The 144,179-nt window shown below is 35.3% G+C and overlaps 1 long non-coding RNA gene across 7 annotated transcripts; it reads right to left on the minus strand.

The window, feature by feature from the left end:
- Positions 1–9,207: 9,207 nt before the first annotated feature.
- Positions 9,208–88,947, minus strand: LOC141579436 (uncharacterized). 7 transcript variants are annotated; one of them, XR_012510835.1, is made up of 7 exons: positions 88,306–88,947; positions 19,207–19,266; positions 18,637–18,759; positions 16,910–17,022; positions 15,424–15,577; positions 13,287–13,409; positions 9,208–12,976 (listed from the first exon to the last, which is right to left on the minus strand). It is a non-coding gene; the product is annotated as an uncharacterized LOC141579436 (long non-coding RNA). The 7 variants fall into 7 exon arrangements; XR_012510832.1 differs by having other exon boundaries at positions 88,232–88,947; XR_012510836.1 differs by lacking the exon at positions 18,637–18,759 and having other exon boundaries at positions 88,306–88,939.
- Between the last annotated feature and the right edge of the window lie 55,232 nt (positions 88,948–144,179).

Below are 144,179 nucleotides of genomic sequence, written 5' to 3' on the forward strand. Positions count from 1 at the left end.
GGAAATTTTTCCCCCAGACATATAATAGTCCCTGAAGATGCCCTGTTATTTTCCAGTGTGTCTCAGAAACGGGGAAGATGTGTCAGAGCCAGCAATACACTGAGTGCCAGTGTAAAATGGTACCTTACACTCTCACAGAGGTTTAACAAAGAAATGAGGAGTGAGAGGACTGGGGATGACATTTCCCATTTGTACTGCGCCGCGGAACATGCTTTCACACTCTGAAGTGCCAAAAGGAAAACAAAAAAAAATTCAAGTAGAATGAGAAAGAAAAGCAGGTGTGAAGGCATCACACTTGGCTACTGTAAATGTTATTTAGCAAAATTCATATTATTCTTGATAAAAAGACAATGAGAATCTGCACGAGAACCTACAACAGAGCTCCAAAACAAAGATAATGTAGGACCATGTAGACATGCAAGTTTGACTTCTGAGAGTTTGGTATGAGCTAAATAAATAGAGAGATGGCCGTGGTCCCCTGGCAGGTCACTCTGCCTATCCTTTCTGCCTGACCTCCAATTGAGACAGATGGTTATTAAGGTTGAAACTATCTTGAAATCTTTCTGAGCTGGACACCTTCTACCTTGAAAGTAGCTGAGTGTGTTAGTGTCTCATTGCTGGAGCTAAACCCTATGGCCGCTGCATGTCCACTGACTTGTCATTACTAAGAACCAAGGTATCATCACTGAGAAACAGAAGCCTTCTCCCAAATAATTCTGCAAATCTCTGGACTTTGCCATTCATGACGTGTAAGGTCTGGAAGCCAAGAAGTTCAAGGGCAAGTTCTGAGTCAAGACCATGAATATCATCCGTTAGTAAGACAAGTTCTTCTCCAGGACCACCTCTTTAGTTCAGCATGATTGGACGGGCAGATTGGAAACTCAGTTTGTTCTGATACTGTTTGAATCTATTGTTTTCTACAAAGAACATACCATTTGGCATTAAAATACCTGTGTTTACTTATTAAATCTAGGACTCACTGCTTATGCAACCTTGGGATCCCAAGGACAAGTACTCCTAAAGGGAGGACGTTGCTTTAGTGATGTCGAATTTGGGCTCTGGTTTCTTGGTGAGAATTTACAGTAGGCACTAGGGTGAGAGGAATATGGGGAAAACACTCCCTCTTTGGTAAAAATCCCCATTTTTGTCTCAAGGCTGTTTTTTTTTTTTTTTTCCCCAAACTTCTAACCCTAAAGCTGTGGGAGTAGGGGTTAGGGAAGACGGTTATTTGTCCCTAAAATATCCTGCCACTATTCTATATTTGCCTTAAATTTTACAAAGTGTGTCTTGGGAAAATTTCCATGATAAAAAAGACCAACAATCTGAAGAAGTTATGCACAGGTAGACGGGAGGAAATGTGAGGGACGAGAGGGGAACACACACACCCTTGTCTCAGCATGGCCATCATTAATATTGCCCTCATGTTTATCTGGACATCCCTCTGCTTCAAGTCCTGGCTTTGAAAGAAACCTCAATCAAATGCACTGAAATTTATTTCCATCTGTTTTTCCAAGGACGTTTCCAAATTTAAAGTAGCAGAAAGCAGCAGTTTTGGGGGAATCACCTTAACAAGAAAGATGTGATGCATATGTGAAAAGAAATAATTTTATTGGGACATATTTTACACATCATAAGATCCACCCATGGCAGGTGAACAATTTAATTATTTTTGAAGTAAATTTACCAAGTTGAGCATCACCCTTAATCAGTTCTAGAACATTTTTGTCACCCAATGTGACCCCTCATGATTTACTCTTAACCCTCATCCCACCTCCCTCCCAAGGCAACCACCAATCTACTTACAACCTCTATAGATTTTAGAGGCTAGATTTGAACAGTTTCTGATGCCAGGCTTAAATATTTAAATAATGGAGATCATTAAAGAGATTAAAGGGGAATAATGTATTTCCAGATGCTTATTTCGAAGATTCTCTGATTGCCTGAGGATGACAGATTAAAGATGAGAACCTGGACATCAGGAGACTGGCTATGGGAGTGCTGCGATAATCCAGTTGTGGGTAAATGAGTCAGGGAACTTGTGGTGGGGGCTTGGCAGGGCTTGGCTCATGCATTTGCAGAACAGGCAGCTCTCTTTGTGATGTGAATTCTCTTGAAGAGCCTGGATATGGAGAGGGGTTACCAGAGGAGAGCCAGAGCCTCAGGAAAGCTTTATCCCCTTTGACTGGTGGTATATGGAACAGGTAGTAGGTGAAAAAAAGGGGGAGATTATGTTTATGCATGTTTTCCAGGAACTCTGTGCTTGAGAGAAGAAAGGGAAAGAGAAGCTATGTGATTGTGGTTTATAGATGGTGGGGCACTGCAGATAAAAGTCTAGCCCTGGTGAAGAGTGCACCCAAATTGGGGCTGCCTGGGGGAGGAGAGAATTCAGATAAAGCTGACCATCCTAAATATCTCAGGGCGCAAAACAAGTTGGCCCAGAGTGAATATCAGCTTTTCTCATGAGTTGAGGTTGCTAAAAATCGTCCCCACCCGCAATTATTTCTGCCACGGACCTCTCCTGGATTGACATTTACTCCTTTCCTTGTATTAAAGCAAATACCTCTGCTAAAGGGTTAATACGTTACTTAGATAAGGCATGGTGTTAAGCCATTATCATCAATTGGCCAGTAGCAGATTAGTCAGATGTCAACAAGAAAGGAAGACACTTGTGAGAAAATGAGAAACAGGCCAAACAAGTTTGGATGAGTCGATTCTGAACAACGGTTCTACCAAGAATCCTGAGCTGAGCGCAGCTGGGACTCCAGAAAGACACTTTCTCAGTCATGCCTTGTACAAGTGTACTGGGTATTGGCCTTCCTATTGTGTGCGCCTTTTCTTTCAAAGATAAACTTCCACCTCTGTATACTCTAAATGAACTCTAAAATGAAGCTGTCATGGAGGAAAAAAATGCTGCCTGCCATTTCAGTAAACAGGGAATTTCGCCCTCCATCAAACCATCAGCCACTGCAACCGCCCCTTAAGGTGCACCCTGAGGGGAATTCAGGATGAAGAAAACAGGATTCTGGCCCTGGATAGTTAAGATGCATATCAAAGGAATAATTTCAAAGAGCGCAGACCCTTGCATCTTCCTGTGCATAGAAGAACATAAAATCTTTAACTTGAGATATCTGTTTTTTGTGTGATTAGCAGTAATTTTTTGATGTTCAAATACATTTTTTTTTCCCAGCAAAAACTCCTGTGTATTGTGGTTCCTCCCTTACGTCTTTGGAACAGTTCCTCAGAGCTATCTGAGACACTGTGTCCTGGGTTATAGTCTTCTGATTGTCCACTAATAAAACATAATTTTCAACTTTTAGGTTGTACTTTTTTTCAGTCAACACTATCTGCATTTTTTTTTCCTGGTGATTTCTTGTTGCTTTTTCCTGATTTCCTGTCCAAATCAGTCTATTGATTTACACTCATTTACTCAAATATATTGTGCTGAAAGGCCCTGCGAGGGCCACAAAGAAATGTTAAATATTTATGTCCAGGAGACACAGAAGGAAACCAACAGTCATTCGTCTCATCCTTAGTAACAAAGCTCAATTTTATTCATGGTGCAAATGGATCCAAGTAAAAATTTGTTATTTCCCAGCTCTCCCCCTAGTAACTAGAAGTATCTGCATAACATAAATTTTGTCCAAATGCATATAGCTGGGGGTAACAGTTTGATTACTTAAGAAAAGAATTCTAAACAGAACTAACCCACTTGGCACATACCCTTTTAACCTTTTGCCATTCTGGTTCTTCTTGCCCAGAATAGAGCTGTGATGCTGGAAATGGAGCAGCTATCTTGTAACCTTGAGGTAATATGTATAAGCTAACAAAGGTCAATTGAAAAAATAGGGGTAAGTGTCACTAATGGCATGGTGATTCACCTTTCTAGTCTTGTTAGGTACTTAGATAAGCGAGGGCACCAGGCAGATAGGTGGAGGAGAGGGAGGATGGTCCGGAAGGTGGTGTTATGCCCACTTCCAGCATAAAGGTATTTTACTTTTTCTAAATGAAGTGCCAGTGAGAAACCAGTCAGAACCCGACAGCCACGATTGCTCGGTAGCGAGAAGGACCTAACCGGACACGACCCAATGCTCATTGTAATATAATTAGCATCGCGGTTTAGTCCGCCGCCCCAGGGTGTTTTCCTGTGTACACCATGGGTAAGGACATGTGCAAAGGGGACAAGCATAACTAGGCATTCCTGGGGCAAGAGCCGTCAATCAATCAAAAGACTTGAACAGTGACTTGAAGATTGAGAAGTTTTTCAAGCAGTCTTAGATATGGAAGAGATCACCGGGAACGGGAAAACAGGCAGAAATCAGCCTGTGACAAGGCACAAAGGCTGACAAAGGGTGGAAAGAGGTGGCTGCAAGTATTTCAGTGCCACTGGAGTCTTGTGTGCGTATCACAGAATGGCAGGGCGATGGGCTGAGTCTAAGGGCAAGAGCCAGGTGTGGAAGAACAGCCCAGGGCATGCTAAGGAGTCGGTGCTTCATCCCTTCATCCCGCATCCAAGGTTTACAGACTGGCATCCAGCAGTGGAACCCCTGTGTACTTGTGCAAATACCAAGTTCAGTTTTACATCTGAGTGTGTTTAGGTAGAATGTGCTCTATTTCTTTGCCGCAGGCTCCACAACTCCTCTTTAATGATGGTTACCACCTCACATAATTACATTAGATGCCTGGCTCCTGAAAATCTTCGTGTTTGTGAGGTCTTAGAGGAAAATTAAGCCAAGTGCTAAAGTCCATGAGGAAGACAGGAAACCTTGAAAATGCTGAGCAGATTCTAGTGACGAGTACATGTGTGCAGGGGTAAGTGGAAGGCAGAGTCATCAAATGAGGAAGCCTCGATTTCATAGCCAGAAAAAAAAATCCTAAGTGCCAGGATGCAATGAAAGAAGTTAAATATCTCTAATAAACTCTAGCCAAGATGAGAGAGGATAAGAAATGGTCTCATTCAACAGTGTGGAAAGGAAAGCAGAGTAGCCCAGAAGAAGCTTTATTTTAAATAAGCATTTAATAAACTGAAGACGTTCATGTTTAAGACATACAACTCTCTAATTTCTTAGAAATCTTTCATATATTGGTCTCCCAGTCAAAATGCTAAATACTTGATTTGTAATTCAATCAACAGTAAACATTTAGTAAGTATTTACTAAGTACAGGTATAAATTTCCAAACTTTTGGGAGATCTAATATTTATTTTTACCTAACAGACTTTATAGCATCTTAAATATCAAGGTGTGAAAACAACTTGGGAGTTATTCATTGTTATTGTGAGAAACAAAGTATACAGGAAGTGGTAAATTTAGTAGGAAAGCATAACAGATAAAAACGATCAGATTACAAGGTAATAATAATACATTATCAATTTATACTAATATGTATTATTTAACCCAAGTAGTTTTAGCATCTTCAATAATGAATATAATGTATAAAATGCACAAATAGAAAGACATCATATATCCCGTGAGCATTTTTACCAGGGTGTTAATGACCTGCTTGAGTTAGCACCTTGGGCTTTGCCTCCAGCCTTAAAATACAGTCAGTTATTACCTGCTCAAATCTATACCAGCATGTTTTAACTAGACTAAATATACTCTAAGGAGAGGTAAATATTATACTGTTTCATTTTCATTCTCAGCTTCTAAAATCACAGCTATTATTCATAATTCAATTGTAGTTTTGAGCATGCTATAATGGACCTGTAAGTGAAAATCATGTACTTGTGACAGTGTTTTAAAATTCTTGACTCATAAGATTAAAAATATCTGAGTGTGAAGTAGATTTAAAATATCTTCTTATACATGCTTAAACCACATATTATCGTTTTTTTCCTTTTTATCCATATATAGTTATATCTTTGATTATAACATTTTGAGATGATATTAAATCACCAGTTGAAAATAAGCTAAATGTAACTGGGCTTTTAAAGCTTCCAAACTAAAATGGAGACTACAGAGCAAACTTCATTCACTCAAGCATCATCAACTTTTTCATTATTTGGACTAACACGCCCTCCTACCCCTTGGCCCAGAGCCAAAAAGCAATTTGCATTTTGTTAATTATTCACAAATTTTGGAGGGAGGGAGTGATATCTGAAGACTCACATGGTCAGTACTGTCTCTGCATTCCTTATTCACTCAAACTAAAAAATGGATAATGTTTGTATAAGCAGAGTCTTAGGTGGATAGCTGGGAGATTACTATGATTTAAGATTTAGAACTGCTTAAAGCGTTAATGAAATTAGGTCAATATCATCCAATATCTTGTCAGAAATTTGATACAATTCATACTAGTGATAATAATAACACTGTAATAATAATTGTAATAGCCACATCTATTAATTTCATTAAGCATATAAAATGTGCTAAGTACTGTATTAAATATTTTTTCACAAATCATCTCATTTACTCTTCAGGACAACTCTATCCATAGAACTATCATCTCTGTTTTATAGCTCATAATAGCCAGTATTTACTGAGTTCCAATTATATGTTCAATTGGCAACATCCCAATGAAATAGTTACCATTTTCTGGAAGAGAAAATCTAAACTTCGAGCGAGAAAGTGATTTGCCTAAATTCCCATATGTAGTGTAGTTGTGTCCATGACACACTTGTAATGTAAGAACTCAGGTTCTTAACCTCAGTGTTGTAACCGTCAAATGTGTTAGTCATTGTGAGTAAATCTAAATGCTTTAACTCCAAAGTCTCATCAGATCAGCAAAACAAAGTTTAAATTGTTCACTCATGTTATGATCCAAGATCCAATGAAGGTGAAATGTTTGTTTATCAGTAATGGAATCTGAGAAATGGAGTTTATCTGTGGGCCCAAGAGAAAAATAAAATAGGTTTGAAACGAATAGGGCATTTTCTCTCTCCTACTATATTTTATATTTTTTAACATTTTTTTATTGAGTTATACTCATTTTGCAATGTATCAAATTCCAGTGTAGAGCACAAATTTTCAGTTATATGTGAACATACATGTCGTACTTCATTTTAAAATCTTGACTTTTCTATGTGAAAGCAGGAAGGAACTATTGAATTATTTTAAGCATGGAATGATATTAGTAAATTTCTGTTTTACAATTATGACAGCAGTGATATTTCAGAATAGAAGTGTATGCTTTGGTCTACACATTGTGAGACCAGACAAGGGGAAGCCCTCTAGGGGCACCAGTTTCCATGAGAAATCACGAGAGCAGAGGTGAATATGGTGGCTTTAGGAATTAAGAGAAAATACGGGTGAAACCACCAGGAGATATTTGGGGGGTAGAATCAAAAGGATTCTTGAATATTGGGTGTGAACAATAATGGAGAAAAAGGGCCAAAAATAGTTCTGAGGTTTTAAGCTTGGGGCACAATGTGTGGTAGTAAGGATTATCGTGTAGATGTGATTTCTCTACGTGTTTAGAAGTCCTTTGTCAGCTAGGCAGATGTGTGGACTATGCTGCATGAGGGCTTGCTTGCAGTGCTATAAAATCCCCCTAACAGCAAAATGAAGAAAAATGGATGAGTTGCAAATTACTTTATTTTATTCAACCATTCACTCAACTGACACATTTGGATTGTGAGTTTGTATGCTAAGCAAGCATTGTGCTGGGTATTAGCGGAAACAGTGTAAAAGACACAATCTCTGGGTTCAGGACGCTGAAGCCTCCTGATTCAACTTAATTTGTGCTAAATAAAAGCAAACATGAAATGTTATGACAATCTGTAGAAAGTGCATGAAAACCCAGAAATCTAGCAGAGAGGGTAAAAAAAAAAATCTTTGTAATAGTTTGAAGGAAGGATAAGAGTTAGCAAAGCAGAAAAAGAAGGTATGTCAAGGCTGAAGGTTAGAACATGGATAGAGGCTCAGAAGGAAACAGGGGGTGCTGTGAGTAAAGACAGCAGGAAGGAAGTTGAGGCCTGAGTAGAGAAGTGAAGAAAGGCTGGCAAGTGATAAGGTGTGTGAGGTCAAAAGTTGCTGGGATGTGAAAGATTCTTACATTCCAAAGCCTTTTGAAGACTTCAGCTTAAAAAGCCACTGAAGGATTCTTAGCGGAGAAATGGCATGGTCACATTTACACATTATGAAAGTCATTCTTACAACAGCACGGATAGTGGATTGGATAAAAACAAGATCAGAGGCATGGGAACCTATTAGGGGGCTTTTAGTGAAGTCTGGCAGAGATGTGATAGTTAGTGGTCTGAAATAAAGCTGCTGCAGTGAAGAGGGAGAAGAGGGGGGGAATTCAAGAAATGTTAAGGAATCAAAATTGGTAGGGTTTTTATCCTCAGTGAGGTTAGAGGCTAAATAAGAGGAAAGAATGAAGATGATTCTCGGCTTTTTGACTTAAGTAACAAGGTATCTGATGGCGCTATTCAAAAAGATAGGGGAAAATGAAAAGAACACAGATCTGTGGAGAAAGGAAGAAGATAAACTTAGTTTTGGACATACAAGCCACCTCCGAAGCATCAGAGATGTCCAGCAGGAAGCTGGATGTAATTTTTTAAAGGTAATATAACTTGAAGCCTCATGTACTATCTATTTATCTGCCTAATTAGCTCAGTGCTTTAACAAAGTCAAGTGAAGAGTCTCAGTTTAATTTCTTCTTCATGACTTCACTGGTAGACATCTGCCCATGACAGGTAAGAATAGCAACAGAGAACAAAAAATTAAGCGCAAATACATTGCCTAACTAATTGTTGGTCAGTAGAATCATCTTCTTTTTCAGAACTTAATTATAAATTGGAGAAAGTGAAAGCTTACCTTTTTAAATCTTATGTCTGTTTGGAAAGAAAAGGAACTTGAGAAGAAAAATCCAAGGGACAAATAAAATGACACCTAATAAAAACCCATAGGGCACTAGTTAATAGTCTATGCCGATGCCCATATATTTACAATTAAAAATTATTATGACTTGAATCCAACCTTTCCCCCTTTTCTGAAAGAAAACTCAAATAATGAATATTAAAAAAAAGTAAATGGTTATCAAGTCACAAGGAATGTTATGCAATACAAATTACAAAACTAAAATGTAGTTACACAAAATGATGATGTTCATGAGATAAGATGAATGTGTGTTCAACCAAAGAAACCACGTAATTGCAAAGCAGTCTGAAGCAGCTGGACTAAATAATGAGAGTTCTTTCAAAAAGGAAATCTTTTTAGAAAACATAGCTTCCTGAAAAGTTTGCAGAAGTTGTCAGTACAGTTGACATAACTTTACACATTTATTTAAAAATCTAAATAAAGCAAGGTTGACTAAGGAAGTTAGAAATAGAGCTCTGTGAAATAGGACCTAGAGGAGAGACTGTCGGTAGGCTCCAGACATATGGATGGGTAGGGTTTCCAGACGTATGGGGCAGTTTTAATATTTCTGAGTATTTGATATAACTAATTCAAAGTCTCAGAGTCATTTCTGGCCAGACAGGGTGTGTGTTCTGGGATTCCTAACCTAATGCCAACCTCTTGGGAAAAGATCTCTCAAGAGCCTTTCTTGTAAGAACACAGAAAACCTCACCTGGCCATCATAAAGCTTTATAAACATCATTAGGAGAGAACTTTTTTAAAAGAACCAGAAATTTTCAGGATCATGCCTTAGAGCATCGATTGCTTTCTTTGCTCTCCGGTGCGTGCAGACGTGGTGTCAGTCGTTTCAATCTGTTTCTTTACTCTTTTATGAAAATAGCTTGTCTGAGAAGACTTTTTCCTTAGAAATTATGACTATTTCACTTCACAATTTGAGATCATATAATCTCTAAGCAAGCTCTTACGTTAGTGCTTTAATCAGAAAATGTCTCTGCTGAACAAAGTTTTGTTATTAATATGCAAATGAATGCTGTAAGGCAGATGACACTTTTCCCCAAGCCACATTCAATTAACATACCAATAACTTTAGGTGCTTCTAGTGTAATCAGAATTAATGTTTTACATGACAGATTTTTTAACACTTCTTAGGTTGTGAGAATAAAGAATCTGAAGCTATCATTTATTATCATGATGTAAATGCAAAACATACAGGTTGAGACAATGGAAGTGGCCAAAGATGACGTAAATATAGTAATGTTATAAATGCTATATAGGTTTCTATATTGATTGCTGAACCAGGGGACGATATGACTTCCCTAGAGAAGTCGTTTTGTGTTCAAATTAACAATTGTATCCATCTGTCATAATAGAATCAGATGATCAAAGTCTCTTCCACCCTACACCTGAAATTGAAACAACCACCAACATAGAGGAAAAAAAATCACAACAGATCATGTGGTGAACTGCTTAACTCTACAAGGATCACCTTGTGCAAATTCACACAGTTGAAGCCTTGTAAGCGATTAAAGTTCAAAATTAAGAATCAACCTGAAGATGTCTGCAGATTCTCTATAAGTGGAAAAGAAGTTCTTCAGTTTCTAAGTGTATTACGGATCGGTGTCATTGTCAGCCTGCCATTAGACATGTTAGAATCAACATGGAGTGAAACCCTGAGGTCTCTTGATTTATTTTCTGCATGCTGGGGAATAATTTTGTGAAATTTATTCAGCAACCACTTAGTCGTCACCTATCATACTGTAGTCACTACTGTAGGTTCTGGCGCTGTAGTGTGAAAAAAATGTCTTGTATTACCCAAATGTAGCCCTTTTTTTAATTTTGTATGTTAAAGAATCTAATTTCTATTTCATATTGTACAATGGTGTTATCATAGATGTAAAAATGCAGCTATATGGGGTTTTTTCCTACTAACTTCTTCGAATTGCTCCATATGTTCCATCACACAGTTTTTGAGCATTCAAACCTATCAGTTTCTAAGAGACCTGTAAAGACTTCTGTGTGTCAGCTTGTTTGTTCTTACTATATTCTGGGAGGTGTTGACTTGGATAATGGTTTCTTCTGGGGAAAACACTGGCACCCCATTTCCCTGTCCTCGTATTTCGTGTGAATCTAAATCGTGCAAGAATATAAAAATTACTTTACTGAACATTTCCGGTGCTCATAGTCAGCACTTATGTCATCAGTATTAAATGGATCAGGATTCCTTCTCTGTAGTCAAAAACAAAGGTTTCACATTCATTTGAATTTCAACCTATTTCATGCTTCAAACATTAGTTTGGAGGCAATCTGCTTCAGACATAACGTATAGTCGAGACATTTCAAACAGAAAGTTGATCCCTGAATTAAATGTAGCCCTCTCCACCCTCAATACACCAAAAACTTAAAATGTATAATTTTAAACGTATCACACTTCAGCCCAATACTTCACATATGCCTGCTGTGTTTTATTAGGGTATTACTTTTGCCACATTTTATTGGGCTATTCTTTTGTCCACCCACGTGACTGACACCTAACATGCTGCCGTCCAGCAACACATCAGCAACATAACTTTCAACAGCTCCTGGTGTTACGCTGCTGTTGGCTGTAATTGCTCTTAGAGAAGTGCCACATTCCCTTAAGACACTACTCTGCACTTTCTAGGTGCACATACTGTTTTTAGCTCTAGCAAGAGTTTGAGGAGTGTTTTCTTTTACGTAAGAAGGATTTCGAGAGGAGAGAAAGACAAAATTCCCCAGATTATGCGATGCTTAGTCTTATAACTACAGAATTGTTTTGTTGTTGTTTTTGGTTGCTTGATTTGGCTCTTTTTTTTTTTTTTTTAAGGCGGTGAGACGGGTCCATGGTGATTTTCCCAGTAAAATTAAATCACATTTAAAAGCAAAAGCAAACAAGTCCTTGCTAGAATACTTTTCACCTAAAAGCTACCTAATCACATTTTTATTTTAAATACTTTATGTCAGAAATGAGTATATTGAGTGGAAACTCTTCAGTTTTCATATTATTGGGCCTCAAAGCAGCATTTGGTTCTTGTTTACTTGTCTCTTGTTTGAAGCACATGCCTCATTTGTCTCCATGACACAGCTATTCCCTGGCTCTCCTTGATCTGCTTCTTCTGACCCCAGGCCGACTGAGCCTCCTTTACTTGGGCTCTTTATGAAGACCTTGCCATCAGCATTTCTCAGTGGTCCTCCTAGGTCGTATCACCGACTCAAAATGTTTATTCACAACAAGAATCTCCCTCCAAGATGCAAATCTTAAAAATTCAGTTTTCGGATTAAAATCTCTTTTGGAGGCATCAAAACCACATTCAGTTGTATGTTTCCAAAGCAGAACTTCTTATCATGATCCAGGTCTTTAAATCTGGTCCTCTTGTGCTGCTTCCTTTCCAGTGAATGGCATCATCTTATAATTGATTTGTCAGTCCAGAAAACCTACTGCCATCTTCACTGACCTCCTCTCTATCCGCATAATCAAGCCATCATTAAGTCTTGTTGATTATATCTCTAAAGTATCTTCCAAATTCATCCACTTTTCTTTTTCACTATCTCTCTCATCCAGGTCTAAGGAATCATTGTTTCTTTTTTTTTTTTTTTCTTTTTCGGGTAGTCTTTTTTTTTTTTAAAACATTTTCTACTGATTTATAATCATTTTACAATGTTGTATCAAATTCCAGTGTAGAGCACAATTTTTCAGTTATACATGAACATATATATATTCATTGTCACATTTTTTTCTCTGTGAGCTACCATAATATCTTGTATATATTTTCCTGTGCTATACAGTATAATCTTGTTTATCTATTCTACATTTTGAAATCCCAGTATGTCCCTTCCCACCCCCTGCCCCCTTGGCAACCACAAGTTTGTATTCTATGTCTGTGAGTCTGTTTCTGTTTTGTATTTATGCTTTGTTTGTGTTTTGTTTGTTTGTTTGTTTGTTTTTTTAGATTCCACATATGAGCGATCTCATATGTTATTTTTCTTTCACTTTCTGGCTTACTTCACTTAGATTGACATTCTCCAGGAGCATCCATGTTGCTGCAAATGGTGTTATGTTGTCAGTTTTTATGGCTGAGTAGTATTCCATTGTATAAATATACCACATCTTCTTTATCCAGTCATCCATTGATCATTGTTTCTTATGAGTACTGCAGAGGCCTCTGTAGATTGATAGATAGACAGATATAAAGTTACATCATACATACATAAGTACATGCATAGATCTTATTTCTCCATTTTAAATAAATTTTTTAAGAAGAAAATGTTATCATGTTGCCTTTCCTCTCTACTCTCTTTCTCTTACACACAAACACACACACACACACACACACACACTCACATTTAACCTTTTCTATAGTACAGTACATTATTAGATTAATACTCAGAACTTTTCACTGCTTTTCCATGCTCAGCAGAGGAGCAGAACACAGTTTCCCCCTCTTTGACTTTAGATTCAGCCATATGACTTGCCTTGGCCAATAGCTGAAGCTGGAAATGAAAGGGATCCGGTTCCAAGATCAGGTCTTCAGAGGCCTCGTGATTTTCCACCTGCCTTCTGGTGCCTCTGCCATCACTAAAAATAACTTGTCCTGGCTAAACAATGGCCAAAAGGAGAATACGAGACGTGAGGAGCAGATGTGAACTGCCTCTCCCAAGCCCAGCCCCCCAAAAAACATAGTTTTATGAGCTAAATAATCTTACCATTATATGCTACTGAGATCTGTGTCCTTGTTTGTTTTGTAGAATTACTGGAGCCATTGCTAACCGATATTTATGGTTTCTTCTTTTTTTCAAATGTGCAGTAAAGTATCTTAAACGTAACCAAAATGATCCTGTGTAGTTTGTCCCACTACTTCATGCTGATCCTCATTTCTCACTAAGCTTCCTCTCCCTCTCTGTGTCCATTCCTGGTGGCCTTCTTCCACTTCTGTGAACTTGCCAATAAGTCCTTACACCACAGGGATTTACGCTTTGTTACATTTCTTTTCCTGTATTTTACTTAGTTCCTTCCAAGTATGAAGAATGTCACCCCAAGACATTTAGAATGTCAATCAGCTCAAGCACTAATTCTTCAGGATTAGCTTGACACAATTACTACTTTACTTTTGCTTCTGTGATTTTGAAATCAGTTTCCACTACTAAACTTTAATAATAACAGGGCTGCTTAAATGTTGAATAAAGTAATTAATTCACTTATGTGAACTAGAGGTGATTCAAGGCTGATGTGAATCACATTCAAAGGTCCCGTTGAGTACATTTTTGGACACCTGCTAGCTCAAGAGCATCTACTAAGTTTTTGTTTTGTTTTGTTTGCAAATAGTTATATTTGTAGTGAAACAAGTTTTAAGTGCTATTAAACAATTTGATAAATACATTCAGAGTTATCTTTTTTCTCCATAACTCTAAACAAGTAAAAATCATAAATGTCTTCAATAACCTTCTCTTTTAATACAGTAAATCAGTCATGTTAAGAATTCATTCACCCTATTTCTCTACTCTTCCTTGGTGTCCTCTATGAGATGCTTCATTTTCTATCAAGAAAAATACTAACTTCAGCTTTAGAATCAACTCAAAGCTTTAATATATTTGTTTAAATAACAACAGGTCTGAGTTACACATTTGTAGTTTTTCTTCCCACATTCCAGCTGAAGGAACCAAGTCATTCCTTATGTCAGTGGGCTGGACTTAAAAATGAGTTTTTTACACCATAATTAGTAGATTTATAATTTGGAATCCTCATACAAAATTGTTTTGTATGTAGAGTACAGTAAATATTTTCCACTACTTTTATCTCCATCTTTTGTTCATACATTCTTGTGTATGCTGATCTGTCTCCCTAACTAGATTATAAATTCATCTTAAATTTTATTAAGTTTCTTAATTTGTGTTGACTTCACTTACAAATATAGCATAGTTTTAAACATGTAATAAATGATAAACTTATGTTTATTGACATATTAACATGAGCTTTTCCTCTGATACTATTTTGGGGCCCGGACAAAATGCTGGAATTATGTTCATTGCTTCTTTCTAGTCCAGAAAATCATTCTACCACATTCAAAACTTTCTCCTTACTTTAAGCCCATATGTGATTTTATATGTCCTCTTCATTTTTGTCACTTCCATACACGCCCCAATTTTCTCAAGAACATTTTAGTCCCTCATTCACTGTTTCCCCTTTACCCAAACTCTTGTTAACACCCTGGTATATGAATAACTCAACATTCTTATCTCAGAGATGCTGTATCCTTTCAAAGCCAATGATCTTTATTTCCACCACAGCAAGAACCCACCAGTTTAGGTTGATTTTGGACAATTTCAGAAATTTTCTGTTAAAAAAATCAATGCTATCTCACTCTGATATTTTTATCCATCCAGATGTTGGGTTGTTCCAATGAACTTCCACTGTTTCCTCATCTGTCCTCTATTCCCTCTGTTTGTTTCCAGTCATTACAGCCTACCATCCTAGTTATATAAGCCTTTCTGTTAATCCTAACCATTTTGATCGACTGTTCCAAATACACTCCCCAGGATACTGGATACTCTTAATTCCTTGAATTTGGGGGGGGGGGTTTGCTGTTGTTGTTGTTTGTTTGTTTCTTCCTACCTCGCTAGTTTAAATCCCTGGATAACTTCAAATATCCCTCTGTCACCTCCTTCTGGGATGCTATCATTTACAAAATTAATGAAACCAATACTCTTGCCGTCCCAAGCTCATTGTCTGGAAGCACTTGGCATGGTCATGGAATGCTGAGAATCTGCTACAATAAACAAGTATATAAGTAAGAAAAAAAGCAAAATTGTCAAATACTCCAAATTTTATCAAAAGAGATTGAATCTCAGTCTTCAGTTAATAGATACTATTTGAAGTTACCAGGAAAAGGAAATGGCATTGCTTCATCTGTTCTAAAGATTAGAAACTATTTATCAGATAATATTAAAAACAGTTATTACAATGTAAATGTTTAGTAATGTAAAATCAGTGGTATACAGGACATGAAGATAATAAAAATAGACTTTATGCTAGGTAGAAGCTAAATATTTTTAAGGGACTACCATAATGTATTCCTTCATTGTAGTTCCCAAACCTGGCTATTTATGATAATCATCTGTGAGACTTTTTAAAAATGCTGAGACCAAGGCTCTATCCTTGAGTTTATAATTCTCTAGGTCTGCAGTGAGCATGAGGAATCTCTTATTTTTCATGAGCATCACTAAGCACTGTGATGCATGTACACGTCCGAGAATCATCACCTTACAGGAAGCAAAATTCAGGTCACCTTTATTCCTCAATATGTGGAGTTCTACTTCTTTTCTTCTTTTTCATAATCAGTCATTTTTAGGAGAAATCTCTAAGCTAAGAGCACTTCCCTATTTATTCCAGTAGAAACCATTGCTTGTGGGTTGAAAAAGCAGTTCCCCCGGGGCCACATTTCCCTCAGTCAGGGATGGTTTGCATTGTCCTTCTGTCAATCACTCTTTCAGTAGTAATCACCTATCCATTTCACCTCTCCTGTCAAGTGATTTTCATGACGTCTATGATTTATGTGGCAGGAACTGCCTTCAGAGCAAGGCATTGGCTTTGAACACTGTTTACAGGACTAGGATCTATTTCAATATCTTGCTAGCAACGATTACCCTGAATGCTATTGAGAAGTAGTTTGAACAGCCTGAGGTTCAGTGGCAATTCTCCCCACACAATCATCAAACTCAGCATGTTGGATTTCTGTTGCCAAAAGGGGTAAACAGATAAACATTTCCAAGTTCAGGAGAATTTGGTTTATAATTCGAGATATACTAAATATTAGTGTATGAATTATTAAATGAAAATGGGAGGTTTCAGTGCATAAGACGTCAGTTATGGTATACTGTGGTTTTTTAATCATTAAAATCTGACTTTATTATCACTTAATTAAAAATATGCAATTACCTTTGCAATGACATTTTAAATCTGAAGTTTCAAGTAAATTAAATCTGACTCAGATATTCTGATCACTAGTGATTTGAAGAAACTGTATTCTTATACCCAAAAAGCAAATTTCATTTCATGAGAAATTAACTTTCCGGTAGTACCATTAACAAAATTAAAATACCTGGTTTGATGGTCCTTGCCACACCGATACCAGCAATTCTCCATGCTTCGTTCTCCTCTAATTACTCAGCAAATAATTAAGATATTTTCACATTCTTTTCTGACTTAACGTATCTGAAGAAAACCAATATACTCATATTAGAAGTGTTTATATGCAAGGTGAGAGGATTTAGGTATCATCCAGTATATCCTGAACTACTTTAAATCCATCTACATGTCCAAAATTTTGCTGCATTACTTTATTAATTACTTCCTGAGACATACTTCTCTATTGTTGTCTTGAGAATGATTTGATAGAGCCAGTAAACGCTAAAACTTAAACAACACCAATTAATAAAAAAAATTAATAAACCGTACTAATTAATAAAATTATTTATAGAGCTATCATCCTTTTCTTTTGCAAAGAGTTGTTATAAAGTATTTTTTGAAGTAGTATTTCAATTTACATTGCCATACCTTATCAGTCCTGTTTACTGGTCTTGAAGAGGGCTGGGGTGGCTGGTAATCTAACCACTCTACTGGGATAGAATATGTCTATCCCAGTATGGAGAACCAGAAAAGGTCAGAACCCCAGTGAGCAAAGAGAGGGGAAAGACTGAGAAACACGTTAATAATTTTTGTACCCTTTCCACAAAAATATGCTTAACAGAAATAGTACAGTCAGTTAAGTCTTGAACTTAAAATGTTGGATATCTTAAAAGAGGGAATGAATTGCTTTAAAAATATTAAATGCACTTGATCGAATATAAAATATGTAAGTAAAAATATAAATAATATTATCATCACCTATAGAGTACAATGGTACATTGTATTTTATATTGTAAGGTTTATATGCATTTCCCACCAAACTCATCATATCATTATATATATTTAGTTCCTATATAGAAAATCCCCAAATGGATTGACTTTAAAAAGAAGACATCTGGTTGGTGACTCTGTAGCTCAGTAATAACGGTACCGCCATCTGCCTTTCTTGTTTCACCAAAGTGTTCTGAAATTCTTACATGGGCTTAGCCTCCATTGTTTGATGATGAAATCCAATAAATTACTGACAATGAGAGAGAGAGAGATCTCCTAAGACATTCTGCTGAGCATCAAGTTTATAGTCTACCTAAATGTTCAAAAGATGGCAGGCACTTAAAGAAATAGCATTCTTAAGTTTTACTTGAAAGATGAAACTTAAAAGCTGGAAATGGGACTAAAACATGTTAAGATTGTTAACACTCTCCCTTTTTTTCATGTTATCTTTAAATTCCACTCATTAAGTGGAATAATTAATCAAGAGGAAGCAGGGAGATCTAATCCATTCATTTTTGTTTAACATACCTCCTTGCTAGAAACTTGGAGACTTGAAAATTAAAGTGAAGCCATTATGTGGGAGGAGGGAATATAAATGGAAATGAGCAAGAAAACGCAGACGGCAATGATAGTCTAAGGCACGGTACTAACGATTCCAATTTTAATTTTTATTTCTTTAGAGATAGTCTTCACCATACATCTAAATAGCTTCAAGCCAAAACCACAAGGATCATTTAAGTATCAGAAAACATCCAATATAGAATTTAAAATCATGCAGTTATATTCTTACCTACTGATTTAACCCTGCGGTACCCAATCTGTCAGTCCATGAGTGACTACTGGTATTGTTAATTAGCAATTCTCCTTGAAAGTCATCCTTAGAGACTTGAAGAATCAGCAGTGCAGTAAGTTTAAGTTATTTCTACTAACCTATTCTTTAGGTGTTACTTCTTTTATTTTTTATACAAGGCTTTCCATAGCCGCACACCTTGGGAAAGGCTAATTAAACTCACTGAAGGAAATATGATCAGCCAGATGAGGGAGAAAATAAATCTAGGGAAAAAAAATCATTTAATAGTCACTGCATTTTTATAATCAAATGTTTTTCTTAGATGCTGAGCAAATATATTTCACTAGAAGTTGCTTCACAGGGGTGGTGTGGCTTTCTCCATTTTATTTTCATGTATAATAACATACTTAAATGTTTAATAAATATTTTAAATAATAAATGCATGTATTAAGTAGGAAATAATCTAACTTAAGGCTTTATTCTGAATAGTAGAGTGTTTATAAAGAAATAATATGTATATTTAGTAGGCTGAGTAGCTAGTTCTAAATGAAGGCGATTGTCAGAATTAATTTCAGGATGACAAAGATTCACACAAAATAAAAATGGGACCAGGTTGGGCCTTGATACCTGTCTAACAGACTTAAAGTCAAAAGACATATATTCCATTTATAAAGACAACGTGACCTCTACTTCCGAATAGTGAACCATACCTCAGTTAGCTTCCTCAAATGGTATCTCTTTATGGAAAGCATAGTCCCAAAACTAAAAAGCTGGAAAGCAAAATATGTGATTCTCTTTAGTTATGATATACACACTAAATTTTATAGTCAGCAAATATACGTCTTATATAGTGTCTAGAATCTGGAATTACTGTTTTCCTCTTATTAGGAAGGGAGATGGCAATTAATACTTTTTTTTAAGTGATTACCATTATTTAACTAAACAAGGCTACTAGAAAAATCTTCATACACACACAATTACATATTTAGAATCTTGGCACTTTTGTATCAGTTATTATTAGAGACAAACCTTAAAAGTATCATCATGATGCAGTTATTTTTCATTTTATATAATTTTATTTTAAACATTATTTATTGAGTTTCTAAAAATCTGTCTTGTTGGTTTTTTTTTTTAAAAACAACCATTTTCAAACTGCTTCTTCCTTGTGTAATGGAGTTAATGCTTCATTTTTATCTTTGAACATTTCAAACACTTATTTTAAAGTTCCTTGCAGATTGCTTTGTTAGCACCAGCCCATCACTTATAAACGCTCCAGTGTGACTCACTCTCATGACAGTAGTAACATCCTGTGATCTGGAATTTTGCCAGTTCATCCTCAGAAGACCTGCTTCTTGAGTTTTTCTACATACATTGGCCCTAGAAAGCCAAAATGGCCCTGTGGTGTTATTTTGCAGTTACTAAAGGCTGTTCAGATCATAAGTGTGTATTTTTAGATACATAAAAGAAACAAGGTTCCCAAAATGAATGCAGGAAACAGAAATGCTGAAGTTATGTTGGCTCACCTGGATACTGATGTGTCTAGGCTATGCAATTTCTTAAATGAGGTTGGACTTAATTCCTACATTCTACAGGAGCATTTCCTTGCATGTGTGGGGATCTGGTAGGAGTTCATAGTAGGACTAACTTTAATGGTCTTAGAGGTTTGACCAAAATATCTGAAATATCTTTCAAGGCACTACATCTTCTTAACATCTACATTACTGGAAGAGCCAAGTATGTGTTCTGAAAAATAGGATTTCAGTTTTTTCTCAATGTACTAAAAGAAAAACAGGGAAATATTCTCCCTTGAGTCACATGAAGAAATGGAGGATAATTTGAATTAAGATATTACTGAATATCGGAAGGACTAAAATAATGGGCGATGGAGTCAGAGACTTGAGCTTGAATCTTTTTTGTCACCTGCACGTTCTGTGACCTAGCGCAGGCTCCTAAACTTATCAAATATCAGTAGTATCTTATATAAAATGAGAGCAATTATAATTTTCTTATTAAGCTATTACATAATTTTGTGTTACTCTGGCTTCTCCAGAGAAACAGAACTGATAGGATCTCTCTATAAATATACAGATATATTGATATCTAGAATATCTGCATCTATGTATCTATCTGTGTAGAGAAGAGAGATACTTATTTCGAGAAATAGACTCACCTAATTGTAAGGGCTGGCATATTCAATCTGTAGGGCTGGCCAGGCTGGAAACTATAGTAAGAGTTGATGTTGCAATATTAAGTCTGAGTTTCACAGGGCAACACGCTGGAAACTAGGCAGGGTTCCTATGTTACCATCATAAGGGCATTCCCTTCTGAGCGCGATGAGGGAGAATCTGTTCCATTCCTCTCCCTAGTTTCTCTTGGTTTCCTGGCAATCCTTGGTATTGGCTTGTGGATCTCTGCCTTCATCTTCACATGACATTCTTTCTGTGTATATGTCCCTGTATCCAAATTTTATTTTTACGAGACACCAGTTATTTTGGATTAGGGTCCATCTAAATGAATTTATCTTAACTAATTACGTTGGGAACAATCCTGTTTCCAAATAAGGTCACTTTCTTAGGTTCTAGGGGTGAGGACTACAAGATACGAATTTGGGGTGTCCGCATTTAACTCATAATATCCTTGTAACTGAAACCACTGAATAAATGATAGGTATTAGTTCCAACTATGATCAAATACTTAAGGAAAACTGAATTTAGAGTTAAGAATATATAAATTAAGAACTTGAACTAATTCAAGAAAAGGATGATTATTTGTCCTCCTAGTTCTATGACATCAATAAAGAAAAAGATAAGATGTGGTGTCTGCTGAAATGAATCCAGATTTAAAAATAAGAAGTGGTATTTGCTCTAGAAGTAGCTATAATAAATTGAAAAAATAGAGAAATTCTAGGAGGAGAACATAGCTATAGATTTTGAGAATATTTCAGCTCTTCTTCAATCTATGAATTCACAGATTTATAGTTTCCCTCCAGAGGATAAATCTAATTTTGAAAGCCTTCAGGAGCATATCCTGAAGAACGTTGATTGAAAAGCTCACAAAGAGAAGGTATGAATTTCCCCATGCAGAGAAAAAAGCACCAAAAGGAAGGAAATGGGTGTAAATGTTAAGTTTATAGGAGGACTATAATCCTTGTAAAGAAATTCTAGTGTTATGTTACTAACTGATTATGTGATTTCTAGCAGGACTTCTACTTTTTTCCCCACATCAAAGGAAAACAATAATCAAATGCTGCATGATCAAATCCAGTCTCACTACATTTTGTTCAAAATTATATTCTTTTTTTTTTTTCACTTTCATGTTTAGAAAATCTACCCAGTCCCAAGGTGCAAGACCTTAGTTTTAGTTTTATTCTCTCTTCTTATGTGCAAGTTCCATGCTTTGTTCAATTATACCTTTACAACTCAGCTTTTCTATTTATTTTAAATACAAACTAAAGTGAAGCTCTCATTACCATGTTAATGTATATTTCAATAATATTACTATTGCTTTTCCCACCTTCATTTTATACCCACTTCCAATCTGTTTTTTCATTGCTCCCATGTTAATCTTACAGTGAAGCAGAATTTACCACTACCAAAATGTTTCCTTTTGGCATGAGGATTGTTTTAGGTTGACTATTTTTAAGAAACAGAAAACTCAGGAAGTCTTTCTTTTTTCCTCCCCCAACCTGCCTAAAAGAATTTAGATAAAAGGCCTGGTCCAGGAAGAGCACTGTCACCAGAGATATCTACAAAGAATATCAGCGAGGTATGGTAGGGGGGCTTCACCTGAAACCAAAGTTCCCTCTGTGTCTCATTGTCTCTGCATGGTGTACGGAACATTTGTTTACCAAATAGTTTTTTTTTTTCTCTCTCTCTCTCTCTCCATGTAAAGTGCCTCCCTTCCTTTTGAAGTCCCAAACCCTTACACCCTTCTCCTTCTCTTAGTTGGCTTATAACTGTCAATTACCTAACTTGTTCTTGGGCCCAATATTCTAATGGGACCACCATATGTATGGAATTAAATTCAATTATCTCCTGTTAGCCTATCCCATGTTTTAATTTTTAGACCATCCAAAAGAAGGGATGAGGGTAGAGGAAAGCATTTTTCCTCCCCTACAATCTCAAAAGTTTAATTCTAATTATACCTCCTTCTCCATATGAAAGGTTGGAATAACTTTCCATTACCCATTCATACCATAAACCTTACACTTCCATTCTTTGCGATAGATTGATTGCTAAATGGTTGCAAATCTTCACCCTCTTTGGCTTCACACCTTTTGCTATGAAGTCTTGCAGCTCCTTTCATCAAGGTGTAGGTACTGTTTATCCATTTTGATGTTTGTTTTGTCAAATAGAATGTCCTGGAAGTGACAGTTTGCCGACTCCAAATCCAGGTTTCAGGAGACGTATCACGGTTCTGTTTGCTCTCTACCCTGATATCACCATATGAATAATTCTACTAGATGATGAGAAACACCTGGCCTAATCATCTCCATTGCCTCGCTTGACAGCTGACCTAGACTAAACATGTGAGTGAGGCCACCCTAGACTAGCCAGCCCCTACCAACCAACCAACCAATACATTAGTTGACCACAGATGCCTGAGTGAGCCCAGCTGAGGTCACCTAGTCTAGCCCAGATCAATATAACCACCTAGATGAGACAAAGACTTTATATATAAAAACCTCCTCTAGGTTTTATATATATATATAAAATATACATATATATTTATAAAACTCGGCTTAAATGATAAACCTCTATTTTATATAAACTTATAAAAGAGAGGCTTATCATTTAAACCAACTGAGTTTTGGGGTAATTTGTTATGCACCAATAACTAAATGATACAAAGCCCTTCAGGATGAACTCAGTGTATCAGCTCAGTGCTCCCTAATACTCTGAATGCCTTCCCCATCTCAGTAACACCTGTTGAAACTCCATCCTTCAAGGCCAACGGCCAGAAATGCTGCTGGGTTACCGGAGCTGCTGTCCAGCCACTAGATTTTTCTATTAGTTTCTGACTGATACTGAATGTTGGTTTTCATTGTCTTGGTATTCCTTATAATCTAATATATCTTTTCTTTGAACTCTTTTCATCTAAGGTAACCTAAACATATCATTTCAAAGAAGCTAACATAATGATTTTGTAAGCTAGGTGAGTATCACCAGTTCTCAAAGATTTCAGATATTTATGTCAGACATCTAGGAAATAGATATAGGTAAAGAAAGAATTTATCTACATTCCTACAGATATACCTAAAGAAATTTTTAAAGGACATTTTGGTAGAATTACCAAGAGGATAAGGATTGTACCAGAATGACAGATGTGCCAGAGTCAGAAATCCAATAAAGTAAAAATATCTACTAACCAAGAGGTCTTTCTTCCAATACGACTTATATTTGCAAATGTGAATCCAATACAACAGAACGTGTCAGTTCATCAGTATGTGATTATATTTCTAATGATTGAATTTTGCCTTTATAAACTGTTACTTTAAGGTAGCATTAGTTCTAAAATAATTTGATCTTCAACAATTTATTTAGAATAAATATGCATTCTGCAACACAATTTTAGAACTCTGAGAAAAAACAGAATGTGAATATGAAGACACATTTGAAAATGAAATTGATAATAAAGATTGGAAATGTTTAAAGTATAGTAGAACTTTCCAAAGGCTTGCTATCATCATTATAAGTTGATAAGAAATATGATGGCCATTGCCATGTTTCTAAGAATCGAGAAGAGTGGCTATTATATAGATTTTAGGAACTTATGTAATGTGTGTACACCAGTGTGAACATTTTGAATGTTTTTATGAGACACTTTATTAGCATTTTATTTTTAACCTAGATTGATATAAACTGTATTGCAGTTATTATTACTCTTTAAACTTTGTTTCTCCTTGTAGAACTTCTACACTAATGGTTTTGGCTTGTATTGTATACTAACGTGACATGTGAGATATATTTACTCATTTATACAACAAATAATTATCGAGGACAAAATATTAGTCATACCATACTAAGCCCTAGTATTTCAGTCCTCATGTATTCTAACAGGGAAGAGACAAATAAACAAACAAAAAAAACTATACTCCGTAAAATGGTGAGAAATGGATTAAGAAATGGTGAGAAACAGGATAAAAGGAATATGGACTATCAGTGATCATAGAAGTGTGAGAATGAGCCTGCAGGTGTGTAAGGGAGTGATGTTTCAGGAACTGCAGATTCAGTGTATTTAATAAATAAAAAAGGAGGCTGGAATAAGAAGGAAAATGGTAGAAGATGACATCAGAGAAGTGAGGATGGTACCAAATCTTATAGAACTTTTAGGCCATTTTTAGACTTGGCTTTTATTACAAGTGACATAGGAAGCCATTTACCTGATTGTTTGATAAGAAAACATATATAACCTTTCTTGTAACCAGTCATTAGTTCTGTGGGTCAATTAGGGGGAGAGCTAATTGCAGCTCAGATCTGTGATATAGAAGTTGATGTGGTGGCAAATGGTTGATTCTGGATATATTTTGAAGATAGAAGAAACAAGATTTGATAACAAATTGGAATAGTGGTGGTGAACTATAGGGTGGAGTGAAGAATAACTCCATAATATTTTTCCAGATCTACTGGGAGGATAGAGTTGGCATTTATAAGTTGGGGAGGATGATAGAATGTTGCTGTTGCAAAATGTTAAGTTTGAGTCACCTATTAGAAATCCAAATGGAAATGCCAAACATAGAGTTAGATATGTACCTGGTTTTCAAGGGAGTGGTCCAGGCTACACATATATTAAATATATAGATAGTTTTGAAAGCCATGAAACTAGTTTAAGATCTACCAGGGAGTGAGCATAGATAAAGTAGAAAGAAGTTCCTAAGGCTGAGCTTTGATTCACAGCAAAACATGGAGGCTGAGGAAATGAAAATCAGCCCAGTGCAGGAGACTGAGATGGTACAACCAGTGTTGGGGGAGGGGAACAAAAACATAGATGTTTCTCAGAAGATGGGAGGATGTGGAGGGGAAGGTGCTTGGGAAATGCTTAGGAAGAAATGAGTAACAACTTTGTCACTAACCTAAAGTGCTGTCCTGTCTCTCTTGTAACCTTAAGCTCTTTCTCTGGGCAGCCCTCTTACTTTTGTTTTACATTTCTAATTACAAAATAAATTCAAGCTAACTGTAGAAAACTTGGGAAATCGGGATAAGAAAGGGGAGGATAAGGATAAAGAAAATGAAGAGGGAAAGGAGAAAAAAGGACAAAGGGAAGAAACACATCCGCTGCTAACTAGGGTGGATTAATTGAAGCTCATCTTAAATGCTTTAAAAAAATTGAAATAGAAAATTCACAATTCTGTAATGAATTTTAAATTTTAAATTTTTTAAATTCAATATTATACCTTAAACATTTTTTCAGGACAGCATTTTAGTGATACTTACATTTCCATAATAAGATGCTTCAAATTTTTTTTAAGGACCTTATAATTTCTCAACCATGATCTTATATTTAACTCTTTTACTATTATACATATAGATAATATTTTTCATACTTATCCTTACTTTTTAATTCACATGTGTGATCATTCCTTTAAAACAGATTCCCATGAGTTTTTTTTTTAAAGCTGAAATGGAACAATTGAGTTAAAGAATATGAAAATATCTAAGGCTCTTAATAGAAATTACAAGATTGTTTTACAGAAAGTCTCACCCATTCACATTCTTACCAGTTTTGTAAGAGAATAAATCAGCAATTGCTTTGCACTTGGCAGAACTTAGTTACTTTTTAAATATATACATATTAAGGATATTGATAGCTGAAAAATATTTTTCTTTTAGTATATTTAAATGTCTTTGATTTTAAGTGAGGTTGAGTTTTTCCTCCAAATAGTTGTTAGCCATATTTACTCCCTGTTTGTGTGTGTGTATAATTGTCTCTACTTACTTATTGCCCATTATTTCTATTGGAGTTTTACTTTTGTAAAAATATCTTTTTTATAACTTTTTTATATTGTAATGATATCACTACTTAATCATATGTATTGTAAATATTTTCCTAATTTGTTGCTTAGTTTTTCCACATTGTCTGTTTTGTATATTTTATTGCTAGTTCTTCACATGATTTTATTTTAAATTTGCAGAAATGTTTATATAGTCAATCCCATCTTCTCTCACTGTGGATGATTCCAATTCTCATTAGCATTTTATGATTTTATTTTCTTTTTATTTTACAATCAATCCTTTAAACTACCTGGAATTCATTTTGTTGCATGGCGTGACTTGAAAACAAATTGATTAAAAAAAAACTAACAATGAAGTTATTTATGATAACGCTGCAGTATCCCACTCATTGTTATATATATATATAAAGTATATATATATATATACTATAGCACATAATATATAGCATATCAGACATTATATATAGGATATAATATATATACCTATCTGACCAGAGTTTGTTTCTATGTTTTTTTATTGTGATCTTGCTAACTTCCTGTCTACAGTGTTCTTAAACTGATAGCAGGGCTAGTTTTAACTATGATAGTGCTAAAATGCAGTTCATGTTTTATAAGGCTACCTTTTCCACCTTACTCTTTCCCCAGTATCCTGAGATTTGAAATCATCTAGAATCATACCAGATAAATTAGTTATTACAGAGTTTTATTCTTCCAGGTGTGTCGATTTTTTTGTTTTTTGCTTTTTGTTTTTGCTTGTGTCAATATGAGCAAGATTTTTATGGAAGCTATCTTAAATTTGACAAGAAAATATATGAATGTGAATCATGTCTTAAACTATTCAGATTTTTTAATGCTTTGCAGTAAAGTTTTGTGATTGTATTCACATGTTCCCACCCACTTCTTTTCATGGCTGTTTGGTGGCAGTTTTTTTGGAGGCAACTACTATAATTTGTTTTCATTACATACATTAAGCATTAGTGGCTATTGCTGGAATATAATATGACATTTTATTTTATTTTTAAATTTTATTTTATTTTCCTAGGAAGGGTGCTGTTCTGAGATTAAACCCAACAGGTCTGAATACTTACATGAGAGATAGTAGTCAAGGGAAAATGCTTTGTTTAAATTGCCTGCACTTTTTTCCCCATAGCTTTTTTAAATGTAGAAACTAGCTTTTTTTTTTTTTTTTTTTTTTTTTTGAGGCATACTCTCCTTTCTTCTTTAGAGTGACAAAGCCCTTTTATTTATGCAAATGTAACGGTCTGAATGTGGGATAGTATCCAAAGACTGATGTTTCTGACCGAGATATTAAGCATTTTGTTTGATAATGAACTAGATTTTTATTCAGGACACAAAGACATCTCTGATAAGGTTTATTAGCTATACTTCTTTCATTCTTTTTCTTTTTCACTTGTCAGGAGAGAGGAAGCTGAGTTGTTGGAAGCTGAGTTCTCCTAATCTAAGGATATAAAGAGTTGGAATTTTCGGAAGAGAATACTATGCAGGCTACATCCAGGGAAAACGGAGCTGTGGGTGGGCTCTAGCCAGTGGGCTGGAGGAGAAATGAGACCTGATTATCTGGTTTTTAGATTTCATTTTATGGATTACAGTTCCTTTATGTTGTCCTCCAGCATTTGATAAAATTTATGAAACAAAGTAGCCTAGGTTTAGCTGCAATTTGGGAAATCAAGAGAATAATCTGAAGCATAATAGAGCAGGAATTGCTGCAGCAACCTGAATGATTATTTGTAGAAACGAAAGAGTTGTTACATGAAGACAATTAGGAAGGATAGTTCTGTGGGATATGAAGATGCCCATTCTGGGGAATCCTCCTGAATACTGGGGTGAAGTTGACTCCCTTCAGCATGGATGATGGTTTCTCATGGTATATTATTTGGATATTAAAATAAAGGCTTGTCCACACACACCCCCACTACCACCTCCCACGGACACTTATCCCTAATTCAGAAGATTGGAGACATTATGACAAGTATACTTACCATATAACCAGCTGTTAATAAACTTTCCTATTAAATCTAATAGTTCTCAGTTGATTCTCTAGGGCTTCCAGATCTATAACTGTGTCATTTGAAAATCATTATTTTATACTACCCTTTTAAGAGTTTTCTCTCTTATATCTGCTTTATTTAGTCATGCCAGAATATCCAGAATCCTTTCAATTAATAATAGCAATTACAGGCATCTTTGCTTTCCTTCTGGTTTTAATGAGTATGATTTTTTTTGTGCATCACCATTAAGTTTTATGTTGGCTCTTGATTTAAAGTACATATTTGATACAGTTTTAAGGAAAATACTCCTGAATTTCTGCTTTCTTAAATTTGTTAATATCATTAAAGAGTATTAAATGGTACTCAGGTTCTGTTGCAGTAATATTTTCTTATTTCACTTATTTATATGATAAAAGATTTTTAATTAATAAGCTATCATTTTTTTTAGGGTAGATCTTATTTGTTATGGTGGATTTTAATTGTTTTGTGTATTTTTGGCCTTGGTTTCATGTAGCAGATTTAGTTGTAAGAGATTAAAAAAAAGTGAGGAAATTTACTGACATGGAATGAAAATGTGTCACTAGGAAGAATGAAACAGTCTGATAAACCAGGTTTCTTTATCTTCTCACTCTTGTAACAAAACAGTAGGGAGTGCTGGTCTACAGCTTCAAACAAGTCCACATGACAAGGAAGAAGATTTTGTATAAAACAAAAGCAGAGTATTGTTAACAGGAGTCAAGGCAAAATTCCAAAAAATTTTAAAAGACAAAATTACATACATATTAAATGTAATGATGACTTTAGTTTGCTAATAGTTTGTTTAGAATGTCCACATTTACATGATGTGACACTATCACTGACATTTTTGGCTCTATTTTTTCAAACTCCAAATAAAGATTAATACAGCTAGATAGACAATAGCCAAGACATGGAATCAACCCAAGTGCCCATCAACAGATGATTGGCTTATTGACAAGAAAACTCAGCCATTAAAAATAATGAAGTATTGCCATTTGCAGCAACATGGATGGACATAGAAAGAATATTATTTAGTGAAATATTAAGAATATTACTTAGTGAAATAAGTCAGAGAAAGACAAATACTACATGACATCACTTACATGTGGAACCTAAAAATAGTACAAATGAATGTAAATACAAATCATAAACAGACTCACAGGCAAAAAAAAAAATTTATGGTGATGAAAATGTAGAGGGAAGGGGGAAGGGACAAATTAAGAATATGGGATTAACAGATACAAACCACTATACATAAAATAGAAAATCAACAAGGATTTACTGTATAGCACAGGGGATTATACCCAATTATCTTATAATAATCTATAATGGAATATAATCTACAAGAAAACTGAATCACTGTGCTGTACACCTGAAGCTAACACAATATCATATATTATCAGCCATCCTTCATAAAAAAGACAGTTGATAATAAATGCTAGTGAGAAAAATAATACAGTCAAGGGGGAGAACTGTGAAAGGAGTTGTAATTTTAAGTAGAGAGGTAAGGGGAGGTCTCAATGAGGAGGTGACCTTTGAACAAAGACCTGAAAGGAGCAAAGTAACTCCTGTGGAGATCTGAGAGTGGAGTGTATCAGGCAGTTGGCAACATGCTTGGTGTACTTCAGAACATCAAGGAATCAGATGGCCAGAGCAGAGGTGTGTAAGGTGACAGCAGTATGAGATGAGGCCAAAAAGTTAAAGGGGGAGTTGAGCTTTTAGGACCTTGAGAGTTTTGGTGGGACTTTGGCTTTTAATCTCCATGGGATCAGAAAATATTAGAGGATCTGTAGTGAGAAGAAATACAGTCTTAGTTACATATCTGCTGTGGGACTAGAGTATAAGGGGACAAGTACAGAAGGTAGAAGATCAGTTAGAAGACTAATAAAATAATCCCAATGAGATTATTGGGAATATTTAATGGTGCTCTAGGCCAGAATAGCAGCTTTGAAGAGGAAGGGGGAAGGACAGTGAGCTGAGTGATTGGATATGAGGTGTGATAAAAAGGGAAAGGCCAAGGATGAAACTAAAGTTTTGGCCTGGAAGATGGAATGGCATTTTTCAAAATGAGGAATATCAGAAAGAATAAATTGAAGAGGGGACTATTAGTATGCCTTTCGATATACTAAAATTTTAGACACTATGCAATCCTGTAAATTTGTGGATTATATTTGGATATTTGATCCTGAGGTTCAGAGAAAATAAAATTTGATGTTATCAGGGATGTGAATACAAATTCAGAACAGAAGAAATCTGTGAACTGAGATTTCATTGAGACACTCTAAATATATAAGTAGAGATGAGGAGAGTCAGCAAAGAGACTGGAGTTCAGAGGAAAGTGAAGAAGAGAAATACCAGGAGGGAGTCCTGAAAGCCAAATGAAGAAAATCATTGGAGTGGCAAGTGGCCAACCACCGAATGCTGTTTCTAAGTCAAGTAAGATGAGTGTAGAGAATCAACATCAAATTTAGCAAAGTGGAAGTCACTGTTAACCATAACAATAGCATTTTTGTGAAGAAGTAGAAGAAAGTGATTTACTAGAGAGAGTTCACATGAGAATGAAAGAAGAGGAATTGGAGGAGTGAATATAAGCAAGTTCTATGAGGAATTTTGCTCTAAGAGTTTATAGAGAAATAGAACAGTAAGTACACAGGAATGTAGACTCAAGATAGATTTATTTTATTTTATTTTATTTCATTTTAAATATTGGAGAATCAACACTATGATTACATGTTGATAAGGGTGATGTACTAGAGGAAATAATTAATGATGCTGGAGACAGAGGAGAATTGCTAAGGCAATGTCCTTGAGGGGTCTGCAGATGTGAGACTAAGGGCCCAAGCAAGCAGACTGCCATTATCAATGGGCACGAATACCGCATCTGAAGAAAAGGGGAAGGAGGAAGAGTATATGAGCACAGATGCAGGAGAATTTCAATTAAATAAGAAGGAAGATCTTTAGATGAGGATGAAGACAGAAGCTAGTGTCTTGGAAGAGTGTGAGCATATGGAGTAGGGGAGCAGTTCCAAAAATGAGATTTAGTGACCCCAGGGGAACAGTCCCAAGACTTCTTCAGGGTACCAGAGTGCCTTCCTTTTCTAGCTACATAGGAACTTGTGGTGGAGTTTTCTTCGCGTACTACAACCCAAGCAACAATGCAGAAGCTGACATGAGAATCCCACTATCTTTTATTAAGGCTTACATTAAGAAGATATTTACAAAAATGGAAATAATGTTACTCATTACTAAATTTCTGTTTTCAAAAATACACTTATTTCTCATAAAAATGTTATTTCAGCTAATGTATACTATATCTATTATTCTTAGTTTAAAATGAATTAATGCATAAATAGTTTAAACTCTCTCCTATTTTTATACCTAATATAAAAATTTTCAGTAGACATAACCACCATTAAAAAACAAGCTCTTTGGTGTTCTCAATAATTTTTAAGAGTGTTAAGAAATCCTGAGATTAAAAATTTGAAAGATAATAGGTTAAGAAGACAAACTTATATTACCAAAGACTTTTCCCATATTTTCCAACAGCTTTTATCGCTGGTGTGATTTCAGGTGCCATTAAATGCTCAGTGTTCTCCGTGTGATTTCCATGTAAACCCTTTAAAGACTGCAATTAGTAGAATTGCCTCTCAACATCCACCCTACTCCCAACTCTTTCATAAACAGAGAACTCACACTCATTTCTTATTTTCTTTTTTCCTTTGTTGCTAGCATTAAGGATGTTTTGTCTTCTTGCAATAAGCGAATAATTGGTGACATTGGATGAGCTCCCAGAGACACCGTCCTTGAGAACAGAGATTTACGTACACATTTGCTGAGAGACTGAAACCCAGGAAGGACACTTAATCCTAAGCAATAGAGATTTTTAAAACAGATTACTCTTTCATTCAGATTCCTCCTTATGCTTATGAAACTCACTTTTTTTCACAAACTTTGTACTGACTCGTTACTGAATCATACAGTCTAGCCTTATTCTAATGAAAAAAAAATGTGTATTTACAACAAATATTAATAATAATAGTAATTGTGAGCATCAACAATCTACTGAGTATTGCAATAAGCAACATATAGTTTTGTTACTTCAGGGTTTTCATAATAAATTTACATTATTAAGTTTTGACAGGAGAGAATATATGTCAAAATGAAAAAAAAAAAGCATCAAAGCCCCTTAACATTGTCGAGAAGTATTGTGAATGACTTGCAAATGTGCAAGAAAGATCACTAGATGTCTTGTTCAAAGTGCTTTTCTGAGTTATCTTCACTTTCCATTGTCTTTTAAGCTATTTGCAGTTTTATAAATTATAGAAATATGTTTGTAATACAAATTATTCTTATCCATAGAAACATAAATAAATTGTACTTTGCCTGGTAGGGATGCAACTGATAATTGCCTTGTGGATATTGACCACTTTTGAATCTACTTATAAATTCATTTCAGCATTCTGGATTGTCCAAACATCTATTCTTTGAATTCTCCTTCAGGTTGGCTTTAACATCCTTTTGGTTTCCTCATTAATTGATGAATTAAATGAAATTGTTGAGAAGTGTTTATCTTATATTTTTGTGATGACATTATGTTTTTAAAAGATTATTCTCTGATAATATTTTGTCAAAACATAAATTTTCTTCCAGTCAATCAAAACTACAATATTTTATAAAATGATACAGAAAAGACAAGTGGTTCTCAGACATTCACTGATCATTGTATTTACCCTGTATTTCACAATTTGAAGCTTAATATACAAATGCATTTTGGGTGAAGGGGGATGTTGGCAGAAAGGGGAGGGTGAAAGTTAAAGACATTCAAAACCAAACAAAAGTTGTCTTCTGACCTTATCATTTCATGAAAGGACATTTTAAAAGCAAGATTTAAGAAGAGTATACATTTAAAATAAAAGTAGCTTTTTAATAAAAATAGGTTAGGTTTGTAAGAGCTTGTTGCATTACCTTTATTTTCTGCACTTCACTGCACACAGGTGAAAACTTTTTATCAGAGATTATGACTGGCCAAAAAATGACCAAATTTAGAGAAACTGAGATTTACCAAGATACTTAGATGATTAAGGCTTTTCCTGACTTGCTTAAATTAACTACATGCATATAATTGTATTAGCTGTTTCACACTGCATTGTAATTATCATTCTCCTTCAGTAGACAGTGAGTTTCCGAAGGCTATTTGTTAGAGACTGCTAGCTGTCAAACAGAATACCTTTTTCTCATCTTTCTTGGCAATAGTTAGAAACTTGGCTGCCTATCTATGTTACATTTCCAGTCTCCCTTGCAATTAGACTTCTCATGTTTGCTAAGTTTTCACAGATGGAAGGTAAGCAGATATAAAGTGCAGACTTCACTCACGGCCTCTTAAAAGAGTGGGCATACCTCTTCCATGACCTCTTTTTGCTTCCCAGAAGTTACAATCTAGATATAGTCACAGTTACAACCTAACTGTGACAATGTAGTTGAGGATGGTGAAAAAAAGATGAAAAAAACCTGGGTTTCAGAATAACTATGTGGAACAGATCTCTGTGCTATCTTAGAATTGTTACATGAGAGAGAGAGAAGCTTCCATCTTCTTTAGGCTTCTTAGAGTTGGCTTTCTGCATTATGATAGTCTAGGCATAGACTAAATAATAAAAAGTGAAACTATATTTAATATCTCAATAGCCTAGGATGATGATTGGCACATAAAGAATATATAATAAATGCTTCTCAAATAAATTAATAAATGAAATGTTGAATAATACAGAAATAACTGTATGGCATTGTTATGTAATTGAGTGGCATGGTCAATAACAATAATTGTTATATAAAGGTAACATTTGGTGTAACACTTAGCCTTACAAGGCCTTGTTATATACACTAAATAATAAAATGATTACAATCATCCTACAATTTAGACATTATCATTTTATAGCAAGTATTCATTAAATGTTTACTACTGGAATGAATATCAAATAATTCCATTCAACAATCTTTAAATTGTTTAAAAATGTGATAATATTTAACTTTTCAAATTTCACATGACCTTACTCTTTCTGTGCTCTAGTTTCTAAAAGCCTTAGATAATCTATTTTTTTTTTATTTTTCTGCTTATAGTGAATAAACTGGTGGCATTTTGAATTATTTTAGTTCCAATGAAAAGATATATTTCTGCCATACAATAGATATATTATTATCTATCAGAAATTGGAAAATAATTATCATAATAATTATGATTATTATGATGATGATGTTTATTTACAAATGTGGAAATTGAGGCTAAGAAGTTAAGTGTCTTTCCCAAGGTTGAACAGATATTTATAGTGGATATTGAATTTGAACCCCACTATAATGATAATTAATTCATTCAGAGGATAATATTTAAGTAGCATACCGTATTTGGGTATGTGGCTGTTTTAACACGAGGATTTAGTAGAAGTTAGATCAATCCCAACTTATGTTTTGCTCAAAGGCTGCATTTTTAGAGACAAATTTTCAAGATAACTTTTACAATCCAACTTGCTGAAAGTTTTATAAATTTACCCACTCTCCTTTTAGCCCACCTCCCACACACAGTCATTTCAAATCCATAACACAGTGTAAAATAAAGTACTTTCTTCTGGAAACATTTCTGATCACTTCTTTACAAGAGTACAAAATTTGAGATTGAATATGTGAGGGTCAAAAACATATCAACTGTATAAAAATATAGAGTTAATTTCTTGACAGATTCTGATTCTCTTATTTCCACAATTGAAGCTTTCCAAACTATCACCATGACCTCTCTAACCACTAACTCTTTGGACAATGCTGTTCTCTCTTCTGTATCATATTTGAAATACCTCATGTAGTTTGTTTCTTAATAACACAAAGCATGGCTCTTTTGCCTATTTATAAGGGAAATAAAGAGTAAATATACATCATAGTTAGAGACTATCTATTTGGCATGGGTTATACATTATTTCCACAATACTTGGAATATATTCAACTTTTTTTGTGAGTTTGTTCTGTTACATCTGTTGATTACAAATATTCTTTTCTTTTACTTATTTGTGCACAAGATGGTATATCATTCCTTGAAATAGCCTTTCATTATTTTTCCTTTTACACTACCATCATCATTGCAACCTGTATTTGCATATTTTAACACTCCACAGGAAAGCTTAGGAACATGATTTTAGCATTTCCCATTTGAACTGCAGTTTCAGCCTCATTCCAGGAACCAGCAAGCGCATCCTCAACCAGGCAGGTACACAATGGTGAAGTATTACTTCCAACATTGTGGAGCCAAGGAGACTTCTAGGTTATTATTGGCTTTAATTATCACTCCCATACGCTGTAATATTCTTTACTTTTGGTGAAGCAGCACTCCACAGAGTGTGAAATCTTCCCTGCTTTTGAAAATATCCAAGAAATGAACTGAATAGCTTCCAAGCTGCTGTAACAACTGAACACCCACTGATAAGTAGAGGCAAGGGGCAAATTTATCATCACCAATAGAAAATAAGCTTTTTGAAAGTGAGATTTGAGACATCTAGCCAGCTGCTTCTTACCAGCAGTGATCAGCAAAACCAAATCCACTTTCATTTTAAACTCACAAGCATTTTATTTTCCGATTGGTATTCAAGTCAATAAAAAAGCACAGTCGTTTTTTTTGTTTAATGTTTATAATTTATTTATTGCTATAAAATTTTAACACTAAAATATTAAGATAAATAGTTCTGATAGTTATAACCATTAATTTCCAGTTCTATTCTCATCCATAATGTCTGCTTTTTTTTTTTCTTCCGTCAGATGCTTCAAGTACAAATCAGACCTGAGGATTTGAATAGGCTCCATTTAGTCTCTCTTCCGGAGGCCCCACCCACAATCCTGATTTCTTTGCCTCTTAAGGTAAGGCTTATATAAACACATCACACAAAGACATATGCTATTCAGACTGAAATGAGTGCATAATGATTCACTTCGCAATATTACCTCAGGGTTTCAGCAAGCCCTTTGGTTTTCCTACTAAGAACACAGTGAATTTCCTTTTAGTTCCATGCCCTGAGTTTCAGATCTAAGGGGAATAGGCTATTAAATGACGATGATAGGGAAAAAAGGAAGGAACCATATGTAAGGGTTTTGAGATATTTGGTATACCTCATTCTTTATTTTAACTATCTGAAAAATATGACAGAATTTTACTGTGAACTGAAAGATTCAAAAATATTTTTGTTAAGATTAATGAATTTACTTTCAAAATACATTTAATACAGATATTTGGCCTAAAACTCATCGTTAACAAAAGACATCAGATTTTCTCATTTATATTAATCCTTATTGAAAGTGTTGACATTTTTCTCCAGCATGGTGTTTTCATTTCTATGTCCAAAAGCTATGATTGACTTATTACTGTATTAAAAATTCTGCAATTGTCTGCAATGTAGCAGGTAGCCAATGATATGGCAAAAATGTGTGAACACAAGACTGTCATTTACTGATGTCCAATGTTACATTTCTTGTGTGCCTGCAATTTTTAAATCTTGTAGTTCTTAAAATTATAGGTATGAAAACCACAACCTAAATCAAATCAGAGAAAAAACAATAACTGTGAAATCACTTTCTTTTGGTTTGACTGTCTTGTTTCTACTGATGCTGGAAATGGAAAAAGTTGTAGCGGTTTTATAAATGGTAGAGTAACCTTGATCTTAGAAACAGGAGACTTTAAAGCGTCTCTCCTTACAGAAAAATAATTTTATTTTTAATCTTCTGAAGTGAATGGACTTTAACTTAGGGCATATCAGCAATCAGAATACTTACAGCAATTTCTTTTTAATTGCATGGTTATTCATAAAGATCATCATTTTGATAATCATAAATATTTCATACAATTTTATATTTCCTGTCTTCTGTGTTTTTAGAAACAAATGTTCTAACATGGCGTATGATACAGTATATTATTGCATATCAGATAGTGTATGGATTTCTAAGGGTTAAAAATGGTATGAGGAAAAGATAAATAAAAACATAACTAAATGATACCAAAAGGAATAATTTTGCTTTAAACAAGTACACCAAGTAAATATGTAGAATATTTCCATAATTTAGACTAAAACTTTCCTATTACTTAAATAATAATTCAACTGTATATTACATCAAGTGATTCAATATCATGAACACTTCAGAGTGGGGACTCCTTTTGCCAGCTTTCTGAGCTGTGTTCAAACAATGCAGGTACCCTTGTTGCCTAGCACGTAAGACTAAATATGCAAATATTCTGTGTGCTATGGCACTTGAGGGCACCTGGAGATGTGCCATTTGTGCTATTATGATAAGGGCCAGAAGCCAATTTCCTTCAAATCATATTTTTTAAGCTAGAGAGCATTAGCCAGGAGCAGTCAAAATGACAAGGCAGTAAGAATATGAACAGAATGAACATCCGGCAAAGAAGTTTAAAGGAATACGACTGCGATAAAAACTGGTAAAAAAAAAAGCTGCCCAGTGATTTAGGTGGTGAACTGTCTTCAAGCTTTAAACACTTTGAGAGAGGGTGTGTGAATTACGGTTCCAATTCCGTGGTATTTTTTGAGAGGAGTAGGAATATGACTAGACTGCATTTGCTCATGAAACACTTTCAGATTTGGTCTGGGTGAAATAAAAACGGCATGAAAATGTCAGCTGAGCCTCTGAAGATTTAGGGTTTGCGGCTCTGAGATCTAGGTGATGGCAGGTATCAGTAACCCAAGCAGTTCATTTCATTCTCTGATTTCATCTTTTCAAGGGAAACTTTTCTAGACATAACTTATAAGAAGAAGAAATAAGAACCCTTTTCTTAATAACCATGCTGTCGAAGACCAATTTAAGTGGAAATGCTTAAGTAGGATTTCTAAGGGAAGAAGATTTTAGGGAATCAGTTCAAAAATAGAACTCAAGCCCAAATCCGCAATGCATTCATTTTATTTCTTCTTCAGCCCATTCATTCATCCAGTAAACATTTTGTCATTGTTCTTTGCTTCAGTATCACTGGCACATTTAAAGGAAGACGTTTATCTTGAACTCTAACCATACTTGGAACTGTAGCAAGGTGGTCTTTCCACTTACTGTGATTACTAATTTACAGCAAGGAAGATCAATAGAAATGACTAACTCGGGGTGGGATGCTTTAAAAAAACAAATTATTATTACGTAGGGGCCCTTTCACCTTTTGGGCCCCTCAGTAGCAAAAATAAATTCAGGGTTAGGAGAATAAGGAGACTTGAAGAATGAGCAGTTTACGGATATGAGGAATCTAGGCATATCCTGTCCCTCAGGCTTGCATGGAAAGTGGTCGAACAAAGTACACTAATTTTTCAAAACAGCATCTATGAAGCAAAGTAAGAAGGTATCGAGATTTTAGAAGAGTTAGGTAGCACTGGCATTGAAAAATGGCTATTTCGACTTCGGTATATGAAAAATTTGAAACTAGGACAAGTTAGATTCCTTGTTACTTTAAAAAATCCTGTTCCCTGTATGTAAGGTCTTCATCAAAGTTCCGCCCGAATGTCATGCTTCATGGGAGGGTCCTCAGGTCCCCATAGTCCGGAACTACATTTCCCTGAGTGCCTGTAGTCTTTTATGTGTACCTTTTCCATGAGACTCTCATAAACTACTGAGTCCTGTAACCATTTACACCTTTCTGTGTACTTCTAGGGAACAGAGACCATATCTTGATATTGTTTTATCCCCAGCACAGGATTTGCACCTGTACCGCTTCCTCAGTATTATTTCAATGAATTAAAATATTTTGTACTTGTTCTTTTTTATAAGAGTGAATACATCTAGAAAACAAAATAGATTCTGTCCCTAAATAATCAAATAAACATCTTCTAAGAATTTTTTAAAAATCAGAATTAATCTCAAGACTTAGTCAACTAAAGAGAAATTTTCCAGTAATTTATTTAGAAAGTATATTTTTATGTATTTTCTTTTTATATTTTCTGCTATGATTATTTTTAAAGAGTAGATGTTATATTTTAGTTTTATGTAGTAACATAATGTACATTTGCCAAGCCACTAGATATTCTTCATAAATATCTTAACGGTAGCAGTCTAATGCATCCTATTGGTACAGCATAATTGACTTGGTTACATTTCCTGTTGACGTTGAGTTTTACTCTTTCTATGGTGGATATAAAGAACATTCTACAGATTCAGTGTGAGCTGCGGAAAATGCTCAGAAGTATGATTGAAATTTCATTTCTTTTGTTCCAAATTCTATATGAAACCTGAAATTAGATGACCATTTTTAGAAGCTTTATCAAACTTTTCAGCCATATCAAATTGGAACATGAGAAAATACCCAATCATTACCATTTCCTGTGTGACTATATTTATTGCATGTACCCTGTGTTTTTGTAGCTCTTAAAAGAAAGGGAGTAAAAGACAACCCATAATTTTATAATAACTAAGTATTCTCATTTATATTTCCTTTATATATTTATAAAGGAGATAGTCCAAAACATTTAACAGTGAGGAGGTCAGAAGAACTGATCAATCAAAATAGATGCCTGACCAATGAAATTGGAGTCCTGCCTTAAAGGACCAGTAGACCCACCTCTGTACAAACCAGCTAAATACCTGGCAACTCTCACAGGTGATTTTTAACACTGATTTCAGGACTCTGTATCAAGTTCCACTAATTTTCACCTACTGCATCATTCTTTTCAGACTGTTTTAGATCTTGACCATTACTTTATATACACAATGCAAAATACCTCTATTCATGGTAACAGATAAACCATTGATTTGACTTTCCTCAGAATGAGAGCTCAAAAGAAACACAAGTGAAGTTCTGGGGGGTTTACTAGTTCATACTCTACCATCAACTCCAATCACAAGCACGTGTACCATCCTTGTTCTTCTAACTCCAAGCAAGACTGTGAACTACCATGTGTTTTGCTTAATGATATTCCTAAAGCCCCCTCTCATGTAGGGCTTCTCAGCAACCTTGGTATCTTCCACATTTTACTATTCTTACTGGGATGTAGGCGGTCTTTACTAGTCAGAGTTGCTCATGCTTATCACATTTATTCCTCAACTCATTTTTTTTTTATCCTAAGTCAATTTATAGTGTCATAAAATTTGAACAAATTGTATGCCAGGTTTTTTCACACAATTGATCAACACATTTTTTTATAGACAAATTACCATACCATCTGCGTGAGCAGTACAAATAATGAATTAACAATTAAATATAGAAATTTATATGCTAAGTATTTTATTTTATAATCTATAATCCTTTAAAACATTTTATTACACTTCATATCTTCCCCCAAAATGTTTGAGGATTTGCTATGGCTACCATAAAATGTACTGAAAAATGAGTAACATATAAATAGGAAAACCAGATCATGGAGAAAAAATTTAAAAGATGAATACGAATCTGCTAATATGAAGGCTCCTAAAGCTACAAAAAATTAGTTTTCTTGGTATTTCCAGTGTCCAGCTTAGTATCTGGTATCTAGAAATGATAAATAAGTGTTTGCTATTTTAAAAATGTGCAAAATAGCTCTTCATACAAGTACTATTCATAGCATATTCAGCTTTTATTCTAGAGTTGTATTTCCTTGAATTTTCATATTTTAGGAAATAAACCCTTAGGAATTTGTTTAGGAACTGTGTTTTACGAAAAATAATTTTTAACCAAATAAATTCTCATTAATGAAGTATGGATTTGCAAAGCAAAGTATTAACTGATGCTATTAATTTATTTCAATAATATTTAATATCATTAATTCCAGTACCTTGATTAAAGTCATAGAATCTTACAATTAAATTAAGGGAATTTTTTGCTATAGAAGACCTAGAGGATTGTTCTCCAAACACTGAGTAAACAATTCCAGTACTCTAGCAATGTATCTTGCTCGTTTAGAAATATTAAACAGAACCTACTTCATCACCTTTCTACTAGAAAGTTTTCTTTCTGTCTTTTCTCTAGAGTTTACGTTGAATCTGTCAGCATGTTACAGCCTCTCTAGTTTTGTTCTCTGGAGAAGCTCTGAGTAGGTTCTTACCTGTGTTTGCCAAATCTAGTTTATGTTCCGAAATCCCGGGAGGTGGTGGTAGTGGATACATTTTAAAGATATAGATATAGATATAGATATAGATATAGATATAGATATAGATATAGATAGATAGATATGTCTCCTTAAATCACATCCTCTGGGGATTCTGATACAGCAGGCCTGGCTTAAAGCTCTGAAATGTGTATTTATAAAGGTTGCCTTGTTTATACTGATCATCAACCTGCATTGGCAAACACTAGTCCGTGCTATCAACTTCGTATCTTAATGATGAAAGCAATGCATTACTCAGGAAGTACATTTGCTACTGAAATTAGAAAACAGAAAAGAAAACTGAGTTCATCCTAAGTATATATAGACCATGTTTTTTTTTTTTTTTTTTTTTTTTTTTTGAAAAGAGCAGCCAAAGTGGAAACTTCAGCTTTGTGGGGATACCTTAAGAAACAGATATTCTTTTTTGTGGTCAGCCTATTGTGATCTTGCTTTCTGCAGAATGGGAAGAGACTGAAGTGTAATTTTCAATAAAGCTGATTCCACTCAATGTGTATTGTTGAAATAAAACACTCTTCTTCAACAGATGGATTTTGATGACCTTATTAGAAACTCTGTGGGAAAGACCTTTTGGTGACTAAATCTATAGCTAGTTCCTGATGAAAACTTATTTGATAAATAAACCATTATGAAGTTGAATTGTAAAACTCCAGTGGCCAGCTGGAATTCCCTCTGTTGCAGTCTTGCCTGAGTCGGTTCACACTAAATTTGCCACAAACATATTTAATAAACAATTCAGGTGCATATCACAGGGAATATCAAAAAATATTTCAACAAAGTAGGATGAAGAATTAATCAATTTGAGTTCTCCTTTTTTCCCTGACACCAACTGGCTTTACAAAAGCAGGCAAATAACCGTATTACATTTATGTTCTTTGCTGGGTTTTGTCTGAAAAATAAAGTAATTAAAAGAAACACGTTGATTTATTGAATATATTTTTAAGTTCTTTATTATTAGGCATTCTGATAGGTATGAAAGGACTTATAAATAAGATAAAAATAAAGCCCCTAGACCCAGGGGAATATGAGAAATCAAAAGTCATATGTATCAATATTTACAATTCAGCATAAAAAGGAATATGTGAAATAGGTGCAAACAGTGCTGTGGAAGTTCTAAGAAGAAAGATGTTATTTTTGCCTTAGGGTCCAGGGAAGTTTTCTTTGTACTACCACTTGAAGAATAAATAGGATTATCACATGCAAAGTTGGCTGATAGAAGTACTTTATCGAAGGGGAACTTTCTGAGCAAAAGAGATAGAATAGATTTGTTTAGGGATAGACAGTTTAGATAAGGTAAGTTTGAGAGAGGTTACAACCATCCTCTGAGACAATATACTAAGGGAATCCACTCAATGTAAGGCAACTTCATTACCTGGCATTGGGAGTTCAAATTTTCTAGCAGAAGTAAATATGTATTTAAAAGGACTGAGATGTTGATTGTTCATGAGAGGGAGGTTGTGTTAATAACTGATTAAGAATGGCTTCAAGATTTTTCAAGTGTGTTAGTGGTTTTCAGGTTTGCCCATCTGATTATTTTATTGACAAATAAAATCTGATCCATAATATACCAAATAAGTAAAAGGGCAGCTGCTCTAGTTTAGAGAGAGAGAAAGATGGAACCCAGGTCTGTGACCCAGAGCCCCACAGGATGAACTGCTGGCTGGATGCTTAGGCACCACCAAGGAACTTTAAGTTTACTCAGAACACAGATTGAAAACTGTGGACAGAGTGACTGAGAACAGAATGACACCAATGGCTGAGATCAGATCAGCAAGAGGAGCGAATTAGGGATAGAGGTTAATGAATTTGCTGGTCACACTGAGGTGCCAAATTAACACTCAGGCATAAATGTCTAAGAGAAGGCAGTTGGAGTGAGAGGTAAGGGGAGAAGTCAAGGAATGAGGAATATCATTTGAAAGGACTGCTGACATTGCAGTGAGAGGTAATATTACCAGAAAAGGCGCAGAAAGAGAAGACAAATGAGGGAGGACCGAGTCTTAGAGAGTGCAGCAATTGAAGGTGTGGGAAGCAGAAAAGAAGCCTAGAGAGGAACAGTGAGAGAATAAGGGGTGAAGCCGGCAAATGTCAGGTCAAAGATGCTTGAATTACAGCTGATGATGCTCATAGAAAGTAAGGAATGGTATTTTGTTCATTGGCTGGTTTTGTTTATTTGTACGTTTTTGATAAAGGCATATTCAAAATTTATAACGTTCTTTAAAATATGATATTTATAGCCACAAAATGGCCTGTTAAAAAAAGACATAACATGTATTTAGAAAACACAGTCTTACTTACTAGACTAATTTGAGCAAATGGAAATATTCCTTCTTGTTTGAACTTGATGCAAAGGAGGCAGACTATACACCAGTGAAAGTAAAGAGAAGAAACTTAAAAGCAGAAAAACAGACAAACAAACAAACAAAACAACACACCATTACCATCTTGGTTTGTATTTGATATACTGGAGTTAGAAACTTTTTCCCCCTATGATTCTGTTGGAGAGCCCAAAATGTTATATATTAAAGGAAATACGATAAAGTTATTAATGGCATTATTACTTGGAAAAATTATATCAAATATCTAACAAAAAGTCACGACTAAGTGCTGTAGAGAAGAAAACAAAAAACAAAAAAACTGAAAAATGATACCAGATTGGAAGATTAGATCAGTGCTGATCACAATTTGAATGATCGCCAAAAGCCTCTGATAGTATATGCATAGCCTCTGACGATATATTTATACATTGGCAATGCAAATGTTTTCTTTTTATATGTAAAATGTGCATATGTATCTGCCTCTACACACATATATGCACGCACAAGCACACACACTCAGAAATGCTTAATTTCTCTTCTAAATGGCATGTACTTTCATCATCATTGTATTATATAATAATTTCTGATAAAGTTTTATGAATTTTGAGTGCTTTTCTGATGATAAACTTTACTAGAGTAATGCCAATACTACAGATTGTGAGGAATACTGGGTAATTTGTCTGCATTAGCTAAAGATTTTAGAACTGTGTTGATTTTAACTGTTTGTAGTCTTGATAATAAAACACTGTTACCAGACTTACCAAGGTGGGGGTGAGATGTATGTCTCCTACTGCATTCCTGAAACTGAAGTGTGATAAGTTTGAAAATGCACTTAAATAGTTCTAATGTCAAAAGTGAATTTTTCCCCTTGCACATCAGTTCTCTGTTAGATCTATCTTTTCTCCTGCGGGTGGAAATCATGCCATGTGACGTTTTTCAAAGTGCAGTTTTTGTGCCTCTCCTAATAGATGTTGTGTCTATGGAGTAAATCTTATTATTATTACAGTATTATTCCGTGTTACCTTCGGTCAATACCTCAACTGCTTTTTCATAGCGGTGTACTCATATTAAAACTATTATAACTATACATTTTGCATTTAATTCTCTTTCCCAAACAAATTAATACATAGATTGGACTATAGAGCTGCTTTAGAAAAGAGAATAAAATTATCAAAAGAAACAGCATATCAAAAAAATTACATAGAAAATACATATCAATATTCCATATCACAAAATTTCTGGAAATACTTACCTGAATGTAAAAATACAAGAATGAAAGGCAGCTTAATGTTACTGACCTAAATTAGTCCTAAGTTTTACTGATCAGTTAGAGTATTTAAAGATATTTCAGAATAAAAATGCTTCCAGTTGGAACCATTTTCACTTTCCTCCATGGCAACAGTAAATTCTCCCGGAGGCAGTGTCTCCTCATCTTCCCTCGGCTCCACCAACCACCCAAAGCATGTGAGTGCACTTGGCCTCCTGCCAGCTTCACTCTTGGGGATTTTGCTTGTGTGGTTACTCTAGGCAGATGTGTCTGTGATCTTGAACTTAATACACTGAGAACCCATTGTAGAATCTGTTAATTGTCAAAATACAAGCAAATGCAATCAAAAGCTGGTATGTTTTAGTATACATTACATACGTGACGAAAATACAGCAGCTGCACCTGCCAGTAGAGACATGACACAGGTGTGTACTATTAGAAAGAAAATGTATTAAGTACTAAGGAAGTCCTCCAATTACGAGCTAGAAAAAATGAAAGATGGGAGAGACGGTATTACATTAAAAGCTACATTTTTTCCCCAATTTTCGTTGTAGGCCTATGTGGCACTAGTGGAGGTGGAACATGAAACGACAACCAGGGAATCATGGGAATAGAGTGTTTCTGATGAAGTCAGCCCATCTCCATATTCTGTGTCCTTCCACAGATAACTGAGTCTTACAACATCTTACAACATCTATCACATTGCGTCATTAGCCATGTACCCCCTCTTCCAAACAAGGAGTACCTTAGTGGTAGGACAAGGGTCTTTACAGAAAACAGCCAACCAAGTTCTTGGAATATAGTCGGGGCTCCATAAATGCTCAGTGGATGATTAGAATAGATTGTCACTAATTATCCACCGGACCTCAGTTTCTCATCTGAGCATGATGTGACTGTCCTAGTCGATGTCTAAGGTGCTTCCTACCATGAAAATACAGGCCAGATGTATGAAATTTTGACCCCAATATCTCCATTAACACTACTGACCACCTTTTTTTTTTTTGAAAATTTTATTATTTTGCTCTGATACCTCTCTTCTTTTTTTATCTCTCAGAACAGGTCCTTCTCTTGCCTTTTCATACTGAATTCCAGTATTCAAAACAACAAAAAATAAAGCTTAATCTGCAGCTGCTTCCTGCTCTCTCCTCATCTATCATCCCCTCCTTGGCATTGACATATGTTTATCTGATTTCAACTACCAATTGCTTTTGTTCTATTTCAAAGTTTACCTCTCTAGTCTTCAATACACATTGCCAGTAAGAAGTTTTGTTTCTGTAGAGCAGTTTTTGAATTTTGGCATGCTTTTGAATTTCGAATGTAAATGGGAATAGTGTTTAGTGTCCACCTCAGGGTTGTTGTGGAAATTAAATGAGATTGTACACATAAAGTGTGTAGCATGGGGCCTGGTACAAAATAAAGAGTTCAAGAAATGAATATGGATGTCTGCACTGGGTACATATTCAATAAGGGCTTGTACCTTATATGCACCTTGAAACCCATGGTAGTTTTAGATAAAACCTGTAGTAAATGAACTTCAGTGTTATTTGTAACTATGGGAACTGAATTAGGAAATAATCTTAGACAATCAATTAATCTTTTTTAATGTTTCCTAAAAGGACCACCTTGGTTCAGCCCATGTAATTTGCTAAAGAAAAAAGTCTATGAGCTGACTTGGTTTATTTAGGTTTATCTAAAGCCTATTTTAGACAGGAAGCAGTATTTGTGTGACATGATCTCAGGAGACACAATCTATGTGTAAGTATACTTTCTTAAACTGTTAATAATTGAGGTAGCTTGAATTTCAGTCTAATAGCCTGGATTCAGTGGAGACAGACATTTCTTTTTCAAGTCTTGAAAATTAATAGTTGATAAGAATGCTATAATATCTGAAATCTAAGGCAGTGTTTCTTTATTCCACTTGAGTCATTTTTGGAGTAATTAGTATTTTTAAATGAAAGTTTATTAACCCATCATCCTTGCAAATAAGAAGAGATGATAAAAATACCACCCCGAAAAAGACTTCCAGATCCTTTAAAGCTACATCTTCCCTTTTTATTAAAAATGTGAAACCCTTTCATGAAGGAATTGTACTAAATATGTTTCAACGCATCATTTCAGAAATATACTTCAATGTATCATTTTAGCAATGGCAAGAGAATTTATAACTTAATCCATTATGCCAGCACAGGCGAAACTTCCCCAAAATTTGAACATGAAAAACTGTGTTTTGTCAAACACAAAATACAATAAAAACATCCCACAGAGTGGAGCACTGGAGAATAATGTCTATTCAGTTCAGGCTTTCACTTTTATTTCTAAAAACATTCTCTAGCCCTCCCTACCACTATAGTATTTCTTTTCCATGCTGTCAAACATAGAGGCAGATATAGTATAGCCTTAATGTTTCAGAACTTTTATAATAAAATATTTCATATTAGACATTTTTCCCCACAACATCATTAAATTTGCTGCTGAATTGCTATGGGCTTAATACAAATTTAGAAAGCAAAAGGAAAACATACTGCTCCATGTACCATTCTATCAACTGTCAACCATGGGCAAGAAAGCTAATGGCAAAAATGCCTTTTTCTTTCTGAACCAAACTCAGTTCACTCAGAAAACACCTTCTGACTCTCAATACGTTAAACTTTTCTTTTCACGTATTTATTAGAATGCTTACTTAAATTTACTCTGAATTATGAAGATATCAATAGGATAAGAAAAGACTCATGTTTGCCCTCAAGTATTCCAAGGAACAATAGTTAAGAGATGTTAATTGACAACTATTTAAAAAGCAATTACAAATGTTTCATATTCAGAAAGGCTTTGGAAACTCTAGGTCAAACAAAATAAAATTGTTTTCTTTACTACAAAATATGGAGAGCCTTTAATATGCTAATTTGTGCTATGAATCTCCAAGGTATAAAAAGCAGCATTTCTCAAGAAAAGATAATGGAATCTTTTTTCTTTCCAGCTAGTTTCCATTTATTTATTCATGAATCAAATAATTATTTATGGAGTGTTTACTGTGCTTTCTCTTTTCTCCAGCTTACATTCTTATATGGCAGAGAGACAGAAGCAGACACACAATTTGTGTTAAATGTTGAGTAAATGGCAGATGATGCAATGAGGAAGGAGGGAGGGAACTTTATAGTCACATGGAATCTCTATGGACATGTGATATTTGAGTTGAGACTTGAATGACATTGTTAACCCAGCCCATGAAAAAAGCTGAGAAAGAGAATTCTAGCCAGAGGAAACAGAGGTGAGAAAGAGTTGTGTGTCTGTGTTATGGAAATAGAATGGAGAATACTACTGCTAGAGAAGAACTACACAGAGGGAGTAAGAGATGAGGTTGGGAAGGACACAGATCATTTATGACATTGTAGGTCATGGTAAGATGTTTAAATTTTATTATAAATGCAACACAAAGCAAATGGCTAGCAATGGCCATAGAAGGTAATGAATGTAAGCTTTCTGAGGGCAGATAAGTTTAGTTAGCCACAGACCCTAGATCGGTGCCTAGCCCATAGTAAGCACTCTATAATTTTTCTTGAATTAAGACCCAGAAAGTGATGAGTCTTAGCTGGAAAACATGGATTTAATATAAAACAAAAATAGGAAGATCCAGTTTGGCAATGGCTCATCACGTGTGAATAATTCATATGAACTATTAAAATTTAAAAAGAGTTATAGAAAATGGTTTCAGTGAGAGCTCATTCTGAATATATTTGTATAGTTTATAAATAAATTTAGTCCTGTATTTATAAAATTATTAAGGGTCTACTGATACTGCTTTCATTTTTCAGATTTATTTCACTGCATTTTATTGGTGAATTAAATCTTACGATACATTTTTAAAAAATATTTGGAGAGACCCAAAATTCTTAGGATATTTATGTTGTAGATGACTAAGTTCCACTCCATTTGCAAATGGATAATCTCTAAGTAAATGAGAGATTCTCAAGAACACAAACTATTCCTAAAACAGATTTTTTAGAAAAATATGTTTTTATTTTAAGTAAAACTTTTTAAAGTTACCTTAAGTTATAGTAACATCCTTTATATAAATTTATACATATTTATATGGTAATATTAATATAATTTAGTATGTAAATTTGTAATATGGAGGTAGAGAAAATACCTAATTTCACATTAATACCATCGCTTATTTGGTGTTAACATCTTCGGCTAATATTACAATATAATCACATGTACATAAGTGTTTAGTTAATTAGCAATTATCTTATAATTATTACTGTGTTTTTGATAAAAGTGATATATGAAAAGGTATTTCAATAGTTTCAGAATCATGAATCTGCTTTTCTTATTAATTATAGATAATTCCAAAGGTTGATTACAAATATAATTTTAACTCCTAAATTCATATACTTAATGTTTATTCAAAAGGCACTGTGATTTTTTTTTTAACCAATAGGAAATATAGTTTTAGGGAAAACATTTAAGTGTTTGGAGGGGAAAAATTTATATTTTATTTTTATGCATACTATAATTTTGGTAGATAAAGATCATCCCAGTTGTGCTAATTTCTAATCATATGCATCTGCCTTTAAATTTTTTTTGTGTGTATTTAAAATTATCTATATTTTTGACAAATTAGACTCAAATAGTTTAACTTCAGGGTTAATGCTGGTCCAAAGTAAGGTTGGGACTATAAGCTGTAATTATCACTTTTAAATACCTGAAAAATTTTTTCAAGACCTGTGATAAACAATAAGGTTGCTATATTCACCAAATTCAGAAGGACAATTACAAAGCCAAGATCCTAGATTATTATTGAAGTAAAAATGAGCTAAATGACATACAATTTTAAACCCAAAATATTTGAGTTCCATTTAGATATCCTCAGAGTTTCACTTGGTAGAAAATACCAGGTAGGTCTTTTAACTACCACTACTACTTAAGTAGTTATTACAGCTAGTCATGTCATTTGAATACAGGAGACAATTTTAACATCGACTGATCCTGAATGTGGGTCATGGCAAAGTCTTAGAAATAAGAATAATAATTCCTACACCCAAAAGTTGTTGTGAAGTTTAAATTAAAATAAATTATGTGTTAATGCACTTTGTGTATTTTAGATTTATTATTATTATTAATATTATTATTAAATGAAACAACTAGCTAATAGGATCTAGGACCTTCTGCTTTTCAAATAGTTGCTTGAGTATGGAAGAGACACACATTGTCAAAGTCCTTCAGTGATGCTTTCTATGCAGTTATTCCTGGGAACAAAGAAATTCTTGTGGAGCTGATAGTGCCTATTCTCCAGTATAGCATCTACTCGTCGCACACACATACATACATATATACACATACATACATATACAAGCACACAGATATAATATGTCCATGTATCCATTATATCTATATGTAAATATATATACAAGCTATAACTTGCCAGAGATCTTGAAAACACCAGTCCATGCCTCTGCCCTCCTCTGGGATGAGGGTATTACAGTTAACCAGTACCATTCTGTTGATTGCTGGGTTGCCTTTTTAAGATACACCTGTGCCCTCAAATACTAGGTTTTCAAACTTCAATGAAGCAAAGAATCCAAATAAAAACCCCAGAGTAAAAATCATCCTTCTTTCTGTAGAGGAACTCCAGAGGAAAAAGATTTTTTAAGTAATTACCTTTAAAGATAAGTACTCACCTTAAAGATCAATAACCGGTAGAAATGATGAAATATACTTACTATGTGTTATTCAGAATTAGAAATTTTAAATATACGTGTCTATTTTAACCAATAAACAAGTTCTAGAGTGACTGTAATTGGGGAGAAGTAAAATTGGAGAGTGAGTGGGTAAAGGCTTTTATTTTTTAAAATGAAGTAATCTTTTAGGAGCTTATAGTTTAAGTACTGAGTGAAAGAAGGACAGATAAGATAGCGCTGTGAAGTTTTTTCCAACCCCAATCAGTCTATCTTTTGATTCATTCTGAATAAAATAAACATGATCAACCATATGGTGAGAAAATCACATTCTGAAATAAAACATATACTGAATCTGAAAATATGGAGTAACAATGGCTTCTTACGATGAATATGAATTTTTATGAGAAGGCTGATACTGGAGAATCCAGTAAATGCATTTAGACATTACAATTGCTTTTTAAATGAAAATAGGAAATGGAAGAAAGTCTCTTTGGGAAACCTGTTGGAGCATAGTAATATCTAAAAAGTAAGCGAGTAAGATCATCTTCCTGCCAGGGAACATAAAACTAAATGCCTTGCCACAAATCACTAAAATTTATATAAATTCAAACTGAGTAAATAAACAAAAATAATACTGAGCACCTGGTTCAATGTTTTCCCATAAATATTTGACAGTCAATAATACACTGATGAATGAGGAATTATTAACAATTTTTAAACAGCTTTTTTTAAGAAAAAATATTTGAAAAAATTAAATAACTATATCTTTCACATTGGGAAAATTATAGTTAAAATACTAGGCACATTAATTCTGAAGGACTTGTAGATGTTACCTTTCAGATGGACATAAGCTTCAGGTTACGGATGGCAGGTTTTTGTTTTCATACAAGTGCACACATTCACTCTGCCTCATTAAGAGAAAGCAGGTTATAGATTCGGATCGGTTTTCGATACCCAGACTATCTGCATCTGTGCCACAATTTTCCTCTATGAAAACCCAGCTACAACATTCTATTTGGAGAACATATTCAAAATAATTAACAATGGTTATGCTACAAGCCCCTAAGTTCAGAACAAAAGGCCATCTGTAGTGACCAGTGCGGGCAAACAGATACTGTACTAACTGAATATCAGCTCTTCTCCCACTAAAATATAGAAGTGAATTGTTACCACAGCTTATGTCACTTCCGGGGGGGTCCAGATTCGTATGTTTAACTTTCTCCTGGGTATCACCGTTTGATTTTCCAAAATGCCAGCATATAAACTAAGCACAAAAAAAACCTTAATGCATAACTAATCCATAAAACCTTATGCTCCTATTCCTGTGATTTTTAGTTGGAGAATAACCCTACCGTCCAACCTGATTAGAGATGTAACGTATTGAACAGATCAGAGCCGAGGAATTATTCTTGATATTCTAGGGATAGGGGTAGGGTGGTAGGGGACAAGTAGAGAAGAGAAGCTGTGGAAGTTTTCTGGAGGCAGTTTGCTGAGCATTTATAAACCACCTTAAAATTGTTGGATTTCATTCTAAGCATGGTGGGTAGGTAGCTTTGCGATTTTAAGGCAACACTGTGAGATATGCTAAGATCTAGTTTTGCATTCTGAATTTTTTTCAACATTATTCAGTTTTGCTGATTTGTAAGTTGTTTCAGTATCCACACGTTATTTTCAGTCTATTGTTCCTAAATATGATAATTTGTATTTTTATAAGATGAAATCCATTTCATCCTATTTTGCACGTATTTGTAACTTTCTTGTATACAAGTTGATAATGTGCTGTTGATGGACTTTGAAATACCTTCATTTTATTGATGACTAAAATTTTTGTGAACTCTTCATCTACCTGTTCTCCTAGCTTTAAATTATTAAATGACAAAGAGCGTACTCTTTCTACTCATTTCCTTCAGTATATTGATTCTCATATGCTTATTATTTTCAAGCAAACCTTTCAACACATTAGATTCACAGAAAATCATACTTGTCAGTGCAGTGTTATCAGATATCTATGAAATACATCAGTGAATTTTTCTTACATATATCACAGTATTTTTACATAATATATAACAGGCATTTCATGTGTGATTAATATTTCCTATAGGGTAATGCTTTCAACAAATTTTAAAAATTTACCTTGCTTATTTGAAATGTAAAATCAAGCAATATTCTCTTCTATTTTAAAAACATATTTAGAAGATGATGCAATAAACAAAGATAATTTTTGTTTTTCAGTCAAGATTCTGATCAGTAAGAATTTCCAGCTCAATTTTTCTATATAAAAAGAAGCATATATACAACAATTATCAGATGAAATACTATTCCTCAGTCATTCACTTTTTTATTTATTCATGGAGCAAATACTTTAGTTGCCTATTATGTGACTGTTACGGTGAATAAAAAGTTGAACCGGACTGGAACTTGGTCTTCCAAAAGCTAGCTTTCTTTGTTTCAAATAAAAGATGTTAGACAGCTGAAGTGATGGCATTTTTTTGTTTGATTACTGAATTTGAAAAAGTCTGTCAAGAAAAGTAAATGAAGCAATTTCTTCAATTAAAGGAAATGAAAAGTTAAGCAAGTATTTATAATTGCTATAAGAAAGCATTTAATAATAATATACAAATAATATTCAAAATAATTTTTAAAACCTCACCACTTAAAGAACAAGTAAATTATATGCAAAGTTCACAAAATAATAAATGCAAATTGTTTTAAATAATGTTATACTTGTCACTATTGATGAGGATTGAAAAGTCTGTGATGATTTTAATACAAAGTAGAATAAAAGTTTTAGACAGCAAAATGGCATTAATTTTTTAAAGTCAAACTTCTTTACCTTTGCCTAATCCTTAGAAATATACAAAAAAACCTACAAAAAGATTTATGTAAAATTATATTGTTGATTTTATTTAGAAACTATAAAATAAGCTGTTAATGTTTAGAGATTGATGAAATAAAATACAAATTAAAAATGGATATTCATACAGTGCTAAAGTTACATTCCATGTAAAAATAAAAGAATATATTTGTATTATTATCTTAAGTGATCAATACACAAAAATAATGTATCCTCTATGATCTCCATTTTATTGTATATAAATTTGGGTATATGTGTACTCAAAGATAACAAAAGCAGAAAAATGAACAAAGATAAGTTGGCAAAATGTAAATTTAGGTGATTTTTCAAACTATCTACAATAAAATTTAGAAAGCATACTATCACTCAATATGAAGGAAATTTAACAGTTAACACGGCCCATGCTGTAAACATTTAAGAACTTTGTGGTATATGTATATAAAGTAAGCATTCTGAAAGACAAAATAAAAATAGTGTTTTAGTAAAAGATTGAGCAGAATTTAAGGATTCTGAGATAGAACAATTATTTCCACTAAAATAACTCATCTATGAAGCTTCTATGTGCAGTTTAGAAATTTAATTGAACTGTAGAAAAGGACTGAGGCTTACCCTAGTCGAAAATAACAAGACATCAACATGTGTGTTTTTGGGTAAAAGGAATAGTTATTTTTGTGAGGCCTGGGGAGAACTTGCATGAAGGAAGCCTTTCTAAGGAATCTGGGATTTTCCTAACCAGCTATAGTAATCTTTCATTGCCCAATAAAAGAAAGAGAGAGAGGAAGGAGGGAAGGAGGGAGGGAGAGGGGAAGAAAGACAGGAAGATAATTGAGACTATACCCTATTACCCAGGAGTACATGTAAGCTCATTCTCCTTAAATTGCTCGAGTTAACTACTCACTGATAAGTTAAATGAGTCATTGTCGAATTTTCTCTTCAAAAACGAAAGTTATATTCCGTGATTATATATAAAAATAAATGAATGTACAAATTACAAAGAGTTTTTGAGATTAATTTGATTTTGCTTTTGGAAAATGCCAAGGCTGAAAACACTTCACAGTCTTTTCTCCAGAGCCCAGCAATTTTTTTCAGATGTCTCAAGGGCTTCTTTGACAAGTGTCAGTTTAGACAATTTTACATGAAACTTTCCAAATTTACATGTACACTTAACTCTCTAAAAGTGTTTTAAAATGTTTTTCTATAGGATTATAATTAGCTTCCTTTCTATCAACGTCTGTGTCAAAGGTTTAGAGAATCTGATTTGGGGCAAGTTTTATAATAAACATCTTTTTAAATTGTACTGCCAATATTCTAAACTGCTTTAGTCCTGCAATTCTACACAACTTAAAAGAAAATATCTTTCAAAATTAAATAAGCGTCTTTCAAAATTAAATAATTCAAAATTAAATACATTTGTCAGAATAAAACATTGAGGTTGCTCTTATAATACTATAAATTTAGTCCCCACATTTCTAAGTTACATCAATTTATCAACATCCTTGGACCTAAAATAGCACCACTCAACTGTTAAATTGATATATTGCCGACATCCATTATTTTACAGTTCTGGACATATTTATAATATTCAAGCAATGCCCAGATAATTAAATCCTTTGTCTAGTGAGTTTTCCAAACTTAGAAATGTACAGAAAACCTAACTCTAGAAGTTCTCCCTTAACATTTTAGAATGAATTTGGCTTGAATGTGACAGTTGGAAAAACTAATGTGAAAAGACTTCAGGATACTTCAACAGAAATCAGTGACAGGACTGAAATGGAAGCGGCACACAAGTTAGGAACCTGGCTCTGGAATCACACTGATGGCTTTTAAAGCGCATGTCTGCCACTAACTTACGTGACTTTAGGCAAATGATTTGATCTCTCTGGGCTACCGTTTCCTGATCAGTAAAATGACGGTAGCAATGTAATCTGTTTGTTTAAATCGGGAATTTTGAGAATTCAATAATATGATAACATTCAAGCACCACGATATGCATCTGACACAGAAAAAAAAAGGCCAATAAATATGTGCTATTATTTTCTTTTAAAGAGGTGTATACAAATAAAGAAAACAGTACATCTAATTTTGTCATTTCAAAGGAGCACATATCTAAATGCTGAGTAATTTCTTATGAGACCTTACGGATACGCTTACATTTTTCTCCTCCTATTGTCTCCTCTGGAGTTATTCAGAAATGCATTTCCTTTAAGCAAGTTCTAATGGCTGTCACTATGATTTAGAGCTTTCTACAGAATCTTTCTCATAGGGTATGGCTGCCCAAATTACTTTGGACCTAATTTTAGATAAACTGCCAGAGCAAGTGTTGAATAAATGCATGAGTAAGCAAAGTAAAGCAAAACAGATATTTAACATTTGTGACTGGTGTCATCTTTCTGGAGTGTTTGAATAGAAGGAGTTGAAGTTGGTTAATTAGGTTCCCCCCACACACAAAACTTCATGTTCAGAAACATTCCATTCCATTCATCATCTCTCTAAAAAGCCTGTCACTAAATTCCCTCAGAGAGAGAGAGAGAGAGAGAGAGAGAGAGCGGAGAGAGGGAGAGAGAGAGAAAATGAACCAGATCAGTTCTAGATACATTTCCCTCAAAGACACCATCTAATCTTTTAAAACGATACTGAAGTATAAGGTGCCATTGAAACCCCATATTAAAATACACTTCAGCTAGCAGCATTTCTCAGCAGAAAATCTCCATGACATAAACGATGTTATTTTGGTAAAATTAAATTCCATTCTACTGCCATGATGTATATTCTGATTATACATATTAGTTATTAAACTGGGTGAACATCTTAAAAATAAAACGAATTTAATGCAATTAATTTGACATGGTGGAAAATGGAAGGAATGGCAAAAGTCTACAACCTGGGGTTGAATTTTAAATACAGCTAAATGTATAATGGAAATGAAAACATGGACTCCACGTGGAGAGAGACGGATGCCCCCCGACCCTGACCTTTTACATCATCTCCCTCACCACTCATAATAAGCACAAAAGTCTCCTTGCAGAGCTGTGGCTAGATGTGTATTATAAAATAATTTCATTTTAGCAGTATTATCCTCAAATCATTATTTAAATAATCTTTAATTAGTGTATGTGAATAATTTCCTCTTCTTTCACTAGGATTTGCTTCAGGCAGCCTTAGCAGATAACTCAGACATTGGTCTCTGAGACTCCTTGTTAATACCCAATATTACAAGTGCTTCTCCTGATCCGAATGCAAACTTTGAAAGCAAATCAACCACAGGGGGAAATCAATAAAGTGCAACAAATGCTAAATGAGATCAAAGACAAAAAGCCGTAAGAAGATAGACACATCGATAAAGTGATAAAAGACAGCTAACTATAAAAGTTATTATTATCCGTCATAAGCACCAGACTCACTTTTAAAATGTCAAAAGGAAAGTTGCACATTTAAAAGAAAGAAAGAATAGGTGCTTTATTAATTTAAAAAAGCATAGTTCTGTTGTCTAGAAAATTGAATACTTGCAACTTTATGCTACTCGTGTAATTACAAAAAGGTCTTTATTGATAGTTGGATCATTTAAAATTCTTCCTAGGTGTGCTTAGGTTGCATTCAGTCATTTCAGCATTAGTTGACTTCAAACACAGTAAATATTTTTCATACAATTTGGGGCGAATGTTGTTCTGAGCCCTTGAAAACTCAGTGTCTATGAAAAAGTATATTTACTGACAAAGACCCACCTTTGGTATTAAGGAACCCCTATGTGACAAAGTTTCAAAAAGTTGTTTTACATTAATTCAGAGCTCTGGTTCTCAACCACAGGTTCTCAATACCAAACCTTCAGAGCCAATTGCGGCTAGGCAGTTGAACTAATTCAAAAGAATGCTTTTTGCCAACACTACGCTTTACAGTTTGCTGAGATTTTATGTCTATTCTATGTTGGCCATCCAGTCTCCTCCAGGCCAGATGACTGGCTGTAGCTTCAGTAGATGAGTTACCGATTTTCTACATAAACATAGATGGCAGTTTCTTCCAAGATGTTCTCCCATTCCGGTTTCTGCTCCATCACTTTTAACTCCATTCTTCCTGGCTCTCCTTAACATAATTTTCTATACCCATATAATTCCACTGTTCGAGAATACCATTTTCCCTTTTCACTCAGCAGACAGCATCTACCATAGTCTCACAACCATTGCAAGTGGGTTGAAGGTCAAAGCTGCAGTTAGTATAAAATACTTTTGTTTTTGGTTCCTTATACCTTGAGAGCTTGGTAGATGTTCAGGCTGTAACCCACCAAGGCCAACTGAATCAGAATCTGACATTTAACAAGATCCCCAGGTGATTTAAATAGATACTAAAATTTGCAAAACACTGAAGCTAACACAGCTCATCCAGCTGAGAAGGAAAGATGACTCCCTCTCTTTATCCCCCCAAGTTGCTGTCATTGGAGGTCGGTCGATGGAGAGGGTATGGGTAAGTCACAGAAGGCCATTCTCTTTCCACTGTCCAGGATACAGGTGAAAACGTCTCCATGAACACACACCATTGAAGCACACTAACAACCAGCAATCCAGCTCGCTGAGAGGTCTCCAACACCCAGTGCCCTTTTATCACCCATGAGCCATAGTACGTTACTGTAATTCATAAATATCTGAAGTAGATTCAATACTAATTTTTATCTATGAAAATGTGCGGTAAGCATTACCCCAAACAAGCTTTATTTTGTGAGAACCTACCAAACAATATTTCACTGTGAACAGTGCAGAAACCATGCTCCCAGAAGACACAGGATAGGAGGCACAAACATGTATTTTTAGAAACTGAAAACTGGAAATGGATGTACTTTTTCTTAAGAAGCCAATACCTACTGCTTCCATTATGTATGTGAGTGTGTGTGATGTTTTTAAGAGTGTCTCATTCCCAATGCTATGCACTTTCAACATGCATACAGTATTTAGAGGGAAGACTAATTCAAAATATCGTTCAGACTCAGAGGCTAAAAATTTGAAGTTTGTCCCCATCGGCACTACTGATTCCATCTACAAAGCAATAGCAACTGCACAATAAGGGTGTGAAAACACTGTATAAAATGTGTGCAGGGCGTGCCTACCACAATGAAATAAAAAGGCTATATTTCAAAACGTGGCACTCCATTTTAATAACGGTGTACACTGCCATTTTTAAAATAAATACTCTGTGTTCCTAGTGTTCCTTTCATAGGCATATGGTACGTGTCTACACTGCAGTTATGATAGAGTAATACTATTTTTCATGGTTGCTTCACAATGTACCTTATTACATAATTTTCAAATTTATAAAAAAAATGCAATAAACATGCACTATTTTCCAGTAAAATGTGATGAAGAAAATTTAAGTTGTAAGTCCAATAAAGATTAATCCAACTTTTTTCTTCATAGGCATATGCCTGGATTCTTATTAAAAAGCTTAAACTCTATTACTAACAATTCTATTCATTATAGTTCCTTTGGAAACTTCCTAAGAATAATTACTGTTAAAAATTACAGTTTGTTTTCCGAACTCCCTATTGATAAATAAATAGTTGGTAGTGTTTCCATATCCATGGAATTCAGTCATTTCCCTCATTCTCTCTGGACAGTACATTTTTATCATAATTCCCAGAGGATAGCTAACTTAATTTTTGAAATTATGATAGAATCCTTCTTTTCAACACATACACAGGCTAAAAATAGTGTAGATCAATATTGACTTTTATGAAATGAATGTATCCTTTAAAGACACTTTGTTGAGGGGAGGGGGAAGAATTCCTCATTCTTGATTCAACTAATATTCTTAAAATTTTCCAGAACTTCTCTAAAGATTTGGTCTGCACAAAATTATGTTCAGAAATTCATAAATAAATATCTCAAACTTAATGAATACATAGATTTCAAATGGTAGTTCAAACGAGACATTTTCTAAATAGATACTAAATGGTTTCTCTTCCTTAATTTATATTGCAAAAAACACTGATAAAATATTACAAACTTATGTGATATGTGAGGTTAGCTGTTTAATGATACAAATCTGAATTATCCAGATGAAAAGCAGAAGTCCTGATCCGAGATACAGCTGGTGACTGATTCTCTCCTGTACCATTTTGCTCCTCAGCAATGAAAACTTTGATTACGGGCCAGTCACCAATGTGAACCGCTCAGTTCCTACTCCCTTAGAGAAGGAAGGGACTGCCAGAGACGGCCAATAATCAGTTTCATCCACGCCTAATATCACTGACACGTGACAAATTATGAAGGAAGCATTTTGTCTCTGATGTTATAAGATCTCGAAAAGTTGAATCTTAAAGCACTTGAAGGGAAATGAAGTGTAATCTTCCATGAGCGAGAACGGACTCGAGCTGTACTTTTCTGTGTCACTGAAGAAACGAGTCTAAGGGTCAGTGTCTTATAGTAAAAGCAACATAACGGGAGGGTTCATGTGAAGAAAGGCTCCTTAAGGCCCCATCTATTGGTGTTGTGGTGCCAGGTACTAATGCTTCGGTATCTACATTTAAATCTAGGGGTACCAGGACCTTCTACCTTAAATCCTCTCCTTAGAAAAGACAAGAATAAGACCGCAGACCAGTGTAAAAGAAAGCAGCTCGCTCAGTTTCTCAACATCCTTTGGCGATAAGATGATGCCTTGACGTGTTTCTTGCCTTGAAGCTTCAACTTGCCTCTGAAGGGTATTAGGCCCAAGGGAAATAGCACATCAAGAACCAAAAATTGAGAGTATACAAGGTGTTATATGTCGTTAACCATTAATCCACATTATTACATGCAAATATTAGCTATTTGACTTTCAAATATATTTCAGGCATATATTGAATATGTACAAGAAACTAATTTCCAAATTTGGGAAAACATACCCTAAATCCATTCCCATAATTTGTTCATATATATGCTTTTATTTCTACTCAATAGTAACAGATTCTTTTCCACAATAATTAAGACTGATGAGCACTTAAAGTCTTTCTAATTAGTGATTGCATCACATATCTGCCGTTTATTCTTTTTTCCTATTATATTTGCAAATGATAAAAGTATAGTCATGGTATGTTTTAGTCCAGTTTTGTACTCCACTAGAGGATATAACATGCTGTTTCATAATTACTGCAGCGAAGTCACACTAGTAGGAAATTGTAGTGGATGGGAAATGTTCATGTCTTGCTACCGTGATCAAAACTGCCAGAAGCAATACCCACATACCAGTCTCAGCACCTGGCACTTTGACATGTTGATGGATCCAAGGAGCAGCTGCTGGAACCTAGTGACAAATCAAGGTTTTGAGAAGCTTGGGGTGTTTTGTGTCAAATGCAGTCAAACGCAAAGAGAGATGAGGGTTGAGTTAGGGCAGGAAACATGGTAAAGGAAAATGAAGATCTGCATTGAGCACTTATCCCGAAGTTCAGAACACGGAGATGCAGTAATAGAAGAAAGCAAAGCCTGGCACGGGGAGGGATAGTACAATGTTTGAAGTGATTTGGGGTAAAAATCCACAGTACCCTTCTCCACGTGGCGTTCCATTTGTTCCGGGAGGACAATTTCAACTTTATTATCTTTCTTTCTCCTGTACTTCAGCAATTCTTTACATTTGTCATCCTTCTGTTCTGCTCCTTTGCCTTATTTTAGCCCTTAAATTATTTCCCTCCTCTCTCATGCCTCATCTTCCAGTCAGGCAGCAATTTCTATATGTTCAGCTCATCCCCAAGAGTAATACTTAGGGATAAAGGGATTGCTCTTCCAAATCCTGCAGGAGTAGGATGGGAGCTGGGAAATCATCCCTTACAAATAAAAGCTTTCCACAAATCACTTTATGAACTATTTTGATAACAAACACAGTGTGCAGGAATCTCTCTAAGGAAAAATAAAAAAACCCTTAATGTTCCTATTAAAATTACAAGAGCTAAAATACAATATGGGATACATTAAACCATCAAGAAATAGAAAGTAAAAAAATATATAATACGTAAGAAAATATAAATTCAATTTATATGGAAAATTGGAGTGAATTAAAGTGAAAAAAACAAACAGATACTGAGGAAGGGGAAACACTGGACAAATCTAAATGCTGAAAACACCACTAGAAACCAATAATACTGCACTTTCGTAGGAAAATGAGTACCTCTTAATAGTCCTTAGAGAACTTATCTTACCAATTTGAGGAGTTTACTTCAAGAAGTGGATGGTGATTTCTTTGTTCTGAAACCTATGAGGATATCAAATCTGTCCCAGAAGATACAGAAATAGAGGTAAAGACAGCAGAGTTGCTACCCAATCCTGAAAAACAATAATAGTCACTCAGAAAGATCCCAAAGTGATACCAAAAGTGAAGAGTGAGAACGTGAAAGGAGCCCCAGAAGGCTGGCAGGAAACAGCAAGTATTTGGTAATTTGGGGGAAAAAAGTCATCCCCTCTTATTTCCAGTGATAGAGACGTAGGTGTGGCAATTTGGTGTTAATTCTCAATTGTTCTGCTCTTGGACAGTGTAATATATGTCAGGATTTAGAAAGAAGGGAATAAAATGTCTCCCTTACGGCTGAAGACTTGCTTTCATACGGCCGAGTTTTATGTGGTTTGATGGCTCTAAAAGCTGGTTTAGAATTATCGTAGTCGTGTTCAATACCTGACCTTTGAAGAACTTGCTAGTAGCCTGAAAACACACTGTATTACATCCTCCCCTTACCCACGCTGTCATCTGTCACCTTGGCACTTGTTTGGAAAAGAAAGAAATAAAAATACAAAGACCGTTGCTTTATTTGACAAGCATCACTTTTCAAATGACAGAGTTTGCCATATACCACATATTGTCTGGTCAATGCTTTGGGTGGTATGTAGATCAATAAACAATTTTACATTCTTTATTATAAAATCTTACTGGTTTATTTGTTATGCTAGACTTATAAATCCCAACTATGTTGAGTTTCTCAACCTCTCTGAGCCTTAAATTAGCCATCTATCATATAAGAATAACAGCTATCTCTGTAGGTTTTATAAAACTTAAATGAGATCCTTTAAGTTCACAAAGTCTAGCACATTGTAGATGCACAATACATGGTAGCATTTGTTGTTATGATTGCTATTGTTGTGGTTGATATTCTTAAATTTTACCCCAGAGAGTACACATTCATAGGAGTATGCATGTGCATTATTGTAATATGTTCAAGACTTAGAAGGAAACATTTAAAACCATAATAGCCTAAGAAAAAGGTATATTTTAGTTTAGGGAAAAAGGTATAATAATAGCATAGTGAACTGAAAACTTCCCCAAGTTACTTATCTTGTATATAATCTATACCTATAGACTTTTTTTATTGCATTTGAATTTCATTAATTTGAGATTATTACTCTCTTTCTTTCTTAGCAAAAAGTGGAAAGGAAAAGAAAAATCATAAAATCATTACTTCTGTCTCATAATAAAGTAGAATGTATAAATATGTTCATTTATTTCTCGGTTAAAAAAAACAATTTTAAATACATGCACGCATGCATACACACACACAGTTATTGCCTAGATCAAATGCTGCTTTTATGATCTTGGAAAAGTCCTTCAGTGTTTAAGTTTCAATGTTTGACCTATAACGTTGTGTCAAAAAAGCTATTTTGATGATACTGTATTGAAACTCAAATGAGATAATTTATAGTAAAGTGCTAGGAAATTTAAGAAAGGTCAATACATGTACTTGCCTTTGCCTATAACTGCAGAGGAGAAAATAAGAGTGTCTGATAAAGTATTACCCGACCCCTTAGATTTGTACCCCTTTTGTGAGGAAATCATATTTATGTATAATTCATAAATGTATTTGTTTAAGTCCATTAAAATGATACAATGTAAGTTTAGGTTTCCAGTTGAAGTCTTGCCAGTCACCAAACATAGGCATGGGACATTTGCTGTCAGAAAGACCATCACAAGAGGGGGCGACCATGAGGGAGAGAGAGCCACCTGCTTCCCAGCACAGTGATGCCCCTTGCTGCTGACCACTTGCAGGATGCTCCCTCCCTCTGCTGCTTGCATCTTCCAGCCTATGCTCAGGTCTTCTCAGACCATTTTCCAGATACTCAAACTGTACTGTTTATCTCCTCCTTTCAGGTGCTTCTATAAACTACTCCACCCAGAGAAGGCCAAAAGTATGCTCAATCAATCCTAGGCAAAATCTGGCCTTCTTTTTTTTTTTTTTTTTTTTTTACCTGTATTCGAGCCTTATCTCCTTAGAATTAATCACGATAGCACTGTACTACATGGAAAATACGTTTCTACATCAAATAATTGACACAAAGATCAGTGGTTCCTACATATTCTCCAAAACATTATTTTACTGCTGACAGTTTTACATTAAGTTGACCTATATGTTTGGGTCACCCCAAACTGTTCTGTATCCATTCAAATCATTTGAATACTTTTAAATGGGTCAGGATTTTTTTTTTCCCTTTTCTGTGTCAAAATGGCACCAGCATTGATTATTTTTAAATTGAAATGGAGAAATTTTTTTGTCTGTTTTACCTTGTCTAGGATTGTGACATGGGTTGTATGCAGTCCTGAAATAAACAGTATTTCTTTCATAGCCTACATCTCTGGACACACGAAAGTACCTTTTCCTGTCCAAACACTTTTAGTAACTCATAAAGTATGCAAAGGGAAACTTCTTCAAACTCTGCCTGGATAACTTTGGCAAGTTTAACTTCCATACCCTAGATTGCAAGAACTAGTTGCAAATCCCCAAGGAATAGTAATTCCTCCAAACGAAGTCATTTCGCCTAAGAATTGACAGCTGTTGACATTGTAATACCTCGCAAGAGTGTTTGTAGCTCTACCTGGTGATCATTATTAATATATATCTAACTTTTATTAATAATGAGTTGTCTAGGTAAAAAAGGAAAAATCTGAAATAATTACAGATGAGTAACATGTGGCTCTGAATCACCAGATTTAAAACAGAGTGTAATTCTGCTTAATAAAAATCAATTTTGAGAGTTGCAGTAGGTTATAGAACAACTAATTATGACCAAACCCTATCCTAGGAAGACTGAGTATTTCAAAAACAGCCAGCGGCATCTACAGTCATCAGCCAAACATTGATTATTCACAGGTGGATTGCCCAAGCTGCCGTCTCCAGACACAGCAGATTTCCTGGCTCAGCTGCTTCTTATCACCTCAGGCAAACTCTGCTCTCCAGCATCGCATTTCTGCTGCTCAGTCAGGCTGCCCTGCCTTTTGCAAATTCTACAAGGTCTTGGGGAGCCCAACCCTCGTGCTTCAGCTTTAAGAAATCCAATCGACCCCCACTAGCCTTCCACTGCCCTTGCAATCTCCCTCTTCCCCAGGGAAGGTCATGCCTCCGAAACATTTCTACGTTGTTTTCCATTAGGAGTCTCAGCCACTCCCCACAAAGTCCTGTGCACAAACATAAATCTTTTTCTAATCCCCTCTCATCCCTACCTCCCTGCACACTATCTTCTGCAGGGAATTGGGAGAGGGTAAACTGACCCAGAGACATTTCTCGTTGTAAAAAGCAGTTCTTAGAGGCTGCCCTACAAGGAGCAGGGAACGCAAAAACGGCAATACAGAAAATCAGAAAGCCTTCAGATCACTTGAATCTGGACCATGAAGACATTGAAGGGATATATATCTTTGCAGAGTCTTAATATTTACATAATCACCACATATTCAAGAACAGTGCAATTACAATCAAATATCCATATAAATTTTCAAACTACTGCTCTATTTAAGGCCTCATAAAACAAAGGACTATACATATCTGTTACACCTGTATTTCCAGTGGCTGACAAGGTGACTAATGCAACAAATAACTATTAATTGAATAAAGTATATTTGTATAGAGAAAAGATTTGTTGATGGCTCATAAGAAATCTTAATTTGATCTGGTGGAGAAAAAAATCAACCAGTGGGTAGTAGTTAACAAAACACTTGAAATAATAAACACCCCCCAAAATAGCTCCTCAAAATCACTTCCTGTGATTTAAAAGGTTGATTGGAATGCAATCTGATTCCCCAACTGGAATGAGAGATTAAAAATTATTTCACAAACATTACAGTTAATTTTTTCCCTATAAAATTAGGTTCTCTGTTGTGTCATCAATAATGGGAGCTCTATTCTTTTTCAGTCTTTTCTTTCTTCTTTCTTTGCTCCATTTATTCATTCAGTATTTCCTGAGAGCCAACTTCATGCCAGGCATTAAGCAAAAACAAAATATTCTCTATAGTCAAATTCTCAGTATTATGAAATCATCATATTCTGGGCAACATAGTCTCTTCTGGAACATCAGGAAAGGCTGCCCTGAGTAAGTGACATTTAAACTGAGATCTAAAGGATGCTGGTATAGAATAGATTCATCGGAGTGCAGATACTCAGATGAGTATTTCTGTGCAAGTGGTTTACTGAGGGAGTACTCTCCAGAGTGGGAAAAGCAGGACAGGAAAGGTGGCAAAAGGCAAACGAGTGTGTGATTTCAGGCAAAGCAACACGTAGCAGTGGACTGAGGGCCATCCTCCAAAGAAAACATCAGATGTGCGCTCTTAGATGCAGAAGCATACAGAAAGGGGTTGGGAACATACACAGAATCGGTAAAAAGAGACGCTAAAATACTGGGGCAGAACACTGATGGTTATCTGCTACTGATGCCTGGAAGTGAGCCTCATAAAGGCGTTGTAAAGCCTTCCAGCCTCTTAGGGGCATCAAGTAAATCTATTGCCACATAGACCCTGTTGCCCATAGCCAAGTCCATTTCTGTCTGTGTCCATTGTCAACAGGCCCACCTTACTGAGATGACCACTTATTCCAGGAAATCATTTCTTTTCTGTTTTGCAATGCTCATTGAAAGAAAAAGAAATCTGTTTCAGAATCAAATCAGTTTTGAATAAACTACATATTTTATTTCCCTCTTAAAGATCATCACAGGATACAAAATCCTGACATGAAACGTCTTACATAATTTTTTTTTAAATTTCCTACTTATTTCAGCTTAGAACCCATTTTTCAAGTTGTATCTATTGAAATACTTAGCAAAGTATTACAACAGAATAAAGATAAGAGGTATAATTTATTTCATATTCACCATGGCTGAGTAAAGTGTTTTACACAGTATTTCATCAATTCCACACAATAAATTATGAAGTAGGTGGAATTTCCCTAAACTCAAAAGCTAAAAAGTCACTTCACTAAAATTTGATGGAGCTGGGATTCAAACCCAAAGTAGTCTAAGCCAAAAATCTCTTTATTTATATGCTATGCAGGACCCCCTGCATAATCTGTAGGACCCATCGCAAAATAAAAATTCAAGGCCCCTTGTTCAAACATTAGTAAGACTCTCAACACAGCAAAATCAGAGCATTAAAACAAACGTGGGTCCTTCTGAACTTGGAGCCTTGTATGACTGCACAGATGGCACACCCACAAAGCCAGCCTTGTCATTGTGATTTTTGCCTCCAAGAATGCTATGGTCACTTAAAAAAAAAAAAACCTGTCACTAGAGTATGTACCATTATCATTTAAACTACTGTGCAAGATCCCTGAATAGAACAGCTCAGACACTTACAGTTTAAGGAGTTGCACTCATTATTGTTAAGGCTAAGCCACTTACTAAATAGTTGTTAAATAAAATAAACAAGTGAAATATCCATTTGTCCTAAGTTTATTACCACCACCATTTTGTGGTTCCAGTGTTATCATGAATCTGAATGACTTCTCTGTTTATGACTGTAACTGACTATTTAGATGCAGAAAGCTTTATTATTTTCTTCTACATGATTGAAATTATTCTAATGCTAAATGGCACGAGACATTAATGGCAAAATCTATTTAAAAAACACCGTATATAAACAGACTTTTTAAAATATAAAAGTTTAAGAAGAGCAGATAACTCGTCAGAGCAGTCACTTACTCAATAAACTTCTGTTGAACATCTATATTCAACAGAAAAGTATTGAACATCTGTTGTTGCCCAGAAGCAAGAGTGACCTGCCTGATAAAATCCTGTTTCTAGGGATCATCAGAATGAGTTAACCATTACTGTGTTAAGTCCTATGAAGGACTCTGAATTCGGGAACCAAATATGGATGATCGTAATCAACTGTAATCCTTGCAACTAAAATCTTTTTTGCCAAGAATCGTCTGCATTTGGGCTGTTCATCGTTATGCAATGCTGTTGTAGATTTTAATGTTCTTTCTTCTTCTAACAAAATATGAGCAGTTTCCTAAAAATTTATTTATTGATTGATCACTCGTTTCTTGTGTTATTTACTACTGTTTCCACTGTTTCCTTGACTAGCTTAAATTGGGGATATATGGCCATAGCAAATGAGGAATGTAGTAAATTCTGAGCAGACAAAAGGGTGAATGTTGCAGTCAAAATTTACAGCCAATTTAACAGGACATTTACTTATTTGCATGATCATTATTACACTGTTAGTTAATTAGGCATAAATGGTAGGGAGTTTACCAAAAGGACTCCGATTAGTATCACCTTCACAAAATAAAGTATTTCTATAATTGGCTCTGGGTCAGGAGGTTTTATGGAAAATAAAAGCCTGCATTTAGGTATTGAATCCTTACGGTTGCATATAGATTTCTAAAATCAGCTTGTATGAGTATGGAAAAAACAGATTTGAAGTGTGATATTTAAGGAATAATAAGAAATTGTCTTTGGAAACCCCACTGAATGCATACTGCTGAACTCAGAGGGCAGATACACTCAGGCAGCAGGTACCATCTTCTCAAGAAGTTTGTGGACATGTTAGCTTTCCTGTTCGTTTTGTCTGAGAGGTGTAACCACACAGTGATACTGGGAGACGTACAGAGCAGACACTGCGGTCCTCCAAAGGCCAAATTTGCTGAGTTTGATCCACCAACCAGTGGCATGAGTTGAGGAATTAGAAGCCAATTTCTTTGAACAAAAGCTTGGCTTCAGAGCCAGAGAGATGGGATACGATTTCCACAGCCAAAAGGTTGGGATGAAATAATAAAGAAAAGCCTGACAATAAATTAAGGTTTCTATGTCCACTGAGTCAAAGCCAGTTAGGAACAAATGAGGAAGGCAAGGTACGGTTTCCAGCCATTATCAAACATTGCAGGTATGAAGTGCATATGCATTGGAATGGTTAAAGGTACAAGATCAAAAGCTACAATGATAGTAGAAATGCAGAAAGTGGAGAGAGATGAGAGACTATTATAGCAATACCAAAGGATAGACCTTGGAAATTATTAAATGTGAAAGGAAAGAGACTGAAAAAACTCAGCCAGGCTCCCAAAATGCCAGCGATGAGACAAAACGAATAATGGTTGATAAAGAAAAAGAGGGAGAACAAGAAGAAGAAAAACTCTGTGAGAAAAGATGATAAGGAAGCTCGGTTCGTCCCTGTTGTGTTGAAGGTGACATCAGAGCACGAAGGGCAAATTTCAGTGTATTCAGGTGAGTAAATATGAGTTGGCGTTAAAGAGTAGGCTCACAGCTGGAGATGGAGATTTGAGGATCTTTTGCATAGTAGTAGCAGTTGGAAGTCATGGAAATGGATGAAAAGAGAAAAGAAAAAGTGCCAGGGAGAAGTAAAAATCATCCACATGAGGGTGAAAAAAAAACCCCAGCGATAGTGAAGATGTGGTTGGAAAATCAAAAGAATCATGAAAATATTTTTTCACAGATGCCAAAGGATAAGAATAGTCAAGTGTTAAACACTAGCATCCCATTCTCAGGATGTAAATGACTTAGACTTTTCTTGCTAAATACTAGACTCTCAATCATCATTGCACTTGCCTCATTAATATAATTTCTTATGTAGATCAAGTAGCCTATTTGTTGCCTCTGCAATTACTGTGTTAAATAAGAGTTGGAAGCATCTCTGTACTAGAGAAGCAAAGTGCTGATTTGCTTTTCCGTCAGTCAATGTTGAAATTCTTGTTTCTCTTTGTATTTTCTCTCACCCAGTTACATCTGTAGTAATCTGTAAAATATGGCTCAATCGGGAACATTAATTGTACTATTACTTGATTTCCTTTCCTTTATGATTCTCTGGTGAGTCTTGTTGGAAAGAGTCTAGCAACACAGTGCATATTACTAATATATGACTCGTCTTGTGCCTTCCCTCGGTGTCTCTGAAATCATAGCTCAAAAGTTAATAGAAATCTCTGTATTTTAATAGGATGCTCTTGTCTACAAACTCAATATCAACTCAAGTATATATTCTAAAAAGCTATTTACTGTTTTAAACCTAATGCAAATTAGGAAATTTAATTTAAAACCTTCAAGTTACTCAACAGTAATAAGAATTTCAAAAAAGAGAAGATGACTTTTTTGTCTAATAGATATGAATTACCATTCATTTTAAGTTTATGCTAATTCTAATAACAGTATTATACCATGAAAATGAACTTGGAACTGATGAACATTATCATTGGAGGCATCAAGAAAATTGGTTGTTAACTTCTTACACAGTTGAAATGACTTTTATTATTGCCATATTCTGTTCCAACCAAAAAAATTAGCCATATTCCAGCAATGAACCATTTTAATGATTTCATATAAAAATTCAACCAACGAACAAGAAAGATTATTCCTAAATTTAGTTAATCCCCATTCTAGAAATATTCAGTAGAAAATGAAACTGAAGATATCGTACAAGTGCTTTCATTTTTATTATAAGAATTTCTTTTCTAATTGGCAAAAAAATATACATATTACAGAGAAGCTAAGAAAAGAGAATATTTCTAATACTGAGATTTTAAAGCAAAAATGAGAAAGAAACTAATGTTATTTTACTATGTTATAGAAAGCCCTGCATATGTTTAAGATGATTAATTTCTTTTCCAGTTCATTTGTTTTCTCTGCCTGACCTTTCCCTTTTGTGTCTACGTGAACTCACACACATAAATTTGATGTATTTGCTTGCTGACCTTGTATTCGACAGGCTGGCCAGAGAAGTGCGTGGGGAAGATCCCTCTTCCTCCTTTTAAAGGGATCAAGATATTTTTGTCTCAGGTAACTTGGGTTTGATTTAAAAGTAGGTATGAGCAGGTTTTTATTATTCTGATAATATTTACTATACTGAACTATTTTGTAAGAATGAGAAGAGAAAAATAAAATATGTATGCACAATTAGTGAAAATGAAAAAAGGAAAATAACTGTTAAAAACACTTTGCTATTTATAGCAAGAGATTGGAGTGAGATTTCTGTTTCTGAAACATATCCTGAGAGCATATGTTTCCCCTCTTGGTGTGTATGTCTCTCTCTCTCCCCCTTCCCCTCAATCTCAATAGGGCTGGAAGAAAGGAAAACGTCCCTTGACCCTCCCAATGAGAAGCAACAAGGAGAATTATTATTTAAATTAAATATTTTTATAATGACAACTTCTTAGCTAAATTTTGAAGTATCAGGTAGCAGAGAGACTTCCTTGCTTAGTTATCAATCCATGACAGAGTAAAACTCTTAAAAAATTAATAAAAACATGGAATTGGTATCAGATACAGAAACAAAATTTTTTTTTTACTCAAAATGTTATAGCAAACAAATTAAATACATTTATACAATTATTAAGGAGAACTTCTGTTTTGGTGACAAAGTTTTGACCATAAGTGGACAGGAAAAAATGATCTGTAATGGTGTAAAAATATTCTTAAATGAAAGAAAATGCAGACAGGATTTTCTTATGGAATGAGTTTCCTGGAGTAGCACAATTTGCTTACTCTTCTGTGAAACTCCAGCATCATAATGCAGGGGAACAGTGATGCTAGCTACAGGGGGGTCCAAGGAGCCCCGGGATGGAGGTCTCCAGGAAGGTGTCCCTTGGTCTGAGAAATCTGCACACACAACCATTCCTAGGTGGACACCACAGGAAAATAGAGAGTGCACGCTGATGCCACAGGGTTTCTCCTTCAACGCCCGGGTGATGCTAAACTGGGTAGGTTTTTGATTCAGACCCCTATCCTAGGCAGCAAAAGCTGGCTGGGTCAGAATGATCAGGACTGCCTATTCAGTTCTCTGATCTACCATGGACACAAGCTTCAGAGGTAGTCTATGCTCCATGACAGGATATCGGGTATATCTTTACAAACTCTTTATCAAATTCTCAATGATTTGTGTGTGTAAGTCACCATTTAAAAGTTACTCCTGAAGAAATTTCCAAAATGATGAATAGGATATAATGCTAAAATGGTTTCCAGGGAACTCCGTAAGCCACATTTTTCCTCAGAAACATTCTGAGATAGTTAACAAATCATAAAATCTTAGATTCATAAAAAATCTTAGGGATGAATTCTTTGATTTTACAGAAAAGTAAATTAAAGCCAAATGAAAGAAAGACAATTCTCTCACTATTCTAAACCTGAGGGCTTTCAAATATGCCAAAATTTAATTCTCCTGTCATACTTTTAATTAAGGTTTCAAATAATGACCCTGATTAAAAAACTGATATAGTAATGAAGCACACACCTGTTAATGAATAAGCCACTCAAGGCAACCAATCCTACTTCAGATAGTTTACCAAAATCAACTTTTCAACAAATATCTAGGGGTAGATGGAGGCTTTACTTTTATTAATAATGTGTGTGTTTTTTTAGGTTATGGTCATGATAGTTTTCCTATCCACCATAGCATTCCATATAAATGCCTGAAAATAACAGATGGTCTTTTAAACAAACACAGTTCCCACTGTATCATCAGCATAAAGTTAGATACAGATTGCTTATTTTCGCCTTGACGCAGCTTCAGTGAACTCATCATTAGCACAACTTTGTTAACCTCGGTTTTAATAATAACCCAACTGTATCTTCAAAGTGTAATGCCAGAGGCTGAAAAAAAAGGGGTTTTAAGCCAGTTCTTTTTCTTCACTTTGTTAAATTTGAAATATAAATTCTGTCGTGACTAATGCAGCAATTAAATTTGTTCAAACTGTAATCCAAATACAAAGGCGCATTAGCATAAATACTCTCTTCTCTGCTCACCCGGACAAAGAAAAGTACTAACCAAATGATCAAAAGCGTGCCAGTCACTCAGAATTCCCTGGAGACCCCTCTCCTGTTCTGCTGATGAGAAGTCTCTAGCTCTTCAATTATTCAGGAATTCAACAGTGTGCCCACAGCAGTTACAAACAGTAAATTCCAGTTTTTTTAGATTACGTTTTCCCTATGTTAAGTATCACTCAGCTACAGATCTTCTTTTACTGAAAGGAATGTTTAAATTAAGAACAAACGAAAGACTCAGCATTTCTGATCCATGGAGGCCATGTTAGGAAATGTGACACAGAACATGACTTCTGAGATGTGACTCAGCAATAAGGATTCCAAGGGATTCCTTATAAACGCAAAACTATTAGTGGGCAGAATAAATGAAAACAAAGCAAATTGCCACAGCATCGTCTCACAAGTACATGGGAAATTCACGTTTTGGTGGGAGACTATACTTGTGAGAAAGTAGTACATAAACTTATTAAATATTAACATAAATAAATTTATATTGTGCAATGTGAAATATTAAGCATACAAACTATTAATGTATTTGCAAGCATGGATGGACAAAAACACACAATAATGTACTTACAGATTTTTTTAATTCCCAAAGAATGTTTAATGTATAAATTTTAATATTAACTGTTCATAATTTCATTCAATTAATTAAATATATGTTTCCTGAGAACTTACTATATTCCTTTCCTTGATGTCTCTGAAATCATAGCTCAAAAGTTAATAGAAATGTACAGCAGGGAACAAAAGAGTCAGGGTCCTTGCTTTTATGGATTTTAGGTGTTGCAAGAAATCTATTTCCTAAAATAATGATTTAGCTGTTGCAAGAAATGTATTTCCTAGAATAATGATTAACATAAATGAATAACAAAATTAACATAACGCAATTTGAATTATATCTGATATACTTTATGTTTTGTTATTTAAGAGAATGCTCTATTTATTCCTTTGGAAAGAAACAAGCATATTTTTCTTTCCTTTTTTTTTTTTAATTTAATTTTTTTTAAATACACGTAAAATTTAGCATCTTAACCATTTTTAGACACGTGATTCAGGGGTATTAAGTAGATTCATATGATTGTATATCTACCATCATCTATCCAGAACTTTTTTCATCTTCAAAAGTAAAACTCTGTACCCATTCAATAATAACTCCCCATTCCCCGCTACCCTAGTCCCTAACAACCACCATAGTATTTTCTGTGACTTCCACTGCTCTCAATGTATCAAATATGTGGAGTTAAGTGTCATTTTCTGTCTGTGACTGGCTTATTTCAACTTAGCATCATGTCCTCAAAATGTATACACGTTATGGTATATGTCAGAATTTCTTTCTTTTTAAGGCTGTACACACCACATTTTACTTATCCATTTATCTGTTGATGGACAGTTGAGTTGCTTCTAAATTTTAGCTACTGAGAATAATGTTCCTATGAACAGGGGTGTACCAAGTAGGGTCTTTAAGACCCTATTTTTAATCCTTTGGGGTGTATACCCAGAAGGGAAATTGTTGAATCATATGATAATTCTATTTTCATTTTTGAGGAATCGCCATTCTGTTTCCCACAGCAGCTGTCCCAGTTTACATTACCACCAGCAGTGCACAAGGGTTCCAGCTTTTCCACATCTTCACCAAATCACCAACACTTGTTCATTTCTTTTCTTTTTCTCTGATGGCAGTCACCCTAATGGATATGAGGTGACATCTCATTGTGGTTTTGTTTTTCATTTCCCTAGGGATAGTGATAATGAGCATCTTTTCATGTGCTTATTGGATTTTCATGTATCTTCTTTCAAGAAATGTCTGCTCAAGTCCTTTAACCCATTTTGAATCAGGTTTTTGAATTTTTTGTTGTTGAATGTTTTGCATTCTCTATATATTCTGTATAGTAATCTCTCTTTAGATACGTGATTTTCAAACAATTCTTCCAATTCTATAGGTCACCTTTTCACTCAGTTGGTAATGTGCTTTGATGCACAAAAGTTTCCAAATTTTATGATGTCCAATTTGTCCGTTTCTGTTTCTGTTGCCTGTGCTTCTGATGTCATGTCTAAGAAGTTGTCAGCTTTAATGTGTGAAATTTTTGCCCTATATTTTATTCTAAGAGTTTTATCATTCTCAGTTCTTACACTTAGGTTTTGATTCACTTAAATTAATTTTTATATGGTATTCGGCAAGAGTCCAACTTGATTCTTTTGCATGTTGAAATCCAGTTTCCCAGGCACCAATTATAAAAAGAATGTCCTTTCCTCATTGAATGGGCTTGGAACTTGTCAAACTCATTTGACCACATATGCTAGGGTTTCTTTCTGGACTCCTTATTCTGTTCCATTTGTCTGTATGTCTGTCTGTATTCCAGTACCATGCTCTTCTGATTTCTCTAGCTTTGTAGTAAGGTTTGAAATCAGGTGTTATCCAACTTTATTATTCTATTTCCAAAACTGTTATAGCTATTTGGAGTCCTTTATAATTCTACATAAATTTTAGAATGAATTTTTCTATTTCTGCAAAAAATATCATTGGTATAAGATAGGAATTGCAGTGAATCTGTAGGTTGTTTCAGTACTTTCAGCATCTTAATATTAATATTTTAATTGATACATGTGGGATAGTTTTCCAATAATTCATGTATCTAATTCTTTAAGCAGTGTTTTGTAATTTTCCTTGTACAAGTATGTTACCTCCTTGGTTAAGTTAATTCCTAAGTATTTTGTTCTTTTTGATACTGCTATAAATAGATTTTCTAAAATTTCCTTTTCAGATTGTTCTGTATTAGTGTATAGAAATCCAACTGATTTCTGTATGTTGACTTTGTAGCCTCTAATTTTTCTATATTTGTCTATTAGTTCTAATAGTTTTTGTGTATGTGTGAAATCTTTAGGGTTTTCTATGTATAGAATAATACCATATGCAAACAAAGGTAATTTTTTGTCTTCCTTTCTGATTTGGATAACTTTTATTTATTTTTCTTGCCTAATTTTCCTGGCTTGGACTTCAGTATTATGTTGAATAGAGTCGTGAAAAGGGATTGGGGTGGGGGGGCATCCTTGACTTGCTCCTGATCTGAGAGTGAAAGATTTCAGACTTTCACTCTGGAGTTTGATGATTGCCTTGGGTTTTTTCATATGTGACTTTTATCATGTTTTAGGTACGTTCCTTCTATTCCTAGCTTGTTAAGTGTTTTTGTCATGAAAAGGTGTTGAATTTTGTCAAATGGTTTCTCTGCATATGTCGAGATGACCATGTGTTTTCCACTCTTCATTCTGTAAACGTGGTACGTCACATCAATTGAGTTTCATGTTTGTTAAACTATCTTTGCATTCCAGGAATAAATACAATTTAATCATGGTACATTATCTTTTAATATGCTGAACTCTGTTTTCTAGTATTTTACTGCAGATTTTTGCATCAATGTCCATAAAGTATATTGATCTATAGTTTTCTTTTCTGGTAGTATCTTTGTCTACCAGCTTCTGGTAGTAGCTTTGGTATCAGGGTAACACTGGCCTCATAAAATGAGTTAAGAAGTGTTTCCTCATCTTCTTCTTCTTTGTTTTTGTTTTTATTTTATTTTATTTTTTCTTATGGAAAAGCTTGTGAGATACTGTGCTAGTTCTTTAAGTGTTTGGTAGAAGTCACTGATGAAGCCATCCCACTGTCTTTTTGGGAGATTTTTGGTCACATGTTCAATCTCCTTAGTAGGGATAACTATTCAGATGTTCAGTTTCTGTATGATTTAGTCTTGATAAGTTTAGTATTCTAGGAATGTATACATTTACTCTAGATTGTTCAATTTCCTAGTGTACTATTGTTCATAGAGTCTCATAGTTATTTTTATTTCTGTAGAATCAGTAGTGATGTCACCACTTTCATTTCTGATTTAGTAATTTCAGTCTTCTCTCTTTTTTTCTCAATCAATCTAAGATTTTCTCAATTTTGTTGATTTGTTTGAAGAACAAACTTTAAATTTTATTGATTTTCTCTACTATTCTCTCTACTATTTTTGTATTTATTTCCTTTACTCCTGTTCTAATCATTATTGTTTCCTTTCTTCTGCTAATTTGAGGCTTAGCTTTTTCTTCTTTTTCTAGTTCTTCAACTTGTAAAGTTAAGTTGTTCATTTGAGATCTTTCTTGTTTTTAATGTAAGTATTTATAACTATAAATCTCCCCCTTAGCACTGCTTTTGCTGTGTCCCATAAATTTTGATATGTTATGTTTTCACTCTTATTTGCCTCTAAGCATTTTTAATTTCCATTGTGATTTCTTCTTTGATCCATTGGTTGTTTAAGAATGTGCTGTTTAATTTCAACAAAATTGTGAATTTTCTAGTTTTCCTTTTGCTTTACTTCTAACTTCATTGTGGTCAGAGAAGATGATTTTGTATAATATTTATACTTTAAATGTATTTTGGTTTAAATTGTGACCTAACATGTTTTGTCTCATGCACATTTGATATAAATGTGCCTTTTTATTGTTACTGGGTGGAGTATTCTGTATACGTTCATTAGGACTATTTGATTTATTGTGTTGTTCAAATCCTTTATTTTCTTACCTCTGATTGCTCTACTCATTATTTAAAATAAGGTATTAAAGTTTCCAACTACTTTTGTAGTAATATCTATTTTCCCTTAAATTCTGCCAATTTCTGCTTATATTTCAGTGGTATGTTATTAGGTGTTGCATTAAGTTTATATTTGTTACATATTTTGCTATATTGAAACTCTTATTAATATATGATGTCTTTTTTGCTTCTGGTAACTTTTTTTGATTTAAAGTCTATTTTATCTGACAGTAGTGTAGTCAGACTCTCTTTTGATTACCTCCTCTCTGTTGGTTACCATTTGCCCAGACTACATTTTTCCTGCACTCTTTTGGTTACCATTTGTACAGACTATATCTTTCCATCTTTTACTTTCAACCTTTTCGTGTCTTTGAGCCTAAAGTGAATCTCTTATAAACAGCATACAGTTGTATTGTATTTTTATATCCATGCCAGACTCTGTCTTTTTATTGGAAGGTTTAATACATTTACATTTCAAGTAACTACTGATAAAGAGAGATTCACTTGTGTCGCTTTGATATTTGTTTTTTATATGCCTTATATCTTTTTCATTCCTCAGTTCCTACGTGTCTTCTTTTGTGTTTAGTTAATTTTTTGCATTGAGATGTTTTAATTCTCTTCTCATTTCTTTTTGTGCATATTTAATAACCTTTTCTGTGTTTATTATGAGGATTACATTTAACATGCCAAAGTTATGACTCTCTTTTGAATGTTTACCAGCTTAACTTCAACAGCATACAAAACTCTGCTCCTTTGCAGTTCTGTTCCCAGTCCCTTCATTATATCAGATGTCACAAAACTACATGTTTATACATTGGGTGTCCAAAAACATAATCTAATATTTTTCTGATTCATTCATATCTTAAATTACATAGAAAACAAAATATGGAGTTCCAAATCAATGTCATGATAATACTAGCTTTTAGACAAATATTGGTGAGGTTTTTAAAAATGTATTAGTCTCTTAATGTCAAAAACAAAAAGTAGAGTAACAAGCCATTGTTACACTGATACCAGCTTTTATACTTGCCCATGTATTTACTTTTACTGAGGTCTTTAGATCCTGTGTATGTAATGAGTTCCTTTTTTCTTGCTATTTTCGAGATTCTCCCTTTGTCTTTGTCTTTCAACAGTTTAATTATAATAAGCTGTTTTGGTTTGAGTCTCTTTGAGTTCAACCTACTTGGTTATACAGCGGTAATTGTATATATTATTCATGAATCATGTACAGTCATACACACACACACACACACACACACACACACACACAGGTGTCTCAAAAGTATTAGAGTGGTTAAGTGACTTATCCAAATAAAAGAAGGTAAGGAGTAAAAGAGAGATTTGAATCCACAATGTTTTCACTTAGATCCTCTATGCTGAAACTGGAAAAATCTTGAGATTGTATTATCTTAGTTTTGTTCTACATGAGTTTGTTCATGCACCATATCAGCAGATTTAGAGTTTATTCTTCAAGAACGCACATCATAACCTCTACTGTAAAATCTTCCACAGTCTCTCCTGGTGCTTCCTGCACATGTCTCTGCTAACATTTACCATGTTACAATGAATTTGTTTGCATCTTATTCCTCATACTATTTTTTAAAAAAGGCAGCAAGTATTCCTTACTTATTGAGTTTCTGACACACAGATCAATCCCTGAAACATAATTAATTCTCAATAAATGGTGAGGAGGAAAGGATGGGAATTATAGCTGAGATGGAAAATTATTTGTTTGGTAGTGAAGTAGGTTCTGAAGCTTAAAACTACAAATAAGAGTATAGTGTTCAAGGACAGTATGCCAGCCTGACTGGAATAAACAATTTAGGAAAACAACATATGGTCTCATGCAATATTTAATTCAGTAGAACTGAGTAATATAGAAAACTCTAGAGAGTGTTAGAAAAATTGTAATTTATGATTTCAATCAGTTCAAATCACTATATTTAAGTACTGCCAGAAGGAAGAGCAGTATGTGTCATGTGAGATCCAGACTTTAGTCTCTATCGGTAAAATTATGAGTAAGCTGATTTCAGCCAATTCTAGGTCAGTACATTCTAACAGTTACCACAAAATGGACTGCCATGCCACTTAGCTCCTTGTCTGTCCTTGGGAGGATTCAAGTAAAGTCCAGATGACTCCTTGTCTGAGGAGTCCTGTGAAGAACTGGAGACTGAACCGGATATATTTAATCTTTTAATGAATCATCATGAGTTTCAATTTTCTCTAAAATAAAATACCTGTCGATTAGGATGTCAAGATTTCAGGCCACAGAACTGCTAATTCTCTAAACTTTGTTATATCTTCTATGGATAATAGATAACAAAAACTCTTCATATGGGTTTGTGGCATTTCCATAAATGTATTTGAAATAGTTTATCAATTCAGGTGACTTTACAGAAAAGGAAGACTCTTAACATGTCGGATCCTAGAGGTTTAGATGTCTCGCTTTTCTAAGAATAGATTAAATATATTTAAGTTCTGTTCTTCACTGAATAAAAAGGCTGTGCTAGTCACTGAAGAACTATTTGAATTGACAGAAGGTTGGAGACAATCAAATTCCCAATAAGAGGGTACTGGTTGGATAAACCATGAACATCCATACAATGTAGTACTGTGCAGCAGTATTAAAGAATGAGAACTAAATTTGTATATAAAACAGTGATACCAAGATATCATATTGAGTAAAAAGACATGGGGTAAATGTGTACAGTGTGCTAGTATTTATCTAAAAATATGAGAGGAGTATAATTATACATTGATATATAAAATTTTATATTAATAATAAACCAATTGGAATGATATACCATAAAAATAACAATTATCTGTACAGGAAAGAGGAAGTAGAGTAGACAGAACAGAGGGTAGACTTCTTTGAATATATCTTGTTTTGTAGATTTTATTTTAGAGTTCTGTAAATATTTTACCAAAAATTTTATTCATATGGATAAATAATCCTTGGAAGTGAAACAAATTAAACTGCGTGCACTATTGGCAGTGTAGCCTCAAAAGAGGACTTATAATAGGCAGAATCATGGGTCTTCCCAACACGTGGTCCAGCGTCTAGTCCTCAGAACCTGTGAATATGTTCCTCTCATGGCAAAAGGGACTTTTCAGATGTGAGTGACCTTGGGATGCAAACCTTGGGAAGGGAAAACTACCCTGAATTATCTAAGTGAGTCCTTAAAAGTGAAGAACTTTCTTCAGCTTTGTTCAGAGAATGATGTGAGGACTGAAAAAAGGGCAAAAAAGACGGCAACACTGCTGGCTTTGAAGATGGAGGAAGGGTACCATGAGCCACGCAGGGTGGACAGCTTCTAGGAGCTGGTAAAGGCAAGGAAATGGTTTCCCTCTAGAACCTCCAGAAAGGAAAGCAGCCCTACCAGCACCTTGATTTTAACCCGACCTGCAGAACTGTAAGATAATAATTTTGTCTTTTTAACATCACTAAGTTTGTATTTTTTATAGTAACAATAATAAGGTAAGACAGGGATAATGCCAAGTGATTTTAAAATACAGTAATTTGACTCTATGTCTTTAGTGGGATATACCTTAAGGGAAAACAGACTGCAAAAGCTCTTAAACCATTTTTAGTAATCATAGTATGAGTTAGTTTCTCCATTTTTATGCTGAGTTAAAAAGAAAATTGTTGGTATTGTTGAAAACCAAGATATGAGAGAAAGGATATAAAGATCTAAGATTCATTAGATGAAGAAAAAGACTCTATAGTCCTAAGTTAGAATTGTATCTGTTCTTATGAATCCAGGAACCATTTCAGCTTGAAAGAAACAATCTTGTCCACTGAAAAGTCTTAAGAACAGCAAGTGAGTTCCCCATTTCTACAAGTGTTATTTCCCCTTAAAACAAAACAGGACTTCTTAAAGAAATGGCTGATTTGAGATCTGTAGTAGAAAATATACAAGATGAGTCTTTCCACATAAAAAACAAGGGAGCCATCAAAACTATCAAGGTATTCAGGACCCATTAGAACAGATTCCACTGATCAAAATTTGGAAAATCAGAACATCATCAAAGATAATATTTGCAATGGATTTAAACACATCAAACATCTATGGATTCATAATGATACTCAAAAAAGAAACAAAGTACCTAACTGGTCATCTTATAAAGGATCATAGAGAATGCCTTTACTATTTTTTAAAATGAGTAAACAAAGGAAAACAATCTAGAATTTATTCTACCTTTTCTCTCAAACTGTACTTCTGTGTAAGCAAGTAGCAGGTGAGGGAATATCTGTATAATAGAAAAACTCCATTAATGAAGATATTTATTGAATCATCACAATTTTATAACCCCTACTGAATTAACATGTCTAGATATTAATGAAAATCAAGGGCAGCTAACATCACAGAAAAAGAGACAGATGGATTCTTTATGATAGAAGTATACAACCACTTTAAAAAGTCCTTTTTAAAAAAAGAAGAAACTACAGCAAAAGTCATAAACAGTGACCTAGAATCTGACTGTCTCCTGATCATATACAATTAAGAGGTAATACAGGAGAGAGAGGGGCATGCTTTTTATGATACCATGTGTAAACAGTGAGTAAAATCTACACCATATGAAACTGCAGAGCAAATAACTGTTTCCTCAACAAATTACTTACAAGAAAAAATAATGATAAAAAATGAAAGGATGTTGCAAGGGCTTAAAAATGTTTCAACCAATTGCAATGCAAACTCCCCACTCAAACCCTTATTCAAACAAGCTGAGAGAGGGAGAGAGAGGGTGGTGGGAAGAGAGAGAGAAAGATACTGGAAAAGAGGGTGGAGAAAAAAGAAAGAAAAAAGGAAGATCAAAAAGGAACCCCAAAAAAATTTTTAAAAGTTGAACATTTAACTAGCTATTTGAGAGATACAGATATTTGATAATATTACAGAAATGTTCATTTGATAATATTACAGAATTGTTCGCTTATTTTTAGTGTGATGCAGGTATGAGAATATTTTTGAGAGTTTTTAATTTTGGGAGTAACATTCAAAGATTCATGGAAAAAGGAAGTGAAATCTATTGTTTGCTTCAAAATAATCTTGTGAGGATGAGATGGTATTGGATGCAGATGGGCTATATCGAGCAGGGATTGGTGGTGTGTGGAAGTGGGTTGGAGTATAGGTAAACAAGATTGGTCGTGCTGATGATTGTTGAAACTGGGTGATGGGTACATGAGGTTCCTAATATGTTTCTCTCTATTTTTGTGTATATTAGAATCTTTCCGTAATAAAAAGTTAAAAGAAATGGAGAAGAAGTAAAAGAATCACTGTGAGGAGATGTTCAAGCTGCTACTAAAATATTATTTTTAAAACTTCTCTAACAATTCCTTTTCTTATAGTCAGCTAGATAAGAAAAAATATTATGAAAACTGTTACTTGTTAAAAAAACGTTTTAAACAGCTTCCACTTTCTTAGTTCTTATAGACATCGTCATCAGTTATCCCCAATTATAAAATTACTATGTCATGCGTAATAAAATAGTTTTGCTCTACTATCATCTCACTCTTCTACTTTCCACTGCTCATGTGTAGCAGGTTCCTTCTGCCCGGTTAAACCCCAACATTCCTTTTTTTCAGTCATGAGCTATTCAGAGCAAGAATTAAATGTAGATAATTTAAGAGCTCTATCGCTGGAAGTTATCAGCTCATCCTTTAAATTCCAATTCCTCAGAATTAGGTCCTAGCAGGCTTGCTTGCAAAGCCCTAGGATGTACTCTTTTTAGAACTGACCCAGGGTCTCTAAGTTACAAGTGAAAAACAGAGACTGAAAAATACTGCTTTCCTTTTTTAAAAGCCTGTCACTAGTGGCGGGATTTTCTTTCCTGAGAAATAAAAAAAATCTATGAAGATTTCTCTTTTTATCTTCCAGCACTTGTAGAAAAATACGGTAATATGTTGTTTTCAGGAATGAAGGATTTGGGGTCCTCCCTCCTCTTAGATGGTAGTTTCAAGAACTAAGCCAAATGATCCTACAGTTCCTTGAGATGGTGAAATTAAGAGTATCTCCAAAGTCCAGGAGCCACCATCAACAGCTGAAAAAGAGGATGATATGGGCTGTGAATTCTGCTTACATTCTAACCAAATCAGTTATACTCTTCCTTTCCTTTAAAAAGAGGGGGACTTATGTCTTTAGGGAAATTTCAATAAGCAAGTAATAATAAAGTAAATAAACCATTTTAATTTTAAAAACTCTAATCCTTAAAAAAGTACATAAATAAATTTACATTTATGAGTATGCTTGCCTTATAGGAATGTCTCCACCAGATCTTGAATTCCCATTTGCAAAACCCAGTTTAAAAAAAGGGAACAAGAGTATGTCTTATTACAGAGAAATTTTAAAATAACTTATTCTTAATTTATATTCATTTAATTCCAAGGGTGGCTTGAAGAAGAATCTTTAATATAACCAGAACAGAGAAATAGACTATTGAAGGTAAAGTAAAAGTTATCTCTTCTTATGATATTCAAGGCAACATCCTCTAAGACACTCTGAATTGATTTATTTCCCATAATATTATTTTGGTGACAAAGTGAAGCACAGAAACCCATAATAGCTGATGTATCACAGTGGTTGGTAAAGTCTTCTATCTTTCCTTTATCAGTCAAGGGCTCTTGGTGGAAAGCAACAGTAAGAGATTTTGTATAACTTGAAGAGAAAGAACGATTTACTGAAAGCCTCTCAGGGAAATAAATAAGAATTAGTGAAAACGCTCATAGAAATCATAATACAAAGTTGTTTTCTTGGTTTTTGGGGGGGGGTACCAAAAAAATGAGGTCACATTGCCTCTTTGATAATAGTTTCGAGAAAGAACCAAGTAATCCTGTATCTTCATAAGATGATAAAATAGGGGCATCCTCAGAGCCAGGAGTTGCCAGCAAAAGCTAAAATAGACTCAAAACCAGGGGGGAGCCAAGAAGCATGGGGCCAGAGTAACACCACCAAGTTCTGACAAACAGTCTATTGAGGGTTACCGTCCTCGACAAACTATCCTTGGATGCTTGGCACCACTGTCTATGACCTAGGAATCCTCAGGTACCACTGAGAATAATGTCTTAACCATCTCTGTATTTTCTGTGATGTCACATTGGAAGAATCTGACTGGTTTAGTCTAAGTCATATGAAGCTTAGTGGTTTAATACTAGGAGGTGGATTACTATTTCTTTCCTAGATCTTTAGAATAACACCCCCCCACACACACCCCCCCACACAAAATAAACACAGAAATCTATGCAGGTGCTGATTATTACTCTTGCAATAAGGTGCTTCCGGCAGCCAGTTGAATGCCTGGTCACAGACGTGAAGCCTCACTCCTGTGGCAATTTACATACCAAATTGCTTTATTTGATTGTTCATCTTTCAAAAAGAATTCAAGGATAGAAAAACTTACTGGTTATGAAGAATAGCTTTGTAGTCAGACCAGCTATAATTTCATATTCTAGCTTTCCCATTATAAGATGTGAACCCTTGGGCATGTTATTTAGTCTCTCAAAGACTTGTTTTTATTATCTGCATATTTGGGTTGAAATAGCATTTACCCCAATGGGGTAGGATCATAAGAAGCCGTTCTGAGCACATAAGTGTTAAGAAAAATGTAGATATTAATATTAGCACTAGTAGTAACAGAGATGTAAAAGAAAAAAAAATAGAAATGAAAACAATTTCTTAATATTATTGTCAAGAAAAGTGTATGAGAAAAAAAAATTAAGAGAAAGCAAAGAAATTTTACTGTAAAGCTTGTCAGTTTTCAGTTTTGGTTTTATCAGTAGCTCCTCCTCCCTAAGGCACTTCTCTGATTCCTCAGATTTCCAGTCGATTTCTGCGCCTGTGCCCAACAATTTTGTAGGACCCAAGAAGTACCTTGAGAATAGATAGACAAGATTGCATCTCCGAATAGTCCCTCAGATGCTGACTAGATTATTTTGATAATCTGTGAGCCAGGGATACAATTACGAATCTTCCATTTTATCCGACGCCCGTCACTGAGGAAAAGTGTAAACTGTAACAACATAATTTGCCCAAGATCAACTCTGTATTCTGTCTCCAATATGAGTGCTTCGTTCTTGCCCTTCCTCCTCTTTCAATCAAGTCAACTCTTCAAATTACGTATTTATAGCTTTGATCACCCGCCCTTTATCCTGGTTGAGAACAGAGCCAATGACTTCATCTCTAGTGATCCAACCAAAAATTTTAGGTATGTAAACATTCTCTTTTAAACCTTTGGATTCCCTAGTCCTGTCTCTGTGGAACAGCAAGTACTCAATACATGTGGGACAATTAATTATTTAATTCTATAAAGTAGGCTTCAGGTTCAAAGTCAAGATTTTTTTAAGTTTAACATTAAAATGAAATTATTATAGTTCACATCTATAAGCATATAAAAATTCCATTGAAACAGAGTGAACATTGGATTTGTTTCCTTCCCTGCTTGAATACTGATGAGACTACTGGATACAAAAATCACCATTAATCATCTCATTGAATTTAATTGAACTAATGTAAATGAGAGTACTCTGTAAACTGTTATGGTATATACAAATAAGGTATTATTACTAGCCATCTGTTCCACCATATGATGATATAGTTTTGATTATGGAAATAAAATTTTACTGGAGAAAAATTTTAAATGGTAAAATCTTACTAAAAGAAAGTGTAAATTAGTTTATATTTGATTAGATTAATCATTATCTATCTATATTCATTTTAATATTTTAAAAATCAAAGTCAAAATTCATGGCATATTAAGAAGTTATAACCCCATAAAAGATAAAATAATGCATTAAAATTTCTATTTCCTAAATTAGAAATTTCCAGGCTCTCATAGGTGAAGTTTCACCCACTGGAAGTACATTGACATATATACTGATCAATCCATTATTTCATCAAAAAGATGAAATTAAATGACCGAAGTCTATGCATCGACTATTATTTATACACTTTTGCAGTGTATGCTTTTAAAGATCTCACTAGAAACTTCCCTATTCCATTCTTTAAAGCTAATCTCAAATAACTCTCTCATGATTAACCTACATCTTCATCCAAAGCATTACTAATAGAATACAAATGAGATCTACCTTCAATTTCCATAATAATCACTGCAATTTACATAAAATTTACATAATAACAATCATAATTAAGTAGCATTATAGTAATGGTTATAAAAACAACCATCATAAATAGCATACACTGGTATAAGTTTGAGGGAGACAGAAGCTTTAAGCTATATCTGTATTTATTTTATTGTCTCATTTTACTGGAAATGTATTCATGCCACTAATCTCTTATATTTGTGTTTAGTTTCAACATAGAGCTAGAGGGGTATATTGCTTTTTTATTTCGAGAATAATATGATGCATTCTGATTATCTGAAAACCAGGAATGAATTTACTAATTTTCCATTTGTGGCCAACACTTAGAGACAAAATCTGAGTAAAAGAATTAAATAATCACTTTTTTTTTTATTACTGCACCATCATAATGTTATTTCTTTTCTTTTCTTTTGCTTCACCCAGTTCGTCTATTATTGTTTCGCATTAGTTTTGCCTCTCATCTTTTTCCACACTATTCCTTCTAAAACTGTTCTTGCACTCTGACATTTCTATTCTTTTTTCCCTCTCCGAGATGATTAAATCTCATTGGCTATGCTAACATGGGAATAATGAATGGATGGTTTGACATGTTGTGCAGGGAATCTTTCCTTACACAGAAGATATATTAATTAGGAATAGTATCAAATTAAAATTTCACTGGACAGAGTTAAATACGCAAGGAAGACTTTATTTAAGATAATTGCAAAAGGGCAAAGTGACTGAATTCAAGGTCACTGAAACAAAAGGCAGGAGAGTTTTTAAACACCAGGGTGAGCTAGTAGAAATGACCAAAGGGCATCAGGAAGAGGTTGGTCAGTGCGATTAAGTCATCTGTGTTTGCTAATTGTTGCTTATCAGAGTTAGGCTCCTGCCTCTCAGAAACTGGGAGATAGGGGTGTGATCTGTCTTGATTATCTTCCAAAGGGACGGCTGTCAGATTCTTGAAAAAGACATCCCTTTGTCGTAAACCCAGAAGAAGGCTAGGAGAAGAGTTACATTTTGAAGGGGAGGATACTCTAAAAACAGAGAGATCAGGAGCCTATAGTCAGGAAGAAATTTGTCCAAAGGTTAGTCAAGCTAAGGGGAGCATTCAGGTTGTCTTGGTCATTACGTTTGGCTACAAATTTAGAAAACTTCCAAATAACTGTGGCTTGGCTAAATTTTTAAGTTCATTTCTTTCTCACATAAAAGAGTGGAAAGTTGCAGTCCAGAGCAAATGGCAGTTCTGTCCTAAAAAGCTGTTCAAAGTCTGGGTATCTCCTGGGTCACCATTCCCCTATTTTGTAGGGGGTTCCCATTGTCTGCCTAGTCTGTGGCATTCCTGTTTACATTCCAGGTAGCAAAACGGAGAAAAAGAATTGCAGTAAAGGCAAAAGTGTGTGCTGTCCCTTAAGGGAAGTTCCCACAAGCTGCCATGGGACATATCTCTTCACATTCTTTTTGACAGACAGTCTGCACAGTCCAACATTTTGGATACCTCAATAAATGTCCACACTTTCTTTCCCATGCATACAACACACTCACCCTCTCCTCAGAGAAATGATTCCGTTTGCATACGCATGTTCGCCTCACTTTTAAAGAATTATGGAAAGTGACAAAAGCAGCCAAGACACACCAAAATTTTAAAAATTCCTATTTGCTCCCCTAACACTATAATATTGTCAACCCATAGCCTTCTAAAAAAAATTCAGGAGCTAGTGTCACAAGATGCACTGCCAAAAACGAATGAGGTTGCTTTCTGAACTTGTAATAACTGAGTTGCTGCCACATGAGTGATTCCATTAAGCCGATAAAAAAGGTTCAGCTTTCACTAATCTAAACATCTTACTGCTGGTACCAAATTCTTTATTTCTTAGCCTTATGTTAAGCAGCTAGTAACAAAAACCCAGGATAAAAGCAGCTTAAATAAGAGAGAAATTAATTCCTCACCTGTATAAATGTCAGAAACTTTGCAACTCAGCGGTGTAAAAGAATTTTAGAGAATCAGAATACTTCCAGCTCACCTCTCTGTCATCTCCGGAGTGTGGCTTTGTCTTTATCATTCAAGGCAGCATGTGCATTCCAGAAAACAAGACAGAAGAAAAGATAAAAAGACAACGTGAGTGGTTTGCTCTACATAGCTCTTAAGGAAGATCCTGGAAACTGCTGCAAATCAGATATGCTCGCATCCCATCTGGACAGAACTTAGTCACATGGAAACACCTAGCTTTACGATGCTTGGATAATGTGACTTTTTTTTTTTTTTTTTTTAGGCTTACATGTGCCTGGCTAAATATGTTATCATTTTGGTAACCAGAACAGAAAAATATTGGGAAACAGGCAGGTTCTGACACAGGGTGATGCAGCCGGTGCTACATTATAGCTTTACTAACAATTAAGGCAATCTCTTGGGCAAATTCATTCATTCCTTCATTTAGTAAATACTTATAAAATGCAGTATATAAATAGTCGTGCCCACCAATCCTTGGAGCAATCCTGCGAAGCAAGGAAACAGACTTGATAACATGTATTTTTAGAGTGGTGGAAATAGAGGCGCTGACAAGTTCAATGACACCCTGACTGCCACAAAGTTACTGATACATGAAGCCTGATCTCTCCCTCTATTTTGCCCCTGGCCAATCAATTCTCCACACAGCAGCCAGCGTGAGTTTATCAAAATCCATCTGTGATTGCCCAAGTTAAAATTTTTGATACCCTTCTATTATCCTTAGAAGGAAGTCCAAATTCTTTAACATGGATCACAAGGCCTTTTCAAATCCTGAGCTCTTCTCACTCATCCAGGAACCACATCCTACACTGTGTTCCGTCCTTCACTTGCTCCCAAATATATGCTCATTATCCTGCAGCCCTGCATGTAGGAGAAACCTCTCTTACTTCTAAGCCATTTTACAAGATGTTCGCTTCCTGAGATATATTTTTCTTCTTCATCTGGTGCTCACAATTCCTTTGTCTAATTTAGGCTGGCTATTTATTCCCACTTTTTTTTTTTCCTAAATCGAGATATAAGCAGCATATAATAAAGGGCATAAGGTTTACTAATTTTAAGTGTCCAGCTAACTTTTTACCTTCACATTTACCTGCATAACCACCAGCCAGATTAAGCTATAAAATATTTCCAGTACTCCAAAAAACAACCCCTGCTCCTTCTTGGTTAATGGCTATTCGCCTACTCACAGGGAAATAATTTTATGACTTCTGTCGGCATCAAAGAGTGTGATAACTTTGTGAAAGCTAAACTGCATTTCCCAAAATTCAGTTGTTAGTATGTTTCCAGATAAGGTGGACTACAAGAGATATCCGTGCATGAGAAGCAGAGGACAAGGGGTGGAGGGTGCAGCTCAGTGGTAGGGGGTGTGCCTAGCATGCATGAGCTCCTGGGTTCAGTCCCCAGTACCTCCATTAAATAAATAAACCTAGTTACCTACCCCCAAGGGGAAAAAAAAAAAAAAAAGCAGAAGGCAGAAGGAGTACGCCCGCCATTTTGTGGTATGTATACACCTCTTCCCATTTACTAAATTAAACGCTAATCTAAGTATTGCTGTGAAGGGACTTTGCAGATATAACTAAAATCCCTAAGCAGTTGAGTTTATATTAAGGAGATTACCCTGGGCCATTCTGACTCAATCAGCCATAAGTCCTGTAAAAGGGAGTTTGAGCCTTCCTGGAAAGGTAGAAACTCCCACCTGTGGACAATAGATAATGTATTTCCTTCACCCTAAAGTGGGTCTCTTGTAGGCAGCATATTGTAGGCTCTTGTTTTTATTATTCAATCTGCCACTCTGTCTTTTGATTGGAGCATTTAGTCCATTAATATTCAAGGTAATTACTGATATGCATTTATTGACATCTTAAGCCTTGTTTTCCAGTGGATTTTTATTTCTTCTTTGTTTCTTTTTCTTTTTTCTTTTTGGTTTGATCATTTTTTTTTCTTGTATTTTGCTTGAGTTCTTTTCTTTTTGGTTTTTGTGACTCTATTGTATGTTTTTAATTTGTGGCTACTCTGTTTTTTAACCATGTTAACCCATGACTGTATCTACTTGCTTTAGACTGGTAATCATATAGATTCAAACATTGTAAAAAGAAAAACAAAAAATTTACATTTTCTTACTCCCTTTCCCCACAATTTATGATTCTGAGCTCCTCTTTTACATCTTCATGTGTATTCTTTTGCTAATCACTATAGTTTGCACATTTCCAACTGTGACTTTCTTTTTCTTTTCTATATATTCTTGCTTCTTTTCTACTAGAGATGACTGTCCAATATTTCTTTTATGAGCTTCAGATCCTGCCCATGGGATTCCAGACTGCTCATGATCTTCTCTTATGACTAATGACTTATATGGCCTATAGACTTTGAGCTTGCACAGCTAGATTAATTGCATAAGCCTACATATATATACATATATATGTATATATATGTGTGTGTGTCTATATGTGTGTGTGTGTATATATATGTGTGTGTATATGTATGTGTGTGTGTGTGTGTGTGTGTATATATATATAAGGTGATTTTCCTCTAGTTGAATCATAACTGGTAAAAATTTTTTCCTCAATCATTTTAGCATATAAATAGAATCATATAGTATGTACTAGAGAAACAAAAGTGTTTCTGGGCTCTTTTTCTCAACGTAACAGCTTTGAGATGCATCCTTGTCATGAGTATAAGCGGTATGTTTACTTTTATGTCTGAGTTATATTCCATTGTATGAATTTAACACAATAACACAATTTATTCATATGTTCTCATTTGGATGGACATTTGGGGTTTTCCCAGTTTTTTTTAATATAAATAAAGCTGCTCTGTGTATCATTAAGTATTTTGTTAAACATATTCTCTCATATGTTGAGTACTGGGTATGTATCTAGGAATGAATTGCTGGGTCATGGGATAGAAATATATTTAAATTTGTAGGTATTGCTGAACAGATTTTCAAAGTGTATATTCACCTTGGACTCCAGCCAGCAGTGTTTATAATTTCCTCTTCCAGTTGATCTAATCTACAGCCTAACAAAAATTTGGAATTAACTTTTTTTTTTTCTTTGCCAGTCTCAATGGCTAGTAATTGGGAACTCATTGTGATTTTACTTTGCATTTCCCTGGTAAGTTATATAGTTACACACATTTCAATATGCTTTTTGGCCATTTATGTATCGTTTTTTATCGAAGAATTAAATCTGTATCTGCTTTCTTTTAATTGTGTTTTTGTCTTTCTCTTATTGATTTGAAGGAGCAATTTTTATATTTCTAGTAAGTCTTTTGTTGAGTATATTTTTTGAATATGCTCTCCCAGTCTATAGTTCGCTTTTTTAAATTTTTAATTTTAATTTAATTCTAACGATGTCCTTTGATTAAAAAAAAGATGCTTTTATTTTAGTAAAATAAAACTTCCTGATTATTTTCTTTTATATTTAATGCTTTTGATTCATGTTAAAGAAACTATTTCCTACCATAAAATAGTATGTTTCTCTCTGCTTTCTTCTGGAAGCTTTATTATTTTGCCTTTCACATATAGGCTTATGATCTAGCTCAGATTGCTTTTTTGGTTAGGACGAGTGGTAAAAGTCAAAGATCACTTATTCTATGTAGACACTTACTGAAACCGATGTTGTTTATTGAAGGGACTGCTGCATTGGCACTTTATTGAAAATTAAATAACCATAAATGTGTGGGTCTATTGATGAGTTCTTCCTTCTGTTTTATTTGTCTGTTTTGTATCCTCGTAACAGCTCCATAATGTCATAAGTAATGTCGCTTTGCAATGTGGTTTGAAATCTAATAGTAAGTAGGTGCCAAAAACCAATCAGCAGTCAACGTTTAAGGGTTTGGGGAACTCCAGTTTCAATATCATTTGAGTATATTTTACGGTCATACATTTCAGTTTGTAGTATTTTTAAATGAAAAGAAAATTTTTTATATAGAGTTGTAAGAGACACTTAAGAAATCAAAAATTCTCTCTTGGATATGTAAACTTTGTAGCTTTTCTCCATTCTTTTGTAATTAAATTTACTTACCCACAAAATGTGGGCATCAATAGTTGTGATTTCTTAAAAGAAATATGCTTAATTGAAATAGCATTTGGAAATAATTTGAAAGAGTGGTACAGTTTAAGTATTCAGTTTATATTAGCCATCACTATTATTATTTATAAGTTGTGGCAATTTAAATAATGTGGTATCAGTGTGCTAATATACCAATCAATCAATTAAAGCAAACAGAGAGCTAAAACAGAATTTGTGTACATGGGAATTAAGCAAGTAATATATAGGTCACTTCAAGTCAATAGGAAAGGTGGATTATTTAATAAATGGCATTAATTCTATAAGCTGCCAATTTAGGGAAGTTTTTAAAGTTAAGCCACACCTTCAGACTCTTCACAATAATAAATCCCAGATGACATAAATTCCTACATGTTTGAAAATTAGAAAAGAAAATACAGGTAAATGAGTTTGTCATTTTGGGTTTTAGAAGTTCAAAAATAAATAGTCAAGATACCACTGATATTTAAACATCATATAAAGTATGATTGTATTAAAAGAAAATACAGAATCTAAGAGAATGTATTTATCAATTTGTAGTAGGAAATCCACCTTAAAAAAGTAAAAAAAAAAAAAAAAAGAAAGAAAGAAAGAAATTAAATACATAAAGGAAAATATTGAAAGTATTGAAGTCCCGATGAAGAGGTGAGAAAACTTGAACCCCTGTGCTCATCATGATAAAATACACACAATTAGGTAGAGCAATTTGGCATTATTTAGTAAAGGTAAAAATGTGCATGTCCTACTACATATCAATTCCCCTCACACACATACACAGGGAGAAGTCTGTAGGGATGAAGATGTGGTGCTATAAAATTAAAATATCCATCATGTAATCAGAAAGCCTATGAGTAGAATAAATATGAAAGTTCATCTCTTGCAGCAAGAATACGTTAGACAGCCCCGGGGGTATTGAAATTTGATAAAACCATTAAGGAATCACACTTCTTTCACTTTCCTTCTCCATCATCCTTAGCACATAATTTTCTTCCTCTTGAATTAAGGTGGCTTGAGTCACTGACTGGATTCTAAGCAGAAAGTAGCACACTAAAAGTTCTCTTTACATTTTATTTCCCTCATTGGAAACCCTTAGCTGCAAGGGAAGCTGAGACTAGATTTTAGTTTTTGGATTACTGTTGTAAAGGAGAGCAATAAAAATAAAATAAAATAAGAAACAACTTGTGAGATATTCCTTTTAGTTCAATTTCAAAATTAGTTTCAAATAATACTAGATTTACATATAAATTGATAAGATAGTCCAAGGAGGTTTTTCTTTTTTTTTTCTGGCCCTCACCAAGCTTGCCAGAATAATGAGATCTTTCATAATCAAGGTAGAAATTAATAGTAGTGCAAAATGAAACTAAGACTTTTTTTGATTTTCCAGTTTTTCTACCATTGTCTTTTCTGTCGTAGATACAGGATCCAACCTAGAATACCTCGCTGCATCTGGTCATCACGCGTCTGCACTGTCTCCTAATCTGGGACAGTTTCTTAGTGCTTTGTTTCATTTTGTCCATAGCTTTAACAGTTTGCAAGAGCTCTGATTGCAGATTTTGTAGAAAGTCCACATTTGGGGCTTTTCTCACGATGACACCGGGGTTATGGATTTTGTGGAAGAATATTACAGTGAAGTATTTGTCTCATCACATCGTTTCAGGGGGTACAGATATCAGTGTGACATCACTGTTGGTGTCATTCTTTACCCCTCGACTGAGTTATTGTCTGCCAGGTTTCTCTACTGTAAGTTACTTTGCCTTTTCAAACTGTATTCTTTGGAAGCAAATCACTCAGTCCAGCCTACATTCAAGTAAGAGGTGGAGGGATGGGGTAGTTAAGCCTCACCACCTGAAGGAGATGGTATCTACATATAATACTTAGAGTTCTTCTGAAAAGAAGGTTTGTTTCTTTTCCTTCATTTGTCTGTTGATTCAATAACTTATTTTTATCAGTATGGATACATTTGTATTTATTATTAATTTAGGTTATAATCCCGTACAATGCAACTTATTTTCTTCCTCAACCTGTTCCTGCTTTGGCCACTGGGAGCCCTTCCAGATTGCTTCCTGTCTCGCTGCCATGCCCCTAGCCTTTTGCTTTAGGAGCACTTCCTTATTTTCTGGCATAGGAGGTGCCCCAAGTTCAGCTTGCATTTCTCTGCCCCAGCCCTAAGATTAGACATTTCTTCAAAGAAAAGTTGGTTCATTGTACTGGAAAATGCTGTTTAGACACTAATATTTGGGCGCTTGGTATATGCATGGCTGTTGAGGTGTCTGCTTTCAGCAGACGACTAGGAAATATATGTCTGGATGTTAATGCATGTATGTGCACATATTCCGATTGGTAAGCCCAACTGAAGCCCCAGCCAACAGGTGACATCACCTGTGGGGAGCAAACCTTCACATGGTTCCGGCTTTTGAACTATACCAGCTCCCACTGGGAGTGGAGGTGAGGTGTCCCTACCCACGTCTGCCCAAGTTGCAAATTCAGAAGCAAAATAAATGCTGTTTTTGTGCTTTACGTCACAAAGCTTTAGGGGTGGTTGTTATACAGACAGATAGATAACTGCACAGTGAAAATGTGTCTACGCTTTACAGAAGGATCTAAAACAATACTAAATATTGTTTTCCTGACACATATGCGTGGTAATAGTGTATCAGTGTGGAAGGGAATGATGAACTGGAAGTTCTGTATTGTGGGGATTTGTTGAGCAGGAGGAAGAGGAAATGGCTTGGGAATTTACAGGAAGGTGTAAGGTATTTATAAAAAAAAATGCATGCCCTAAAAAAACTAAAATTTGATAAGTTTAGTAGCAGGGATATTAGGTTTTTTTATAATATTATTCTATACATTTCAGTATTATTGAATTGTGCCCTAATAAGAAAAATAATTAGTCACCTGAAATGAAGGGAAAAAAAAACCAATTAAATTTCACAGAGACAGCACAGTGTAATGAAAAAGGCTGAAGTTTGGAATTAGAAAACTTGGCTTTTGGTTTATGGAATTTTGTTGATGCTAATCACTCACCACCAACAGGCGTGTTAAAGATAAACACTGGGGACCAAATAAGTGTCAAAATATCATGGGTTTCATGATAGACAAGACTGGGTCACATAACTGAACAGAGCCTTGTACTTCCATCTGACTCTGGGACTCGGGATGCCAATGTCCCTGACTCCCACTGAAGCACTGGCTGGACAAAAGATGGGACCAATTAAAAAGACCTGCTTGGATGGCTTACCGCACAGAGTTTCATAACTAACACTGGGTTTGGTTTTTGGTTCTGCCGCTTGCTAGTCTTGTGACCTCACACGAGTTATTTAAACAGTCTGAGCCTGAGTTTCCACATTTAGAAAATGAGGCTGTTTACATCTGCCTGGCAGGGTTTTATAAGGATTAGAGATAAGGTGCTTATTGTTTAGGACAGTGCCTGGCGTGAACACGGATAGCCGGTAACAAGCAGTAGTTCTTAATACTGAGGATAATCCCTTCTGGAGCAATTCCTCAGCTACTTGAATCCTTGTCAAATCAGGAGGCTACCTGATTCATCTTATGGATGATTACTTTAAACTGATTCTAAATGCATATATGTAGTCAAAGTAAATGGGAATTATAATTACACAGATAGCATAGAAATTATCTGAATAATGTATTTCAGTAAGCTCCAGAAATATTGTTTGTTGCGATTTTGACACAAGGTAGATTGCCCACGGCGGTCTATTTGACTTAAAATTATACATAACTCAGTTAGCTATTTAAAATTTTCTCATGCTTCTTTAGAACAAACATGAAAGTAGCTCGCTCATGGCTTAGAGACATCAAAGTTGTTGGAGTGAAGTTGGCTTCTGTGGACACATATTAGGACAGTTTTAGGATGGGCAGCCTTTCCAAGGGGGATGGTTGGCCACGTGATGAGGCCAGATGGGAGTTGTTTCCTAATGAAAGGATACCCACTCAATCTTCTCCATCTCAGACTCAGGATAAAGGAAAATTTCTGTTACTTCTCGGATATCAAAAAGAGAGCAAACTTTAATGAACAGATCATGAGCTTTGTAGTCATACAGACAGACTTTTAAGTCCAATCCTATCACTTCCTTCTCAATGTTGGTTTCCTGATGTGTAAACCCAAGATTGGTAATGCCTACATGCCAGTGTTACTTTGGAAATTAAATGGAATAATAAATATGAAAATGGATGATACAAAACTGCTGCTCAGTGAATACTAGTTCATTTTACTTTTCCCATTAGTTTTAAGGGCTGTCCTGTTTACGCTCGGTTCAAGCTCAAAATAAGATGAATTCTGCATCAGGCATAGATACAAATTCTCCAAGTATAAGATGATGCTAAAATGACCAAACTGTCCATAAGAATGTTAACCTCTCTGATCTGAAAGTTCATAAAACAAAACAATAACATTTTCTTACCAAATTAGGAGGAAATATTTTAGGTACCTTCTGGGACATTGGAGGGACATTTGTGGAGAAGAAGGACAATGCACTGGGAAATAGGGGCTTATAATAGATAATACACAGAAGACTGTTTGGGGCAAGCCTATCCCTGTGAGCAGGCTGCCTGGACATAGAGGCTACACCAAGTATTACATTCCTCACACCCCCATTCATTCGGATGGAAAACAGAGACGGCGCAACTCATCTTGTGGTTCAGCTCTGCCAACAACATGATGTTCAACAGACACTTCACAGTGGAGAGATCCCTCCCCCAGGAACTGTTAGGGCTGGCGAGGTAAAGCTCACTGAGAGAAAGTATGGAACTAGAGTTGATAATAATCTTTGAACTAATTCTCATGCCAGAGGAAATAGTTGTTGGCAACCCTTTGGTGTGTCCTCTGGGAAAATGTTTGTATGTTCTCAGTTGGGAAATTTGAAAGTACTGAAAGTAACTGAATTTCAAAGTCAAATTCTTATACTTCCTCATTTTAAGTGAATGAATAGGGAGGTCATCTTCAACAGAGGAGAACTCATAGGTATATAGAAAGGTCTTATGAAAATGTGGGGAAATTATAATTCTCTAAAGATAGATGGATGGATGGATAGATAGACTGATAGAATGATAGGTAGATAGAATGATAGATAGATAGATAGATAGATAGATAGATAGATAGATAGATAGATAGATAGATAGATAGATATGGAACAAATAAGAGTTAGAGAATCCTAAGAAACAAACAAAAATCTAGTGTAGATAAAAATTCTTATTTTTATTCTACTTTGGAAAAACAGACTGGGAGTATTATAGAACAAAGAAAGGAAAAGACTCAAATTTTTTAACAAATTATACCAAAAGGTTATCGAACTGAAAAAAAGAGGGCAGACAGAAAATGTGAACCAACAGGACCTACTTTACTGATCAGCTGAATTAAATCAGCTGTAATAATACGACCCATCTCCAGTACAATATGTCATTGTATACACAGCTCGGCTCTCTGTGTCCTTCTGTTGTTTGTGATAAGAGCAATCATCCTATTTCCCATTGTTCTTTAAAATATAAACAGAGCTAGGACCAGAAGCAACATTACCAAAGAGACTGCCAAAATGTGCTGATAACAACTGGGATGTTTCCTAGCTGTCACATTTAGACTCCTGTTATACAAATAAGCCAAAACAGACCAGTAAGCAACAAGAGATGATGCCCACACTTTGGAATTCTGGATTGATACTGCGGCTATATAGAGCAATGCATACAACACAGACTCTTTTGAAGAAATACTAATATCCCCATTCCAAGTGCTTTGTAATTCACTGTTTATTCTTTTACAACAATCCTGTTAGTGGCCAGTGTCTTTCTTTCCCTCTAAAAAAGCTCAGAATTAGCCTTTTAGTCAGTTACACAATGAGAATTAACTAAGGGTCAAAATATGACAAAATTATGACTAGCTTTGCCATTTTATTTCTAATATTTGGTCTGAAATAAAATGCCCAATATATCTTCAAAGGAGTAGGCCTCGTTTTGTTCAGATAATGCTGTGCTTAGATATGTGACCCATCAGAATTGATGCTGGGGAAAAGCAGCTGTAATCCACAAAAATGTTAGTTATACACTTAAAAAAAGCTTCCAAATGAATTCTGCAATCTAGCCAAATTTGTCAAATGTGAATAGATATTGTCATGAAAAGAAAAAGAAAATGCTCTTTTTCATGAGCTAGAATCACTATTTTAACTAAAATGTAATCTTCTGGAAGGCAAGATTGCTATTCTTCGTTCTTTTCTTTTTTCTCTTTATAGCATTTTTCTACCTGCCTACAAGGAACTCAAAAATAAGAACTGATTGACAGAACTAATTCTTATAAATTTAAGTATTAGCTCTGGAGAGTCTCAATGTCCCAAAATCAATTACTACTGGTGTTCCCCAATATTAACATTTTTCTTACCTTCCACTCTTTCCTTTCCACCAACCTCTTCTCATTTTACACCTGTGCTTCCTTTTCCATTATTCTTTCTTTTCTAACTGTGCCTTTCTATAATAAAAAAAGCAATGACACCAATGGTCATTTTGTATTCCCACTACTGGCACTCATAGCTAACGGGGTTACTGACCACTGTCCTATTTCCTAGGAAACAAGAAAGTGATGCTGAATTGAGTTAGCTTCAGCTGAAAATGTGCACGTTAACCCATGGCCAGAGTGCAGTTGAAACAAAAGCCATTGCTAAAAATAGCTCCTTTTCTCTTTTAATGTCGTTCACCATTTTTAATAAACTAGAGAAAACCTATTCACTGATATTAGTGTCTCTAGTTCATTTTATGACATGATCATTTATTGGTTTAAGTTTAACATATAACTACATAAATTCATTTTGTCTTAAAACATACCTGTTTTTAAAACAGGTAAATGTATGTATTGATTCTCTTGCTAGAAACCCTTTATCACTTGAAGCAAAACACCTTTTTTCTCCTCTCACTCCCATAACTTATATGGAACTGTATTAAATGAGGACTATCTAGATTCTTTAATACTCCACCTGTTAACATCTGCCCAAAGGGGAAAAGGTACAAAAATCCAGAAAGTTAGGATTTTTCTGAGTTAGTGTTCCTTGACAAAAGGAAAATGTGTAAGTGCTCATCAGCATAAAGCGTAGAACAAGGACTTAATTGAAGTCATCGAGAACGCACTTTGTAGAGCTCTCCTTTGGCGTCCCTTGGCTTTTAGACATTGATTAAATAAGAAGAAACTTTGAAAGGGTTGGAATTTCTGACGCATTTAAAATACTTAAGTTTTAAGGAGAACTGTTTTAGATAAAATCAGAACTCTTGCTGATCCTGGCCCACTTTTAAAGACACATTAAAACCCTAAGCTTTTGTTATTTCTAAAGTAGGTTAAGTGATTTTCTTTTCTTTGTTTTTTTTTTTTTTTCCTTCCTGCCTGAATGGACCCACATCTAAACACACACATAGGTTTGTGAGGGCATTTCTGGAAAAACGGAAACCAGTTATAAATTTCCTCACTCTTTTTTACTTACAAAATAGATCTTTACATTTTTTTAATTCTAGGTTTATAAATGTCAAGATTCTAACGATTCAAATAAATATAATAAACAAACACAAGCAAATAAACTAAGTTTAAAAAAAATAAAAATAAACTAAATTTTTGGATGCTAATCCAATATACACTTGAAATTCTGAGCTGCACAGTTCCTCTGGTATCAATACAGTTTTCTGGAGCTTACACACTGGTTTGGCTATTGCAATGAGAAACAAGACCATGCTGACCATGGGGAAAAAGGTCATCTTTCTGTTGAACTAAATTTACCTTAAGTTCCATTGCTTTGTATCACTAGCAATAAGGTTTTAGGTCAACTGCGATAATACTTTTGCTGAGAGCATGCACTTCCCTGTATGAAAGCAGCAACTGGCAGTTGACACTGGGATGACTTAGAAGAAGATAAACTTATACACGTATGCAATTCATACAGAGACAGGGAAGGAAACTCTTGATTAGTGGGCTGGTCATGCACATCTTAGGTGGAATATAACTGTCATGAACATCTATCAGAGTTAAATTTTCCTTTCCTTCCTGATGAGATCCTTCAGCTAGCAGGTGGAATCACCACAACTTTCAGAAACAAAGAAAGGAGGCCGGTAACTAAAAGTTGAACTTTCTCAAGTAGAGTATTCGTAGAATAGCATTGTTACAATTGACAACATAAATCAATATAGTGTATTAGCCATTCACAGTCATTAAAAAAAATGATCATTTCACACTGAGAAGTGTCCAAGGTCCAATAATGCAAAAAGTGTTTTTATTCGTTATGATTGTTATCAAGGCTAATAAAACTAGCCTTCACCTCTTTCTGTCAAGTAAGATAAGTGTGGAAAGAATTCCTCTGATAGATTTCCAAAAATGTTGCTTACATTAAAACAACTTATTCTATTTGATTAAATAAAGTATTAACCAGTTAAATAGAAATGTCTAGGTCATTAGTAAACCAACTTATTTTAGCCTTCAATAAAGTGTTACATGTTTTTTTCTGCTTAACTTGTAGATTTTCTAAGTATCCAGATATATCCACTTGATACATCCCTAGATGTAGGAAATTATGAATAAGACACTCCACTCTTGGAAAAGTGCAAAAAGATATTAATTGGTACAGACACAATTCACAGAATTGCTGGGAGGGCTGAAGAAATACTCTCTTGGCTGGGCTTCCAAAAATGATACAATACTACAGAGGCACAGAGCTTTAAGGAAGCTCGCTGCCATGATCTGGGCCAACAAATTGGATGCCTCAAACATCCCCTTTCTTCCTTCATGACTTAGATACAAACCAAAGTAGTATATGCGTGCATCTGATTTGTCAAATCCAAATTGCATCTGGAACTCTAGCCACAAGGAAACTGGGAGTAGTAAATATTATATCTCCAGCCTCTGCATTCTAGTGAAAAAGGATTGGAAAGAGTTTTGAGAGAATCAAAATACTTCTTCATTTGTTGTCTTTGGAAACCAAAATGTTTCTGAGTAAGGGCTAAATGGATTAAGATTTAATCCCTTTGAAGGCAAGTTTGTTTTACTATGGAGCACTATAGTATAGTATGAAATTTCAATTTCTGCATGATTTCTAGCCAAAATGAATGGATGAATCATCAGAAATCCATAATTATCCAATGAGGGTAAAAAACAGTCCCTGTTTACTGATGGAGAGTCAAGATGGTCCTTTTTATTTATCAAAATGTGAAAATGATGTTCATGGTCTCGTTAATTCATTAACTCATCTGAAATTAGTTGTAATCTTACTTTATTTACTTTCAGCACAGTCCCTGTTTACTGATGGAGAGTCAAGATGGTCCTTTTTATTTATCAAAATGTGAAAATGATGTTCATGGTCTCATTAATTCATTAACTCATCTGAAATTAGTTGTAATCTTACTTTATTTACTTTCAGCTTTACTGAGGTATAACTGTTAAATAAAAGTACAAGATATTTAAAGTGTACAACATGATGATTTGTTATACGTATATATTGTGAAAAGATTCCCCCATTGAGGTACTAACATCTCATGTACTTTTTACTTTTTTGGTGAGAATAATCATATTCTACTCTCTTAGAAAATATAAATTATCCAACAGAGTGTTAGCAACTGTAGTCACCATGTTTTACATTACATCCTCGGACCTTATTCATCTTATGACAATGTTTGTATCTTTTTACTAACTTCTCCCATTTCTACTATACCCTGCCTCTGGCAACCACTTTTTGACTCTCTGTTTCTATGAGTTTAACTTTTTTTTTTAAGATTCCACAGATAAGTGATACTGTGCAGTATTTCCTTTCTCCACCTGACTCTGACGTATTTCATTTAGCACAGTGACCTCCTGGTTCATCCCTGCTGTCCCATGAGGAGAAAGGATGGTTAGGTTCATTCTTCATTCACCCATACACAGATGGGATGGCCATCTTGGGTCTGCTTATCATGAGAGGCTCTCTTAGGCTTCATCTCCAGCCTGCCCTATCACAATTCCAGGGCCTCCACGATTTTAAAACTGCAGATTATGAACAATAGGGTTTGGTGGAAAACTTGTGATCAAATGAGATCTTTGACATCCATATATCCTTCCTCCAAGATCCCCGTTTTCACAGTGTTTTAGATCTAGGTCTCTATAGTTACCTAGTTTCTTCTCAACTCAGTGATATTTTTAAGTAGTTTTTCTCAGAGAGGATTACTTACGCTGTCTATTCTAATATACTGTCAGAAATGTAAATTTCCTTATTTATCTATCAAACTAGTTATGTCCTGCTTTTCCAGGTATGCTTACCCTGGATGAAGGGCTTTATGGACACATTAGAGCCTGTGAAGACCTGTCATATGAGAAACAAGTTAGTTTCACTTTGTGAAACTTGAGAAGCAAAATGAAAACACTTTTTTCACAGATAAAAATGTTTGAACCTCACATACACAATTGAACAGTTATAACCGACATAGATCTTAATGTCAAATCAATATGAGAAAGAACAGTTAAACGTAGACTTTCACAAATGGAGGAAGAGAACCCCCCCTCACTGGAAATGTTCCCAGGAGGGCTGGATGGTTATTTTTCCACATAATTAATAAAAAATATATGCTATTCAAGGGTTGAACAGATGACGTCTAAATTCCCTTGCATTCTAATATTCAATTTTCTTTAAAAAATCCTAAAAATAAAATATCTACTCCACTTTAGTTTCCAAATGTCTGAAATATTTTCTGCATTATCTTTAATTATTTCAATTTATAAATCAGGCATTTCTTCAATTAAACTGTTTTCAAATGTAATAATCATTTCTAAATAAATCTTGATTCAAAAATTCATTTAATCTTGAATTTACTCTAAAAAGCCAAAAAATAAATGGAATTATTTCATCATTTTTGTTATGTCTTTCCAAATGCTTACATGTTTCAAAAATTATCAATTTAAGGAGTTCTATATTTTTCTGTTTTTTCTTTGTTCTGTCAGAAAAAAAGCATGACTACAGATTTAAAACAAAAATATTTTAATTCTATCTTGTTAATACTGAGAGCTTAAAGTTTGATTACATGGAAGAATCAGTATTCATTTTTAATAACAATGTTATCATAAATGTAGCCAAAAATCATATCAAATTGTAAGCATACATGAAGATGCAGTGTCAGAAAATAGTCCAAATTCACACATTAATTTCTTAATAACCTTGTTGTGTAATTTACACAATAATTACCTGTGAAACTGTCACTTTCTGTAGAAGTCAGATACCATTTATTTCTCATAGAACGTTGTTTGCTTGCTTTTTTATGTTTACTGTTTCAGGAAAATCCACTTCATTCTTCTTGCCATAATGTGGCAAGTCATAAAATAAAAATACTAGAATTGAGTATTGTGTTTCCTGACCAAGAATTCAGCATTGAATAACTCTTAGCCTGAACTAACCTATGTCACAAACATATGAAATCCCACACAATGGTATAATCATATAAGTAATCAGATGATGCTCTAGACCATATAAAATGAATATAAATGCAATGTGCACATTGATCACGTGAGGGGGAAAAAAAAAACCCACAACAATATAACATATAACTATTGTATCTGAAATTTGGCCTAAACCTATTAGCTTGGCTGGAAGAGGAATCAACCCTTTAATTAAAAGGGATTTTTGCTTTAGCTTCTTAGAATTTAGAAGGGTATTCCAGAAGATGATCCTCATATGTTAAGAAGATTTATAAGGATCTCTGAGTCATGCTTTCTTTTTCCCCATATAAATTTCTCAGTAGTAGGCAGAAACTTCCAAAAATCACTATGCTGACCTTGGAGGTAGGCTTTAAGTAGTTTATTTACTGCTTCCAGTTTTGTTTTTCCCACTGAAAAGCATTTAAAATGTGAAGTACTACCTTTTACCCATCTTCAGCTAGAAGGAAGCAGTTTTGTCCATCATCTTCAGGATTTATTCTGTCTCCTGAGAGCTCACAACACTCCCTGATTCAAATGTTTATTTCCCTTTGTCCTTTCATAGCTTTCAACTTCCCCATCCTGACTTAGCTCTTGGTGTCTTTGAATAAACTAAGAAAAAAAGAAAGGTCGAAATGACTTTTTTCTTAATGTCTTGCTGGTTGTGAATTGGAGACTTGGTCAAGTTGAAAACTGACGACTATATCTTAATAAGAGGTAGCATTTATTGAATGGCCTCTATGCATCAGGAATGATGGTAGCTCTTAATCTCCAATCCTCACACTGATATTGGCAACAAAATTTTCTTTTAATTTGAGAGAGGAAGAAATCAGGCACAGAGAATTTAAGTAGTTTTCCTGAAATCACACACGTAGTGAATGGAAAGCTGGGATTTGAACAAAATCAGTGTGTGTCTAAAACCTGTGTTCTTTTTCCTCCCATATTGATCTTCTAGGAACCTAGAGAGTTATAAGGAAATTTATTTGGGTTTTACTTTCCAGGAAGGTAGATGGATATGCTTGCTCATTTGTTTTTATGCGATTCCATAAATATTTTAAATGGTTATTATGAAGATTGTAGAGAGTATTCAAAATACCTTTTAAGACAATATCATAAATTCAGGATGCTTATAGTCTAGAATGAAGCAAAATGATCAGGCTGCTATAATGTATTACCATAAACTGGGTGGCTTATAAACAACAGAAATTTATTTCTCACAGTTCTGGAGACTGGGAAGTCCAAGATCAAGGTGCCAGCATGGTCAGCATCTGATGAGAGCCCTCTTCCTTGTTCATAGACAGCCATCCTCCCGCTGTGTCCTCACATGGTTGGAAAGAGAGCAAGTGAGCAATCTAGGGTCTCTTTAATAAGGCACTAATTCCTTTCATGAGGGCTCCACCCAGAGGACGTCATTCCCTCCCAAAGCCCCATCTCTCCCATCACACTGGAGACTGGTCTTTAATGTAAGAATTTGGGGTGGACACAAACATTCAGTCTATAGTAGTCAGCTCTGTGCATCCTGATCTGTCTTCTGCATCAGACCCAATGAACGTTCACACACTCACATAAAACCTTTTCAGCTTTTTTTTTCCTATACTATAGCAAACAACCTTGCTAAGGCAGTTTCTGCAGAAGTTTTCAGAGAATTATCAAATAGGTAGGTTTGGCTTTAGCTGCATTTAAAAAAAAAGTGCTTTGATTTATTTTGCAAAAAAACAGTACAAGGCAGGGTTGGGGGGCTGGATTACTGTTATATGATGCCAACCCCTCAGGTTCCCTTTATTCAACCTAAACAGCTTAGGCAAATTCTACTGAGAATGTTTCCTCCTGGGCATACACGTATTGAGTCACAGATACCACTGGAATTTCCCCACTGAACTAAAGCCACCAGATAAGCTCCCACACGTTAACCAGTCTCAGTTCAGGGATTTTGCAGTTTAGCGCTGTGTACTCGAGTGCTTCCAAATCCATTGTGGGTGTTCCATCCAGCATTTGTATTCAATGATTCGAGCAAAAAGTAAATTAAAAGTGGAAATAAACTCAATATATTCTTTGAGCTCTTTACCTCTAACCAAGAGCAAATGTAAAACTGTTGGCAAAGCTGTTAACTGAATCAGGTTTTATGCTGGTTTGTTTGTTTATGGGCCTATCTGTTCCTCATTCAGCCAGCTAGTTCAAGCAGGAACTGAATCTACATATTTCTTGATGAAACAGGTACAAAAATAATGTAAACTGTTTTTCTGAACCAAACTTAAACCCTACTAATATTTCACTGAATCTGAATCCGTGAGAGGAAAGGGGAAGGGGCAATGCTTCAGAGATGGTACTGCAGTGACTTGAAGATACGTCTGTGACACTAAACATCTCTACAGAATTTCAGCCTCTCGTCCCTCTGGTGCTGTTATGCCTGACTTCCCTTTTGATATAATGCCACATTATTTTCCTTTAACTTATTTTTTCACAATCCAGATAACCAAAATGAATTCCCAGGCACACACTCATGCATAAATACATACATATACATTACAACTCCAGTTCCATTACTCTTAAAAAAGGAAAAAGACAGAAAGGGTTAATTTTTTCACTGCCGACTTTACTAGTATACGTTTCTCACTGTGGTTTTCAAGATCTTTTATAATACAGCCTTAACTTATCTTTCCAGCATCATTGCTTAAATTTCCTCTCCATACATCCTAAGTGACCACAAAATAGAAATAATTCACTGTGGCTAAAAGCAACCAATAATCTTCTGTCTCACTGACTTTATTAATATGGTTCTTTTACCTATAGTCTCTTTCTACTTTTATGGGAAATTCTTCTGTTAGGACTTTGTTAATCCCAGGGTGATCTGTGGATCACTACCTTTGGTATCAACCGTGAGCTGTAGTTAGAAATTCATCTCATGTCTGCTCCAGATCTATTGAACCAGAATCTATTTTTAATAAGAGCCCAGGTGAGGTGTACGCACATTAAAACTTGAGCTATTTCAAATAATTTTTCTATAGTATCTGCCTGATATTTTCAATGAGTTTCCTTTTTTGATCTTTATATCCATATATTAATTCATCATTCCTTAAGTCTGTAAGTACTTATTAAGCAGCTACTGTGTTACAGGCAAAACTGAGGAGAGCAATTTCAAACTGTGGAGATTTCCCACTTATAGACACACTGCTGTGGAAATGAAAGGAGTTGAATGTGTCTGATATTTTTAGAAATAGAAATAGAAATAGAAAGATCACCTCTGTTGCACGTGGAAAAACAATAGGAAAAAGGAGAAAGATAAGCAGAGACCAAATTATTATATGACTTGATAAGAGTATGATATTTAATATAACCTGAAGCATTTGATGCAAGGCAATAATTGGTGTTTTTGATATATCATTTTCCTGGGGAGTAAAAAAGAAACTAGATGCTAGAAATAAGGTTAATAGTAAAGAGACTAGCTAGGAGGCAAAGACAATGATTTACATAAAGATTAGGGATTTGAACTAAAGACCAATGGGGAAGATTCATTCATTCAAGAGGTGTTTGTTGAGATTATTTTTAAATATAGTTAATTGTGACCAAGACACTCTAGTTAGTACCACTCATTTCTCAATCTTTGCCCTTGCAGACACAAGTTTATTAACTACATCACTTGCTTTCTACGCCACCACAGGAGAAAGGTTTATCAAATGCTTTCCCACATATGATCACCATTTTTCCAGACTCCTGTAATATTTACCTTGCCACCCACTGCCAGGATCCAAAGTCAATTCCATGTATTTTCTATGTGTTTTGTTAGAGCAACACCCAATCCTGGTAGAAATTCTCCACGGAGATGAACCATGCATTTCATCAATGTCCCCAACCTGGTCGTGCTCAGTTCTCTCCAAGCACAGCTCTGCCTTTGCCAGAGCTTCCCAAGTGATGACAGAACAGTTTGTGAACAACCTCCCATCTTTCCTTTTTGGACCAAACCCATATACTTATTGCTCTATATCTCTTTGTTATGCTCTTAGCCTCAATAATATTTGTAATAATCATAACTTTTGTGCATGTGTGATTATACCTCTGTTCAACAGTAAACTTTTTTCACGTTTGCCATCTCTAAAAAGTGACTTCAAGGGTCACTTACCATTGAATATGTCAGATAAATAGACAGCATCATTGTAACTTCTGAGGTTCACTTCGAACCTTCATAGATGAGTTCACATGTGATTACAAATATTTACTACAGTTATCTATAATTTTTACCAACTTTTATAATGTTCATATTATAATAATAACAACCATCACTACAACTACTATTTACTGAGTGGTTATTATGTGCCAGGCAGTTTTATTTCCATTTGACTTTATTTTATCATCCTAATACCCCTATGAGTTAGTTATTATTCAGAAGTTGCAGGTTAGAACAACAAAGGATAAAAAAGATAAATAACTTGTCCATGGTCACAGCTAATGTGACTAGAATTTGAAAACAGAAAGTCTGATTTCTGAGTCCACTCTTAAGCACTAAGCAATGTTTCCTCTTTTGAATGTAGAGGCATATCTGATGCTGGAACGAAGGTGTGCAATGTATGCCCTAAACTGGGGTTTCTCAACAGCAGTTCTGTTGACATTTTGGACCACGTAATTCCTGTGGTGGGAGCTGCCTCTGTATTGTCAGGTGTAGCGCAGTATCCCTGCCCGTTACCCACTAGATTCCAGTATCATCTGCAAGTCATGACAATAAAAAATGTCTCCAGATGCTTCCAAATGTGCCCTGAAAGGGCAAAATCACCTCTGTTGAGAACCACTGCTGTATATTTTGAAAAAATGAAACTACACATAAATTCTCATCAGCCACTGACACACCCTCATAATACAATATGGTTAGATGATCTTGCTTCATCAAGATAAAGCCGAAATTAAGCACATTTTATTCTAGGCACTCGCTATCTGGTTTTCACATCAGTATGTCTTTTCAGGGACAAAAAGGTACTTTTAGAAGTTGTTCTCTGTCAGTCCTTTCACTTAATTTTTCATGATATCCATCAGTTGAGGGGAAAAAAAAAGACCACAATGGGCTAAAGTATCTGATGAGAAAAGATGTCTCAAGAAGCCCCCCTTCGCCCAAAGCTATTGCAAATGGGTCGTTATGTGTAAGCTCTCAAGGAATAGCTCTCAGGTAATAATGACTTTTTTAAAAAAGCGAGTTTCTGATACAAACTCATGAGAATATAACTAGATGCAATTGTTCTTCCTCAGCTCTTCAGAGAGCTCCAGTTTTATACGGAGATCAATTATGTTAAGAACATTCCGAGGCAACGTGAGAGATGGTTAGTAACGTTTTCCCCCTCAAATCACCAGGACTTGAGAATGGTGACTTCTGCGGTTTCATTAGTGTCACACTTAAAACCAAATCTTCCCCTTTTCTTATGTAAGAATGCATCACAGTCCTTATTAGAATCAACTAGCGTTGTCAAAATCATCATGCCACATCATCACCTGTTCACACATGGTCATGTGAGGACGAGTGGCATGTGTAGGTACAGATCCTATGGAGAATTAGATGATTTTTCTCTAATAATGATTCTACTTCACAGGCCCCTTGATAAACTCCCAGGCTTGTGCACTGAAGCTCTATGTTCAGCCAACCGGGAGGAGGCATGTACAGAACAACATTTGTAACTTTCCATTGGCCATCCTGGCCACCTATCTAAATGGCATGAACACTTGACTGCTGAGAGCAGGTCCCTGTAGCATAGACAGGATGCGATGTGACATTGTACATTTTAATCTGAATCAACAGGCTAAAGTTATCTGTGGACATTTTCTATTACAGGTGGAAAATTCCTTCTAAGAGTATCCTTACCTCTCACCAATTTATTATGCAAAATCTGGTCCACTTTTTCGTTGTGCTCTTTTCCGCTCATGGGTTTTTTTTTTAATGATTATTTCATAAGCTGAAAAAATCAGTTTGTCATTTTCATATTGACTGGTTTCCAAGTGACTATATAAATGACCATTATTATCACTACTTTTTCATGTTTGAATTTGTCAGATCTTTAAAGCTTTTTCTTGCTTTAATAACTTTCTTATAGAAAATGAGATTCTAATCATGGTGTCAGGACCATAAAGAATAATGTTTCCTAGATAAACTATCAGTCCTTCTATGTAAGTTACCTGTTGGCTGTATAATAAAGTACCCCAAAACTCCATGGCTTATGACAACAACTATTTTATGTTCCTCATGAATCTGGGGTTCGACTCGGTTCTGTTGATCTTGGCTAGGCTCACTCACACAACTGCAGTCAGCTGATGGGTCAACTGGGAACTGGCTGATCCAGCACGATCTATGCTAAGACAACTCAGCTCAACTCCGCATCGCCCCTCATCCTCCAGCAGGCCAGCACAGCTTGTTCAGTGTGCTCCTTGGGTAGTATTCCAAGATAGTGAGCAGACATGCTCAAGGTCTCTTGAGGACTAGGCTGGAAAAATGGCATATCCCTTCTGTTTCATTCTGCTGGCCAAAGCAAGTCACAAAGCCAGTCCAGACTTAAGAGGAGGGGAAGCAGCCTCCACCCCTTGATTAGAGGAGCTACAAAGTCAGTACAAGGGGCAGACCTAAGAAGTAATGACTGTGGGTGGTGGTGGTTTTGTTTGTTTGTTTGTTTTGTTTTTTGCAATCTACCACACCTCCAGTAGTGACAATTTTGAAATTTGGAATGTCAGCATTGAGTCTTCTGTATGTGCAACACTGTTGTCAAAATACAGTCAGAACAGACTGATTCTGTCCAGCAATTTTAAAACTCACCGTGAAGTGGATTACACTGACCAGTTTACAGATGTAATATAAGAAATGGCCCTTTCTAAGGATGGGTTGAGAATTTTATGATTTATACTAAAACGCTTTCTTTATTAATAGACATTACAGAACAGACACAGTGACAGAGAGAAAAAATTGAGTAGTGCCTTTAACGTTTAGGCTTAACTTTGTCAACAGCACCCTATGGATTAGTATTTTCTCAAGTCAGTGGGATCTCTGCGCGGAGATGGCATGGGAAGCTGATGAAAATGAGGCAGAATGTTCTGATCTTTAATGTGGGGAAAATTTTGATGTGCACACATTCTACTTCAATACAGAAATCCCATGCAGATGTAGTATTCCAAGCAGAACTAAGACTCACCATAATGCTGCCTAGTAATATTACTTCTAAAAAGCTGTCGTAATGCTTAGCTGGGTTTCAGTCGTCTTGTTGCTCATGAATGTTCAAATTGCAGGGAAAACATATTCGGAATAATTACCTGTTTTAAGCCACAAGAAAGATATTTTCTTTTGTTCCTACTTATTGTAGAATATGTGGAGGTTTAAGTGGAACAACCAAAATTTAGGAAGGAGAAGAAAAACTCACCCATGTGGTAAAAGTGAATTTACGTATAAACTACATTAAAGGTACACACATTTTTCTGACCTAGTCGAAGGTGGTAGACCCCTTCAATCGTTCGGGAGACCATCTGTTTGCATTGGCAGGTGCCGGGACTTCTGATGGCATATGCGGGTTGCTGTGAGATAAGGGCAGCAATAAAAATATTTATGTGTGTGTATCACTTTGCAAGGTGCGTTCACATAACGTGGGATCATGTTATTTTCCCTAAAATCTATAAGGAATTCAGGGCATCATGCTTACGCATTTTACATGGGAACATTAAGGCCCAGGGAGATGGGCGGCTTGTCAAATGTCATGCTGCTTGTGCATAGAAGGACAGGGAAGAAATGTGTGTTCTCTGATGTCCAGGGCTCTTCTCATACACCATTATACCTTTTTCACAAAGAGGTTGAATAGTGATGCTATAATGCAACTCCAAACACCAAAGAGGAATAAAGAGGCACCTGGGGTCATATTTAAACCTAACTAGGTTCTATGTCTAGCAAACTTGCAAGATGGTTTTAGAAATTTAAAGGGTTTCCCCGTCACTCCCACACCCCCTCCCCACCCTACTGGGGAAAACTCATGCTGGGAAAAGGAGGCAGGCATGATGAATTTTATCCAGAAAGAAAGTTTGTTTATTAGAGAGAAATAATCATTTTGAATGCGGTGGTAGTCATTTAAATCTATCTTGAGGATGCATGGATTCATGCCTGAATCCATGCCTGGGGAGAGATTAATAGGGCTATGATTTTAAAAATTTAAAGGAACTGTTTCAGTACCTTCTGTAAATTGTGCACAAGCAACTTTGCCATAAGACTTTTTTTATCCAAATCTAACCTAAAAGAGAGAGTGGTTTCGCCCCTCTTCCCACAGTACCAACGAGCCCCTGGCAGCTTTATGCTGGTGTGGATACTCACTTAGTGAGTGACTGCAATGATTGTTGATCCACATTGCCTGGTGGGAGACTGATTTCTGCTCGAGCCATGGTGATGCCCAGGGGGAGATCCTGGTATCAGCAAATCAGCAGGACAGGAGGGTGAGGTCACGAGTACCAATGCAATGGAAATGTATCTACTCTGTCTCAGATGCTTCTTAAAAGCTGTAACTTTCTCTACTTCCTAAAGAGATGTACAACTTTGCTTTTTAGCTTCAGGCTGCCTTCAGCACACAATTTATACCCTGTCCTGTTTCAAGATTATTCAGTAGAGTCAGGTGATCTGTCCGTAAAATTCAAGTCACTGCCCGCCTCAAAGTTCAGGAAGAAAACATTCAATCATTCTGCAGCTTCTCAACCACCTGCTCTTACCTCTCGCTATTACCCTTCTCTTCAGGATTTTGTGCGTTCTGAAATCAGGGAAGGACCATGGATTCCAAGATAGCCTCTAGGTGAGGTTTTTCATTCCATCTGGCTCATGAACTCTGGAGTCTGTCTGCTTTCTGGTATGGAGCTTGGCACACCTGACGTTCTGTGTTTACACTAACATCTGTTTCCATAACCATGCCATTTTCTCCAGTTGGAGTAATCCTTGCTCAATGGTTTCCTGGACCCAGACTCAAATTTCTTGTTGACTGGCTGTCTCCACACTTCCAAAACACCAGTAAAGCACAGAAATTCTGGATCATCTTCACTGCACCAGACTGAGGAGTTCAGGACCCTGGGTGAGTTTGCCCAGAGGCACCAACCTAGACCCACCCATAAAATTGGTCCTCTATTCCTTCCGTGCCATAAGGGACAGGAAGTCATGACTAGTGCAAGATGTCTTTGGAAGGTTTATAGTCTCCCAAGGATACAGCCGTGGAAAGGGGGCATGGGATGAAATCTGAGTGTTTCTACATTTATATCTTCGTGTTTGCTCTCTGTCTTCCCTGTTCCTGAATACCTCCTAGCAGGAACTTCTCTTGGACAGAAGCCTTGTCCTTTCTACTCCGTGGATCATTATAATAACTCTGTGCTGCAAGTATTTAGGTCTCTTTTCTCTCAACAAAGTCTAACTTTACCTGGATGGAACTTAAAAACCTGAGTTTTTGCCAAAGCAATGACATCTTTATTCTAGGTATAATCTTCCCTTTTCTTCCTAAAAGCCATATATTCCTCTTCTTAAACAAATGCAGAGTTGCAGCTAGGAACTATTAGGGTGTTATTTGGAATAAAACTGTATTGACTTATTATTTTATTTTTTTTCCAGTTTTATTGAGCTATAATTGACACATAACATTGTATTAGCTGAAGGCATAAAACATAATCATGGAATATATGTTTATATTGCAAAATGATCACAACAATAAGTTTAGTTAACATCCATCTCCTCACGTAGCTACTATTTTTTCTTCTGATGAGAACTTTAGAAAGCTACTCTCTTAACAACTTTTTAATATACAATACAGTACTATTAACTAATGTGTGTGTGTATGTGTACAAATGCTGACTGACATGTAGATGTGACATATATACATATGTGACTTATAATTTAAAAAAATATAATACCCATATCACTATCAAATGCAATTTATTTCTGGATATCTATAGAAATTCATTTGGAGAGAAAACCAAGATACTCCATTAAAAAGTTGGTTGACTGAACCAATAAAATTACAGCCATTGTTGATAATGTAGTGTCCATTGTGTCTACAAGCAAATGCAGTCTGAAAAACTAAGATTGCAAGGCTTTGCTATACTGGGATGAATACAGGACCCGTAAAAGCTTACTTAGCCCCGTGATTCTTCAAACTATCCCTTAGTGCCATGTAGATCTGAAGAGGTGTTTCTGGGAAGTCCGATTGTCATTCAGAGCTTTTACACTGTCTTACATACTAGCATTTCAATTAAAATTTCATCTGAAGGAAGTTTCCATTATTACAGGTTTCTGTTATTAAATTATATCAATAGATAATAGGTATAGTAACAGAGAGGTAGAGCAACATATAAAGACAGATGGACAGATAGATGAAAACTTCTATTTTAACCATTAAATTCTATACTTTCTTGACCAGCAAGCCCACCTCAGATTACAGGGATGTACTACAGTTGATGGGCAAGGAGGGCTGACTTGGTTTTCTTTGACAGAACACTTACTAGTCTAGAGACAGTGCATGCTTTTTCATTATTTAATTCAGTCTCACAGGAATCATTTAAAATGATACTATGGTTTCCATTTTATGATGGAAACAGACCCAGGGAAGTTAAGAAACTAGTTCAGAGTCTGTGAACATCAAAGACAGAGGTGGTTTTTGAATTAACTCAGGTTTGACTGAATTAAAAGTCCATACTTCACTCCCACACCTATAATATCATGTTGCCTATCACAGGGTAGTAAGTGGTGCGTAGTGTCGACGTAACTACCTTGGAGGTAACATGCAGAGAGGTGTGCAGACTCCACTCGCTGCTGCCATCTCCATGGTTCCAGTAAAGGGGGTTTTTCATTTCAACTGGGGAATGAAAACAGCAAATCTTTTGTACCATAAAATGCTAACATGTCTGGCTCTACCTTAGAAATCTTTGTCTAACTCCTTTGAATAGAATTCAGCTAATCATAGCTTTTTTACCAAAAGATATAACTGTATGCCTACTCTTCAGATTATTCTACTTTCAGCATTCATTATTTTGTTCCCCAAATATTTTGAGACCACTTGGCAAAGTAGTCCACCACACCGTTTTGTTTTAAACAAAAATTTGATTTTTACTTTATTATATTCCCATATTATGCCTTAGAACATTATTTTTTAAATACATGATTCTTCCAAATTGACTCTGTAAAATGATGCTTCAATAATATGTTCAGTATATTTATTCCATTATATGTTCAATTCCATTTACCAAGACATCGTGACCAAAATGTTAGCCAAAATTCATTAGGAACAAAAGAAAAATTAATGAAATGGAAAAACGGATTAAAAGCTGACTACATACTTTGACTAATGATATTATGAACAGATATCTTAGGTGAAAACAGTAAATAAAAAATTGGTCATGAGAGGAGCAAATTTATCACAATTAATAAACAAACGCAGGACTTGACAACAAAAAGAAATCTGAGTTTGCGTCTCAGATATACCACATACCAAGTTTAGCAGGTAACTTAATTTGTGTATTTCTCCAATTAATATCTGTAAAATGAAGATAATAATATCTGTCTCCAGTAGTTATGAGGATTAATTGCATGTAAAACATGTTAAGATATGGAATGCCATACGAGGAAAAGGTCTATTTATTAGAAGTCACTTTTCTAATTCAGATTAAACTGACGTAGCCTGATTGGCAACACAAGTGCACACAATCACTGCCGTGGGAGATAGATGCCTTGGCTGGCCTACACTTGTGCTAAAAATGAGGCTGAGAAGTAAGGGGCAGCCAGCCTCGTTGAACACTCCAATTATGTTCCTTTTTTTTAATCAAAGACCCAGAGATTTACCAAGATCCCTCTCCTTGTTTTCCAGCCAGCAAGCCTGAAACCCTATCCAAGTTCACAGAAGTCATCTCCTTTATGTTTTAGATTGCGGTTTCCTTCTGTCTATGGGATTCACTGATCCATGTATCAGTCACTTTCTTAGTAATTTCTTTGTTCCGGGATTTATTTCAGGTGATAGGGTAGGGTGTTGAAGAAGACTAAAAATATGTCACGGAGACTGTATTCAAACAATAATCAGCAGTGAATAATAAATAAACAAACAAGGAGATATTAGTCTAGATGCTCCAAAGAAAATAAGGAAAGGGGACACGATAACCATCATGGGTGGTTGTCTAACAATGGTTGGGAGTTAGGATTCAGGACTCTGCCTCTTAAAGCACCCTAATTCAATTGCTTTAACTGCTCTGACCTTCAGCGTCCCTACCTGTAAAATGGGAATGAGAATATTGATAACTATTTCAAAAGGCAATTGAGAAGATTAAAGGGAATGTTACACGATTTGGAACAGAGCCTGGAACGTATTTTAGATTAAGTAGTCAGTACAGTCCTTTCTCTCACACACACACACACACACAAAGTACTTAAGGTAAGATCTGGATGACAAGATGGAGATGGTTTTGAGAAGCTCTGAGCAGAATGCTTGGTGAAATAAAATAGCTAAAAATCGCTCCATAAAGGCTCTGATTTGGAAACCAAGCTTGAGTATTTAGGGGGAAAAAATGGCCATTGGTGTTGGAAGCGTGCTGTGATGGTTAATCTTATTTGTCAGCTTGACTGGGCTAAGGGATGCCCACATAGCTGGTAAAACATTATTTCTGGGTGTGTCTGTGAGGGTGTTTCTGAAAGACATTAGCATTTGACTCAGGAGACAGTTAACGAAGATTGCCTTCATCAGTGTGGGTGGGCATTATCCAATCTGTTGAGAACCTCAGTGGAACAAAGAGACTTTGTTTTGTTTAGAGACTTTGTAGGGAGAATTTCCTCTTTCTCTTCTTGAACTGGGATGTCTGTCTTTCCCCACACTCGGACATCAGGGCTCCTGGTTCTTGGGCCTGGGACTATGGGGCTTTCCCCATAGTTCCCCACAACTCCCTTGCTTCTCAGGGCTTTGGACTTGGACTTTCTATCACCAGCTTTCCTAATTTTTCCAGCTTGCAAATGGAAGACTGTGGAATTTCTCAGCCTCTATAATTTTGTGTGAGCTAATTCTTATTATAAATCTTTTCATATATATATATAAATGTATATGTTCTACTGATTCTATTTATCTGGAGAACCTGGCTGATACACATGTGGTCGGGTGGTGGAGTGGCAGGATGGTAGACTTCGTAAGCTGTTGATGGAGGTTAGATTTATTTTGTGTTTATGGGTTGCCTTATGAGAGACTTAATTAGGGGAGTGAAAGAATATGTTTGGCATAAGAGGCCATACAAAGCCCAGTGCTGAGATGATAGTGGCCTGGGGTAGAATGATCACCGCGGTGACAGAGGAAGGTGGGCAGACTCTGCAGCAAAAAAGAAGGTGCCACAATGGAGAATAAGAATGAGTTGTAAAGAAGGAAAGAGGAAGACTGTACAACGTGATATCAGGGCAGTCAAGGGATGACTGTATTTCAACAAAGAGGGAGTATTCAGTTGTCAAACATTGCTGAGAAATTGGGTCACATGGAGACAAGGTGACTATTCGTCATTTGATGATAGTCACTAAATACCTTAAACACAATAGTTTTAGAGAAATGCTGTGGATGAAAGATTGGGTGGGACAAGGAGAGAACAAGAGGCAATGAAATGAAGGCAGCAGCTAATGAACAACTATTCTGAGAAGCTGTGCTGTGAAAGGTATGAGGACTAAGTGGAGAGAGCTGCAAGTTCAAAGAGCTTTTGGTTTGGTTTGGTTTGTGTTGTGCTGAAATTATTTTTAACATGGTCACCACCAAAGCATCAGCTTTCATTTTCAAAATTTATTTGCAATGTCTGGTCAGCAAATACATACACCAACAACTCCCACCCTCTAGTTTCCAGCTTTTTCTTTTTCCAGATTTGTTGTGAATTTGAACCATTAAATACATAAATGTTAGCTACAGTTTCTAGAAATCAGGGACAGGAGGAAAAAGCAAACATTTGTCTTAACTATTGTGACTTGCTTCTGTATCTGTAATGATCAAACACCAGAATTAAGATGTCAGTAGTGGCCAGCCCATCTCAGTCAGTCTCCTGAGAAAAACTAGAGTCTGGCTCAGAAGATTATAAAGTTCACTTTGCACCTGCCCCTTTGGTTTGAGTGGATTTCAGCTATTTAGCAATTTTAATATTGGTTTAAATGTTGCTCCATTCATCTATCCTTTATATCCAAAAACAGTTACATGTTCAAAAAACTCAGCAATGTGGATCGTGCTGTATCTGGAATCAAACATGACCCCTCAATCTACCTACTCCCCACCCTCTCAAAGCTCACGCATTCACTTCCACGAAGCACTTCACAACCAGCATGGCCTTTCAACAGTGCATTCTGCTCTCAGCGTGACACACTGAGAAGATGACAATATTACCAAAGACATGGTTCCTTTCCACATGTTTAACCTGAGAATAATCATGAGGAAACAATCAGACAAATCAAAATTGAGAGTCATTCAGCAAAACAAGTAGCCTGACTCAAAAATTAGCTTAAAGGAGCAGCATTCAGATAATTGGGAATATTTGCATATAGACTGTATATTGGGTAACGATTTTACAGCAATGTTAAATTCCCTGCGTGCGATCGTTGTAGTGTAGCTATGAGAAGAATTCTCATATTTTAGAAGCTAAATGATGAATTATTTACATGAATTATTTGTCTTTCTCCAACTTGTTCTTAAATACATCAGAAGCGGCAGATAGGCAGACAGAGAGAGAAGAAATAAAGCAAACAAAATGAAATAGGCAAAATTTTACATTTGGTGCATCTAAGTAAGACATACAGATGTTCATAATACAATTTTTTGCAACTTTTATGAGGGCTAGAAAACTTCTGAACAATGGCCTCTAAATAAAATATGAATAATAAATACATAAACTTCTCTTCTACTACTATTGATATTTCAAAATTTAATTTGCACACAAATGCACATAATATTAGCTATCAAATGATACTATCATTCAGTTTTCCCACAGAATTCCAAAACCCTTACAGACAGGACACAAGTTATCTGCATCTTTATTAAAACACTAAGTTTTCAAAAAAAAAAAAAATGATTACACAAAACCAAGACTCAATAAATGTTTGCTAACATGAAAACTAAAAAAAAAAAAAGCTAAAAGTATTAAAACTGCTTTGAAGAGAAGCACTTCAGACATGATAATAGAAAAAGTAGACCCCCGATACATTTTTTTAAAGTTCCAGTAACTGTGCTTTAGAACAGATGGTCAGTAAAGGACCCAGCTCTAGAGAGAAAACAGCCATCACAGGTTGGTAATAAAACCATTGATGAGTGATTATGCAAGACACGACAAGGCTGCTGTCAAAATTATGGTTCAAAAAACAACTCTGAACAGATCCTACACTTAGAAATTAACATTACTGGAAAGACATCAATATAAATCATCAAAATTCAACTGAAATTTTCTTAAATCAAGTTTATTGTTTTAGCGCCAGAAAAAAAATGAACCTCTTCATTTTACAGAGGACGCAAGAATCTACAAAAATATGTAATGCCAAGCTTTTCTATGGTCAGTAAATAAACTGAAGATTTTAAAGAGTTGAAAAGATTAGGTATCATCAATTTGTAATTTTTTCCCTTTTGTCCCTTTGAAAGGACTAGTTTGTAGATCTCATTTCTTTAAAGAATCCTCTCATTTCTTTCTCAAAGAGCCCTGCCTTGTGTGAGAAGGTTAGAGCTGATCGGTGGCACTGGTTTCAATAACTGTCATCCCTGTCTTACCTGCTTTCCAGGCTCTAAAAAATAATCAAGATAAAAATTGTATTCTTGTGCTTTCAATAGGCAATTTTTCTGTGATTCGCACTTTGATGTTATACCATGTAGAGTATCATGGAATTAATCAGAGTGTTCCATTCATGCCTGGTAGGAAAATAAAGGTGTGAGATATACAGCGACCATCAGTGTGGAATCACAGAGTTTTATTCGGCCAAGTTGCATAGAATTCCTCATTATTCTCTTCAGAGTATCTCATTTTTCCTTGACATCACCCCTCCTGATACCACCACCATTTATCATTCCAACCAGTAAGAAAAATATTGGGTAAAAAAAACAAGAGTCATGAACCCTCATTACCAAAAAGAAATTTTAAAAATACGCCCTTGTCTAAAGAGGAGCAACAGCCTTGAATCTTACAAAGATAGATTTCTTTGATATTTTGTTCTCATTTGCTCCAACTGCTGTTAGTTTTATTGAGCGCCTCTATGTTTTAGTTCTGTGTTAAATATATTGCATTAAAGCACACTGTATTTCACCCTCCTGCTAAGATCAAGCTCAAATAAAGACATAAAAGTGGAGGTGGGAAGACTTAGCAATTGAGACTACACTTAATATGCTATTTGAAAAATAAAAGTGGACTAAAGCATATGGCACGTAGGCGAACCTTTGTTTGAAATATATTTCTCCAACTGAAATAAGTTAAGGTGATCTAGGGTTAATAACCAAAGCCAGGAAAGGAAGACTCTTTTGCAACGTATATTGTTTAAAATTCTCAAGAACATATATTGAATCATCAAAATTTTCTCCTACAACAGAGAAGCCTTTCGTATACTTAGAATGTTAAAAATAATTATTTTTGAAGTTATCTTTACGTCCTATTTTTATTCCACGTATGCTTCAACTATCAGTACTTTTTTAAAACTGCCACCTCAGCCTTCACACTGAGATTAATTTGACTATTTTTAGAGACTTCTAACCTTTAACTTATGTATCCTCTAAAATCTTAACCCATTTCTTTTCATTTTGCCTTTTAAAATAATGATTTCAGCTAATGCTTCTGGATCAAATGAACTAGTAATTGCAAGAGATAACCTGACAAGTCTCTCCTATAATACAGACGTTTTTTCACTATTGCTCAGAAAGTTGCCCATCTGAGCTAGTGAAACTCACTTCCTTTGCTTGACATTTCCTCCCACCCTTTGAATATCAGAAATGTTTACATCAGGCATATTTAGGTTCACCTGGGCAATGAGAGCCAGCAGGATGAGAATGGAGATTTCAATTACACAACCGTTACATGAATCCATTTAAATCATTGTTCAAGAATAACTATGAGCAAATTCTAGACTTAAAATTAACGCCATACATAATACATACATACATAAAGGTACGCACATAATCAATTTGTTTTTATATTGTATATCTAAGTGTTTAATATATTTTAATTTCTCTTTAAGATATGTCTTTAAAGAGGGTTGCAGTTTTATTTCCTAAAAGCTAAACTGAAAATCTGTTTGAACACATTTTTCAGATTTGATCCACACCAGCCTTCAGATTCAACATACAAATACATTTGTATCTTCAATATAAATCCTTAAATTAAGTGTAAATTCATTAAGTAATTCTTTGATTACCTACCTGTCTGTCTATATCTTGTTTTTAACATATAAGCTTCTTTCTTTAAGAGCTTGACGCTACATACACACATACCCACACTCACACCCACATACTCACCCCTCCCTGCAACACACACACACGCTCATGCACGCGTGTACACACACACACACACTGCTGTTGCTAGAAAAGATTGAAATTGATGTACAGATCCCTCTACTCCTGTCCTGGAGAGATCCACGTAGCATTGTAGCTGCCTATTCAGATTGTGAATATCTTTAAAACGCGGCTGTGGAAATCCCCAAACTGCCTTTGCATCTATGAAAATAAAGAGTCCCATCATTACACGATGGGCTATAAAGAAAGTGCAAGACTTTTACTCTCATGGGTCCCTGTAGAGTATCTGATGTTATTGGAGCAGGGACTGCTTGGGGCAAGGGAGAACTCGGCCAAGTTTTGAATCAGTTTATTCATTTCCCTTTATGTTCACTGATATACCACTTTCAGTAATAAGATCCTTGTTCTATGCTTTGGCACTCACAGTCATGAAATTCAAATGACTATAAGGAAAATGTATCACAGGCTGTTTATCTCCATGAGGTAGATAATTTGGAAATGTTAGTTATGTGTTTAAATTAAGATGATTAACAAAAACAGTATACTTCATGATTATTGTTGACTTAATCTGGGTTTTTGATATTTATTGAGAAATTTTTTCAGTAATGTAGTTTGAATATACATATTTTTATGTATATATATTTATGTAAATTCAATGTAGACACAGAATTATTGAAAGAAAGCCAGTAGCTATAAATCTCCGTTGAAATAATACAGCGCCTTGCTCCAGACCTCATAATTTCTTTGCCATGTAGACCACTATTTCTAATCCTTTTACCTTTTTCCTAATTTGGATTGTTTAAAACCTCACTCCATAGCAGAGAAAACTGCAGAAAGTATGACCTATTCTTCCACCTCAAAAACACATATACTTGCTTCCAGTTTTAGCTCAAACATGCAAAAAGCTTGAAAGTAATTACTTCCATCCTTACAACTAGAAAAAAGGTTGAACAAATTTAAAATCAACAGCTTTGTTTGACCTTAAGAGAGAACTGAGGTCACAAGTCAAACTGCCACCACAGAATCTGGAGAAATAAGCAAGCGCAGAGTCACAGCTTGAATGCTTACCTAAATCGGGAGGAACTGAAAACACAAAGTGGTAGGACGCATCGGTGGTAACTTTGATGAATTTCTGCAGGCTGATTGTGGACTCGCATGAGAGAAAGGTCCTGTAGGGCACAGTTTTAGGGGGGACCAGCACACTTTCATGGGTTTTACCTTAAGGAACCACATTAGGTTCTCCAAAGGAGGAGCCAAGAGAGAGTCCTCATGGCTTTAGGGGAAGGAGGCGGGAAAAGTAACCATTGTGAAATATGGCCAGAGCGTTCTCCATACCAAAAACCTACTCTCCAGAGAAAAAGACTTTACCAGAGTCTTATCCAACTGGAGAAAGGGCATTTTCCAGATTTACCTTCCTATAGCCTTTCAGTCTAACCTAGAAGAAAAAAAAATAAAATAAAATCTAAGAAACACTTGTGTAAGTCACAATCCAGGGACACAGCCCTTTAAACACAGCAGAAGATTACAGAGCACTCACTCTACCCTACACCTTAACCATCGTACCAGCAGAGCTTCAGTGTGGCACAGGCGGGCAACAACTGAAGGTTCTGAAAGCCCAAGAGTTTATGAGAGGAGTGGCTCTTAAGGAAGTCAAAAGACAACAGGAGAAAAAGAAAGGAAAAACAAACAAACAAACAAAAAAAAGAGGATTTGAAGCCTCTGGCTTCTATTGCTATAGCAAACGTTAAACACAGCCCCAATTCTAGCCAGATTTTAACGGATCAACTCACGTTAAAGACCTACTTATCTAAGTTTCTGTTACCTAATAAATCTGTTAAGCATTCAACAAAAAATTACAAGGTGTGCTAACAGGCAAGAGAAAACACACACTGAAGAGCTAAAGAAACATACGAACCAGACTCACATATGACACAGATTTTAAAATTATTAGACTTGTAAAATAATTATGATAAATAGGTTAAGGTCTCTGATGAAAAAATTAGACAATATGCAAGAATGAATTGGTAATAAAGTGAGATATTTGGAAACTCTATGGAAGAATCACGAAGAAATTTTATAACTATACACAGTAACAAAAATAAAGAATGCTTTTGATAGGCATATCTGAAGACTGGGCATGACCAAATTAAAGAAATCAATAAGGTTCAACATAGAGCAATGGAAATCTCAAAGTAAAATTTAAAAAATTTTAAAAGGATGAAAAATAAAATTGATAAGTCTTTAGCCAGGCTAATTAAGCAAAAAGAGGACACAAATTACTAATATCAGAAATGAAAGAGGAGCTATCACTAGAGATCTCATTGAAATTAAAACAATAAAAAGATTTACCAGAAATTCTTCTTTAAGACATAAACTATACCAATTCATCAAAATCTTCCAGAAAATCAGAGGGAATAATTTCTAACTCATTATATGAGAACAACATTTCTAATACAGAATTAAATGAAGATTTAACAAGAAAAGAAAATTACGAACCAATATCTCTTATTAACATAGATACAAAATATCAAATATTATCAAACAACCTATAAAAAATTATGCATCATAATCAAGTTGGATTTATTCTGGTACATATGGCTAGTCCAAACTCTAAAAATCATTGCAATCTACCACATCAACAGGCTAAAGAAGAAAAATCAATTTATCATATCAGTTGACGCAGAAAGCATTTGGCAAAATTCAGCATCTCTTCATCATAAAAGTTTGCAGCAAACTATGAATGGTGGGGAACTTTCTCAACTTGATAAAGAACATCTACAAAAAATTTACAACTAGTGTCATACTTAGTTTGTGAGGATCTGGATGGTTTTCCCCTAAGAGCATGAGAAAAGCAAATACATTATCCCTCCCCACTCCTAATTCAATTGCATATTGGGAGCAATAAGATAACTAACAAAAAACTAACTAACTAACTTAACTAACTAACTAACTAACTAACTAACTAACTAACTAACTAAAAGCTATACAGATTGGGGTGGGGGCTGTTTTTGTTAGCAGACAGTATGGCTGTCTGTGAAGAAAATCCAAAAAATCAACTAAGACTCCTAGAAATAATAAGTGAGTATGGCACAGTCAGAGGACGCAGTGTTAATACACATTCAGTTGCTTTCCTGTACACCAGCAATGGCCATTGGTAATTTGAAATTTTAAAAATACATTATTTAGAGTTGTACCCCCAAAACAAAATACGTACAGGATCTGTATATGCAAAAACTACAAAAGTCTGAGGAAAAAAATTACAAATTAAATAAATATAGAGATAATTTTTATTTATGGATTGGAAGACTCAATATTATTAAGATATTAAATCTTTGTATTTCGAATTATCCATTCAACGCAATCCCAGGGTCCAAGAAAGTTATTTGTAGATTTTTAAAAAACTGGCTGTAAAAGTGACAGAGAGGCAAAATATCTAGAAGATCCGGCACAATGATAAGATGGAAGTTGGAGAACTCATGGCACCTGATTTCATAGCCTGACCTAAAGTTATAGTAATCAAGAGAGTATGATATAGAGGAAAGAACAGACACACAGATCAGTAGAATAAAAAAAGGACCCCAGAAAGAGACTCATATGAATAAAATTAAATGATGTCAGACAAAAAGTCAAGGCAACGCGATGGAGAAAGGAAATTCTTTTCAACAAATGGTACTAGAACAACTGGACAACGACATGCAAAAAAGTAAGGCTCCACAAAGACCTCACGTTTTTCAAAAAAATCAGCTCAAAATGTAAAATGAAAAGCTCTAAAACTTCTAGAAGACAACATAAGAGAAAATCACCAGTCTGGGTTTGGTGATGAATTTTCGTATACAAGACCAGAAAAGCATGATTCGTGAAAGAAATATTGCTAAGCTGGACTTCTTTAAAATTAAAAAATTTCTTCTCTGTGACAGACACTATTGGGGGAGGGATTAGCTCAACTGGCAGAGCACATGCTTAGCATGCATGAGGCCCTGGGTTCAACCCCCAGTACCTCCTCCAACATAAATGAATAAATAAACCGAATTATCTCCCTCCCCCACCAAAAAAAAAAAATACCAATTAATACATTAAAAATAATTTTTTAAAGACACTATTAAGGAAATCAAAAGATAAGCCAACTACTAAGGAAAAATAGTTGCAAAATACATATCTGATAAAGGACTTGTGACCAAAACAAAGAACTCTTAAAACTCAAAATAAGGAAACAAACAATGCCATTTAAAACTGGGCAAAGGATTTGAACAGCCACCTTACCAGAAAAATGTATACGTGTGGTGTCAGCAAACCTGGCGGTACAGATAACTCCATAGTACCATCTCTCCAAAGTAACATCTCAAAATCAAGCAAAAACTGTCAGCATAAACATCATCAGAACTACAGAAAACTGTCAAAGGTCTACAGCAGCCAAGAAAATGTTCAAACAGGAGCAAGACAGCTTTATAATTATAAGAAAGCTTTGCAATATTTTTACTTGCTCTGCCGTACAGTCCTCTCCAGCTCAGTGGCATTCTCGAGGATGGCAGCCCATACTGCCTGTGTAAGGACCCTGTTCTCTGGTCCTGGAGGGAGCAGAGCTGAACCTGTTCTTAAAGAACCGTGTTTGTCTGCTTTGACCTGCCTGGAAGCTGCCTGAAGGACCAACACAAGGTGTATGTCTTTGTTTCTCCTAACTCAGAATTTACTCGTGGCAGACTCACTCATCATTCCTCAAAAATATTCTAAAAGAGATGTACAGCTTGCTGCCACTTGGGACGAAAGATTACAGTAGAGGCCAACAAAGAATTGCTGAAATCCTGGGAGGAAACGCTGGAGAGAGAGTTTGGGAAATTAGGGTATTCAGAAGAGCTAGGGTATTTGGGAAATCATGCACGTGTGCATGTCTAGGGCAGGACGCATGCTCAGAAAAGACCTGAGAAGACTCTTAAGTTTTCATCTCTGACTAATCTGTAGTCTTGATGCAAACAGGAAGTTAAGGCTAAGTCAGAGTTGTAAGTGATCTCCCCGGTTAAGTGCTGAAAGGCTCCACCACAGAGCCCATCTGCAACACATGGGACTTTTTCTGTTTGTTGGTTTTGTAAGTTTTTCTTTATTATTATTCAGTTAAAAATATTTTCTGATTTCCTGTATGATTTCTTCTTTGGCCTATGAGTTATCCAGAATCGCTTAATTTCCAAATATTTGGGGATTTTCTTGCTATTCCTCTTGATTTCTATTTAATACCATTGCAGTCAGAAAACAAAATTTTGTCTGTTTTAATCATATGAGATGAACTGAGATGTGGTGGGACCCAGTTTCATAGATAAGCAATAGGATAAGGCAAGAATGGTCCATGAGGTAATGGACTAGAGCTGGAGACATAAATATGAGCTCATGTTTAGCTTAAAGATATTATTGGTTACATATAGAAATATATAAAGGCAGGTATAGTACACACACATATATTTCCTTACTCTGTCAGCCAAAGATATATAGAAGAAATGATACACAAAGGTAGCAATAAATAATATACCTAGATCTTGGTGTCTAATACCATACTTCCTTATAAGGAGCCAGGGATCCTTGGCAAAACGAATGACTAGAAATGGAGCAGAAACTGCATGAGATGAGGCTTGAGCATCTTGCAGTATCAGAAAGTAAGGAAGTTAAAAAACAAACAAACACATAATAATGGCGGTAAATCAAGGAAACAGAAGTCAAATGAAAGAACTTTCAATGTCCAAAGCTGGAAAAATTTGAGCAACAAAATACATTAAATAGTATTAGACTGTAACCTAAAGTTTCAGTGAGTCCATACTGATATAAATGAATGATTGAATAAATAAACAAAGGAGGATGAGGGACAAATGTCTGGAGGGGAAGTAAATATCCAAATGCCTTAAATGTGGACTGCCCCTAGTGACTTCCCTCAAAAGAGTACAGAATATATAAAAGGAAAAAGGAATTGTAACTTTACAGCAGAAGGACTGCAAACACAACCTCATCCAAGTGATCAAGTCAAGTTGATAGAACAGTTTACCTTTGTGATCTTCCTCCCCTAAACCTACAATTCCAGCCTAATCATTAGAGGAAAAAAAAATTTTTTTTTAATTCCAATAGAGGGATATGCTAAAATATATCTGACCAATAATCCTCAAAATTGTCAAGGTCATCAAAAACAAGGAGAGTTTGAGAAGCTGTCACAGGCATGAGGAGCACTAAGGAAACATGACAGCTAAATGGGATACAGCATCCTACATGGAAATCCTGAAACAGGATTTTTAGATTAGGTAAAATCTAAAGAAATCTGAGTAAAGTACAGATTTAATTAAATTATTCTTTTTCCAATAAATATCACAGTAACATGTAATATTCATAGTAGGGTTTAGGGTGTACGGAAGTACTACTTATTCACAGTTTTTGTTTAAATATAAAACTTCTAAAAAAATAAAATTTATTTTAAAAAGATAAAAGAGCTCTCTTCACAAAAATATGTGCTCACACATGCAGTTTCCTGTGTGCGAGGCTGGGGTGGGTGTGGATGGAGAGAGCTCCTAAGCACCAGGAAACAGTGCACTTGAGGAGAAAGGATATGAAAGCAGCATCCTTATAAAAGGTAATTATCCAATGAGTAGTTCCATGACTGGGTTGAGTGCCCACCATCATGCTGTGCATTTTTAAGACTAGGGACTGCTCATTATTAAGAACTGTCATTTTATACCGCCTCTCCCTGGGGGGTGGGCACCACAGAAGAAGCTAGACATTCCGAAATTCTAAACAGATTGCTGAACAGATACTCTTCTGACCTTATTTGTGTTCTTATCTCTGCAAAAACTCCTGCTTTCACTTCTCCCTTGCTGCTCGTAGCCTAGTGTGCATATAATCCTCCTTGAGGCTGATGACATCAAAGCCTTAAGAAGACCTATGATTGACACAGTAAAAACAGGCATGTGCTTGACCAGTCAAGCTGAACTGCTTGCATAACCTGTGACCAACGCTGCGTGATACTCAGCATTAGTTCTGAGTTAGACTGGTGAGATCTTCCTATAGCCCTGATTCCTCATCCATGCCCCCCAAGCAGAGTTGTTCTGCATAAATTAGTATATAGAGAAGACTAGATGTAGAGCAGTTTTATTTGCATGTGAAATAGGTTATCTACAAATTGGCTGACGGCACCCACCAACGAGGAGAAAGATATTTTAAACAATAAGAGGGCTTCCACTTCCAGTTAGGATTTAAAATGTAATACTGCTGGTCTACCCATAAAAATGAAAACAATCTGAACAAGTTTTAAATATGTTTATGTAAACAGTACTTTGAAATAGATTCAGATTCAGAGAGATGAGAATGTTAAAAAAAAAAAGTCAAAATGAGCTAATCCGGAAAGGGAGACGTCCATGGTGTACGAGACGATGTCATCAGTGCTTTCATCCCTGCTGAAGTGGAAGAAGAAAGAAGTTTCCACAGTAGACTGAGGACAGAAGACACCAGACAAATTCACATCGAACTTGTTAAGGCCACGTTTGGGCTGACATAGTGAATTTGACTCCCAAAGAGCCGCAAACACACAGCCAGTCGTATCTGAGACAGGAGGGAAGGGGGCAGGGCACAGCCACTCAAGGAATGACAGCAATTTAACACCAAAATGGTGGAAGATTCCCCTCCTAGTTGGCCTTGAGGATTAAGAGGTTTAAATTCTAACAGAACTTGAGCTTCATTATATGCTCATTGTAACAGCGTGATCAAATAACATGCTCGCAGGTGCCGTGACAGCCCCAAGGCTAACCACAAAAGGCCAAAGAATGGGCGGTGGCCCAATTTCTGGGAGTCTCAGCCCCTTCTCCAGGGCAGTTGGAATGGTCTTACCTGTAGGCGTGTGAAGCTACTGAGCCCATAAAAACTGACACCACCACGCCTAGTGGCCTGTTTTACCCACTCCCTCCTCTTTGGATTCAGCCCGCACTCTGTCTATGGAGTGTGTGCCTACTTTTACTTTAACCTGAGCACCCAATTCCCACACCTCCTTCCTGGCCTTTCTCTTGCCTTACACTCTATGCAGTATGGATCTCTGTAAATAAATCTACCTTTACTCAACAGTGGCTCACACTTGAATTCCTTCCTGTGAGAAGCCAAGGACCCACATTTGTTGGGGGCACAACCCATGGGCTCAACCGAGACCTGGAACGTGGCCCCCCTCACACCCCACGTCCGTTTTTCCTGCATCATATTCACCTATCAACTCTTTTCGTAGACCTACAGCAAACTGAGGAGTAGTAGACCAAAGACTGGGTTCGAGGTGAAATAACTGGGAGACCCTTCTAGAGGCAAGGGGGGCCTTGCACTCAACAAAGCAACACTTGACTGAAGAATGGAGTCAGGACAAGAGAGCTGAAAGGAAATTCCAAGAAGCCCTCTCTGCCTTAACCAACTTTAAGGGAACAGCTGCAGAAATCTAATAACACATTTAAACGAGTAAACACACCTTAAACAATTATTGATCATGCAGAACAAAATCGGACAATGCACTGTGAGGTTTTTAGCATATGAAGAAGTATCAAATTTGACCGGAGTTAAAAGGGAGGGAAGGGCAAATGGAATACTATTGTAAGGCTAAAACATTTGCCATGAAGTTACATAATATTATTTAAACCTAGGTTGTGGTGTTCTAGACAAATCTTATAAACTTGATATTAACCACTCAAATACAAAACAAAAAAGTATAGCTATTTAACTGACTGAGGAGATAAAATGTGAAAAAAAAAATGTTCAGCTCACTGAAAAAAGTCAGGAAAGGAGAAACAGAGAAACAGAATAGATGAATTAAATATAAAAACCAATAGAAGCGCATGAATAATAATAGTAAATACAAATGGACTAAGCACTCCAGGCGATTGTCAGATTAGATATGAATGATCCAACTACATGGTGCGTGTAAGAAATGCTATAGAATTTCCGGTTTCAGTTCTAACATGTAAAGAACTACTTTCAACCAGGCAACCAGAAAAAGTGGAAAAAACTGAAAATTGGTGACTTTTCTTGAACCCCTAAGAGATCTGAGAACAAGCCACCACCTTTAAATCTGTGAAGAGACAGACACATCTTAGAGAGATACAACTGAAGCCTGTTTCCCTAAAGCAGAAGCCGCTCGAGCCGTAAACTTGTAGAGACACTTAACGGGAAAAGTGACTAGTGGAGGCTGATGATGGACTAGCCAGAGGGCGAGAAACTCCTGAGGGCTGCATTTGTGGGTGGGAGGGGATACACCTGTGTTTTTCCTCCGGAAACCCCCCAGGTTCTCACAGTAAGAATCCAAGGGATTCCCCAGGTGGCTCTGGAAGGGAAGGGCAAGAGAAGCCACTTTGAAATACACTTAAGAGTCTTTTCCACAACAAAGACCTGATCTCCAGGGGAAAGGGCTTGGCCAGAGCACATCTGGAACCCAGAAAGAGAATTCCTTTCCATTCAGGGCTTTCAGGAAACAGATTGGAAAACCCCGTCAAAAAGAAAGTAGGGGGAAGAGAGAATCAAAGCTGTGCCACTTGAGGAACACTTGTGAAGGTCACAACCCCAAGAAACAGGGCCACTAAAAGACTAGATTATTCAGAAAATTCTAAAATGCTCCTGCTCTCCCACCTACAACCACACCAACGGGGCACCAGCAGAGTGACAGTGCATTATAAGATTCTATTCTCAGCATAAGTTCTTCCACAGAACTTCCTTCAAGGCTTACAGAGATCAGTGACAAATTACCAGGTTTCTATATCAGTCTCTACTTCCCTGTCCATTTCTGTCCCTTCTCTACCACAACACTCTTCTCTGTTTCATTCATAGACGCAGCACTGTATGTATTTGAAGAGTACAGGTTTTTCTCTTGTCTTTGCAATTTGCTATTCACATGACTTTAAACAAATTGCTCCTACTTCAGGGTGTCACAGTTTCATTATCTGTCAAATGGGGACCATGCTTCTGATTCAGCTCACTAAATTTCTGTAGGCATTGCCTAACTAATGAAATAAAAGTGCTTCAGAAAGCAGAGTGCTTCATGCATTTCTCAAACTTCATAAGAAGGCAGTTTGATAGTTAGTAAAAAGCAAGTTGTCTGTAACTGTCTGTCTTCGAGCCTCTGCAGGCTTTCCTACGCGTGCGTGTGTGTGTGTATCCTGCATCACTCTCATTATTTCCCTCCTATTAACTGGTACTAGAGAAACATCAGAGACTTATTTTTTCTTCTTTCAGAAGTATCTTCCTTGTAAAGAAACTAGAGCATAAAAATAAACATGCCAAAATAATGAAAGACAGTATACTGTGGTTTTATGTCTTATAGGAATTGTGAAAAAAAAAATCAAAGAAAGGAACACACAAGGTATTCTCAGCTGTTCAATGGTTAATTCCTCTAGTTTGGAGAGGCCATAGGATAAGAATTCTGTTTTGTTTTAATTTGATGGGTCACATCTATTCTTCCTTATGCAGTCATACATCATATTCTTTAGTTTGATGTCCACAATTAGAATGAATTCCACCAGAGGTTGTGGTGGAAGATATAACTATGGACCAGAGGAATGTAACCCAAATTACTTCCTTTGGTACACTACTGTATCACAAGATGTAACAAAGGATGTCAAAATCAAGTAGATCAGTGATGATGTATCCACTTCTTGAATAGCCACAATGTACTTTAATGTATTCAAAGATCATGCATTCATTCATGGAAGATTTACTGAATGCCACTGTGTCAGGAAGTTTTCTAGATTCTGATGGCAAAGAATTAAGCAAAACAGACTAAAATTTCTGCTTTTGGAAATCCATAGTCTACTGTGTACGGGAAACCCCTATTTCACAAAAGAAGCATAATTTAATCCGGGTTAACCTAGCATATCCTAAACTTCCATAAACTCTCCCCCTAGAAGATAAATTAAAAGATCATGGGTATCTCAGTGTTACTTGGAACAGAATTTTGAAAGTGATGATGGTGGAAAAATCAGCTCTTTTGAATCCATGGCTTCCATCTCTTTAATATTTGCCTAACTATATCAGAAATAAACATCATGACTGGTATATACTCAACCTGTACAGATTGCCTAATAGACCCTCTGCTGGGCATTACACATTATGTTTGTGAATTCTGAGTTATCACATGACCTCCCAACGGATCTCAGTTTGTTACATTTAAGATTAATGAGGCATTGGATAGCCATTAAGAAGCTATTTAAGAATATGCATTTAATTAAAATGAATTACGTATATGAGTTAATACCATTCAACCTTTTTAATTTAGAGAGATAAATCATGGCTATTTCACTCCTGAGAAGGGTCCTAACATTGGCAAATTGAATATTGATGTTGCAATGGCCAAATAATTAATATTGGTCAGATTCATCCATAATGGGTATATCCTGAGACTTTGCCTACCAGAGAAAATTAAATATTTCTTTTTTAGTTGACTATGTGTATGCACTTGCACATCTAATGAGCTACAATGTGTGGTTCAATGTTACTTATATATAATCTCTGAATACAAAGCAAATGGTAACATCAATTCTCAAGAAAATACTGACCAGCCATAGCCTGAACTTATTCATCAGCATTAGTGACCCAGGATGAATGTTTCCTTTAAACACAAACGCTTTTCATATGCAACATAGTTTTCATCTATTGACTTAGTAATGCTTCCAGAGGCTTTCATTTTTCGGCCCAAGGGAAATGATGCCAATACTTTAATTCCACCAAGTTTGTATTCAAAACATCGTCTATCCAAAGGATGGATATTTGAATGCCCTGATGGACAGAAATTCCTTATGTTGCACATCTCATAGTGCCTCTTAAAGCAGGTGCTCCATCTATTCATAATGAGTTCAGTTGAACGAAGACAAGAAATATGGATAACAGAAATAGATCTGAGAGCTAACATTTGCTGAGAGATTAAACTATTCCAAATACTTCCCTTGAAGTAGTTTATTAAATCCTCACAGTAATCATACTGGTTCTCCTCATTCTATAGATGAGGAAATGGAGACATAAAAGTTTAAGAACATGAAAGATCACAAAGCTGGTAACTGTTAAAGCCTAGTATCGAATTCCAGCAATCTGACTCAAGCCTGATTAAGCTTTGCTGTGCTGGCTTAGTAAATGTACAGTATCTGCCAGTGTTATGAAGTCTAAAGAACTCACAGTCCATCTCTTTTGTTGGCTTCTCATTCACTCTCAATGAAGTTAGTAACTTCATATGACTCGTGACCAATCCATTCTGAGTCCTGTGTGTGCTCTATGTTATTTTTCTACTCTAATTACTCACAAGCACATATCCTTTGTGCCTACAAGCTTAAGGAAATATACCTTGAAATCTTGAAATACGTGTGTATACACAAACACGTTTAGTGTCTAGTAGGCACTCAACTATGAAGAGACGAAATTTTACATAAGCTCTTAGGTCTTTATAGAATCAGAATTCTTTCCTTAAAAAAAAAAAAGAAGAAGAAAAATAATATTCAAATAGAAGTTTCCTTTTAGAAATGGAAAGAACCTATTACTTACCCAGAGGGGAGTAGTGGAATGTCAAGACTAATGTGATTACAGTTTTCTAAACACATTTCATTTGGTTTTCAATCACCACCATCACAACCGCAGCCGTCAGACTACAAGCATAGCAATAACTGAAAAGGCTTGTATCGCGTGGTTTATGCTGTACGATCACCACGAGCGTCACAGCAGTTTAATCAATAAAGCAGCGCAAGCTGTGAACAATTATAATAAAACACCTTAAGAAGGATCCACAATTAAAAGGTAGAGGGGGGAAAAGCCCTTCAGTTTGGATAAACCAATCTGCCACTCAGTTTGATAGAGTTCAGCTGAATGTTCTGACACCCTCATGGCATCTATCAGCAGGAAGATCTGTAGCCCCGAATCTAAATTAATTCTTCAGGTTGTACAACAGCAAAGAATCATAAGCCTCTACTTACATATGCAGGAGTATTACTTGTAACTCAACAATCGAATTCCTACTGAAATTTCACATTGTAATTGACAAAGGTATCTAGATTGATTTTTAACAAGTGGTTTGAAATATATTTCTAAACTATGACAGCTCTTCACTTTAATATATAAAAATTGATAGACCCATGCTTACCATTAATTTAAAAATGTATAGGGATCCCTTATAATTTGCTAGACAGCAGAGACTGACAGTAAGTAAAACAAATTCATCGCTCTGTGGGGGGCTTGCAGTTTATGATGGTCTGTTCCACACTAAACTTGAAGAAGGAGTTAGTGAGGAGAGAAGAGGGGCGATGGGGCATACATACAGGTTGGTCCAGACAAAAGGAAACCATGAGTAAAACATGACTGCTTAAAATATCTTAAAGTAGTTGCGGGGGGGAAAGGAGGCATGTGGGAAAGTAGTGGTATATGAAGCTGGATATTGAAAGATCTTAAGCCAGAGAGTGACATGATTTGAGTTTACAAGTTGCAATTTAGAAATAATGCTCTGGCTCCAGTGACAAGAATAGATAAAAAGGAGCAAAATTAGAGAATGTTACATTGTTTCAAAGTAGAAGTGATGAAGAGTTGAATTTTCTCAGGCACCTCGGCCGGTGTGAGTGAGCTGGACTCATTTGAAGGGTCTAGAACAGAGGGTAGGATAGGAGTGTGGGGAGTTTTTGTAGGGCAGGCCTCCTGGTTTTACTTCTTAAGCTTTTTTTCTTCACATCTGTTCATTAAGAGAAGAGATAAATAGTATCTCCTATGTAGATATACTTCCAAACACTGGTTCATGTATCTTTATACCATTCCTTGGACATCTAGACATCATCTCTCTCATCTTCATATTCCCTTAGTTGCTGGCTGGCGTGCAGGGGTGAAGGTGGTTCTAAGACCTAAGAGTAATACCAAGGATGGAAATTTACTGCAGAAGCAGGTGCATTAGGAGATGGTGACATTAGATGAAAAACCCACAGTGAGTAAAGGACATGTTGTCAGAAGCAAATGTAGCTATAGTAGGAACACTCAAAATCTACACACATCTGGCTGAGTCCTCAGAGTCGGCAGTAGACTGGCTGATTACAAATAGGAAACTTGGAAGAGTAACTTCCCAAACTGTTATGCTAGCTGAGGGCACTGATCTCTGGAATGATGCTGGTTTATTGCTTATTAATAAGTAATGGAATATTGCCCACATCATGGGTATGTTCTTCATAGGTCTCTCATGTTTCTGCACACCTTGTCAGCAGAGGCAATGACAACTTTTGTTTCAGACTCCTTTTACAAGGAGGTTTATATAGCAAACGGCTTTGGAAGCTAGAGATAGTGTCTCCTGGTTCAGAGAGCAGATTTGTTTGCCATCCAATAGAGCAAAGCTGATGCCTGATAATGAGAGATTGAACAGCTTTGTTTGCAATCCCTTTCAATGACTGGAGTTTCTTTAGCTCATCCTTAGCTACATTGCAAATGGACCACATGCACAGCTTCCACCTGGCCACTTCACATTGGCTCTCATGGAACGTAGAGGACAAGGGAAAAGGGTGTGAACACACAGTTCACGCTGCCTGCTGAGGTGAGGGTAACAAAGTGTTTGACCTAGGAGTCTTATATCTTCTGCCAGAAACCATGAAACTGCGGCAGGCTGTCCTCTGGGCTTGCAAGCAGGGGAACACTCTCAAGTCCTTCAGTGTTCTTGACAAGGTGCTTATTTTATAATGGCACAACAAAAGAGCACCGCAGCTGTGCTCTCAGAACATTTTCGTCAGAGTTCTAGTTTTTAGGAATATGTCTGCTTTTAATTCACTTCATCATAGAAGGTAGTCCTGCCACATAATAAACTACTTGGTGGCATAAGGGAAGGCAAGGGGCAGTACAGTCAGAATAAGACATGTTTAAGTTCACTGTAGCCTGATTTCAGGGTCAGAATGGGAGCCTTTTAAAAAAGGTACCAACATAACTAAATTTTCTCCATGTGAATTCGTTTGTCTCTACTGCCCAGATGCTTGTCCCCAGACCAAATGCTCTGCTCGTGTACCATCCACCGGTTTCTATCTAGAATAGATCTTTGAATCTTTCACTCTTCTCAGCTTGAATTTACTGTTTCCTTTTGTCTGATTCTAGCTTCTCCTTGTGGTCTTCTCTAAGCTGTGCTTTCACTTCTGGGTTTAGGAGTGTCAACCGTGCAGGTGGTCAACAAAATCCAACTGAAGCCCGTACATGCGGTCGAACATGTGTTGCTGCAATGACTTTAAATAAAAGCTATCAAGTTACTAATGACAGAGTCTTATCTGTTCATTAACCTGTAAGGATGTATTAATTCAGACAGACCTTCTCCACAACTAGATAAAATAATTGTGATCTTATAATCTGTGGATTCCAACCATGCTTATAATCAAATTAACATAATGCTAAGAAACACGAGCCTGGTTTAGAATCTAAGGACAGTAGATTATTAACATTAGATTCATAAAACTTTCCTTAACATCAATTATGTATAGTCACAGAAAATGTACTGACTTCCCAGAGGAATATCAGTGAAGAAATTCAGAAATCTGACTGGAAACAGATATGGAATAAGTTCAAATAATTTAATAATTTATGCTTTAATAATTACATTTCATGCTATTACCACTAATTTTTTTAAAAGAACTGTTATAATTTATATTAATTTATATTGCTGACACATTTGGGACTCTTCAAAGCCATTATAAAATTTGCTCCATTATGTATGCAGTTGATAGAAAAACCAAAAGGCTAATGGTTTTTAAAAAGTCTCATTTTATTGGATATTACATGAGCCACCTGAAATCCTTTCTAAAATATAATTATTAAAAAACAGATTGATAATTAATGTGAACACATGTACATCCAGTGGTTTGTGCTAGCAAGAAGGAGCCAACTGGGTTCTTTCAAAATTCTGTGTTTTGTGGTCTCACATTAGAAGCCTGAACTTCACTGCAGTGGGAATATTCATATCACAGATGTCAGCAAACACCGAATATTAGGCCTTTTTTTCCTGGACAATCAGTGGCATAACCAGAATACATCTGTATTTACATTTTGAAACAAAAAAAAATGGAACTAAACAGTTTCTGATGACTTTAATATTCAATTTATTATTTAGGTATTATTCAAGTCCTTTACTGGAAAAAAAAAAAAAAAAAACCCAACATGTGCTCAGTTAGTAAGGCCATGGCAGTGATATTGAAAGTGTCAGTAGAAAACAGCCATTCACATGATTTTCTCCAAAGCCCTTCCTAAACCCAATAGATATTTATATTTTTATAGTACAGAATGATAAAGCATGATTGTATACTGATAAATCTGGAAGCTTACAAATAGTTTTCTGGAATAATTTTGTCTTAGTGCCTTAACTGTAGCCCAGTTAACATTCAAATAATCAGAAACCTTTAATGAAAATCTCAAATTCGATATAAAAAATAAAAAGAATATAAAAGAACTAAATACAAATATGTTGGTGAATAGATTATTTTCACATATATAAAAATTAAATTATTGGATTAGATTCTTAAAATATATACAACCACTGAGATAAAACATAATATAGAAGGTAAAGGAATGGAAAATAATACATATGAAAGAAATGTAAAACTAAAGAATGTTGGTAAATTACTACTATTATCAGATAAAATAGATTTTAAGGTAAAAAGCATTATTAGGGATAAAGAAGGCCATTACACAGCATAAGGAAAAACCTGTAGAAAAATATGATAATGCTGAATTTTATGCATACAACAATAAACCCTCCAAATAGATAAATTTAAGATAGACAGAATTACAGGGATAAATTGAAAAAAAAATCACACTTACAGTAGGAGTGTTTTTAACATATCATAGTCAGAAAGATAGGAATAAGCAAAGCAAACCAAATTAGCATACATATAGAATATTAACTCATTGAAATTTTATAGATTATCCATTTTTTCAAGAACACTAGAAAATTTATAAATATTAATCATTTACTAAAGTAGAAAAATGTTTCAACAAAACTAAATAATCCATATCATCTAAGACATAAAGTTCTCTTATTAAAATAAAATAAAAAATTGAAACAACAGCACAAAAAAACTCTAAAACTCCATGTATATAGAAGGTTAAAAACATGTTTCTGAATAACCTCTAATCCAGAGAGAAATCATAAAGAAAATTATATGAATCTACATATGCTAAATATGTTACAATTTTTTTCAGAATAAGCATTATAAGTAAAAATAGGATTATAACTTCCAAAAATTGAGTGAAAACTATACACTTGCATATACACGTACGTACATACATGCATACATAGGTAAGAAAGAATGAAAGGAGGAAAAAATATGTAAGATAGGGTAAAAAGAGAAAACAAATAAAAACAGGCAAAAAGGGTACTAAATAGTACTACAAAATTTATTCAAAAAGAGAAAAACATATGATGAAAGGAAAAATTCTGAAAATACTAAAAATCATGATAAATATAAATCAACTCAGCATATCAGTTAAAAGAAATGCATATTTTATTTTATTTAAAGCTGTATGTTCTTTAAGAGAAACACACCTAGAAGACAAGGACCTCGTAATATTGCAAGGAAAACGATTTTTTAAATGCATTCTGGTTAAATACTAACTGAAATAAACTAGACAGATAGATAATATATAGATAGATCAGCTTAGAAATGACTGTAAGAGAAAGCCTATTAGCAATAGAGAGAGTTACTGTAAGGAAGAAAGATCTAACCCACTTCATTAAAATTAAAAGTCAATATGATAAAGGATACAATCAACATAACGAAAAGAAAGGTCATAAGAAAAGATACTTTCAAACCTATAATTAATAAATGATAAATATACAGAAATACATAAAACTGTAAATAAGAATGAAATAAGCAACATGTAACTAGGAAACAAACATTCCAAAGGAAAAAAAAATGGGCAATAGAAATGGAAATCAATTCATCAAAGTGGAAGCACAAACAATTGCAACATGAGAAGATGCTTAAAATCCTGATTAGTTAATGAATGTAAATATTAAATGAATGGAAGGAAGCTTTTTTCACCTGAGAAAATACTCTCCAAAAACCTGTATCAAAATCAAATTTAACGCTGAATCATTGAAAAGACGACCCCACTCCCTGCTTCGAGATCGGGAATTAACAAAGACGTCTGACATTACGACTTCAACTCAACATCATCCTGCAGGTCCTAGCCAGTGCAAAAACCCAACAATAAAAAATGAATAAAGGAATAAAATATATAAATATAGGGAAAAAAGGAACAACACTTTCTTTCCAGATAACCAAAAAATCTAAAGTGATCCATAGATAAAGAATTAATAAGGGATTTTAGCAAGCTGGCTATGAAGTCTTTACACAAAATTAATATTTATATATACCAGCAGTTAGTAAAAAATTTAAGATACATTTACAAGAACCTCTTAAGATATCTAATATCATGGAATAAATCTACCAAACTATGCAAGACTTTCACAGAAATCTGCATCACAAATTTAAAAAAAGAATAACCTAATAAGTAGAGAGATAATTGGAATACTCAATATCATTAGGCTATCAATCCCTTCTCCATACTGATCTACATGGAGACCAACATTATGTTCTACGTGAGTGAGAAATACATTTTTTATTACATGAAGCTGCTAACATTTGTTTCCTTATTACAGTCCTAACCTGCAGTAACTCTGGTCACTGCCAAAAAATATGAAGTCTGATAAGAGTAATTGTCAGGAAGATTTGGGAAATAGAAACTCTTACTGGTAAAAAAAAAATAAAATTTTTCAAGCTTGAATGGCAATTTGGGAATAACTAGTAAAGTTGAAGTTATAAATAATCTAAAATCCAACTGTATCTTTGAGGTAAACATTCTATGTAAACTCGGCACACGGAGTACACAGATGTAGTTTTGGTATTATACAAATGATAATTTAAGAACAACTTAAATATCCATCATTGTGAGAACAGACATAAGATTTGAATTCTACCATGGAAATAAATGAAGACCACAGGTGGAGAACAAGCCTAGTAAAGGAGTCAGCCACCATCACTCACCTTTGGCAGAGAAGTGAAGGCAGGCAGAGGAGTGAGAAACCTGCAGAAACTGGGGAAAACAAGGCTTCAGGTGCACGGTGGTTGGAGGTTGCTGGCTTGGGGAAGTGCAAAGCATCCGTGTAATTAGTGAGGGGAGCATATTTAACTTGCTCTAGCTGGTCCTAAGGTGGAAGCAGGGACAAAAATTCCAAAAGCTGGCAGTTATTTGACCCAGTAATTTACTGTCTTCGGCTGCTTGATGCAGAGGTTGTGGGTCCGACTTCTATTTTTGTACGTGGTATGGCAAGTGTCTGTTTGTCTATTCCATCTGTCACTACATGATTGTAGAAATAAGTGAATTAAGTTGTCAAGTATCAAAATAATGATTTCTCAAAATATAACATAGCTGAAAAAGTTGGAAAATTTCCTTAGGTAGTACAATACGATAGAATTTTAGGACACGATATTATATTTTACTCGGGGTGGGGGGAGCATGCAAAATATATAATAAAGTTACTAAAACACTGCAGAGAAAGGATACACGCTAACTTCGATAGCCGTTTCCTCTGAAAAGGAAATCAAGTGAATGGAGGGGTAGAGCTTTAGTGATATGTATAACACTTTATTTCTTAAAAATAAATCTAAATAAATCTTAAAAATAAATCTGGCAAATATGGGTTTATAAACCTATAGGTGTCCATTTTCTGTATTTTATAATAATCTGAATTTTCATATTCAAATTTTAACCTATCTTTTTTTTTTAATTCCTGCTCCCTCCTCTTCTCCTCCTTCTCTCTTTTCTTTTTTTTTTTTTTATCTTCTTCCTCCTCCTCTTTGTCTCCCACTTCTTCTTTTTAAGAATAAATCTCATTCACCTGAGCCCTGGATGTTGTCATTAGCTAGCGATGGACATAGCACAGAGGGGAGTCAAGATTTCCTTATCCCTCCCAGCTAGACATTAACAAAAGCATGAGGGCCGGGCTTATTATGTAAAACACTGAGGGATGATGGTGGTGACTGATAAACCTGAAAATGAATGTTCCAATTAAAGCCTTTCAGACTGAGAACAGTTTAAAGCAGTGTGTAACCCGAACTGCCTTATTTGGCCCACGTGCTGCCGGAGTTTGAACCGCATTGTTAAAGAGCTCCCCGTGGGCTGCAATGAATGCAGGGAACAAGCGCACAGGACTTCAGAAGAGACAAGTGCTAATTGGAGCCGGCAGGGATGGAGGAACCTAGGGAAAATCTTCAAGGTCTGCAGAGGCTGGACCAGCAGCGCGAGGCTGGACCATTTCTTCAGTCCACAAACACTTCAGGAGCCTGCTTTAAGGCAGGTGTTGTGCCAAGTGCTAAGATTTCAAAGATGACCTAAAAGAGGTCATATTCTAAAAACACAAGAGTATCTTGAAATAAAGCAGCAGCAGCAAGCCTTAAGGAGAAAGGTTGCTTTGAAATATTTTCAGAGGACAAATATGAAAGAATTGTTTCCAGGCATAAGCATAGTAGGTCCTATTTATTTCCACCTGAGGTTGTGTAAACCAAAATAAGATATATTCTTATCTTATAAAGACAAGAACAGATGTTGACAAGAAGGGATTGGGAACCACTACCCACCCCAATAAATTGAAAAGGAAAGTAAGATATTCTGCAGGAATAAAGAATTTGAAAGGGTCTATAAACTGGTATCAAACGGGTAACCCTTTCAAATATTAGCCCCTAAAATCAGATAGAAAAAAATGTTACGGTAGGTACCTATGGGACACGGATGGAAGAGAGCCACCCTGCAGGTCAGGGACACTGTGGGGACACACAGGTAGGCCTCTCAAAGGACTCTGGTTTTGAATAGGTTCTCCATCTCTACATCTTGGCATAGAACAGACAGCACTGAACCACAGTTCTTCTGAAACAAGTGTTGATATCCTCAGCCGTGAACTCACACGGGTCAGCCAGTTGTGAGGTGCTCTGCATGGGATTTACTTCTGTGAATAAAGCATTAAGGTTTCCCCTCTCAAGTGGCAGGGAAAGTAGAGTTCCAATTAGACGTCGTGGGAATATGTCATGTGTGTTGATACCGTCCATTATGTGTCATACGGGTTAAAAAAAGAGAACTGACCCCTGACTGATCACGGAAGAGAAGAGAGCAGACTGAAACACAGGAGGCTGCCCCTAGCGCAGCGGAGGCTTACAGGCTTTAGATCTCATGCTGTATCTATCATGTGTGTGTCTGAAATACAGAAGAAAAAAAAATTAATGCAATACAGACATTCGTTCAGGAAAAATCCCCACATGACAACAACAACAGCAAACAAACCCATGTGATTTGACTGTAAAGGAACATCAACGGTATTTTAGCCAATAAACCTGAAAATCCATCACAATTTAATGTTAGAAATTGTTAAATCAGAAGGGAACTTCTCATAGTAATGCTTTTACCCAAAACACTTATGGAACTCTTTCAGAATTTGTACTGTATTATTTGGCATAGCCTCAGACCAACGGTTTCTCTTTTAAGAGTGAGTTTATTTTTATCTTTATTATTTTTTAATTATGAAATATTTGGGGCATATTGGAAAATGTGGCAAATAAGATAAGGGCCATTTATATACTCAATATAGAACTGAAACCCCTTTCATTGCCAAACTATACCAGATATCATCAAAATCCTGATTTTAGCTTTTAGGTTTCCATAGATTTTTTTTTCATAGTTATCATTTTGTTCATGTGTGTATGGCGAGAAATATTTCAATATACTTTTTTAGCAAATTTTTTTTAAAACATCCAAACATTATTTAATGCCAACTTAAATAAACAGTCGTATGTTACTCAAAATCTCAGATAGCAATTTCAAAAGGGTCCATAAAAGTTTTGATCAATGGAAACAGCTCTGAAAAAGATGTATTAATTGCCATGTTTGCTACTCCAAAGAGTGCACCTTTAAATGTATTTTTCAGTATATCTATTTAAAAAAAAAAGTGAAAAAAGGTCAAGGTTTAGAACTTCATGACCATACATCTACTAAGAGATCAATAGAGCTGCAGACAAAATTTTAGAGTTTCTTTTTCAGTATTTCTGCCTTAAAAATAATCAAAGCTTGCTTTTTACATTATACATAAACCAATATGGAGATATACTGTACAATGATTCCATTGGTGAAATAAATTCTGAACTATTATATATTTTCATATTCAGATACTCTTTTGGTATAAAACTTTATAATATTTTTCTGTAACATCAAAGGCTTAATTTCTGAGCTACCTGATATATTAAAAATAATGTATTTCTTCCTTCTTTTAATCCAACTTCCTGGAAAGAACAAATTGGAATGTCTTAATATGTTAACTTTCCATTAAAATGCACACAGATTTCTCAGATGTGAGGAACCAATTTGACAGCCTTATGAACTTTATATCTACTAAAATGCCTCCTAGTTGACATAATAGCTTTAGGAGCCCTGAATACTAGGATTGGAAGGAATCCGTCAAAATATATTTTTCCATTTGAGTCATTTCCCTGTGGAAGGCTACTTGGATCAAAGAGAAATCTTTCTGTTTTAATGAATTTACTATCACGTTATCTTGATTGTAAACAGCAACCCATGATGTGAATTGAGCAGGAATTACACTCTTACCTTTGGTCTATGACCCGTGTGATTAATAAAAAGATAATCATTCTTTTATCACTCATGTCTATCTTTAAGTGTGATATTTTACATGAGTTAAAGCCCATTATTCTGATTAAAATTCACTCTCATCTTTCTGAGTCTACTGAAATTATAAATATATAAATACTATGGTTGTAATCCCGCTCAATCCATTGTAAAGCTTCTGCGATTGATGAAAAGAATGCATAGAGCTCCACTCACAGTGCGGTGGGAGATTTCCCTTTGAGGAAACATGCCAGAATGGCATCGGTGGGCTAAAACTGGTTTTTAGTTCCCTGTGCCTAGATGATCTGCTGCCTGGCCAGTCTGACTCTGAGATCAGAAAGAATGGCCA

Source organism: Camelus bactrianus, chromosome 12, assembly GCF_048773025.1.
Source record: "Camelus bactrianus isolate YW-2024 breed Bactrian camel chromosome 12, ASM4877302v1, whole genome shotgun sequence".
Taxonomy (NCBI): domain Eukaryota; kingdom Metazoa; phylum Chordata; class Mammalia; order Artiodactyla; family Camelidae; genus Camelus; species Camelus bactrianus.